At 39.2% G+C, this 144,179-nt stretch overlaps 7 protein-coding genes across 9 annotated transcripts; 3 read left to right on the top strand and 4 right to left on the bottom strand.

Moving 5' to 3' along the window:
* Nucleotides 1–1,008: 1,008 nt before the first annotated feature.
* On the bottom strand, nt 1,009–1,944 carry LOC308137657 (olfactory receptor 52B2-like; the record flags this gene model as incomplete). Its single annotated transcript, XM_080506419.1, has 1 exon — nt 1,009–1,944. One exon carries the CDS (start codon nt 1,942–1,944, stop codon nt 1,009–1,011), a length of 936 nt encoding a protein of 311 aa, XP_080362545.1.
* A 2,967-nt stretch (nt 1,945–4,911) lies between these two features.
* LOC308137667 (olfactory receptor 4E2-like) lies at nt 4,912–5,814 on the bottom strand (the record flags this gene model as incomplete). The annotated part of the gene is made up of 1 exon (XM_080506431.1): nt 4,912–5,814. One exon carries the CDS (start codon nt 5,812–5,814, stop codon nt 4,912–4,914), a length of 903 nt encoding a protein of 300 aa, XP_080362557.1.
* Nucleotides 5,815–10,193: 4,379 nt separating this feature from the next.
* On the bottom strand, nt 10,194–11,138 carry LOC308137675 (olfactory receptor 52B2-like; the record flags this gene model as incomplete). Its single annotated transcript, XM_080506443.1, has 1 exon — nt 10,194–11,138. One exon carries the CDS (start codon nt 11,136–11,138, stop codon nt 10,194–10,196), a length of 945 nt encoding a protein of 314 aa, XP_080362569.1.
* A 4,153-nt stretch (nt 11,139–15,291) lies between these two features.
* Nucleotides 15,292–16,227, top strand: LOC308137685 (olfactory receptor 52E4-like; the record flags this gene model as incomplete). Its single annotated transcript, XM_080506454.1, has 1 exon — nt 15,292–16,227. The coding sequence occupies one exon, from the start codon at nt 15,292–15,294 to the stop codon at nt 16,225–16,227; it is 936 nt and encodes a 311-aa protein (XP_080362580.1).
* A 1,799-nt stretch (nt 16,228–18,026) lies between these two features.
* chrna10a (cholinergic receptor, nicotinic, alpha 10a) lies at nt 18,027–19,314 on the bottom strand (the record flags this gene model as incomplete). The annotated part of the gene is made up of 2 exons (XM_080506469.1): nt 18,027–18,721; nt 18,807–19,314. 2 exons carry the CDS (start codon nt 19,312–19,314, stop codon nt 18,027–18,029), a joined length of 1,203 nt encoding a protein of 400 aa, XP_080362595.1.
* A 5,934-nt stretch (nt 19,315–25,248) lies between these two features.
* Nucleotides 25,249–27,685, top strand: LOC308138250 (post-GPI attachment to proteins factor 2-like; the record flags this gene model as incomplete). Its single annotated transcript, XM_080507311.1, has 5 exons — nt 25,249–25,416; nt 25,910–26,159; nt 27,115–27,221; nt 27,327–27,435; nt 27,555–27,685. 5 exons carry the CDS (start codon nt 25,249–25,251, stop codon nt 27,683–27,685), a joined length of 765 nt encoding a protein of 254 aa, XP_080363437.1.
* A 1,962-nt stretch (nt 27,686–29,647) lies between these two features.
* On the top strand, nt 29,648–59,223 carry stim1a (stromal interaction molecule 1a). 3 transcript variants are annotated; one of them, XM_080512819.1, is made up of 14 exons: nt 29,648–29,775; nt 30,725–30,857; nt 34,550–34,680; nt 37,092–37,206; nt 40,051–40,162; nt 40,437–40,552; nt 44,426–44,603; nt 51,390–51,567; nt 52,900–53,067; nt 53,831–53,931; nt 54,065–54,294; nt 55,086–55,166; nt 55,689–56,106; nt 56,525–59,223. In XM_080512819.1, the coding sequence occupies exons 2-14, from the start codon at nt 30,737–30,739 to the stop codon at nt 57,009–57,011; spliced, it is 2,436 nt and encodes an 811-aa protein (XP_080368945.1). In that variant the 5' UTR covers nt 29,648–29,775; nt 30,725–30,736; the 3' UTR covers nt 57,012–59,223. The 3 variants fall into 3 exon arrangements, with proteins under 3 accessions (XP_080368945.1, XP_080368943.1, XP_080368944.1); XM_080512817.1 differs by lacking the exon at nt 55,086–55,166; XM_080512818.1 differs by lacking the exon at nt 55,086–55,166 and having other exon boundaries at nt 55,689–55,752.
* The last annotated feature ends 84,956 nt before the right edge of the window (nt 59,224–144,179 follow it).

The following is a 144,179-nucleotide window of genomic DNA, read 5'->3' on the forward strand; positions in this document are numbered from 1 at the left end:
CAATAAAGATAATGAAATAGTTAAAATAAGCTAAATAGGTGTTGTTTACTCATTGTTATTTTGATTTTTATTCAACTTTATTCTGCTGCTGTTCCAGTATGTAAGTGAGTAAGCCACTTATGTGCAGCATTAAGATCAAGCTGTTTTCATTTTGATAGAATTCTTTTGTCATTGTAAACACACATTAACCTTTTTTTTCGATAAATTCATATTGTTGTTTTTGGCAAATATTTCCCATGCCAGTCTTTGAGAGTATTTCAGTTATTTCAAAACAAAGCAAAACATAAATAAATCACACTGTCCATAAATACCACATTTTTATATAATTTTAACAACAATGTATTCTGTATCTAATATGCAGTATTCAAAGCAACACATATATTCACAAAATGCAAAGCAAGTATATGCAGAAATAGCTGGACTGTTTGGCAGAAAACACAAGATTACCAGAAGTCTGAAGCAAGTAAGAAAAACAACACTGACGTTCAACAGTTCTTACATGATAAATTAATTTGAAGCGGGTCCAGTATCATTTGACAAAATAGCAATTCATGCAATACAATTTGTGATTCTTAATTTAAAGAAATCAAAAATACAGTATCCTAAAATAATTCACAAGGTTAGGCATCTTTCTTCTTGTAATGATGATCATCCCAATTAGAATTTAACTCTACTTTTTAGTTCAGAGTGTGAAAATAAGTGAAAAAGAAACAGTGCTCTCATTTTAATATGCACCTGTATATTTGGCCTTTTATACGTGCATTGGGATTGAATCAGTAAACATAAATGTGCTTTAAGCACAAAATATTTCTAAATATCATCCATTTTTACAAAACAATGTTGAGGAATTGCAGTTTCTCATGCAGAATTTCAAATGTTCAAATGTTTATGTCTATCAGAAAAAATCAATGGAAATATTTTTTGTCGGAGAACAAAGACGTAGTATCAATGAATCACATAAGGTAGTGTGAAGTAAACTGCACAAGTGGTGCTTTTCCAGAAAATGTTTTAAAAATTATTTATTTTCTTCCTCAAGGAGTGAATAATTGTTTCTCGTATGTCTTTTGTTTTCAGTCCATAGATGATTGGATTGAGTGCAGGGGGGAAAATTAATGCCATAAGCCCCAAGAATCTCCTGAAATGTGTTGATATGTGTTGCAGTCTGTACGATATGATGGTGAAAAGTCCAAAACACTCCAGAAGTAGGAAAACAGTCAGGTGTGTAGCACATGTCTGCAGGGCTTTGGCTTTTGTGTCCGGTGATTTTGATCGGAAACAAGTGACAAGTATCTGCAGATAGGTGTACAAAATCATCCCGTTAGCAAACAGTTGGGTGACGGCGACTATGACAAGGCCGTACACGTTATTGATGCTTGTGTCCGCGCAGACTAAAGTCAGCAGTGTGGGATTGTCACAGTAGGTGTTCGATATCTCAGAGCGACAGCGAGGTAAACGCAGAAGCATATAAAAAAGGACGCCAATTAATATAAAACAAGTTAACCACACTGCTGTGATTAATTTCATTATGTGGGCATTTGTCATGACGGCGTTGTACTGCAATGGGCAGCATATGGCGATGTAACGGTCATAAGACATGGCTGTTAGGATCAACACACTCCCTGTTGCATAGATGTGAATAAAAAAGGCTTGCGTGACACAAGTTGAGTATTGTATTGTCCCGCTGTTTGTCAGGGTTTCCTTAATGATCTGTGAGAAGACTGCCGAGGACCCTGTCAGGTCATTGATGGGGAGGTTCAGCAGTATCAGATACATGGGCTGGTGCAGAGCTTTGTTCAGCACAATGGTGAGCATCAGCATTAGATTACAGAAAAGGATGATCAAGTAGCTCAGGGTAGAAAAGAGAAATGCTGGAAAGACACTTTCAGAGGAGAAATTTAAGCCTTTTAGCATTAAAACTGTGGAGACGTTGACCTGCGAGTCCATTTTTTGAAACTCCTGCTGCACAGAAAAATTTTAAATCGTTCAACATACGTGCAGAAATAAAAGACCGTAACATTCAGAACGTGATGATTCCCAGGACCTAAAGGCACAAGAAGGACAGACAGAAAACAAATGATTCATTTACACCCAATGAAAATGAGCATCATATTTGGAAACATGCTGTTATCTCGCAGCTGTGCTCGTACCAGCAGTGACCAGCTGGTAGCAAGTTCAGAAGGATTGGCAGCTTTATAGCAGAGATTTCTCACTGAACAGCAGGAAGCTCTCTTGAGGCTTCCTGGTTATAAAGTTGATGTTAAGATTGTTAATGTGCTGGCAGCAGCACAGCCGCATGGGGGGGCTATAGAGAAATGTGAAGGGTATTAGTTACAGAACCACACTGACATAAAGTGAAGATGATTTTTCAGAAAGACATAAATAAAGGAAATTACATAAAAGCATTGTTGAAGGATGGAAAAACTATGTGCTGAATGTTTCCACCTGTGGCATGCTGCATAAAAGCCAGATATCAACAGGTGAAGAGCCTGGGCTGCAAAGCTATAAACAATTGTCACTCATGGAAGAATAACTATGATAATTACTATTAATCTACCGCAGCAATTATTTATTCTAATCACTGGGGTGAATATATTAACAATCAGTATAAAAGTAACTGTTACTGAATCTGTTCTCCCACACTTTGAGCCATGTGGTTACTAGTGCACGCTTGTTTTAACCTCAATTGAAGCTTTTTCACCATTGGTCTACCCTTGATTCACATTCAATTATTATGTCATTAAAAATGTTATGTCAGGAAATTTAGTTATGTTTATCTACAGATAATAGATCACAGCAGTGGTTTTCAAACTTTTTACAGTGTGTACGCCATCTGAAATAAAGTTGAGCTCCCTGAGTACTATCATTATGACTGAACATACAGTGATTACTTGATTACCCAAAACACACACACCACCACCACCCACTTCATACAATACCAGGGCTTTGTGAGGTGGTGCCCGAGGTGGGGGTTTGAGACTGCATACATAACTGAAGCCTGACCCGTCATCTGACCTTGCACCACTTACAAGTTTAACTTTTGGGTATGGCGAGGTGCTCGGTGCACAGGCGGCTTGGTCCAGGCACCCTCACCCCATGTGCTGGGGGGTGTCCCCCACATCAAGTTCAAATCGTAACCAGTCAACAAAACCTCTCACACACACACAGACACACACACACACACACACACACACACACACACACACACACACACACACACACACACACACACACACACACACACCTTATCTTGCCTCACTCGACCAATTATTATTATCTGCCTGTTTGGTTCATTGTGTGTATTTATTTGTTATGATGTGCCAAGTGATCACAAAACCTGTAAAACACCACGGGTACCAATAAAGTAACCTTGACCTTGACCTTGACAGCTACACACCAAACTGTATGTAGGTAGTTAGAATTTGTGTGTTTTTGTTTTATTTCAGTGTAAATAAACATTATTTTTGAAATCATACTTGCTGTCTTATTAATGTGTACAAAGGTGAATAAAATGTTGACATCTTTTGTGTCAAGCACTTTAAAATCCATCAAGCTTTACTCTTAATTTTGATAGTTGTAAATTGTAAATAGCTGTTAAGGGCACTGATGAACTCATACATTTACAATAGAACAGCCGAGGAATGCTTTTATGTAAAGGTAAGAGGTATAATGCGATAGGACCAAAGTAAAAGCAATAAAATAGGCCATGATAAGTAACCATGGGTGCAACAGCTGGAAAGGTTATAAGCAATTATTACAAAATGATTATCATCCTCAAATTGAAAGCTATATAGTTTAGTAATTCATCAATTTATCAACTGATCGGCTTCAATGTTATCAATGGCCCTGCCCCTTCTTTTTCTTCTGTTCGTAACCAGTCAACAAAACCTCTCACACACACACACACACACACACACACACACACACACACACACACACACACACACACACACACACACACACACACACACACACACACACACACTATGTGGCTGAATGGATGGACAATCTGCAGTTGAAATGATAGTTGTCTTGTTCACATATAATGAAAAAAATTGGGAAATTGGCAATATGTAATAACTCAGTTTTTATTTCTTTTTTAGCCTCAAATAGCAACCGTATTTATACTGTATGTCATGTGACCACTCCTGAAGCACATTGTGGCAAAAATGCAATATGTTTTGAGGCTCCACTGTATCTTTAATGATTGTATGGCATTGAACACAAGCATTTTCTTTACAAGCTCAATTTTATTGCCTTGACAAGAAAGCCAAAACAGTGCAAAAAGTGTGATTCATTGAAGCAGGTACATATAAAAAAAAGAGGCAAACACTGCTGAGATTACCACACATAGAATACACACTTTAAATATAGAGCCATAATTAAGCACAAATAAGAACAGGGCATTTTATTTAATTTTCATTTCATGGTATCCACAGTGATAAACACTTCAAAGCAATTGTAGCATAATAAATGTAACTGAATGTCTAATGTGTATAATTAACAATGTATTACAGATATTATATTTGGATGATTTGATGTAACATGATACCTAATATGTTACTTGTTGGCCTTTTCTTTTCTGAAATAATAGTTAAAATAATATATAAATAGATACAAAGAGAAACTGCATCCCAATAACTACATTCATGTATACAAAAGAAACTGCTGTTAAATGTCATCTGCAATACAAAAGATGCTGAAAGTGAGATATTGAATATTTAAAAAATTGTATGAATGTAGTTATTATTGTCCGTGATTGTATTCATAATATTCAGTATACTGAAAGTATTAAAGTGATACCTAAGCTGTCACTTTGTTTTCCTTTCTTATTCAAAATAATATATTTTACAGACATATAGATTAAAAGTTGCGTGACCCATATTAAAAAAGTATAACCCACACTGAATTAGATTACTTTGTTGAACCCACATTTCTTTTCAGGAAGATTATTATGTTCTGTTTAAGTTCATTGGTTTTTAGTCCATATATGATTGGATTTAAAATCGGGGGGAAAATTAAAACCGACACACCAAAGGTCCTCCTCAGAAAAGGGGATGTGCTCTGAAGTCGATGAGAAATGAATGTAAACATAGTGTTGATTTGTAGAAAGAGAAAAACAACCAAATGTGTGCCGCAGGTCTGGATGGCTTTCCGTCTGGCGTCTGTCTGATTTGTCATGATGCACGTACGCAGGATCTGTGCATACGTGTACAATATTATCAACATTGTGCCTCCCTGAAACACTATTATTAAAGCAATCCCATACAGGTTGTTGATGCTGGTGTCCTCGCAGACTAGTTTCAACAATGAGGGATTATTGCAGAACAAGTCCACTATGTTTTTTCTGCAGATTTTAAAACGTACAAACAGTATAAACAATATTAACATAAATGACAAATCTATAAACCATATCAGAAAAATCATGGTGATCAATTTATGTGAATTCATGATAGAATTGTACCTCAGTGGGACACATATAGCTACAAATCTGTCATATGCCATAGCGGTCAACGTCAGCAAGTTTGCAGAACCATACAAATGAATCAGAAATGCCTGCATGACACACGCAGGGTAGGAAACCAATCTGGTCTTCAGCACAATGCTTAGAAGAAACTGCGGAAAAAAAGCTGTCGCCCCTATTATGTCACTAACAGGCAAGCTGAACAGCAGGATAAACATGGGTTTATGCAACTTTTTACTCACAGCAATAGTTACAATCACCAACAGATTAAAAAGGACAATCAATACATAGGTGAGTGTACCAAAGACAAATGCTGGATAAACCTGTGTTGTAGATAAATCCAGTGTTTTCATGGTTAGAAAGTAATATGAGGACATATTTGCCCACATAATCACACAGTTTTGACAGAACTTGTCGAAGCAATAAATAAATAAATAAATAAACAAACAAACAAACAAACAAACAAACAAATAAATAAATAAATAAATAAATAAATAAATAAATAAATAAATAAATAAATAAATAAATAAATAAATAAATAAATAAATAAATAAATAAATAAATAAGTAAATAAATAAGTAAATAAATAAATGGCAGCCTACAAAGTATCGTCCACCTGAAAGAAATGTTTGTATTAACAAGCAGCATTCAGTGAAGTCCAATAAATTGAAATACACGTGTCTGTGTTCTCTCACCTGGAGCTCTGTGTCGTTTTAATCACATCTACACCCTGCTGTGAGGATGAATAAAGAGGTGTGAGTCTTTTAAAAGAGGCACAGATGACCCATGTGATTAAGCACAGGAGTATAGAGACAACTGTTGCGTTAGAAAATGACTGTAATCATTTTGAATGTACACTTTCAATAAGGATTATAGTTAGAAAACCCTACTTAACTTCAACATATCCTATAGGAACAACATGAGCAGTGCAGTTTGCCCAGTGAGTGTGATGAATATTTCAGTTTACTGCTTGAAGGTCCATTTATCTATTTTCTGTGACAGAGGTGTATTTCTTTCACACAGCTGTTTGGTCCTGAGTCACAAAGTGAACTCAATTCAATTCAATAATAAAACTTATATTAATCAAAAGCAATAAAATACATGGCTCATGATTTCTTGAACCATGTTTTACGTTCTAGTTTTTGGAATCGCTTCAAACTAAGCAATAAGCAGGTCTTCTTAAATTCTCCACATTGTACATGAACCAGTTTAGTTTTTTTCTACTATGAGTCTGCATGTTTTGCAAGATTGCTTGTCTTTGCTGGCCAAAACAGTGCAAAGGATCAAATGTGAACCCAAGGAATGCACAATTAATCAAACTTTGGTTGTAACTCCTCATTGTAACTCCTTGTTGTATCTCCTAACCAGACGCCACATTCCCATTTCCAGGATCAGTGACATTCTTTTGAAGGTCCCAATGTGAGAGTAAGTTCATTAACTTACTTTGGGATTCCTTCAACCTGTACTAAGGGTCATATTCACAACCATATGAAAAAGTCATGAGGCCTATGAGACAGCAGCCAAAGTCAATAACATAGAAGGTCTGATCTGCTCGATGGTTGCACTTTTAAAAATGGGTGCAAACATGATACTGCGCGTGCAAACACAGGAATAAATTAACAAGGCACACTGAAGATTGTGTCTGAATGTTTATTTTTGAGCCAGTTTTTATGTGTATAATAGATGGTGCAAAATGGTTTAGCGCTCAGCGGAGATGTTGCTGTAATTGTAAGGAGAGTCAGTTCCTCAGCTGACTTGCATCATCTAGCAACACATCCAATTCCATATTTTGTGCTTGTGGTGGCATCACTTACAGTTTGCAGTGGATTGTCCTCGTGTAAACAGTCTAAGCGCTTGAAAACTCCTGTTTGTGTGTGATACCACTCATTCAGTACCTCACCTGAAAAACACACATGCAAAGTGAAAGTACAATACATTTGTGTGAGACATTGAACATGGTTTATAAACGGTTTTCAGTAAATCAGACCCATGATGTTGAATCTATTGTTGGACTTAAATTGACTAGTTGATCAATTTAAGTCGGTGGCACAGTGGTTCGCCTCACATTGAGAAGTTCAGGCTCAGTCTTTCTTTAATGGGTTTGCATGTTCTCTCTGGGCCTGTTCAGACCTGGTATCAACATGTATTTTGGGTCATCTAGTCCTGTGTGACGTATCATGTGTTTTGGGCTAACCTCTTGAGATCAGATGTTGCTACTGCCTCTACGTCACTTCTACTAAATGGCTCGGCACGTAGTTATGAGTCATCAAGCTTGTGCTGGATGGATTCTCTGCCCAGGCCACTATAAGGCACCATTTCTCTGCTGACTCCCTGACATGGACGTTGATGTTCTTTTCTAGTTTCTTTGGAAAGTTAGAAAGACTGTATAACTCAGAATCACACATTCCCTTAAATGAAAACAGACACTGATGACATTTATGTATTTCATATGACTTATTTTCCTGTAACAGGATGCATCTGTGATGCATGCTGTTCACACTACAAAGACGCATCCCTGACCACCTGGGGAACTGGTTTGAGTATAAGAATTTTGGAGCCTGTTCAGTGTTGTCTTCAGGGCTTGTGTTTTGCCTCCAAGTACTCTGGTTTCCACCTGTAGTGCAAAAACATCAATTGCCCCGAGGTATGTGCGTGTGTGTGTGTGTGTGTGTGTGTGTGTGTGTGTGTGTGTGTGTGTGTGTGTGTGTGTGTGTGTGTGTGTGTGTGTGTGTGTGTGTGTGTGTGTGTGTGTGTGTGTGTGTGTGTGTGTGTTGCGTGTGCGTGTGTGCGTGTGCATGTGTGTCTATGACTGTTTTGTGATAAACTGGAGACCTTTCCAGGTTTAGCTGCGATTGGCTCCAGTGCCCTACAATCCCAAAGAGGATATAAGTGGTATAGAAGATGGATGGATAGATGATGAATGACTGACAAAATTATGGTAAATGTCTTTTTTTTTTTTTGGGGGGGGGGGGTATTGTACTTCGAAACATGAATTTTCATATGGAATTTCTATTACTGTGAAAGTGTCAAGCAGCTACTCACAATCTGTGCATGTGTGTGTGTGTCCATTTCACATGTGATGTTAGACAAATATTTGAAGATTGCCAGAGGCTTGTGTAGATCTGAGAGCAGACAGTTAATTAACAAAGGTGAACACGAACACTGAAACCATCAAGTTATGCTGCTGGGTGTGAGGAATAAAGAGCCAGCGAATGTCTGAAGGTCAACCCTTCAAACCAGGGTGGTTTGAAGGGTTGAAAAGGATCAGGTTGAACAGTGTAGACATGGAGAATAGGACAAGTCTTTATTCTATTAAAGAATGGCAGAATAAGTCTTTATTCTATTTGAGATTATTGAATAAAGAAGAGAGACTTGAAGTAGTGCAGTGAAGTTGAATGAGAGCAAAGGTGATCTGCCGCTCTGGTTGACTGTAGATATGAAGCTTTGCTTGGAATCAAAAGATAAGTTCATCTGTCTTTCATAAAACCCAAACCCTGACAGGGCTTACCTTCTCTCTGCGCTTTATTCCACATACTCCTCTTCCTGCTGTTCTTACTCTCTCTCTGAGTCTTCTGCATCTCCATTCTTTGCAAGTTACCAGCTCCTGATAATGTAGTTCGATCACATTTATAGTGAAGTATTTTATAAATGCACAAAGTCTTTCCTTCCCAATTTCCTCAAATAGTGAAGGGAAAATTCAAAATTAGAAGTTCAAAGGTCAATCTAAGTCCCACTCTCCAAACAGTAATAAACTAGTCTCAATTACATTACAATGTCATTATTCTACACTCAAATATTAGATCTGTCTGGAGTTCAATGTAACCTGTAATTTAACTGGAAGATTTATGCAGCCCCTCGGCGTTTGTATGAGGCATCAGTTATTGAGCTGAGTGTGAAAAATCATGCATACATATGCATCCTTTACACTGGATGACACCTCATTCAGAATATATATTCAACAAAGTTGTCATTACATGGTTTAGCCAATATCTATGAACTAAACATCACACAATAGTGGAACAATCTCCCTTTTTTAAATTTTGTTTCATTACCAAACAAAAGTGGAAAATTAATAAATGTCAACTCACTTGCTGTTTTAATATGTGACTTTAACCATCTGTCACAGTCTGAAGAGAAAAAATACACATGACTAACAAACTATGTTTCAGAAAAGCTGGATTTTATTATTATGTGGAGGTGAATTTGAGCACACAAGAAAATATGAAAAGGACGAGAACGCACACACACACACACACACACACACACACACACACACACACACACACACACACACACGCACACACACACACACACACACACACACACACATATACCTACATCAGCAGTAGCGCTGTTACTTCTAAGAATGAAATCACGGTTGTTGAAAAAAAATGTGCAATTATATTTAGAACAAATTGTTCATGTCACGATTCAATCACCTTGTAAGGTTGATGTTGTCTTCCAAGTGCAGGCACATCCTAAAAATTAGATTGCAAAGAAATGTATTCATGAATTTCTACTGTGAAATGGCCCTATAGTTTAGATTTCCTCCATATAAACTCAAAGCCTTGATAGCCACTAAAATAGAATCAACAAAAATGTGTGATGTGCCAAGATTGGAGATATAACTGACAAAATAATAAACATTTATTTCTTATTAACCTATATTTGTATTTTAGAGTGTCATGGGCATTGTCGTTCATGAAGGCAGGCATTTAAATGCTTTTAAACATTAACAAAATGCTGTTGACACCCTGATTTGTAGGAAACTCAGCAGAGTGGATCGTATCTCACTTGTATACAGCCCATACACGATTGGATTCAGGAGTGGCGGTACAAGAAAAATCAGCATGCCCATGATCTTCTGCAGGTCAGCAGAGACATTCTTGAACCTGTGAGATAAAATAGTGAAAGTTGCCACAACCTCAAATATGAGCAGAATAAGTAACTGAGCAACGCACGTGTTGACAGCTTTTGTCTTTGTCTCAGACGTACTTGTCACCAGACACGTGATGAGGATTTTAACATAAGAGAACACCTGGACAGACACACTGATCGCCTGCATGACGGCTGTGTTGAACAGTCCTATGATGTTATTGAGTGCTGTGTTTCCACAGGTGAGCTTCAGGAGCGACGGGTTATCACAGAACACGTTCATGATAACCGATTTGCACCTCGGAAGCCTCGCCTGCAACGAGAACAACAGAACAACCAAGACAAGATCCAGACCCCAGACGAGAGAGATTATACATATGATAACTCTCGGGGTCATAACAGTGCTGTATCGTAGCGGCATGCAGATGGCAACATATCGATCAAATGACATCGCTGCAAGAATAAACAGAATCCCCCCTCCGTACATGTGCAAGAGGAATGCTTGTAAAACACAGAGGGGGTAGTAAACCCTGTGCGTCTCTGTGACAATGTCTGAGAGCACTTTTGGCAGCATGGCAGTGATTCCTATCAGGTCATTGAGAGGGAGACTGAACAGGATGAAATACATTGGCTTGTGAAGGTTCCTCTTCAGAACGATCAGAGTCAGCAGAGTCAGGTTGCAGGAGATGGCAAAAAAATAAATAGCAATACCGAGAAAGAATATGGGAAACTTTCCTCCAGGTGGAATAAAAAATGGATCCAGGGTTAAATTGGAGATGATTGCAAAAGAGGAGTTTTCCATTACTAAAAAAAAATATTAGTGTGAGAAGCGACAATCATGAAAATTCATTTTCAGAAATTCAACAGCTGGAGAAAGAACAACACATTACATAGTGGAGTAGAACTGAGTACTGCTCTGCGTGTGCTGCTTTATTTGAAGTCGCCATGACTTGTTCACGTCATTTGTTGCCTTTGGGATTATCCCTTCCTGTCATAATCAGTCCATCAATCCATCCATCCAATTTCAATGTTTATGACCTTTATCTGGAACGTGATTGCAGGATGCTGGAGCCTACCCCAGCCAACACAACAACATGTAACAAGCATGTCTTTGCTTGGTGGGAGGAAGACATAGTACCAACAGAAAGCACATGCAAAGCAAAGGGAGAATATGCAAACTACACACAGAAAAGTCAACATTTTTGTACAGTGAATGTGTTCACCACATAATTGTGCAACTTGCAGTTTGTACATCTGTCACATTTTTCACATCTGATATGTGATAATACAGGTACAATTGTTGCTATATTTCTAAAAGCTCTCTTTTATCACCCGTAGTTTAGTTTTTCAACTGTGCTTACAAAACCATTCATCACATTTCTGTCAGATTTCAAGTTGATTTTTGTTCATCAACCCTATTTTTAACATCCATCCATCCATCCATCCATCCATCCATCCATCCATCCATCCATCCATCCATCCATCCATTCATCCTTGGTGTAGGCAATCAAATATACATTTAAAATATAGTATAAAATAGATTAGGATAGAAGTACGAGTTAGTATCTAGTATTTGTATTAGAAAACCCAGTAAGTAGAGGAAGACACAGCTTTGAGAATTATTAGCAATTGCAGTGAGTGAATTAAGAAAAATTGTATATATCATCATCATTCATTTCAATTATTTTTTTTATTTATAATATAGTAATAGCTTTCTCCAATCGTACAGACACACACATACTAATGTAAAAGAAGTATGTTTTGCAGTGTTGATATATTTTGCAGCTTGTCATCTAAAAGGCAACACTGTGATGTGACAGCACGTATGTCAAAATATCAGTATTACATCAGAAACTGTGTCAAAACATATTTAATAATGAATTCCTTTGAGATATGATGAAGCAATGTTATTAACTGTGTGACACTTTAATTAATCCCTGGATAAATGGTAACCCTCCAGTTGATAATAAGATGCTGTTGGATAACACTCACGGGAATCAGGTGTTTACAAGTTGTTACGTATGTTTTTGTAGTTGAACTTGGAAATACTTGCTTTCTGTAATCTAACATTGGATGTGTTATTATGGACAAAAGTTAACTTCTTACATTTGTCTTCAATTACATTATTTTCTTCACTGCATTTGTTTCCTGATGTCTCTGTTACATGATTTTTGATCATTTTCATATTATATTGCATCATTATGCAATGTATCTATTACAGCTGCATAATTTGAAATTAAGTTTTTTTTTTTTTTATTTCTCTGCAGAGAATAGCAAATTGAAATTGAAATGGTCACAGACCACTGGAAACCGCAAGTCTGGAGCTTCACACAGGGGGGCAGTGAAGTTAATGATGACGAACAGTTTTAACCCTGTGAAATGGACAAGATGGACCCTTGAGCCATTTTGACAATTAATTTTAGCCACCTAATTACTCTGTTTGCTCTCTCTCGCCTAACTTCTGGCCTTTAGCCAGGTCTCCCTCGATTTATCTCAAGAGACCTTCTGGAAAAATTGAAATTGAAATTGACTTTCTGGAGCGCTTGATCATTTGCTCTGTGTGATTACACTTTCTTCAGTTTTAAACTCTTTTTTAGCACTCATTTTACTTACCATACTTCCATATGCTCATTTACATGACAGTGTTAGATATGAAAACTCATCAACGATAGAAACACTGAAAACAATGGATGCTGTTGTTTGTTTTCGTGATGAAGCCACACAGATGTGTGCAGAGAAAAATATGCCATAAATATTAACAATGGTGACACAAATTATTATGGACAGACAACAAAGTTCGATTGTTACTGACTCTTAACTATAAATCTCAGGAGAATATTGACTGGGAGCCATGCCACTCCGGAGGCTGCCATTGTTGTTATTGTCTATGTATATTAGCAGAGTTTACACCACAATGAAGCCCAAGCGTTTTTGAAAAGTTCCACCTTGGGAGCCATTTCCTAAATGTTTTGTTTTAAGTGACTCTGAGCACTGATGTGATGACGGGCACCCAAAACGTGAAATTGTTGCTGTATAAATGGGCCCCATAGTTCTTTTATCCTCAGCTGGGTTGCAGGGACCCGGGCACTTTCTCACACAGTTATCCCCACACACACTCCGAGTAGAGTAGAGTAGAGTAGTGCCTGGACACAGGGTGCCTGGACACAATCCATGCAGCTACAGGGGATCATCATCCAATTCCAAGGTCGGTGGTTCAATCCCCATCTTTGTCAGTCCATGTGTCGATGTGTCCTCGAGCAACAAAATAAAAACTGAGTCGTTTCAAAATATGTGCAAGCACATTGCATAGCGTTCCTTACAATTGGGTTGTGTGTAAATATGTGTGCTTGAGGGGATGACTGATTACCAATCATGTAAAGCATGTTGGGTCTGCTGAAAGAGATAAAATGTGTTGGTCATTAACGGGGAAAACACCAGCAAAAGTCCTGTTAGCCTGCATGTTCAAGAATGAAATCTTCCTTTAGTGATGCTTCAGTGCATTAAAAGTATCAACGTTTTATTGATGAATGACACTCTGGATCAACCTCTACATTCATGTTGACTAATAATAACGCCATAAGAACCTTCTCTCTCTTCTTCACCTCCAAAACAACATTATTCACCAAACAGCTATACCCACAATGCTGCTTTATAGTGTTGGGAATAAATTCGGCCAGTTTATCACACACTGAGGATTTATAAAAAAAATAATAAAAAAAAATGTGTGTTTCAGATGTATAACTTTATTGTCATAAAGCTGTCTCGCGGTCCAACTGACTCTTAGCTGACTCAACTGACTCTTAGCAGAAACTATCAGCTTCTGCAAATCACAGGTCCATAAGTGCCCAAATCACCTTCTTAAAAAAAAATAAAAATCAATAACAATTTGTATTTCCCTGTGTTTTAAACCTAAACAAAAAACAAATCTGCACTCAACAGAGCAGGTAGGACATGTTTTACTTGCCTGAATACAAACTCAAGTGAGAATAAGGATCCTGAGAGGTGTTCAGTTGCATCTCTTTTATACGGAGGGAATAAAAATTTATTTTAGAATTTGTATCTGAAAGCAATACATTGTTATATTTCAGTACAAATATTGAGAATCTACTACCTAAACAACTGAGACAATGTTACTGATGCATTATTGCACTGTGCTCAAATTAATTTAAACTTCTGTGGAACTTTGGTGAACCACATCATGCTCACATTTTTATTGGGAATAAATCTTTTTTTTTTTTTTTATCAAACTCAAACTTTCAGTTTGTTTCTAATAAAATGTTGCTCAATCGTGAGTTTGTGCTTCACTATAATACAGTCAATGACCTATATTGACTTTGCAGTTTCTTACTTAATCATGTTATTTCGAAACAATAACAATATTACTGTTGCGCTGCACTGAACTAGAACCAGAAAAACAAGTCCAGTCACAAAAATATATTTTATACTGCATTAATTGGGAGTGTTCTTTTTCTTAAGTTCAAAGTGAAGCATTACCACCATGTATACATTTGGGAATTAACAGGGAAAACATTGATTCGATGGTAAATGTTGTTCGCTCTGGAAATAAAAGGTGTCGACTGCTTGCAGTTGATTTGGGATTCATCCTCCTCCAGGAAGGTATTCACTCATACACATCAACAAACAGCTTTACAGCTTTATAGTTCAACATGTTAACTGTCATATGAAACTATCTGCATGTTTTTGACCATTTTAATAGTATTTCTATTAATCTTGTCATCAATGAGTAATTAAAGATTTTGCTGGAGAACAAGAAGATATTTTTATTGACGGTTTGAAAAGGCTGCAGCTGAAAGATTGCGAAAGATATATTTATTTTTTTCTTGTTCATGCAACTAGATTCTTAGTATTTTGTTCCCTATGTGTTATTTTTTCTTTAAACATATTCTTAATGCATTTTTTTTTTCTGTTTCAGGTTCTCTATCAAATTTAGCACAATGGGAAAAAATGACACTATTTTGGGCGAACTCCTTGAGATCCAAGGCTTTGACATCTCTCCAAAGTTTATCTACCCTCTCTTTTTCCTGCTCCTGTTTGTTTACTTGTCTCTGCTCTTTTCCAACATCGCAGTCCTGGTGCTCATCATCACTGAGAAGAGTTTGCACCAGCCGATGTACATCCTCTTCTGCAACTTGTCTGTCAACGATCTGATCGGTAACACGGTGCTGCTGCCTCAGCTGATGGCTCATGTCCTCTCCACAGAGAGGTTTGTCACCTACAACCAGTGCGTAGTCCAAGCCTTTTACAGCCACACCTTCGGATCAGCGTCGCACATAATCCTTGTCATCATGGCGATCGACAGATATGTGGCAATTTGTCACCCCTTGAGGTACAGCTCCATCATGACCAACAGAACTGTGGTTGTGCTGTCAGTGATTGCCTGGGGCTTGTCTTTGGTGCTGGTTTCAATTCTGATCGGCCTTACAGTGCGACTGTCCCGCTGTCGGTCGATTATACAAAATGCATACTGTGACAATGCATCGTTGTTCAAGCTGTCCTGTGATGACGTGTCTATCAACAATATCTATGGTCTCTTTTTCACTGTGCTGCTGTTTACTTGCTCCATGGGAGGCATAGCCGTCACCTACTTCAGAATAGCTGTCATCTGTTGGATTAAGAAAAACAAAGAGTTGAATAACAAAGCGCTGCAAACCTGTGCAAGTCACCTTGTTCTTTATCTCATCATGCTCTGGTCCGGGTTTCTAACAATCATACTACACCGCTTCCCAAAATATCCGGACTTAAGGAAGATTGCGTACATTTTATTCCACGTTGTCCCTGCTAATTTAAATCCAGTTATTTATGGGATGCAGACGAGATCATTACGGTATAAAATTATCCAAATAATGCAAAAAAAAGTTATTCCAAAGTAATAGTGTTTACATTTGATCTGAAGACATGATTGCAGGGTGGTCCAGTTACAAATTGTCCAATTGGGCTTGCTCTTGTATTCAACGCACATTTTCAAATTCAACACAGATGCTTGTTATCATGAAGTGTGACAGAATAAAACAGGACTGTATTTATTGACCTGTCTAATATAAACAACCTCAGGTCTAAGAAGGAGCTACCTGCTCCTAAGTTCTATTATCAGTTCGAATGAGTGTAAATTTAATACAGTTAAAGTAAAATGTTCTTATATGTATCAAATAATGCAAATGGAGTATATGTATGTATGTATGTATGTATGTATGTATGTATTATTATTATTAATAATACTAATGCTATTGCTAATAATAATAATTATTGATAATAATATTACTACTAATAATAATAATTATTATTAATAATAATAATAATAACAATAATAATAATAATAATACATACATACATACATACATACATACATACATACATACATACATACATTTAATTTCAAATGCACTTTTCATGCAGAAATATCAAAGTACAACTAGCACAAAAAGAAAAAGAAGCAACATTATGCATTGTTTGTTTGTATAGGCATGGGACATGACCAAACTACTTATTTAAAAACAGAAATTCTAAAGCACTCATCATTTATAACAACTTCCTTTTATTTTGCTGTAGGTAAGAGTGTATTTGAATCAATGTACAGAATATGATTGTATTTTTTCCTTATTTTGATTCAATTTAATTGTCCTATTTTGGCCACATGGTATCCTCATGTGAATAATAATAACTGATAAAAAAAAAAACCACTATTAGTGCATAATGAACAAATGAAAACTGAACAAATGAAAGCCCTTTAATAATTTATGAAATTGTGTAAATCTAACTACTTTCTTTTTTCTGATGGAGAGAAACAAAGTATAATTGTGATGCCAGATATTTTCCCTTCATATTTACTCAGTGTTTCTGACCTTAAAGGTCAACTCAGCACCGAAACCTGGATGAAGCAGACCTGATGCTTTCAATAATCTCCCCATCATATCGCACATAAACTATCCACTTTTCCAAATATGATTGTGTATTTTAGAGCATATTTATTATATATATCCTTTTACGGTGATAAAGCACTCAGTGTGTTCTCCCTTTGGGTTAAGATTAAAGAGGGACATCCCATTTCACAACATAAAGACCGAGGATAATACACATGAAGAACATGTGAACCAGATGGCTCCAGTCCAAAGGATTAAACCGATTACGCAAGTGAGTTACTCTGCCTTGTTGTTTACGCATTTATTTAATTTGTTCACATTTTTACATGCTTGCATCTACACACCTTTAAAAATGATCTGGAACATACAATCATAAAGCAATCAACCATATGGTCACCAATTATTCATATTCCTTCTTTGGTAGTCATGTGAAATCTGAGACATAAATGCTGTGGTAGATACATTTAAAGTAGTATATAATCAACTGTCATTCTTTATATTGGTGCAGAAACACATTGAGGTAGGTCACATTGAGGTCATTATTTACAATAGAGGTGTTAAAAGGAGAAAAAAAAATGTTCAAATCAATATTCTTTCCAAAACCATAATTATTATTATTTTTCTCTAAGTGTTTCATTCTGGCAGAAGTGAAAGAAAAACTGGTGAGAAATGATTTGACTAATGAACTCCTGAAAACCTACACAGAATGACATGGTTATTTAGTGCCTAATGACTACTTTAGCTTTTACAGATCCCTCTTTTATGTACACTATTCGACTGTCACCTGAACCATCAACTGAACAGCTCTGCAGTTAAATAGCTTTCCCCATGATGAGAAGGCTCATTAAAAAGACCATTATGAAGAATATCCACATGAAGAATCGGTCCAAAACTTTAGCCACCTTTTTCCACTCGCCAGTCCTTTTCTGCGTGGCTCTCTGATCTCTGTAACAGTTGGCTATGTACTCTATGTTACGCAGCAGCAACCTCTCATTGCTCGGCGTGCTGCAGGTGAGCTCGGCCTCTTTCCTCTCCCCGTCGCTCTCTCCTCCTTTTCTGCACCTCCTCGGACCCCCCGAATCTCCACAGTCCATGCTCATAAAGACGCCGTTCTTCCAGGTGCTGTATTGACTGGTGGGATTCTTCCCTATGGAGCCAATCGGACTCATGATCTGATCTGTCTCTTCTCTCCCCTCCATTGAGCCTACTGTCTCTTGTCTTCGCTCGGTTTTCAACACACATTCGTCTCGACCCAACCCTGCCTGACCGTTCATTGTGCAGTTTGTGTTCTTCACCAGTGGAAGCTCCTGTTTCTCAGGCTGTGGGGACATGCAGTTCTCCCCAACTTCATACACAAAGCACATTCTGGCCATGTACTGCAGAATGACTTTCTTGGCCCACTTGGGAACAGGCTTGGCATCGGGCCCACAGTGGTGTATGTTCATGATGAAGATCGTCAGAGCAGTGGAGGCTGTGATCATGGTCATTGTCGCGATGTAATATTTTCCTTTGGGAAATTAAAAAGAGTTAACATACGTCATTGTAGCAGTAGTCTCAAATGTTGGGATATGAACTTAGTTTTCCAGTCTTACCAATCAGTGGTACATTTTCAGAGGGGGGCATGATCTCTGCAACGAGCAGCTGAAAGACAGTGAGAGCCAACATCACGGTGACACCCAAAGAAACTTTTTCTCCAGAGTCAGCGGGCAGATAAAAGCCCAATGGAGCCAGAAAAGAGATCATAACACAAGGTATGAGCAGATTGAAAACATAGAAAGAAGCTCTTCTTTTAAGTTTCAGCGTGTAGGTCACGTCTGGGTAAGGATCGGCACAACACCCATAGAGAATAATGTTTCTCTTCGCCGGCATCCCGAGCACCTCCCACTCCACGTTTTCCACCAGGTCAGCCAGGTCTGCACTCTCCATCGCGTTTAGGATATCAAGCTGGTTACCACTGTAGGTCCAGGAGCCGTAAGTGAACCTGCACTGCTGAGCATCGAAGGGGAAGAAGGACACGTCCACTTTGCATGAGCTCTTTGTGATGGCCGGGGAGTCCCACATGATCTGGCCGTCATGTCGGATCACCACATTGGTGTCCATGGGGCCAGTGAAATGATCGTCTGCACTAAAAAAAAAAACAAAAAAACAAAGAAAATGGATCTGGAAAAAGAAATTAGAGCTCTTCCGTGAACATTCAAAGCAAGTGCAAAGACATATTACTTTCACCGAAGGATTCATAAATGAAACTTGATCAGGATAAAGTGGCACAAGTACACCTGCTGAGGAGTGAGTCAACATCCTGTGGACAGTCGTACACATTTCTCAGCATTGTGTCTGCTTTTTAGGTTTTCAGTAATGCAACAGGGTCAAATTTTTATATTTCAGCATGTGACTTTGTTCTTATGTTTTCTTCATGGCATCGGTGTTGCCAGAGGCCACACCCAAAAGCCTTTTGACTTCACATCCACTCTTATCAACATCTTTTTGCCAAGATCTTTAATTCATCCATTTTTAATGGCCGCTTTGACTCATGGCACACCCTGGTTGTCAGATTGCAGGACTAGCCAAAATAATGGTGTGCACATACAGGCAGATAATGCAAACTACTTACAGAAAGAATTCAAGAATTGAATTTGAAAAGTAATCTTCTTGGGATTTTCTGAGTTACATTACTAAGATATAAAGAGCAGACAGCAGACTGGACAGTCCTATAAACAACTGATTGAGGGCTGTTCAGCTTGTGCCACATATACTAATCAAATAAAACAGCCTTGGAGTCATAATTCTTCGATTAACCCAATACCAGTCCGACCTACTTGTTATATAGGACTATGTCAGGTCTCCATACATAACTACTAGGTATGCGGATGGTATCGAGTCCATCGTAATCATCTTTATTCCATTTGAGGTGTGCGTCAACCCACACTTGCCGTATCCATAAATATGCAGTCAAAATTTGATTTCGCTCATCCTGTGAAATAATGACAATTATAAACACGCAATTACAACAACATGGAGCAGACAGCAAATCAAAACACTAAAAAGAATAAATATGTGTGGGGATCTGCACTCATATGGACATGTGCGGTGCTTGGCTTGTGTGCAATGCGGGGTTTTACCATGTCGATGATTTGTGATAGAGTGACCTGCAGTGTCACATTCAGGATGTTCTTTGTGTCCTCTACGGGCCTCAGCGCGCTGCTGTAGTTTGTGAACAGATCATTCAGGAGCTTCTGAGCGTATTTCCCATGAGCAGAGTGACAGGCTAAATCAGAGAGAGAAACACTGCAGTTAGGAAATGAAGTCAATTCACTGTCAATTTGCATTAGAGATGTTTCTGTATGTGTTTAACTGTGAAATACATCAAACTGAAATACAAATAGAAATAAAAAATCAGAAGTTATGTAATAACTGGCAATGTTACAATACTCTTTGTTTTCATTTGGCACCACTTAAAAGTTAATTTACCTTCACCAACAAGCATGATGAAACAATAATTTCACAAACTGAATAAATTAAAATGTAGTTTTCACTAATTTGGTTTAAATATTTAAAACAGATGTCCATTGCTGCCTTAATTTAGACATGTTCTCGTCATTTGCCTTGCAGACTCTCCCTCACTGGTTTTCTGTCAAACATAGATATGCCTTGATAAAACTGGTCCGACAAGCTTTGAAAGGTTTATTACCAAAATAATTTAAAATCTTCTACTTTGTTATGAACCATCCAGACCTCTACAGTCATCTGGATATAATCAGCTTATTGGCCTCAAAGTCACATCCGAACATGCAGAAGCTATTTTCAGCTTTCATGCACCAAATGTTTAAAACAAGCTTCCAGAAAACTGCTGGATCAGTTGGACTTTTATTTTTCTTGAAATAATTTGGAGAACATTTTGGTCTGCTGTGTCCTTTTCTTGAAGCGGCCATTCATTTCACACTGAACAGAATCTAACACTCTGACATGCCATTCTATTTTGATTTTGTACCTATTTGAATGCTTTAATATTCAAGTCAATGCATTCATTTTTGTGTAAAAGTATTTGAATTGTGAACATAGTCTTCTTGCCTTGTCTTTTTAGAAAATAGCCTATGTTTATCTCAATTGTCCACATTTCTTCTGTTTTGTTTTCTGATGTCTAGAGTTTTCATTACTTTGGTCTTCTTTGAAAATAAATTAAATATAAATCAATTGTAGTTCCCTCATCCGTTTTATCTTGGCCTAATAATTTTATCCAAGAAAAGTATGGGATGGTACTGGCAGGACATTTTATATTCCACATTGGAATAAGAAACAATTGCCCATGTAAATGTGAAAGCAAAAACAACAATTAGGCCATACTTTTAGTTTAAAGAACTTTAAATATTTTCACAAGAAGCAGTGACATAAATGCCACAACTAAGTACCACTGGGAGGGTCTCATTCAATCCAGAGAAGGCAGAGCTGCTGGGCAAATAAAGAAACTCATGCTTGCAGTTACATTTTACCATGATTGATATATAGACTTTAATCAGAACATGACCTTCCTCCACTTATCTACAAATGTATTATTTCTATGTTAGAGGCACAGAATGGGTCCATTGTTTGCAAAGATGCCCAGAACAGACATGGAACATTTGATGCCTGCATGTGATTGGAAGTTGGGTGGGAAAGTCCAGAGTTGGATTTGCATCTCTGAAGCACATAATTCAATATTCATCCAATTGTTCTGTAAATCATTTCAGAATTTAGTGCCACAAACTTGAAAGCTTTCTTTCCTGGCTCAGTTCCAGCATTGGGAACAACCAAAAACACACTGCCTCTAATCAGAGGTTATGCTGTCCTGTATTCTAATACAAAAGAGAGAATGAATGTGTGTGAGACCACTGGTGACCACATTACTTTCATGGTCCTGTGAAAAACTAGAAATAATGAGAAACCCTGAGCCATGACTTCTACATAATTTGTTACACCTTCTTTATTCTAACCCTATTCAGATCGCAATTTTTTTTGCCTTTTATCTGAATTTTCTAATATTTTTATTACTTATTTTTTTATCCTCTCTCATCCAACCAATGTCATATAGAGCAATCAGTGCAGTTGAGAAAGAAACATGAGAAAAAAACTGTGAATGCATGACAGATGGCAGTGGAAGGGAGAACTGTCCAGCCCTCCAATAAAGCTCTCGAAAGAGATCAGACAAATCTGCCATTATGAACCAGCAGAGAAGTTTTTTTTCCCTGCAACATGCAGAGAGCAATGTGTTGACTGAATACTTAATCTACTTGAGACACAACATGAGTTTTAAAAAGTGTGTACATTTCAAAAATATATCTATATTTAAGGATTGTTCAACACAAATATCATCCAAGTTTTAAATAACATTCACATTCTACAATTGCATTATTTAGCCTTCATAACAATACCATAATATTATTAGTAAACCAGGAGTGAACCTGAACAATTACAAATACTCAGATGAATGTAGCTTAATTAAGCAGTATTGTATAGTTGGACTTTTGAAGTATGTAATTTTTAATTTATGGAAATTAAAGAACAATTCAGATTTTGTAATTCGCTCAATCACTCTAAAACTGTTATTATCAATAAAAAAGATGATAACTTAAATATCAATTCAAAGTCAAAAAGTCAGGTATTTTAACACATCCCTGCTTTATATTGACATTTCTGTACAAAATAAATTGCTATAGATTCATGTTTATGTTAGTGCCAGTGTGATAATACAGTGGAAAATTAACTCATACTTGAAAGGAATACTTTTACTCACTGAAGTATTCCCACAAAAAGCAGTACTTTTACTTGTAATTGAGTACAGTCCACTGTAACACTAGATGAACCTCAGTACAAATGTTGAATCCAACTCTGCAGAAATGGTTTTTTGAATGTCTCCACAGTCCTAAAAAGACGATACTCAAACATGTATTCTAAGTGAAGCTTCTTTCCAACGTTAATGAAGGGCCTGAGCAAGCCAGATGTTAACCCAGAATCACAGTTGCAATAAAGCCTCTCTATACAAAGAAGGCCTCCGGGATTATGATGATGCTAAATCCCTCACAACAACCACAGTCTAGTTTCAGTGAGACAGCTTGCATTGAAGAGAAGGTTGAAATCCGAGATAAGAAATTGATGATTGATGAAATATTGAAACAATTACATTCACAAAATAAAAACCTTTCATCTTGTCTGTATAACTCATCAACTTCCCATTGAAAACACACATTGATGACAGAAATATCATTATAAACTACCTCTTTGGGCCTTACTTGAATGCATCATTGCTGACTAAAACGCATCCAGCTGATATTGCTCATTATTTTGCACCAAGGCAAACATGACTAGTTGATATTCTTTAAAATTTTCTCACAGGTTGATTTCTATGAAAGCTATATATTATATTATAGTCTTGATTTTCGTCAGTCGTCTCCGGATGCTGAGATTTGGACTGAGAGTGAGCAGAATAGACAGCATTAAAAACAAGTACATTAAAGAAACAGCTCAGGTTGGACAGTTTGGTGGGAAAATGAGAGATGAGGTTGAGATGGTTTAGTCATGTATGTATGATAGATTACAAAAGAAATAAGATACTGGTGATATTACTGCTAAAGAAAAGGAAGGCCAAGTAAGGATATTGATAGATGCAATAAGGGACAGGCAGGTGATCTGTGTGATAAAGGTTGATTCAGGGAACATGGTTGGGGAAATTCCACTAAGAAGAAAATGTTTTGACTTCTACATTCTGTTATTCACTGTGAACTGCAAAGAAATAATACAATTGTACAGGGAAACATGTTTCCACACGATAAACACTTAGCTTTGAATAACAGTGCAATATGTATCAAACTGATATTCCAGATCCATTAAATAAGTCAAATGAAACTTACTCGGCAAAACACTGAAGCACAGAAACAAGCAGAGGAAAGTTTGGACTGTTCGTCGTTTCATCTTGCAGAAGCAACTGGTCTTGATGCAAGGACCATCGGAAATACCCCGTGTCAAACACTAATAAATAGCTGAAACTTAAAAAAATAATAATAAGAAGAAGAAGAAGAAGAAGAAGAATGACGATAACTCAGCACAGACCGGCGTCCATGTGATCCTGCAGTTGCGCGCTCAAGGCCACCGAGAGTGAGGACAGTGGAGGAGGCGGGGCAGTCTGCGGACAAACAAAAAAAAAAAAAAAAAGAAGAAAAAAAAATACTCCATATCGTGCATATGTGCTACAAGGCTCATAGGTACCAAGTTACACATTGCAGTCATTCTGCTAATAAAAAAAACCCAAACCAAACAACAACAATAACGACAAATCGTCGGATTGAGCACCGTGGACAGCTCCCAGTTAATACCAATAAATACAGTCTTTTAATCCACAACACAGCTTCAGGAAATCAATTAAAAATGTTTTTATTTTTATTAATGAAGAGTTCGGTGTATTATTTTGATAGTTCGCATTGAAACAACCCCGCATGCTCTCTCTCTCTCTCTCTCTCTCTCTCTCTCTCTCTCTCTCTCTCTCTCTCTCTCTCTCTCTCTCTCTCTCTCTCTCTCTCTCTCTCTCTCTCTGTGCGATTTTTCTTCCGGGTGCAGCTCACTTCTCTCCTCTCCGCCTCCTCCTTTCTCCTCCAGGAGAATGCTGCATCAGCCGACCTCGTCTCATCTGCTGGCATCGCTCAACTAAAATCATATGGATGCTGAAACCGATGCGCTATTTTGGAAAAACCAAGACATTTTTAAACCAATTTTCATCCCATATCAGGTCGAGCAAAGGTCCTGATGCCATGAATGTTATTGATTTACTGTAGTCTTCGTCATCCAAAGGCGTGTTTTTCTTCGGGGGGGTTAACATTACTGGGGCACAGAAAAGAGAGGGCAGGTAGGCTGATTCAAGATTTCATGTTGAGTTATGCATGCGTTGTCAAAATCATATAAATATTTGCATCCATTTGAATTTCAAAGGGATACATGTTCCTTTGCTTAATACTGTGACTTGCCTTGGACAGGTTTTAAAGCAGACTGCATCCATTGTTGCCATCTAAGATGTTACAAGGCTCAAATATCTTCGGACATGAGAGGCCCTTGGTCTTCAGGGTGTCATTCTCTGCCTGTGTTCTGGGTACTGTGTGCCTGCCACTGCTCGGACTCATAATTTGTGTCTTTATATCTTCTATTTTTCATTTTGATGATGCCACTGGTACACACTGCCAGGTAATCTTTTTTTCTTCTTCCTGCAAATGAAACAAAGCATGTTCTTTATTCATGCATCCATCTTTCTTATACAATGTTCAGTCAAACTTTCAGTGGTGGTGGGCTGGAGCTCACAATGAGGGAAAATAAGGGTAAACCGTTGCAAGTCCAAAACAAACATACATACATACATACATAGAGAGCCAGAAAATGACACATTCCTTCATTCACATCGACAGTCAATATTACGATGCTTATATGCATATTTTTGTACCTTAGGGAGAAACAGGAGTAATCCACAGGGAGATCATGTATCTCCAGAATGCAGAAAGGCCTTGAAGCCCAGAACTGAACCAGGGTTCTTGTTGTGAGGCACAAGTGCTAATCACTACACAACCACCTGGCTCATTCGATTACATTTTCTTTATTTTGCTCTCATTTCGCTTCACTGTATCTTAGTTAAGATATGTATTTGTTTTTTCAAAACAAACTAAATGTTATTGTGTATTTTCAGGTCCCGAATTACCTGCCATCTATCAGTGCCTCGATAAGCCTGAGTCCAGAGTGCTACATATGGCGCTTCTGTATCGGCCTCCACTCAGCACCCAGATTCCTGGTTGCCTTCACTTACTTCAAATTCTACAAGTCACGTTTTGCCTCCAAGTTCCCAGAGAGTCCCCTCAGCTGCTTGAACCTGGGTTTTTCCATTTCTGAAAACCTCGGACTCATGCTCCTCACCTACGTGTCATCCAGTGAGACATATTGTGAGTATATCACATTTCACAGAATACCACTTTAATCTGACCATTTGGCTTTCACCTCCTAATATAACTTTGGATTTGTCCATAGTTTTATAGAAAATACTAATGTGCTTTTTAATACAAGATGAGAGCATTTATGATACCATTATTTTGAGTTTGACAGGGATGTTTCAATCATATAGTCCTCAAGCCAAGACTAATGCTGCAGAAGCCAAAGGATAGCATTTGAAAATTATAAAATAAACCATCATTTTTTTATTTTTAATAAAAATAATAGTAAGTTGGAGTGGCAAATATGTCATAACACAAAAAATCTGAGCGATCAGTGATGTAACTCGTTACTTTATTGTCAGCGATGTAGTATTGGTATCAAAACCAAGCTACATAGATGAGCTTGAAAAATATGCTTCCTAAAACTTAATATTTCAAGTATTATTCAGTGTGTAAGACATCATGGACTTTTAAGAGTTGTTAGATTTTAGCCAACACGAGCCTGAAGTCAAACACAGAAAATGTCAAATTATTGCCTCCATTTCTTCAATTCAATAAAATCTTTAGAGAAAATACAAGTCATACATTGAGTCCATGGACATTTCACTGTATTTCATACCAGCCTTTTTATGATTATTCTTCTCCACAAAAATGTATTTGGTCCGATTTTCTAAAACTACTCTTAATTAAAAGGAGAAATTTTCTCTCTCTTTCATTATCCCTTTTTTCACTAAAGTGAAGGGAAACAACTGCCATTATTTATTGGTTGTCATGCTCTCATTCCACTGTCAAAATATGATGTATGTGGCCTATAAATTAAAATGGTTAATGGGTCCATCATTGCAACAGGCATTTTTATGCATCATTTGAAATCTTTATTTCTACTTGTATACATTTTGAAATACCTAAATCTACCATTTTACTGGAAATATTTCTCTATTCTTCTGTTTATTGTTTTGCTCCTCAGTTGTACATAAGGAAGGTTTTGTTCTGTTCATCATCAGTTCCGTCATCCACATGCTGATAACCTGCCGCTTATGGAAAGCTATCAAGAAATATTCATTGAGTCCCGAGGTAATACATTTACAATTCGACAATGAAGACTGAAGTCTATGATGTAATTTTCAACTTTTTGTTCATAAATGTATTTGTTTTATTTGATTGTCTTTGCCGTTAAAGGATGCCAAGTCTCACAACTGGAAATCACGCTTCTTACTTCTCAACGTGTGCTTTTGTGCTTTTGCTGCATTCTTTTACTGGAAACACAACATGTACTGTGAATCAGGGAGTAAGTATCAATGTTGAATCAGTTCAGAGCAAGAATATTACCACATACCAGAGAATAGATAAAGCTCCTTGACTTAGTCACAGTATGTCAACCATATACTTTCATTTCTTTTTCAACAGGCTACACATTGTTCGCACTGTTTGAGTATCTAGTGGTGTTCTCCAACATGGCCTTCCACCTGACAGCCATGTGGGACTTTAAGAGCCGTGAGGTGATGGTGATTTCACTGTCTGAAGATAAAGACTTCTGACTAGAAAGTCAAGGACTGGGTACTAAATCCACTGCCACTCGAACACCTGATGAGAACAGCCTCGACGCTGGTCAAGAGGAAGAGTGGGACGAAGGCCTTTTTCATATATTCCCCTGAGGATGGTTTACAATTCCTCGGACATTGATGTCATACTTAAACACTTGGTGTGCATAATGACTTGATTCAGTTTGTTGGAAGTGAATTTTTTGCCTGTGATGTCTTTTTTAACTGATGCCTCACCTACAGTGCAGTGTGTTATGTGACTTCAAATGTTAACTTTTGTACATTGCACAACAACTTTATTGTCATACGAATCACGTGCCTAAGTAAAGTGACTGTTTATGAAGTACGCTTGGGTTTTGTTTCAAGATACACTTTGTTTTTATTTTAATTATATGAACACCATAATAGCAACATGGTGTTCAGACAACATCAATATGTTGACAGAAATAAAATAGCACACAAGCAAATACTGATGTTAGTGGGGATAAACAAAACTCCCTTTCAACAGGACGAAACCAACCTGCACCTAGAAATTGAAATTAGGGGGAAGTAAAGAGAGACTAGACCAGAATACTAGAGAGACTAGACTAGAATAGGGCATAGACCAACATAATACAAACTGTTTGTAGTGCAAACTGATGAGTACAAGAATCACATGTCATGGAGTTATAAGATGCCTACAGGCTGTGGATTTAGAGTTGCCTCTCGAATAAGCTTTTCCATTGCTGAATCTCAGACACTGCCTCCGCTCAGAAAGGACAACCTCTACCGCTGGTATTCACTGGTGTTGATTTCTCAGTAGGCTCTCACATAATGCTCACAGTGAGATTTTTTATGAAACAGTTTTTTAAAATGTGGATTGCTGGTATTATGTGTGACCTTAATGCCCTGTAGTTGATCAGCTGCAGGTGTTGTGCCTCATCAGAGCTTACCTAACGGTGACCTAAAAGTTAATACAGCCTGATGAAAAAAAGCATGGTATCATATGAAAGTCTGTTTTATACATCAAAATAAAAAGCGGCTTGCACCACTAACATTTTCACGAGTGGCAAAAATGCAATAAAATCGAGCAGGTAGGTTTTAGACTTTTAAATGAAAAGGCCATCTGTTTATTGGATTTACATGTGTAATTCAATCATTATTGGTGACCTCAGTGAAATCCAATGACGTGCATGGACACATCTGAGTGCCAGCCAACAATTGTCTGAGGAGACATAACATTTTTTTTTTAAACTCTCAACTAATTTGGAAATAACTCTAACATATTGATGAATTACATTAAAGAGTGTATAGTGCTCACCACGACACCAGGGTGCAACCCTGACAGAAATTATTCAGTAGAAAATTGTAGAATTTAATTTGAAGAAACAATATTGCTGTGAAACATACACTATCAGGAACTGAAGGCCCATGGGCCCATATTATGCATTATCTCTGGATCCCTGGACCTGAAAAAGAATTGTGCTTGAGAAACATATATGAATACAATTACATTAATCTCCCACATTTGATTTAAGCATTCCAAAAACATAAAGGAAGTAAAGTTGCCTTTGATATATGTGCATTTTTATTTTTTTAATTTCTTCCTACGTAAATACGTTTTGTACTTCTTTCTACTACTTTTTGAACATACAAATGTAGATGAAGTAGATTGTGCTGCTTCTTTGTTTTTGTTTAATTCATCTAAATATTTATTTTCCAATATTATGATCGGAATAAAAAACAAATATAAAGAAAGATTAAGAGTAATTGTGAGACTATTCACAGGCGTTTCTGAGCATCTCGTTGTGTGAACTTGCAGGGACAAAAACAGTCCGCGAGAGGGATCAGTTCAATTTGTTTTAACGTGGCATGACAGCGGGAGCACTCCCTCCTAACCTGTAGGGGGCGGTGTTTCCCCCTGACGACCCGTATCGCCTGTGGTAACGGCTGTAGAGTGCACGCTCTGCGGCGTTCTGGTGTGTCTCGGTCCAGGAGAGACCGACAGAAGAGGTGGAGTCCGCTGTGCACTTTGCTTCAACTCCGCGGGACCCGGGCGTCTGCTGCAATGTTTAGACGAAGCTGAGACTCTTCATCGGCTGGCTCTGGTACGTGACAAGTAACTTGGTTCATCTTCATGCCGGCTGCTACATGTTCACGTTAGCCTAGCGAGAACTACCGTTCCTCCACGTTCACGGTGTTTTGTGGTTAGCTACACGTCAGCCTGGAGCTAAACCCTCGTCTGTGAAAAATACCTCAAGTGAACACCAAATGAAATCATTGATAACAAAACATTTGCAGGGCTGTTTTTTTTCACGATAAAGCTTATACCTACTGTTTGACACCCCCCTAATTTCCTAGTTAGCCTTTATATTTAGCGAGGCTGCTAGCCAAGGCTTGATAGAAACCCAGCGGAGCAAACAGCTGTTACTTTTCACAATCTTATTATTTTACTCCTTTGTGGGGGCATGTATTCGCAGACGTGTGGTTATTATCCCCCAAAGCACTGCTAAACCGAGAAAATGAGGGTTTAAAGGATTGCGTAGTTGAAGCCAGGAATTAGCGAGCTAACTATTGTGGTCATTCAGGAAGAAGAGACTCACATGAGGACTGATCTTTACATAACTTCTCCAATATGCTGCTAGTCTGCTTTGCGCCCAGCTGGGTAAAGGACCCCGCTCTTGTAGATACGCCTTAGTTATCACACTCCCAGAACCAATTAATTGATATTTAAACTATATTGTAATGTATAATGGAGCTTTCAGGGTGATTTATAGATTACTGTAAGCTGTTGATTATAAGACACTAGTACAGACTCGAAAGTCGATACATTCTTTAAACATCACGTGAAATTGAAATGAAGTGTATTAATTTCAAGATTCCACACAATCAAATTAGTTTATTTTAAGGGGAAAGCACTAACTAGATTTGACATATTTGCTACAAAAGATAATGTAAAGTAAGAGACACAATGTAGACTGTAGTTATGACATGAACTCTGATAAATATCCAGATTTTAATGGCACTTTGCTCTCTTTCTGTATTCTTTCTTTCCAGCATTCACTAGTCATGGAGCTCCACAAATTGGTGACCTTGTGGATATTTTGTTTGTGCCTCGTCAGTCAAAGTTGGGCTGAAAAGCAAAGTTCAGCAACACCGGATAGCCAAGTTGTTGAAAATGGGGTGTCAGGTGAGTAAATCAACAGTGTCACTCGTCTTTTGTAGCAGCCGAGTGTCTAATTTTGTCCAGCCCTGTTAAGCTAAGCGGACACACACTCGAGGTTGGCAGTCGGAGTATTACTGTTAGTGCCACATCTTTGTGATTGACCAGGCACTAAATGTAGCCGTGCTGAGAATAGTCCAGCTGGCATTCGCCATTAAGGCCTTTCCACCAGCTTAGACCCGAGCCACTACCAAGTCAGAACAAGTAATTGATTTAAAGGTGGCTGGAACAAATGATCACGGGTTCAGACAGCTTATGGTTTTTGCTATTAAAATCTCAAATTTACTTCTATCATATCACACCAAAATAGATTAATGTAGTTTATTAGAATGTCTCAGGAAAATATGGCAAAGCAGGAGTCAGACTCTGTGTGAAATAGTCTGCGATTAAATCAAGATTGCAATAGAACAGGTTTAAAATTGACCAGCACTGTCGCACTTAAAGTAAAACCTCTGTACGTGCTCTTCGGTCAGCGTGCAGCAGCATTCACATGAACTTGTTCATATTGCAAACTATGTGCTACTTCAAAGGCCAATGCAACATAAAACCTTTTTTCTGATGTTGCAAGAAGGGTTAAGAAGTTGTGCAGAAAAGTTGAGTTTCTTGTAAGGCAAGTGCATGTCCCCTGCAGTCATGCTGTAACTTGCCTTTGTAAATATTCCATTAAAGTTCTCATTTCAATATCAGGTGAAAACATGTTGAGCAGTTCATCTCACTCGTTTTTAAAGATGTATATCTTTTTAGATGCCACTGCAATTATCTCTTGGCCCATTTTCTAAAGTAATTGTACATGAATGACGTTAGTGGTTGCATGTGTCAAGCATTTGAGCCATGCTATGACTAAGCATTCTGAAAAGTACACCAGTGTAACAGTCTGTGTGTTCCCAAGCAACGTAGCTGTGTTAAAAAGTACACTTTGATACACTGAAGACTGCAGTTTTCACTTAACGCTTGCAACAGCTGGGCAAAGATCTAATCCTGCTTACTCAGGTGTGCTCCTTTGTTAGTGTTGCTGATTAAATGGGAACTACAGACAGCATTGTTGAAGTATCTGGTATACATGAATACAAATATGCAGTGTCAGTATGTCACAGTGTACAGAAGATATCGTTATTATGAAAGTGATTCACGTTTGTTGGTGTTCAGATTGATAATAGAAGCTCGGAACAAGAGCATTCGTGAGGCTGAAAAGTTATGAAGCATATTCTTCATCTGCATTCAGACACACTGAATGGCTTGCGTAACTGGAGCCTTTAAAAAAGGCTCGCTGGCCAGTATGTAAATATCTTATCTTTGGTCTCTGGAGGGTTGCAAGCAAAATGTGAAAGAGAGCTTGGTAGGATTTGTAAGAGTGCTCAAGGTGGCAAACTTTTAGCTACAGTAACTGTCACTCTTTGTTTAACATGCTGTTTGTGTGTGCATGTCTTGGAGGAAGTGTTGAAGTGGCTCTGTGGTATGTGACTCTGCAGGTTAGCGCTTACAAGTTAACATGTCTGTGCACGGAAGTCGTCGTGTGTTCAGCCTTTCCACTTCTGGGACAGCAGTTTCACTTTGCCGCCATTTTCTAACTAACGCTGTGCTTAGTAGATGCCCATATTCACGCATCTCAGAGATTGAAGTGTGACAAAGTCCCTACTGTGTCTCACCACTAAGCCTACATGTCAAAACATCTAGTTCTGGGTATAAAGCGATTGATACAATCAGATGATCAGAGAGAGGGAGTCATTGCGCTGTAAATTCCAGCACAAGGCCAAACCGAATGCCAGCAATTTACTATCCACTGGTATGTGGGTGACGGTGACAAATGTTGAAACGGCATCAGTTGGGATGTGAGAACCTGAGCCTAACCATGTAGGAAAGGGGAACTAAGGTGAATTTTTACACACGACAGTGTATTAGTGCAGGGATTAGGCAGGCAGCTTGGAAAGCAATGCCTGTCAGAGCATTTGTTCAGCTCAAGGTTTTTAACCCGAACATAGTCACCTACAAGAAACCATAATAAACGAAAGACAGGCATTTCATAGATAAAAATATTACATTGTGATGGGAACCTTTTGAAACAAGTGTCCACTGGAGGAACACAATGTTATTAGTTTAGGGGGGGATACCCTTTTGGAAAGCCCAAACTACTATTTCAAGTTGGCCAACAAGACTTAAAATCCTGACGTTCACATCCCTCTTTTATGATTATAATGTTGGAATTATGGGCTGCATTGGACACTATTCTCAAATAACTGTATATGAAGTGGGGAAAAGAAATGTAACTGGGATTGAACATCTTAAGTTTACAGGAGTATCAAGGTGAAGATTGCAACTGTCGTTAGAACAAAGGTAACATTAAAGAATGGAATGAATAATGAATTGAAATCCACACGGCAGACGTTTCTGCAGGGTTTTTTGATCCATTTGCTCCAAATATGTCAACATACATCAAAATGCACACGTAATCTCTTATTGTTATTGTAGTTCGTGTCATGTGACACAGTCCTGCTGTGTCTGCAGTACATACCAAAAATGGTTTCCTCCTGGAGGGAGTGGTGGCCTTATCTCCGATCTATGGCAGAGGATTCACAATCCCTCAGGAAGCAGAGGGAACACGGAGCAGATAGGCACGTCGTAAAATGACGTTCATTCCACATTTATCTGTGGCCTAATTAAATGTTGAGCTCTTTATTCAGAAATGATCTGCCATTACAGAGATTAATTAGGTTTTATGACTTTAAGGCTAAATGTGACTTATGAATTTATCATTTGTATACAAATTGGCATTTCAAAAATATTAAAGACGGATTAATTTGAGGCCTATGTTTGCAGAAAGAGTAGGCCTGACAGTCATCATTGTGCAGTGCACATTAGGCTGACAATGACAGTTCCTAGCTACTTGTTAACACCCTTACATTAAGAGAAATGACTAACATAAACAGGACTTTCTGCTGCAGCGAAGGAATTTTGCAGTTCAATTGTGGTAGCAGGACAAACAGGTTTTGTGAGAGCAGTATATAATGGACTTAAAAAAACCGTAAAGCCTTTGTTTCACTAAAACTCAAGTCATTCAATGACAAGGCAAAGGTAAACTGCAATCATTGTTCAAAGCATGCAATTGTGTCTTTGTTAGTGTCATTATAGCGACGATTCAAGAATTATTCTGACGAGGCATCTTAGTGGTACTAAAATATTACCAAGGTAATGAATATGATTTGACATTGTAACAAAATAGTCCTCCAGCTTAAGTAGAGTTTGGCTTTTGCGCCTTTCTGTATTTAATTTGCATGTCCTTTCTTTGCACGGGAGAGTTTTTTTTTCTTTCTTATTTCTGTCCAAAAACATCCACTTGAGACTAATTGATTACTCTAAAATGGTTCCAGTTGTGAAAGAGACTGTTTGTCCTGTGATGAACTGGCAACCTGTCAGGACGTTCTTTTGCTCTTTTCAAAAATCTGCTGGGATCTGCTCCAGCTCAGGGTTGGGCCCTAAATTGGGCCAAGTGTTATTGAGGACTTCTACTTCCAGCTATACCACGTTGTTCTCCATCTGCAGCAGGTGGTGATGGTGGTGGAGCGCTACCTCCCCTCTGAGATGTTGACACTCTCCCATGACAAAAAAGGCCACCTATATAACAGAAGATGTGATTTATTGATATGACCCTCTTCCTCCTCCAGATTTTTGTCGCTTCGATGAACCCCTATGCAAGGACGAGAATGCCATTCTCAGCTTTGAGGCTATCCGGAGTATCCACAAGCAGATGGACGATGACGCAAACGGCAACGTGGACGTGGTAGAGACCGACGGCGTAAGTATCGGTATTAAAAATCCCCCGTCCACTGGAGTGCGTTCAAGGGGAATTTTCTGGCTCTTTTTTTGGTCATAGTGGTGTCCTTCGTTCAGACCGAAGAGGCTTACACATATCATTATCATAATCCCCTGTCATTTGGCTTGTCATAGGGCTTGGTGCGAAGATGGTCAGTTAATCACATCCCCTGTAATGTTCTTAACTTGCACTGAATAACAGGCGGATTTGTCCAGCTACTGGTTTTAATGGGCTTCTACACACTGACCCAGTTGAAATGCGAAATATTTTGAGCTCCAGTGTTTAATACAGTATGAAAGAAAGAGTATCGGCAGTTACTGTCGATGCCATCTCATAGCTACGTGAGGTTCATAATACATCGGGTCTGTTGCTCCTCGGGCCGCGTGGCCTTGAGTGGAGCTTTCATTGGAGCCTTGTTTTAGTTTGGCTCAGTGTGTGGCATGTGTGTGAGGCCAGACGAAAGCAAGCAACATCATCACAGCAACCTTCTCTGCTTTTAGAAAAGACACTTGGCATGCAAGTACCCCCCAAGGCAAAGAGCTCGGTGGAGGACAGTATTCAGCCATATCTGCAGGACCTTCGCTCAAAATGATTAGAACTTCAAGACACTGTGCTGTGATTGAATGAACAGGAGAGTGGATTTCTTTATGACCATGATCAATGCTTGCATCTTGCTTTTAAGAATGATCCTTTCGCCATCTTAATTTCCCAGGCAACGTTGTCAGGAGTGTTACATTTCACCTGCAGTACACACAATCTCTCTACACTGTAGTGAAATCCCTCCCACACAGATCTACCAGGAAAGAAAAAGCAGCATGACTTCTTGCCGTCTCTCACCCCCTGTTGCATGACTCTGCCTTTGTGGGAGAGCAACATTTAATGTTGGGTTCATTTTTATCTTTTCTTTTTTCTTGCCCTGATGAGGATGTTTGCCTACAGTATAGCTGAACATCAGAAGTAGTTCCTTTAGCTAGCAGGTGGCAACTACATTTCCAGTAGCAGCTGGAGTTGGAGCCACTGAGCTGTCAATCCTTTGACCATAACTGACTGAATGTTATGTATAATGTTTCATACACAAAGTAGTTTATATTTTATTTTCCTGAAAGCTATAGTTTTAATCTTTAAATGTTTCTCTGTGCGCCTGAAAACATTTCTTTCAGTTAATGATATATTGACGCACCAATGGAAGACGGAACTAATGTTAATATTTGTCCTTTGTATTAAAATAAAGCACAATTTTTTTTCAAATATAATTGTATTTGTTTAAAATTAAAAATATAATTGTGCATCAAAGACCGATCTTCATTTTAAATTGTATTAATTGCAATTAAATGTGAATAAACAAATGCATTTTTATTACACAACTACTAATATTGCAATATACCTTTCACAATGAGACTTCAAATCACTAAACATGGTTTATTGATTATAATTAATTTAAACATCAGTTCACATTGTGCTGAAGTAAAATCTACTCGTTAAGTTCAGCTTGTAACTAGTTTGTAGCATCTTTCAAATTTGATCAAAAATGTTCAATTTGTGGTCACAGATGAACTAAAATCACATTGAGTGAAATGGCTTCTCTACCAAACTGACTGATGTTGCCTTACTTATTAGACAGGAACTAAGGCTGGACGTCCGGTATGTGCTGACGTTGGAACTTGTTGGTTTTCTTTAAGTTACTTCTTGGTTTCTGATCTTCATCACTTTTGCATCTGAGCAGTTATGAGGGTCACAAAACCTTTCCTGTTAGATTTGGTGTGGTTTCATTTATCCTTTGTTTTTTAACGAGGTCACCATTTTGGTTTTTAGCCAATGGTAATGAGTATAAATTATGTAATGTTGACTTATGTTTAACACCAAGTGAACAGGAAGTCCTGTGTTGTCCCAGAGTATTAGCGAGTAAGTGGAGAATGGGTGGCATGATGTGTGGTAAAGATGTTTATTGTGCTCATTGTTAGTTATTCCCCATGATTGAAGGACATGTACACATAAGCCACAAGAAGTGCACTCTCTTCATTTATGAGTGTCATAAAGACCACAGCAGTGGAACAGGTCAGAGTGTTGGCAATAAAACCAAACCGCATTTAACCATGTAGTCTTCTGTCCCTTAACATTCAAATGTATTTATACATCTATCCTCTACCCATCATGTCTCTGTTGTGTTCTCTCTAGCTGTTCTTTTCATTATAATGCCATATAATTCCAGTGTTAACACACAGACAGAAACATTCCAGTTGTGATGCTGCTTTTAAAATTAGAATAAAACTGAGTTTGTCATCAAAGTTTGCTTGATTTTGACCCTCTATACATTGTGGATACACTTGTTACTTAACATTCAGATAAAATGTATTCCTTTGTGACTATTGCAAATGTCCTTGTTGTTGCTGCAGTTCCTGAGAGAAGATCTAAACTACCATGACCCCAAGGCAAAGCATAACAGCTTCCACGGTGATGACCAGTTCATAAGCGTAGAGGATTTGTGGAACGCATGGAAGGGCTCTGAAGGTACAATGACTCTTCTTCCTTCCTGTGGGCTTACAGTGATTGCACAAACAGGCCTCTTTTTAACACTTTCTTTATTCATGAGTCTGACACCCCTTTTACACGATATAGTTTCAAGTGAAACCACCGCGTTTTTTTGTTCTTTGTCAATTTGGCCCGCTGTATCAGTTGTCCACATGTGATCCATATGAAGCTGTAGTAAATATACACATCATTAGAGAAGCACTGTTTAATGTGCAGAAAAGCTCAGTTTTTTTCATTTACACAGTTAGCGTTTTGAGAAAGTTGCATTTTCAGTGAGTCAGTGTGCTATAATTAGTTTTCCATTTTCCATTTTTCACTTTTTTAAACATTTAAACTGGGCCTGAATTGTCAACTGACACATTAACCCTAATTTGAAAGCTTTGAAGACATGTGCCTTAGCTTGAAGTTTGATATGTGAAGAAAGTAATTGCTACTAAGATGCTTCAGCTCCAGCAGCTCTCAACAAAGGCAGACATGCTTGTGCCTTCCCCACTAACATTTTAGGATCCATTCACATCTGGCAGCACTTCCATAAGTAGAATCTCTGTCATGCGAAAAACGCATATAATTGTGTAATTTGATGGGCTAATGAAAAAGGAATTACTTGATGAAAGTGGTACATCAATCAATTTGTAAAGAAGTAAGTCAAATGTCTTCATGGCGAGATTTTAAAATTTTTTTTAAGCCAACTGAGCAAAGAAGGTCTGTGCTTGGTCATATTTGAAATATGATGTGACCTGCAAAGCAGGAGCAAGGAGAACCCTTAAAGTAAACAATGCAAAATGTATTTGTGTGCAGAAGAAACAAGCTTTTGATAACGTTAGATGTTTGAGTATCTGCAAGTCACAACTCATTAATTTGCCCAAAGTTAACACTTGAAATTACATTCAATAAGTAGATTGACTGACATTAACACCAATGTCAAACTGATCCAGCATGTTGTTTTCATTGAGACACATCATGTTTAATCACTGATCACAAGTTAAACCCATGTATTCATTTTCCAAAAGCAATTCTTTATGATTTGATTCTTGTAGAAAGTGTTGAAGTCTTTCTTCTGTGTATTCCAATACCGTCAATTTGCTGTTATTTCTGCCGTTATTTCACTGAGAAGTCTTGTGGGGAAAAAGTCTGAATCCAGAGTACTGGTGGGGGAAATTCAATATTGTGAAGTATTTCCAAGCACAACTGGTACTTGGTCTTACAGCCCTCATCACACAATGTCAGTATTGTGTTTGTTTTAAAAATCACATCTACAAAGCAACAATACACCCAAAAATGCTGACAATGCTGCAGGTTTCATGTCAGGCTGCTTAGTTTTACTTTTTCATTGTATAAGTCCAAAAAAAAAGTATCTCAGTATGTGATCCAGAGGATGAGCAACTAAGACACTCTCGAATCCTCCACCGTTATTGTTGCTGTTCCACTTGAGCATTTTGAAGTAAAGCTATTGACTGTCACTGTGTAGTCCTACGTGGTTCATGAGTTGTGTTTTCCCTGTTTACAGACACTGTTGCATTTTAAAAACGTTGCACTCTGACTGCAATGAAAGTTTTGCATGTTTACTTAAATATGTCAACAGGACCAAAAGAGCACTCTGTCATAAAACAGAAACAAAATGCTATCCCTTCTTCCTTCGATCACCAAAATACATTGGGATTGCTATTTGGCACAGTCCATTCAGTGTTGCAAAATGCGTCACACCTCCTTAACCGCCTCACTCAACTAAAAAACAAAACAAGGCATTTGCTCTGGCTCTGTCAGGTGAAGTGTAACCTGCTTATCTACTGTGGCCACTGGCATAGTGGACACATTGAATCTGTCAGCACAAAATTCACTTTCACACCCTCACTTCCCTCTGACTATCTGTGCAGTGAGATTATCATGTACTTACCAAGAGCACTTTTCATGAGCTCTGCTCTGCTGTATCTGGCACTTGTGTCGTTTCACACCCTTTTCCTCTGGCTGTGTCTCGCCCTCTTCGCCTCGGCTTAGCCTGCATTGCAGCTTGTTGACATGGCTCTGGAGGTTTTGAACCAGGAAATTGGGTTTTTTGTTCCAGAGAGCAACACAGTCACACATAGACCCTTCCTTTGACATCTGCCAGGAGCTGTGGAGCAGGTTTTGGCCTTTGCAGTTATTGCTGTCGGCAAGCTCCTGCAGAATAACTCTGAGACCATTGAGGATATACATTCACACACTTATGCAATGCTCTAAGTAATTATCATACCAGCTACATGTTGCTGCTTCTGCTCTCTCCCGCAACTTTAAATCAAACATTTTGAAATGACTGCCAATGGGAGTGTTTAGTTTAGAAGCGTTAACAGCACAGGACAGAACGGTGCCGGCAGTGTTTAGCCAAATCATCTCCACCGCTGTTACCGTCATCGTAGTTAATTATGGGTTGCAGAAGATTTCGTGATAACCCACTGCCTCAGGTCCACAAAATGTTTCTTATTCTGGTAATGCTATGCATCAATGCATGGTTGACATTTAGATCTTGAGCTGGAATTTAAAGATTTAGCCATCAGTATTTTCCTGATGAAACATTGTTTGGATATTTGCCATTGGAATAACTGTTATATCGGATCGTGTCGTGTCACTGCTGCCATAAACAAACTCATTGGTGATTTTTTTTAATCATCGCTTCATCCCTGTGTAGCCTATTAATACACTTTCCACTGGGAAAATGGTGATGTGTTTAAGCAAGAAGACGTTGAAAACATGCATGGCTGGATCAGACATTGCTTACATGGCACATTTGTACGCAGAAGATGAATGAGGAATGATCAAGACTAACTTTTCAATGTTTTTAATCCTCAGTGTATAACTGGACAGTGGATGAAGTGGTGGAGTGGCTCATCACCTATGTGGAACTACCACAATATGTGGAAACCTTTCGCAGAATGAGCTTCAATGGAAGTGTCATGCCAAGGTGAGGACTTTCTATAGCAGATGACATTTATTTGTATGATCAGAAATGTTTTGTTTGTTTGTTTTTGTATGAATGAAAAGTTTACAGTTTTGGTAATATAAGTCAAAAAAGTGAATTGTTACAACTCTTGCATGTCTAAAATTGAGACTGATCAAGAAACAAGCAACAAGCTATAAGACTACGCTCTCCAATCCAACTCATCATTTGACAGTGTGTTAAAGGGTCACATTATACACACTTCCTGCAAAATGAGAACATGTCTGTTCTCTTTCAGGCTTGCTGTAAAGAACACCACACTGACACTCTCTATTCTGAAGATTCTGGATCGCAGCCATGTGCAAAAGTTGCAGCTCAAGGCATTGGACACTGTACTATTTGGAGCCCCCCTCAGTAAGTGACATCATTAATCCTTTTTTCCGCTACTCTCATGTTGTGATCACTTTAAAATCCCAAGATGGATTTGATTGATTGTTTCTTTCCTGACGTCGTTCGCTTACCGAAATGCTAACTTGGAACTCAACATGCTATTTCACATCAGTTAGATAAAATACTAAATTTTGAGTATTCGGTTGCATAACAGCCAAACTTTGAACAATGTGCAAAACCGAATTGCAATCATTCATCCAGAGAAGGAACTTTATTTAAATTCCTTTTACTGTTAGAGATGTCGTAGCACTAATTTCACCAGATATTTGATTCTGTTTTTATGCCGAGTTCACAGCATTCATATTTTGAAGGTGATTGCTGTGTTGAGCTTCTTTAGCCTCATTTTGCAATCTCATGAAAGGCCGTGGAAAAAATTGTGGAATAGGAGACATGAGAAATATCAGATAAAAAACTTTTTTTCTTTATTTTTTTCCCCCTCTCTTCAGGGTTTACAAGCGCATAAGACGTAGTGTTCCAGATAATGAAACGTCTTATATAACTGAAAAGCTATAATTTAATTGCTTTGCATTTAAAGGTCATCATTGTGGAGGATTCTGCAAACTATCAGCCAGAACATTATAACTACTGAGAGACAACCCTGGCTGCCTCAATTTCTTGTCATTTTTTTAGTGGGTTTGATATATTGGGCAGAAAGTGAACATTTTATCCTCAAAGTTCAAATTCTCAAAGGAAAATAAGCAAACAAAAAGAGCTGAACAAGTCTTACAAGGGCCCAATTGGGATTGCTAGATAAGTGGATCAGAGCAACTTCAAAATGGAAGGTTCTGGGGTGTGTTCTTCATCTGTTTTGGTCTGCATTTATCGAACGTAATCCAATAAAGTAAAAGAACGCAACAAGCAACAGGGTAGTTCAAAAGAGACTGAGCAACTACTACAACTTGAAGGGTCTGCTGGGTTGTACCCATGCTTTAGTGGGTCAGGAGTGTTTTGGCATTAAAACAAGGACCAACACAACAATCTGTTATAATGTTCTGGCCAATCACTGCCCTTTAATACAAAATGACCAACTGCCAAGCAGCTGCTAAATTTAATAATTTTTTTTGTTTACATCCGCTCTTTCTCCATGCGAGTATGTGGTAGCCACATTTGGTTTGCAGTCCAACTTGCACATTTACTCACTTCAGAAAAATTCACTTTTGAAATACTTGTAAATCTCGTATCACTTGTGATCGAAGTTTTAAACCACACATTGTGTATCGCGGCTCATCGCTGATCCTCGTTCTGCACTTCTCTAGTGTCAGGACTCCACAATTTTCTTCACAGATTGTTTTCCTTCTGCTTTTTTTTCTGTGGAGGTTTTTGTAGTTGCAAAATAGATATGGTGTGCCTCAGCTGTCGTGCGTCTTGGCAGTACTACTTTCTTTTTTTTTTTTTTTTCCGTTAATGTAAGCTGTGTTGATATTGGAGAATATGTTCCCAGAATGACTGCCAACATTAATTTGTTGCGAAAACCTTAGTTACAGCCAGACAATTGAATGCTGGTATTTTGCTTCATAAGTCTTCTCAGTATAAAAATATACTCAGTTTATATAAATGATGCCATTTTTCCACTGATTTGTATAAAAAGTTCAAGTGTATATTTCGAGTAGTGCTTATGAACTTTGATGTGTTTAGTCATTAGTAAAAAGAGATGAGATGTAATGAACCCACACAGAAAGCAGGCATTTGAACTGAAAGCAAAGCCGCGGGGGAACAGTGTCGTGGTCTGTGTCTGGCATGTGTCACTGTGGGTGTTTTGTTTGTCGCACCTGAAGGAAGACATTAGTAAGGGGTGGTCTGGTTTTGACAGCCTCTTGAAGGCAGGGGGTCTGGGCAACAGGCAGACCGACTGGCTCTATGAAGCAGCTGTGTTTTCGGAAGCACTTCGCAGTAGGTTGCCCGTGATGCGGTAGGCAGTTGTGTTAATTAATGCATTAAATTTCGCTCTTGGTGGTAGCCCTGAAAATGGCAGCATGAATTGTTTCCTCTTCATAATTGTGAATCACTCAGACTCAGATGTTAAAATAAAACGGTGAAATATATGTATATATATAATTTTGAACAACCTTCTACTTTCACCTCCCACATATAAATCCAAATATTTATACAGGTTTGTTTTGACTTGAGACTAATTTTAGATAAATCCACACAAGGGAAAGGGCCCTTGTTAATTCTGATTTGAGGTTGCTGGTTCCATTCCCCATTTTGATCTGTCCATATGTCAGGAGTATTCTTTGCTAGGAGACTCAGGCCAGCTTCACCCAATGGTGGGCAATTGCCTTGCACGGCAGCCGTCAACTTTGGTGTGTACATGAATGGTTCACTGTGACAGATCACATAAAGAACATTTAGACTGCTCCAGCATTAAAAATATATCATGTATGTAAAGGCCATTTATCATTTTTATGTCTTGATGATGATACTTCAACCCGCTGTTTATCTAATGGCATGTAGGATAAGCCCAAAGTCCCACAATCCCACCCATTGGATAAAACAAGGATAGGAAATGGATGGATGGTATATTTCAAAGCTTGTCTAATAATTTTTACTTGAGCACAAACGCTAGTTCAGTCCTTTTTATTTGACAAAGTTTTCCCTACTGTGCATATTTAACTCTGATTGTGTGTACATTTTCACTCTGCAGAGATGAAACAGAGTATTCAAATATTTTTTTTCTTCTAAGATCATTTTCTGTATTTCATTCAAGCCTTTGTGCTCGGTCACAATATAGTGTCAAAGTAAATTCATCTCACGTTTGTTTCAATTCGCTGACCTTTCCTGGAAAGTAACAATCTGCATATATCAGCCAATCAGATGCGCCGTCGCTCAGTGTAGTTCTGTTGTTGGGTCTTTTCCTGCAGAATAAGGAAGCGACCGCAGCAATGGTTCACTGCTGCCCAGTTTATTTGAAGTCACAGTTCTGCTTTGTTACACTGACACAATAAAGCAGGGCCGGTTTGAGTTTCTCCACACAAGAACCTTTGTTTGCTCTCGACTTTACAAGCATTTGTACAGGAAGAACTACAGCCCTGTTGAAAGATCATTCACTGCTACGTTTGGGCTTAAACATGTGCTACTGTGAAATTAGACGGCAACAGCAGTAGACTCACAGTTGTATTGAATTCTGTTTGTAGGTGGCATCATGCCATCCTCATCATTTCTAAACTGGAAAAGGAAAAAAAAAAAAATCTCTCATTTTCCTTTTTTGTCTCACTCCAGGAAGTCATGTTTTTGACATCTCTTTCCCGCACACCCCCATGCAGGTTTTGCAAGAAACACTTGCCTCGTTGCCTGATTGCAAGGCTTATATTGAGGATGTGTGTCAGTTGCTGCATGCACACTGCCCTTTGACCAATAAGTTCAGGTTTAATCGAATCTGGATGAATTCTGGATTCTTATTAGGCTTCTTCTTAAATGAATATCTGCTCTCCTTTCGTTCAGATTTTTAACAGCTGATAGTCCTTTAGAGTGCCGGCATACTCATCACAATGTGCGACTTTCTCCTGTTTGGTTTCTGTGCATGATTATCAGCATTGGTTAGCAGACTGAAATAGGCTGTGTTAAGCTGTCTTTTATCGTGGTCTTTTGCTCTGGGCCCCTCTCACCGCAACCCGAACTTGTGCTGCTGCCTCTATTTGTGTCACTCCACAATACGTGCACTATGACTAGGCTCTGTTGAAGCTTCACACCACATCCTTGTGAAGCTTGCTCATCGTTAAAGCTTTTATTGTAGAATCTTGATAAATATTGCCTGGCTTCAAATGCATTTCTAATCATTGTAAATGCTTGTCATCTTTCTAAACTCTAACTCCACTTTTCTTTCTTTCCTCCCATCAGTGAATAGGCATAACCACTTGAAGGACTTCATGCTGGTAGTTTCAATAGTCATAGGCATGGGTGGCTGCTGGTTTGCCTACATCCAGAACCGGTACTCCAAGGACCATATGAAGAAGATGATGAAAGACCTTGAGGGCCTGCAGAGAGCTGAGCAGAGTCTGCACGACCTACAACAGAAGTAAGAGTTGTTACACACACACACACACACACACACACACACACACACACACACACACACACACACACACACACACACACACACACACACACACACACACACACACACACACACACACGCACCAATATGGCAAGTGGTTGCCTCACAGGATAATGTTGACGCATAAATACACAATTACTAAAAATGTGTACAATACTCCTCAACCAGTGTTGCATCGACACTTATTTACCCCTAAGCTGGTTGAATATTTAACAATAAATATTAATGATTACTAGTGGGTAAAAAAATCCCCCCAAAAAACAAACAACCCCCCCGCCCCCAAAAAATTACCCAATCCCTTTATCATAAATCCTTTTTGTATGATGTAGCACTTCTGACATTTTCAGCCCATTGAACAGCATTTATATTTATATAAAACATCACATGAACAATGTGAAATATTTGGACATGTGCTGAGGAGAGATGGTGGATATATTGGACAAAATGTGGGAAATGGAACTGCAAGACAAACGCATGTTTTTATACTATAGAAAGAAGCTGATACACCTGGGGGAAACCCATGCAAGTACAGGGAAACGCCACACAGACATTGAGGCCCTTAATCAGAGACAAGCCAGAGAGCTACTCGCTGTTAGGCCAGAGCTCTAACCATCATACAACTGTGCCACCCGAAATATCAGATACATTTTTATATTTTACAGGCTTGTGGGAAAAAATATTCCGGTTTTAGAGGAAAAACATGTATCTTTCACCATGATTCAACACATTTTAGGGAGGATGATGGGTTTTGCATTCAACCTATTCAATCATCTATACATATATTTCACTTGGTTTTGTAACGTGATGAGACATTGTACATGCAACCCTATGAGAGCTATTGCTTCATTTCCCCCAGTTTAACATGGATGCATATATACACATGATTACTCAAGGTTTGTTTTTTTTTCCATTTATGACTAAAGAGCAAAGTCTGCAAGAATTGCACTTCAAGGTTTTTAACAAATTTATCTCAGATGACTCAGTAGAGTCCCCCCCCCCCCCCCCAAACAAATTGTGGATGTAAGCTAGTTTTAAGACCGCACAGGTTGATAACTAAAGCGTAACTGTCTCCTAGGGCCATGGGATATTTGTGCACGTCAACATCTGATTGGACAACTTCTTTTGTATTTTTGTCTTTAGTTGGGAAAGGTGTGTGAGAATAAAGGAACGTGAGTGACGTGAATTAAAGCTCCAGCTGCTTAAGAGCTGAGCCACGAACAGTGATTATGCGCTATGCAAGTCAACTGTTAGACCACTGTGCCACTGTGTGCTGTAGTCTTTAAAAGGCAATACAACATGAAAGCACAAATGGGTGAGCGTGTGACAAGTCTTTTCAATCTTCCAAAGTTTTTGATGAAATCTTGAAGCAACACTCTTGTAACCAAACCCATCCATTAGGCTTTTTCTTTTTTTCCCCCCAATGGTTGGAGCAGTATTTACTGAGCTGCTGCAGAATGATACAACTCTCACATCCTGCTGCAACACACCACTCTGCAGGATGTGGATATCATGAGCTGATTCATTCTCAAACATGGCCAAAACCATAAAACCACCGCAGCTTCATCATCCTCCAATAAAGGCACGCATAACACCTATTTAATTCATGATAATTACTCTGAATCAGTGATTAAAAGTTGGTGACTTCTAGTTTTTTTGATCGTATTTTGGATTTAAAACCTATTAGTTTCTGGGCCACGAGGCCTTTACTGTCATTATTACAGTTGTTTTTGAATTCCTTGTAAATAGGATGCAGTGACGCTAAAACACATCCTCTTCGGTTATGATCAAACCTTTTTTTTTTTTTTTAATAGAACTGGGAGTGCTGAAAATTTGCTCTTCACACTTGTCGTTCTTTTAAATGATATTCAAACACTGCTTAATTGTTTTTTTTTTTTAACACTTGTGAAAGAGTTTTGTTGGCTGTTCAAACAAGTTTGGGTGGTTGTGCAATTAATTTGTCCTCATCTGCTCTTTATGAGGGGCCATGTTGGGTTTTTCATCCATAGTGTTTATCATTCGAGCAAGCTGCTACTGACCCTGAAGTTATAAGCAGGCAGCGTTCACTGCAAAATACAGTGTAGCATATAATTTTATTTAAAAATATGTTGGTCTGCAGTTTTTCTGTGATTAAAGGTGTCATGAGGGCATTGTAATTTCACAAATGCACACTCCTTTGCCATGAACTCTCGCAGTTAAATGTTTTAAATTGCTTGAAAAGGGAAATAATGTGTTCTTTTGATATTTGGACAAGGTAAAATTAGATCTGAAGCTGAGCATCAAGGAAAGTTAAAGGCAATAACAAAATGGAAAGAGTGTTACCCTCTGGGGATCTGATGTGTTGTTCGATTAAAAAAAAAAAAAAAAAAAAAAAAAAAAAAAAGCAGTGGGCTCAGGCCTCTTCCCGGACCAGAGCAAGGAGGACTGATGGGCACTGCCACATGAAGACTGCATGGCATTCCTGGTTCGATGCATTGCTTGGAGAAATATGAGCTGTTGTAGGGACCTGAAGTCTACTCTTCTACATCTACTTACTAAATGGGTTTTTGAAAGATAATGATGACACACGTTGTTGAGCAGCAATGCACTGGAGTTCTCATTCAATTTTTCATACAGTTGCTGCCATCTCTGCTATTTCCTCTTATGTAACAAGCATGTGATGTGCTTTGTCATAACTATAAGGGGAGGTGAAAGTGTTTCTGTGGGATTGGCCTGCTGAATAGTGATGAATACAACTACCCGCTGCTGTGCCGAGGTTAAACTTGCCCCCTCTGATGGACTGCCAGTGCCATCTTTGTGTCGCCTCTGTGGCTTTATACTTTGATCAGTTGTAGCGCACCTGGCACTGCCAACTGTTGCTTTTAAATATCTGTTTTGCTAAGCTAATTGCTTGTGCCTAATTCTCTGGAGATCAAATCTTTTTGCAAATATTTAATACAGGCCAACTGCAGACGTTGTTCAGTATGCTGTGCAAGCAACTGAATGCACCTGACCTGCCTGTGATGCCTTGTTAGTTCTGTGTTTTCTGCCTCCATATAAAGTATCCTGACCACTGCAGAAACTGAGATGAGGTGCGCATATTTGTTCAGTGTTGCATTACAGCTTGTCCACAGCAACTCTGCAATGTTGCACAACAGCCTTTAAAACGACTTTAGAAGTAGTCTCCCAAATGAAGAAAAAAGAACCCATGCATGCTGTGTATCTGTTGAAGCAACATGTGGTCCCAAAAGCCTGATGATTTAAAATACAATGTAAACATTAAACTATTGGAGGCTGTCACGATTCACATTTCCTTGTAGTTTCAGTCATTTAGTGTTTGTTGTTGCCAATAAGTTTTGTGTTGTAGAATCTTCTGTTCTTACTGGTGACAATTTTCTCTGTTGTCTGAAACCAAAAAAATGTAATTGGGAATAATCAAAAAAATCTAAAAATTAAGTCTTGGACAGCAGTCACAATTTAGCACTATTAGCCGTTAAGTATGTTAAACATGGTCCCTAAAATAATGTGTGTTCTAAGATCTAAGCCTTTAAACACAATTTTCAACAAATATATCAGACTTTGCATCAAGACACAATCTATTCATTATGATTAAATTTCGTGAAGAGTCGAAGGAAGTATATCTTTCAAGTTCAGGGTAGTGATAAGTTGTTACCTTTTGAGACTGGGCTGGATTTCAAAATGGCAAGCAGCTTGGCTGGAGCAGCGTCTTCAGGGATCAGTGAGGGTGGAAGTTTTTTGTTTGTTTTTTTTTTCTCCTCAAGACATTCAGATTGCATAACCTACAGCCGACCTATTCTTTACTAACAATTCAGTTAAAAGGTGATTGTTTTGAACATCCAAATTTGAGTGATACTGCAATATTAAAAATAGAGAAATCAATCAGGAATAGGACTGTAGTGACTCACAGCACCATCTTGTGGCACAAAAGAGTATTACAGAACCTTTCGGATAGTGGCATGCTGATTAGTTCAGTTAATCATTTCTCTCTACAGCGTTTAGATTATTATTTTCTGGTGGTTTTTGAATTGTTTAATTTCCAAGCAAATTGTTGTGATTTTTCCACTTTTAAAAGTTGCTGTAGAATCTTGTGAATCTCATTTCTTTACATGTGTTTCTGGGGAATCTTGTTTTCATTGATGTCAGTGACTTGCAAAAGAAACGTTCCATCGCTGAAGCAGGGAGATATGTCCTCTATGTAGCTGTGCCTTTCGTTCTGATCCCTCCTGCCAGCTGCTGTCATTCCATACCTTCAAGTAGATACTGTAGTGGTATCAAGTAGCGAGACTCTGACACCACTTCCCTGTTGGGAGACAGTAGGAAGAAGCTTTGATGATTGGATATCCTGGGTGCCTTTTACAACACCGCTTGACCCAGCCTCCACCTCAATGGTGGGAGACGGCATTGAGTGTGACGGTGTGAGTGTTAATTCACCCCCATTTGGATTTGGGTGTGGCGTCCAGACAGACACCCTGAAAAGGGACTGATAACAGTCATTAACATTGTTTAGGATCTTAATACAAATGTCACACTGTTATAACACTGTGGAGACTGTGTGTCTACGTCCTGTGAACTCTGAAATGTAGGTCAGTCTGCACAACGTTTAGCTCTACCAGAGCTTTCAAATCTTAGCTGGAGAATGGGAGAGGTCAGGGCCGAGTACATTAGCAGGACTGCCCACCGGCCACATTTTCCATAGCGAGCGCTCTGGATCAACTTTCATTTCTCTGCCCTTGGATGTTGCCGTTGAGTTCAAGACTTGAGTGGAATGCAGTACTGCCATCTAGTGCCCTGAAGATGACATTACCACCCAAAAGCAGGACGCAGGAACATCCTAATGGCTCCTTTTTTCTCAGATTTGTCATTATGAGGTGGATTATCTGCTTAATCTTATTTATAGTTTGCAGATGTACGAAATCTAAGATTTTTTTAAATTTTGTTTTAGCGCAACGGTCTTTAACTACTCAAAAAATGTTTTATTAATTATAGTTTAGAATTATGATTATTATTTGTGTCAATAAAAATCAGTCATGTTTCTATTTTTATGGGAAGTCTTCCTAAAAATATCCCTTGTTCAGAGCAACACATGTAAGTTACGGATACTACAACAGCTTCACTGTACAGTTCTAAATTTGCAGGCTGACAGCTGTCCCCATTTTTGGCTCCCCTCACTCTGTCAGTTTATTGTGTGCTGCTGAGCAGCTGACCACCATTCTTTGCTTTCCATGCGTTAGCCATTGTTTCCGGTGATGCAATTCCTGCATTCCTTACATACATGGCACTCACATGCTCACTTGTAATGCCCATAGAAAATGACACTATAGCTTCAGTGAGGACTTATGCTGTTGGCTTGACCATAGTATATAGCCACTTCTGTTTATTAAGTTCTCAAAATTAAAGTTCTATAAATTAAAAATTAAAGCTCTCAATGGTTTGTCGTTCTTTGTCTAGTCCACAATATGATTTGTGATTACTACAAACACTTTCACTGTTTAAAATATACAATTGGTTGATCGTGCAATATCTGTGAATTAATCACACTTTCCTTTTTAATCGGTAGCATTAATGTAAAATACATGGAAACTATTCAGTGTTTTCTAAAATGTGTACATTGAGCATGTTATTATCATGATAATGAATTGGCTGAAGTGATGGACAGTCAACCAGATCTATTTTGCATAGATTTATTGAAGGCAATACAAGCTAGGGGAAATAAAATAGTACATACAGCATTGGGTGCTTCATCAATTCTGAGGATGTCATTTGCTTAGGTTACTATTAGTTTGGCGTCTGCAAGAATTAACCTGGACACATGAGCCAGCAAGTTTCCACTACCCATTTTCCACTTCGTGTCATCTGTGACCCTGTTACAGAGGGACAGATATTAGTTCCACGTCTCCAGTCTTTTAATAGGCGAGAAGGAGAATAATACTTTTACATAATCCAACAACAAACACCGAGTTCAGGAAGAACAAACACATTACAAAGTACTAGATACAAGTTAGGAATGGCCTGAAAACTTCATTTTCCTCTGATGCTTTTGTTTTTTGGGTTGATCGGTAATAACATAGCATTTTCTATTACACAGTTTTAGCACTACTTGTTTTGGCTCGCTTCGATTCTGTTTCAATCATTTCCCATTGCAATAGAGTACCACCTCGAAGTGGGTGGAGTCACCTGAACAACACGTCCATGGGTGGCCATCAACTCGGAGACCTCCGGATATACTTTATCATTGAGGGTCCTGCTGAATCCTCTTGTCGGCCACCAGAAATTGAAATGTCTGCACCTCGTTGTTGCTCGACAGGATTCATTTCTGTGCATCAATCTCTTCTTCTTGTTGTGATTGCTTTTTAAATAGGGCAGGGTAAACCCTTGTGATTGAGTCCCTCTCCTGACTCATCTAGTGACGTCACGCCCTGGCCAATCAGTGGCCTGCCGTCTGCCGAGTTTGCGTTTTTGATTTCATTCAGCTCGCTTTGAACCAGGTACTAATGGAATATAATGGAAAGTCTAAGAGTTGAGCCGAGTAGGTGCAAGTGGAAAAGCCCCATTACTGCCGATTGCAATCAAAAACTAAGGCCCGGGTCATGTGTCTGAGTAGGATGTCAATTAAGTATAATGGAAATATTATTGAAACTTTCTTTTTAGCTCTCTTGACAAACCGTATCACAACTACAGGAGCTGCATGCGGCTCCAGACCCGGATGTTGCAGACCTGTGTTTTCATTTGTGTTTCTCTCCCTCTCCACAGGCTGCAGATAGCCCAGGAGGAGCACCGCACAGTCGAGGTGGAGAAGGTAAACCTGGAGCAGAAACTGAGAGATGAGATCAGCACAGCCAAGCAGGAAGCCCAGCGACTGAGAGAGCTGCGCGAGGGCACCGAGAATGAACTCAGTCGCCAGAAGTATGCAGAAGAAGAGCTGGAGCAGGTAGGTGCCTGCACCTCGAGCAGTAAGATTTCAACAAGAAGATCAACGTTTGGAAAGTTAAACAATGCTGCTTTTGAAACTTCCAGGTTTTCTTGTTATTTATCTTAAACATAAGTTAGAACGTCAAGCTTCCTTTGGTGAAAAGGGAGGTTTGTTGGGAGGTTCTCAGACCACGACTGCAGTACATCTCTGGAGATTTGACACCTGTGGATGAACTGAAAATTGTCATATTCTCATGTGTTATGAACTGCGACTTGTAACAAATCTTTGTGTCAGACTAATTCATGAAAGTGGTGAGTGGAGCTGCATAAACTTCCAGGTGCCACAGCACAGTCTCAGGTCTCACAGATTCACACCTGCTTTAGTATAAATACGCCCACTCAAGCTTTTATCCAATATGAAACAAAACAACAAAAAAAACACAATAAAACGGAACACATGGGTATTTACTCAGAAGATGTATCACACTGAGCTCAGTCAGACACTGGCGTTACTATCAGGAGCGTGGTAATGAAGCATGCAGGCTTTCCAGTTTCTGTGTACTTGCAGAACATCTGAAATGTTGTTAATTGCGGATCGTTTTTTGCAGGTCAGTAATAACATGCACTACTATTGGGGGAAAAAATAATAATAATTTCAGTCTGCTCTTGTTTGGAGCAGTTGGAGCATTTACACGCTGCAGTCGCCAAATACTTCAACCCTGGTATTACTTTTTAAAGTTTTCTTTGCTCTGTATCATTGTTGATATAATTGTTTGACAATTTGTTTCAATTGCATCGAAACTGAATATTCCACTACTGTCTCACAACAGGAAATGAATTGTTTGTTGGGCAAAAAAAAAACCCAACAAAACAATAGATTGGCTGAGGAAAAAATTATTTCGACCAATAGTAATGCCTGTTTAATTTCACTCATATACTCATAAATATAGACATATTGTGCATGGCTTGTTAGATTCAAGATTAACAACATTTTCCGTGAAAATGTGAACTTTTTAACATGAGACGATGGCGACAATGAAAAGTCACAGTGAGATTCATTGGGGAAAAGACTGAGATGAGAGATGCTGAACAGTTTGACAAGAAAGACTGCACAGTGATTTCCATTAAATATGTAAGACTTATTTCAGATCTTATGATGTTCTTATCTAAAATGAGTAGAAATGGCTTCAAAAGCTTGGTACATTTTTTCTTCCTCTTCCCATCCCTGTTTAAGCAGTACACAAATATTTAGCAAATTTAATTTGCATTGTGGCTGCAACTTTAAAAACCACCTATTCCTTCCTGTTCTGTGTGCATAGCTTCATCTGTTCCTGTTTGAAATGTGCTGCAGGTGCGTATGGCGTTGAAGAAAGCTGAGAAGGAGCTGGAGTCACGGAGCAGCTGGGCACCTCCAGAGTCTCTCCAGAAGTGGCTGCAGCTCACCCACGAGGTGGAGGTGCAGTACTACAACATCAAGAAGCAAAATGCTGAACGGCAGCTCCTGGTGGCCAAAGAGGGGGTACGTTTGTGGAAACTAGTCAAATACATGTATTGACAAGGGGATTGTTAAGAGTGTGGGGGGGGGGGGGCAAATATATTATTTTCAAACCAGACTATTTAAATCAGCCTCTATTTCTTGGTGAGGATTGTGTTTGAACTGGAAGCCACAAACAACAATCAATCATTTTAATTTGAGACAATGTCGTTGGAGTACAGGCATGTTAAAGTATTAGATTTTCTTGAGAACGATTGCCAACTATGATACATGACATTTACATGCTTCACGGAATCAAAAGCAAAATCAATGAAAACCAAAATGGCAATTATATTATATAAAATCGTATATTTGTTGAGAGATGATCTACTAGTTTGAGCATGCCAATTGAGCCCTTTTCTGTTCCAGGAGTCATTTTTAAAAATTGAGCATCTGTTGCGAGAGTTCATCATCTTTGAATCTCAAGGTTGTTGGTTCAATCCCCCATCTTGTCTTGTAATTAGGTCGGAATTGTTCCTTGGTCAAAACATTGACTTTCAAGTTGCCAGTGATAGTTTAGGAGCTTTTATGGCAACTATCCCCATTGGTGTGTGTGTGTGTGTGAAAATGAATTTGACTAAATAGTGTGAAGTGTTTCTAGTGTGCTGAATCAGTGAAGCCCATTATATGAATAACTGTCATGACTGGAAATGTATGCATTTCTTTCTTGATTGGCAGCAGATCTGATTTAACGAGATGTGATGAACTGTTTGCGAGCCATGCCACCGTTAACGGCTTGTTTTCACAGGCTGAGAAGATCAAGAAAAAGAGGAACACTCTCTTCGGAACTTTCCATGTGGCTCACAGCTCCTCCCTAGATGACGTGGACCACAAGATACTGGCCGCGAAGTAAGTTCAGGGTTGTCGTGGTGACCTTTTTGTCCTATGTGTGTAATTTGGAAACCGAAGAGCTCCTGTCTGATGAGTGTTATGTTGTCACTTCATGAACTGATAATAGCTCGCCTCTCCTCGTCGTTCGCAGACAAGCCCTGGGTGAGGTGACCGCTGCCCTGCGGGAGCGGCTGAATCGCTGGCAGCAGATTGAGATCCTCACAGGCTTCACCATCGTCAACAATCCGGGCCTCCCGTCACTGGCCTCGGCTCTCAACCTGGATCCGAGCTTCATGGGAGGCCGAGCAACGCCTCAGCACTTCATCATGACGGACGACATGGACGACTTGGAAGAGGATATCGTGCCCGGAACTCTGCAATGTAAGGGTTCGTCAGAATCTGTGAGCCAGTCGGTGGGAAATAGCAAACGAGGCTCTAAATCCTCCAAGGTCCTGCTGGGGAAATCCAAAAATCAGCCTTCATGAGAATTTGGACTTTTGTTTGTTGGTTTTTTTTGTTTTGTTTTTTACATTTGATATAAATCTGTTCTTGTGGCCTCTATACTGCCGGAGGCTGTGAGGGTTAATCATGTCTGTGATTGAACGAATGTTTTACATTTGTAAAATGTCCAATTCACTGAATTGTCTTGTTCTTTTTATACGCAGTTTCACATGAATGCCTTTTTGTTAATTGTCCTTTTTTTGATTACTTGACTCTCAGTCGATTATCCAGACTGAAGACTTCTGTGACTTTTCCTCTTGAAACTGACCTGTTGAGAGAAATATACCTGGTGATGAGAACAAGCTTGTAGTGGTTGTGTCTAATATGTGTTTCAGACTTTCTTGGCCAAACGGCTGCAACAGAAGCAGAACAGTCGCGAACCGTCAGCAGTCGGGTTGAAGTTTATTCAGGCTTAAATATCAGCTTCAACACAAAATGTCACGATTTTGTTTCAGGTTCTCCAAAATATTTCATTCATTACTTTGACAAAAACGCGACACGTTAGGATTCAGGTTTGTCGCTGAAGCTGGAATCCATTTGCTGCTGCGACGGCGAGTGAGTCTTTTTTTTAATCCACATGAACTTCACTTCCTGTCTCACGCCTGCTCTCTCCCTCCACCACCTCCCCGGCGTTCGGCTCTCACCACTCCCTCGTTGGCGTAAAACTGCAGATGGCAACCGGCGGTTGGAACGGCGAGCCAGTGACCTGTGGTCCGTTGGTTCAGACTGTCACCCCGTATGGAAATATCCGGGTTGGCCATTTATACTTCTGCCCCGATTCAGTCGTCTGTCCGATATCCACCCTTTCTCTCCCTCCTTCCCTTTCCCGTCAGAACCGCACAGCCATCATGTATATTAACTAGCAGGATGCTGCAGATGCTCACAGTGTTCCCGCGGTCATCTAAAATCACCTTTGACCTTGGCTCAGTTGCTTGCTTGCCACACATATTCCCTCTGAAATGTACCGCGGTGCTCCCCTGTGCGCTTCCCACATTTATTTTGTCACCTGAAAGTTTTTGTTTTGTTAAACTTAACTGTGGACTGGTTCACTTGATTCCTCATACAGAGGAAGGATTTAAAAAGGGCTGGGATTTCTGATGTAATAAGTTATTTGATGGTGTTTTTGGGACCTAATTAAAAAAAAAAAAAAAAAAAAAAACGGTTTACAGTTAGAGAAATCCCAGCATCTGCATATCTTTGCACTAATCTCCCAGTTGGTCTGCCTCTCGGTTCGCGCTCTACTTGTTAGTAATTTTGTTGTTTTGTGCCAACAGCTCCCAGTATGATGTCTCTGCGCCAACGCCACATTGATCCCCAGCTGGCCATGGGCTCCCAGAGGTTGGTAGAGAGTTGCCTGAAGGCAGGGCAGCAGGGAGAGGGCACCCCCTACCCGTCCCGGTCGAGGTCCAACCTCAGACAGTCTCGCAGCCATTCGTTCGGCCAGCTCGACTGCCTCCCTCTGCCGCCTCTTTCCTCGGCCGTCTCTCATCCGTCCATCATCTGTACCTCCAGCCCGAAACCCCAGTCCCTCGCCTCTCTGTCATCTTCTTACTCCTGCTTGCCCAGCTCTGTGGGTGGAGGCGCCGCCCCTCATTCTTCCCATATACATCACGCTTCTTTCCAGCCCATGGACCCCATTCCCGATTTGTCATTCTCTGATGTGTCCAAAGTGACATCCAGCGACAGTCTCGGGTACCCATCACACTCCAAGCTCTCTACACACGGCATGTGCGTGTGGATTGTTTCACCACCTGATGTCATTTCCTTTCTTTTAACCCATGGATTGTAACATAGGTACCTCCTAACGAATTTATATTTAAATTTGATATAGCCTTGTATAGCCTTGTTTGGCTTTCACATCACCAGAGCTCCACTCTGACGCTTTTCCAACCCCGTCTCATTGTTCCCTGTGTTCTTTGACTGCCCAACTAACAAGTGTGGAGTTCCAGTGTCCAGGTTGTTGTCAACGTGTCCATGGCTTCCTAGGCATAGTCTAGAGACAAACCCAAGCATGCAGCAGCTTCCTCTTTGTGCTTTTTTTTTTTTTTTTTTTTTTTTCTTGTTTTGTTAGGTTTCGTCTCATTCAATTTCTGTGTTTTTCCTCCTACAGAGACCTAAACCGCTCAGACTCTGACTCCTCCCTGTCCCTCTCCCAAGTCGGCGACCGGCTCTCTGCCTACAGCTCGAAAGGCCACCTCATCAAGCCCACTTCCCTCCTGCACGGCCTGTCCGGCCGGACAGATGACTCCGTCTCACTGCACGGTCTCACCCCCAACGGAGGGAACCGTATTTACGAGGACCTCGTCTCCGAGAGCCCCATACTCATGAAGAAGTTGTACGGCGTGGAGAAATCGCCCAGCCTGGGAGAAATCAACAGCCTGTCCGAGTCGTCCCGCTCCCTCAGCCCAAACTCCACCGAACCCGACACGCCATCGCCAACGGGGGCTGTGGGGGTAAAGGCCAACACCCGCATCCCGCAGCTATCCTCTAAGAAGAGCCCCTTGGAGGAAGACAGCGGCTCGACAGGAGAGGACACAGATTCCACCGCCAGCCGCAAGAAACACACCTTCAAGATCTTCAAGAAGCAGAGGAAATAAGAGCTTACGCAAACTGCAGTTTGACTGTTTTCTTCTGTCCGCGTGCTTAAAAAAACTAAAGTATTTGGTTTATTAAAATGGTCAAACAATGGCATGAAATGATGCCATTGCATCTTTGTTTTCTTTTTTCTTTTTGTTTTTGTAGGTTACAACAATCCTGCTCTGAAAGGTGGTGCATCGTGGGTACAAGCAGGTGTTCAGCTTTATTTGCTCTTTGGGTTTAATGTTGAATATTTGGGGAACGGGTCAGTTTGTATATTGGAATGTAAAGTATTATTTATTCTGCAGGATTTTGTGCCAGTCTCCAAGGGAAAAGTGTCTCCCACTTGGTTTTTCTTTCCTGTTCTACAATCTATAACAGTTTGCATGTCACTTTTGTTTGACTGATACACGAATGCTCCTAGTGTTTGCTTGGTTCTTGTTGTTAACCTGCTTAGAAAAACACTTGATGTTTCTTTGATTACTACCTAACCACCTATCCTACAAATCCAAAGTGAATGCACACACGTTTTACTTTAATTTTTATATATGGGTACAGTTTTTTTTGTTTCGTCTTTTGTTGGTAAAGTCACCATCAGAGAATCTTCGCACTTTCTGGCTGTTGAAGAAATCTGTTACATTTTGTGAAAACACTGTTTATCATACGTAGCAGCCTCGTGTGATTAATACTCAACAGGAACACCGCCCCCCCCCCCTAAAAAAATAAAAAAAAGTTGCGTATTTATTTTGTGACTTCGGGATTAGCTCCATCTGAGGCTAGTGTCTGCAAAGTTTTTAAAGGACCATTAAACTACAGCATGAGCTGTTCTGCTTTAGGGCTTTTGGTTTTCTTTTTTTTAGGTTTCCGCGTGTGTGTGTAAGCATGCAAGAGTGAAGGATGCCGGTTCTGCCTGAAATGGCTAATTTTGGGAATATCACATCCCCTCACGGATGATCAAATTATATATCTTTATCAAGAAAAAAAATCTATATACTAGCCAATCCATATGGAAGGGCTTTTATCAGACTTTTTTTTTTTTTTTTAATCTGTCTTAAAAAGGAGGCTGCACATTTGAGAAAGCGAGCCAGAGCTGCTACCTTTTTACACCCTGAGAAAGTAGATTAGTGTTTTCAAATTGAAACAGGAGTCCCACTTTGTCTGTTTAATGTCAGTTTGGTGAACAGGGTGCAAGTGTTACGTGTATTTTGGCTTCTGCCATCCTGTGTCTTGCTTGTTTTACCCCCTTTTTTTGTTTTTGTTTAAATTTGGTCCAAAAAATGACGTTGAAAAGTGGCCGGTCAGTGAGAAACTGTTGCTTGTAAGGGCTAAACTTACGAATGAATCGTATGGGGAAAAAAAAAAAAACCTTCTGGTGAGCCACCTTTTATGACTACAAGGTCTGAGAGAAGGCGGAAGACCAATCATATAAAAGTGCCAAATTGCTGTTTTCTGTCGGAGGCCTTTGTATTTGTGGTGTTATCAACCATTTTGAGCCCCTTTTCCTACATGACTCAAAGCCGCATGACGTCCACAGTGCTGAATGTCCAACGGTATTGTTTCTGGAACAGTATCACCAGTACGTTATGTTTACGGATAATTGCTATCCTCGGATTACTACAACAAAGAACTTTGTGCCAGTTTTGATGTTGACTGCTTCACTCGAGCACAGATCTATGCATCAGTAGTTGTAGGTAGATGAAGCACTGGTTCACACACACACACACACACACACACACACAGGGTGCTTCCTGATTTAACGAACAACCAAAAAGTGCTGCAGAAGACACAATCGGTCTCTCCCAACCTTGTAATGTAACGGTGGTTTGGATGTACGAGAAGTGTTTTAATATGTTCGTTTGAAAAAACAGCTTTAAAAAACAAAACAAAACAAAAAAACGTATTTCCTACTGGTACTTTTTTAAAGTGTTATTTGTACCTTTTTCGCACGCCAGAGCTGAAAATCGGTGATGACATTTCAATATGCGTGAGTGTGTGTGTCTCTGTCTGTTGCCAGTTTAATGCACTGCAATGTTGATGCATGTCAACTGTCTCAACGAAACCTGTATTGGGTCATAAGAGTAAATCAGCTTAAGCTCTTAAATCTCCCGTCAAATGTTTCCCTCTTCTTTCTTTACCGCTTCTATTTATGAATACATACGGTATATTTGTACAGAGAAAATGATAATTTTGCATCTACTGTGGTGGTCTAGACTTTTATGGCACTCCTGCATGATGGCAATAAACTATTTTGAATGAAAGATGAGTCTTTCTTGTGAATGAGACATGCTTTCATAAGATTTTGGTTAATTGGGCAAATGTGTCCAGTGTTTCGGAGCAATAGTGCAAAAAATTCTATATCCTTAAAGGGCCACGTTGTAAAATTTAAGTCATGCCACTGTTGTACATTGGGGTTGCAGTGTTCAGTTGCAGTTTGTCCTCCATATGACTGTTTTGGCTTTTCTTAGCATGTAAAATGCAGCGGTTGAACTTCAGCTTCTCCTTTAAGACTTGATGTACCCTTTTTTTTTTTTTTTTTTTGTTACATGCTTTGAATCCTGCACCCACACCTTCAGGACGCTGATAGTAGATGATGAGTTCAGGTACATCACATAACTCCAACATGTTTTTTTCTTTTTTTGCTTTTTAAATTAGGAAATTTAAAATTCTTATATTCTGACGCACTCAATCGTCTGGAAATCACGGTAAGAGACTGGGTATGGTTGTAACATGGGGAGATTTGTAACACCATCACTTCCACCAATCAGGGATAAGATAGGAGTTACATGATATCAGTGTTTACCCACTTCCTCCCAGGTCTCACGTGGGTATTTTCAAGGCTGGAAACATGTGCATGCAGATTCTACACAGAAGAAAAAATGAATTTTGAGGTATGAAAGTTATTTCTTTGACAAAGACTAGATTTTGTTTAGTACTTATACTATTGCACACAAAACTATATGACTTACATTGAACTAAATTGTAGTTTCTCAGGCAACATGTAATGTATGTTTTCCCTGCTAATTTCAAATCACTATGCTAATACAGCTAGCTAAACAATGGCTGGCAGGGGTGATTGGATTGGATTAACTGCAGTAATAACAATAGCATCCATGTGCCAATAGGCTGAGGTGTGAGGGACAACACATTTCTTATATTAGTTTCAACCATCCTGCACCTCCCACACATCAGGATTGAAAATCATGTAATACACTTTAACTCAGGCCAAACGCATCTTTGGAATTTTCGATTTATTGCGATTTTAGAATAAGGGTTGTCGACATTGCTGTCCTTTAAGAATGAAAGCAAGCAAAAACATTGCAAGAAGCAATCGCATTTTTCTTTTACACTAAAACATGGATTTTGACGGTTTTGAATATTGGTGGCTGTTTTAGTCATTTTGAGATTGCACTTATTGCTCATGATGCCCTGTCTCAGGTTGTCTTTTTTATTATTAATCCTCTATGCAAACGTGTCAGAGCAGATAGTAGATTACTTTGTACAATGGTGTGAGGAATCCTACCTTCAACTGAACGTATCTATAAAAAAAAAAAAAGATATGGTCATTGATGTTAGAAAACAACAAAATAGACACAGAGTCACGTTAAATAATGGTCAGAAAATAGAGCAAGTGCAATCATATAAATACCTTGGGGCCATAACTGATGAACAGTGTTGCTACAGTTACTTTAAAAAGTAATTAGATTACTAATTACTAGTTACTCCTTTAAAAAGTAACTTAGTTACTTCACAGATTACTTGTTTTTAAAAGTAACTAAGTTGGATTACAAGTTACTTTTTAGTTGCTTTCAGCAGCTGCCGACAACACCCCCCCCATCATCTGAACATAAAAATGACGGTTTTGGTTCTGGTATTTATTTACCCAGAGATGTACTTGTAGTCTGTTGTTGCGCCATTTCTTTATTTATTTACACTGCCTGCTCTCTGCGACTTTATTTGCCCCCCCCCCTAAAATATTTGATTGATTGATTGATTGATTGATCGATTGATTGATTGATTGATTTAAAAAGAGTGGGATTATTGCAATGTTAAGGTTTTTGATGACAATGGTTCGAGTAGGTTGGCGCAGTCAGGGGCAGCAAATGATTTTTTTTTACAATTAAAAAGTCATTCTGAAATCTTGTCTGGAATCAATTGAGTGACTTTAGCAACTTTATCTTGAAAACCACTGGTTATATTTTGTGGAGCTCAAATCTCGTATGCCATCTAAATGCATCACAACTCCTTTCTGCTGGGGGTCAGCAGTAACTTCATTGCTACCCTCTGATCAAGGCTGGATGCGGCTATTTTTATATCAAATTTTAATTTGTTATTCACTGATCGCCTTAGGGCCAGCAACATTTCCAGCCTGGCCTTGATGTCGTCATTGAAATGAGCTTGACTGATTGGTCCATGTGCAGGACCTTCTTCAAGGTGCCCATTTGGAAATGGGCACCTTCTACAATGGAAATTGTGAGTAGAGGAAGACCAACACCAGAAATGGATGAGCTAACTCCGCTCAACAAAGGCTTTGTGTAGCATTTTACAGCAGGATGGATTAAATCTACAGGTGATGGGTGAGTGCTAGTTTTTATATTTTACTTCCTTTGGATTAGATTGGTGCTGTTTGTTGGCATTTGGTGCTGTTTTTTGATTACAAAGTGGTGTTTCCCATACAATCATGTGTACAGACAGACAAGCACGCATGCATGACAGTAGCGTGGGAGACTAGCACCCCCCCCCCCCCCCCTCTCCATGCAAACCTGTTGGAAACACTGGAAAATGATCTGATGGCAAAGCTGCACAGTGGGGTCTTGATGTGTTGTGGCTGTTGATCAGCTGGCATGCTGGTGTGGATTAAGTGCATGGCAGTTGCCTTACATTGGATTCAGATTGTGTATTTCCTGTAGGGCATAATGTCCGGCTGCGCACTGAAACACCACCGCGTGTTACTGGTTCTGTTTAATAATCAAGCGGCTTTGCAGATTTAAGAAACTCTTGCGGGACACTAGAGGCTAATAGTACCATACCGTGCATGCCCAGCGGATCGGTTAGCCTGCCTTCCCAAACATGTCAACCTGGATGTGACCTTTAAGGGGCTTGAAGTAGGCGACAGGCACGTGTGGGAGTCGGACCAGTTGCACATGTAACATTTATGTATTTATGTATTTTTTTCTTCACTTGTTGTTGTATCCAGATGGCACCAGATCACTCAGGATTATTCTGCTGCAATATTGAAACCCACATTTTGAGGCTAATTAAATAAAACTAAATTAGATTTTCAGTTGATTCTGTAATCTGCAGAATGGTGAGTGTGAGAGCAAAGCCATTGCTGGACCCATGTTTTTGGAAGCAGCCATTATTATGCAATTTATTTCACTTCCAGCAGTTGCTTTCAAGACATTCATCCAATTCCTTCACAGTTGTTTGGGAAATTGACCACAATTGTCTCAAAAACAGAAAAGAGTGGGTTATGAAATGATCAGATCTGGAAGGAGCATGATACTGTTCAATGTGACGACACTTAGTGCACATTCAGAGGAATTGCATATTTATTTCATTTTTTTATTTAATTGTTTGTTTGGTCAATGGTCAACAAACTAAAATAAGCATTTTTATCCATAGGTTGACAAATTTAATGACCGAAAGGGTTTAGGCAGAAGACAATATGTAGCAAGACCACAGATGTTGAGATTTATGTTTGGTCATTAGCATTAAATAACTGTAAGTAATTGATTACCGAAAGTATTTTATGACAAATGTCAATTATTAATAGAAGTAAACTGTCATTTAATTATTAAGAATCCCTAATTTAATTGCTTAATTACATACTTACTTAAATACATTGTTAAAAATAATTTATTGTTTAAATATTATTGAAAATAACTTTGCAATCAAAAATTAACTGTCACTGTTAGTGGAAAAGAGAGAGAAAGGAGGAAATTCTGTCGACAAAGTGTGGGTGAGATTCCCGGTTCCTTCACACAGAGAAGAGTGGCTTTTGGAGCTTACCCAGATCGCTGGTGTCTGAGGTAAAGAAACACGTGTACACGAATGGACGGTAACTGTTTACTGCGCTGCAGCTTAATTAACTCGCAATGGACCCTATGGTCCCGGTTTAATTAAACAATCAAAACCACATTGCATCTTAGCTTATTGAGGGAACGCTCTGCCCAGACAAGCTCTTACTTTCTCGTGGTGAGGTGAAACGCACACGGTCTTGGTGCGGTAGTAACTTGTCTGGTGGACGGGTTTGGTCTCAGAGTCTTGAGAGTTTGAGTTTTACTTTGAGCTACATGGTCTACCTGAAAGATGATGTGCAGGTTTAGCTTGAATTTCATCACAATCTTTGCACGTGTTACCTTCTTTTACCTTCCTTGTTTTTTCACTGGCCCATGATGGAGAAGACTGTGAGTACAAAGCTGAATTTGCGATCAACAATACAGGGTGCACTTCTATTTGTTAAAATAATATTGACAAATAATATTGAATCAAAATATGAATTCTACATTACAATACAGCATTCTTTCTTAACAAGGCATGAAAGTTGTCCTCCAGGACAACTTTTAACTAATTTATTGCATCCCTTACTGGGATGCAACACATTTCAAATGGAGCTTGCATGTGTTTCCACATTTCTCCCAAGACTTGCAGGGATTTTCAATCTGAAATCTTCAAAGAATAGCAACTTTATTCAAGTACATATTGTTTTGTAGCAGTGAATAATGCATGATGAGCCCAGATGGTTCACGTTTCATTTCTCGTGTTCTTTTTGAGATTCTGACTCTGTTTCTTGTTTCAAGCTCCTTGACTTTCTCTCCTCATGTCTGATAGCTGTCTCCTGCCCTGATATGCTTCACCTGTGCCAATCACAGACAATCACACACTTGTGTGATTGTCTCCACCTGGTGGCTTTGGTATATATTGGGTGTCGTCTGTCTTTTCTGTGTTGGCCGCTCTCCAGTTTCTCAGTCTGTATTCTGTGTGTGGACTTTCCAGTGTCTCATTTGATCTGATCTCCTGCTTCTGGAAAGGAGATGCTTCTGGGTGACATCAGACCACTAAATACCCAGAAAATAGTATAACCCAAAGAGTTTATCCTCAGAGAGAAATAACTCCTAATTACCGATTATAACAAAAGACACTATTTCACATATAGGCTGTTATGTTATGAGGTTCTTTCAACTTTTTAGTAATTGTACGGCTGGTGGAGGTTGCCTGGGTTTACGATGGTAAACGTTTGGCCCCCTCAAGTATAAAAGCTTTAGTGTGATCTAGAGGAAGATTTTGTGGATTAAATTGGACAATTCAGAGAATCCCTGAAGCAGAGCAGTTCAGCAGGCTCACTGCTGAATCTTGTCCCAGTCTGTGTTTCCACATGTTGACACTGAGACTATTTGACTTTACCTGGAACCACAGCCAGTGGTAAGCAGTCATACGCAAAACCTGGACTTTTGAAAATGTAACACCTCATTGAACCATTGAATTAATTGAATCTCTCTCTCTCTCTCTCTCTCTCTCTCTCTCTCTCTGTCTCTCTGTCTCTCTGTCTCTCTGTCTCTCTGTCTCTCTCTCTCTCTCTCATGTAAACTGACTGTTGTACCATTATTGCTGACTTGAGGTAAGATCAGTTTGCTTGACTGAGGCTTTGTACAGTGAAAATATTGACTGACAACAGTTCTCGCAACACCAATCAATAACTATTGATTAGTGTCAACTGACATGTTTGCTAACTGGTGTGTTTTACTAAGGGCAACAACATTGTTTCATCCAATCACCCATCAACCAGCGGGCTCACAGTGGCTGGAGCCAATCCCAGCTCACGACAGGGCGAAGGCACGCCATTCTTTGCACCATTCTATGACAGGGTTAACGTGGAGAGACAATGACACATGCTCAAGGACAAATTTAGAGCCACCAACTAACCCAAAACACATGTTTTAGCACTGTGGGAACACAGTGTAAACTCTGACCAAAACCAAGTCATACAAACTGAAAACCAGTGACGACTCCATTTATGAGGTGTTTCATATCACGAGATAAACGCTTTTCTTTAATATAATGTGAAGAACCAGACGCAGTCAAAAATGCCACAGTTTTGAGCGCATTCTGTTTGGGGCCCAGTAGAGGGTACTGTGACCTCATAGATCCTGTTTTAATGTCTTGATCTAAAACTGTCACTATTTAAAACAGCATTAATTAGATTTTTATTTTTTTTTCCTGCGCAAACTTATCCTACAAGTTTTCTTGAGCTTATTAGTCCCCAGTGTCAGCATTCAAGCCACAGATAAAGAGCTTTTTCAAAATGAAGTTGAAAATGTGAGAGTAGTTTAAACAGAGGCAGTTAATGGTGGAAATACATCCTGTCAGGGCTAGTTTTCTCTAACTAATGGACTTTTCATTTCATTTCTTATTTGATTAAACCTCAAGGCAAACAGTTGATTGCCATGCTGGGAGAAAAAAATTGATATTAGGAGGCATTCAGTGCTTCATGTGCATGGTATCTAGAGATAAATTGGAAATTGGGCAATTATTTTGAACGTTTATTGAAACTATTTATCATCCCATTGCATTCCTAAAAAAATTCAATAATCTTTAAAAAAAAAGAAAGAAAAAAAACACTATATGACACTATTGTCCAGTATTTGCACTTCTTTTTTTCTCACCCACACCGAAAAGTAACTGAAATAGACATAAAGATGCATGTGAGTGGCAACAAAGCAGGAGATTTGACAGTACACTGATGGTCCTCCAGGTGAGCTCAGAAGTCCACAGGAGTGCCACTCAGAGTTTCGGCAGCACATTTGATTGACACCTCTGTTCCTTTGCTTTTTTTCCCCCTCTCATCTTGTCTTCCACACACGTCCAACTTGTCCCTCGCTTCTGACACCACAGACCCTTTGATCACTCTGCATGTTTATACTGCACTGCAGAGAACTACAGAAGACTACAGTGAGGGGGACGGGAGGAAGCCAGGAAAAGAGGAGGAAAGAGAGACAACATTCCAGTTCTTTGTTTTCCTCTCTGAGGCGTCTTTCCCCCGTGAGAGCGAAACTCTTTGAGGGGAATTTGAGAGCTTTACACCAGTGTGTGTTTGTGTGCACGTGTGAACTGCGGAGACCGTGACAGAATCTCTTATTGACTCTTTAAGTCCTCCAGTGGCCTGAGACATGACGCTGCACCGGGTTGGCAAGAAACCACAAGACTGTGAGGACAAATTCACTGAGAAGAGAGTGAGTTAAAAAAAGAAGTGGCTTATAAAACTATACAGAAGTTGAGCAGGGAGACAAAAAAAAAAGAATACATACAGGACAGAATTCATTAAAACCAAATAAAGAATGCAAGGGAGACCCAGTGCAAGAGGCAGAAATAAAGACAAATGAGAACAGAGGTAAAGGCGACGAGAACCGTGGTAATGAAATGATGAAAGCCAAGATGTTCGGTGTGATAACACAGAGTCGTGTCATTCATCTGTCAAGGTGACAAGAAGTGCAGCTGCCAGTTTCTTCACAGAACAAACCAGTGCTTGATTTATTGGCTTTGTGTCTTCTCGGGTTCAACTTGCGGTTAACTGCTGAGTTTAAAGTGGCTGAGAGGAGGCTGCAGAGGTCTTTCTGCAAGAGAAAAGCATCCCAACCAATTCTTAAAATACTCAGTGCCACCGTGGGGCCTCTTTATGGTGCTTCCTCTATTTGTGTGGATGATCGCAAGTACTAGAAATAAAACCATCATGATGATTTGTGTTTTGGCTGCTCCCTCCAATGGTTACAATTGAGCATGTGATCTGCATGGTTGTTTTATAGTAAATGCAACAGGAGCAGTTTAGGGTTGATCACCTGCAGAGCGGATGGCACCATTTTTACACCAGAGGTCCAGCCTGATTCAAGAAACCATTTCCTACTGCTCAATGCAAGGTCAAAAGTAAACAAACATATTTATGCCACAGTGCAGTCCAATAAGAAAGAACTCATACTGTATATCATGGTCTGCTTAGATTTATCTAAACCGTGAATCAGAACTAGAGAGAAATGTTGAAAATAAATCTGTGTTAATCGAGGAGAAGACCCCTCTGGCTCTGAGTGATGAGTTTGTGAATTGTAATGTCAGGATTTCCATGGCTAAGTTGTCGAAACCAAATCAGCCTCGATGCAATAAAACCACCCAACTTCCCAGGTTTTCCACTTGAATGCTATTTCAAATTTGTTATGATTTAGCGAGAGTGCAGCAGGCTCCATTCATTACTATTCCCATTTACCCTTGTCACTCTGAATATGATATCAGAATTTTCATCACACCTACTTCATAATTTACATGGTGCCTTGTCTGCACTGAGGAGCCAAAACAATAAGTTGTCAGTGACAATCGCCAAAATTGTTTTTATTTTTTCCCCTTTGTATGTCTCAAGAGGTCATTGACCCCTGAACTTCCTGGCCTCTGTCAATATGTAATGTATCTACACTACCATTGCAATTCTGTCCATGCTTTTATGTTTCCTTCATTCAAACTGTTGACTTTAAAAGTCACGCTTTACTTCCACTATGATAAAAAATAATCCTTTCCTGGATTTTACTTAGTCAGATCTCAAATGTGGTTCCTACAATCTGGCATATCCTGACACGTACCTGGACATTCAGTCTAACAGTCAGCTGAAATGTATCTTCTGCAGTTTTCTTTTTCTTTTTTAAACCACCAAAAAGTATCAATAAATACCTTCATGATAACCACGCAGTTTATGCTGCTTTCGAGTTGACAAAGTTCACAGAAATCCAAGCTGTTCTCGGCGTGGCTTCCCTACGAGACTTCCCTTTCAGGCTGGTATTTCAAGTCGAAACTTTGACGACGCTGAGTTTTGTTTTCGAGATAACATGTAGCACGAATGCTGTTTGTGATGTCTTTGACCATTTCAACATCTCTGCTCCAGTGTTTAGTAGGTGTGACGTTTTGCTGTGGATGTAGAGCTCAGAAACAACTTGTGCAAAAACTGTTTTACTCATCCAGGCTGTTGTTTTAGTTTTCACTGTTGTGATTTTTGGGACGAGACGATCAGTTTCACTCGTACCATGTGACGGCAGCATTAGGCTGAACACAGCAGACTAAGGATCTCAAATTCCTTGTTAAACCCAAGTAGTTATTGACAGTTTTTCACCTCATTGTCTCATCTTGTCACCTCATGCAGGTCCTCTAATTATGTCATACTGTAACTCTTTTTCTGACTTTTTCTCCACTAATTAACTGTTTCTTCTCTTCTCTTCTCTCCTCTTCTCTTCTCTTCTCTTCTCTTCTCTTCTCTTCTCTTCTCTTCTCTTCTCTTCTCTTCTCTTCTCTTCTCTTCTCTTCTCTTCTCTTCTCTTCTCTTCTCTTCTCTTCTCTTCTCTTCTCTTCTCTTCAAATGCTGCATAAAGCAGAGCATGGAGGATGTAATACTAATGCAAAAATGTTTCTCACCCTGTTTCTGTGAAATTCTTTCAATCTGGCGCTACAGTAGAGGGATCTAATTATTTTCCTTCTTTGCAGAGAGGGTAGACTCAGGACTCCCCAGTTTTGTCAAACTGAGCAAAGAAACTGTACACCCCCCCCCAAATGAGGAACTGAAAACTTAATCTTATTACTGCTGGGATTCCAGTAAGCTCAATTTACTCTATTGTAAAACAGCAAGGTAATCTAATGGCTCTTTAAAGGATACAAGGCAGATTACACCACAGGAACTTCAGCTTCCATATAATGAGATCTGCCTCAAAAAAAGTCAGGTAAAAAATGTGTGAGCTGTTGTCTCTCACACAGATGCATGTACATGTGAGATAACACTGATCTAATACGCATGTGCATGTGCTACTTATAGTTTATGCACAGTGACTGAAAAAAAAGCCTCAAACTAATATGCATAATGTTGCATATACATTCTTTGTGGAAAAATCTGTAAATGAACTAAAGAAACTCCCCGAAAAAAAAAAAAAAATCTGCTTCTATCAAAGAGGTCAGCAGGAGTTGGCCACCGCTCGTCTCTTCATCTCTTTCTCAGCCTGCATTGTCCTTCCCTACATTTCTCCAGGGATTATTTTTCAAACAAATTCAAAAAAAGAAAGGATTTTAGAGGCTAACGTACACAGCTTTGTTTGGAGATTAGTAAAGTAGAGTAACGATGATGTACGTGTGTGTGTGTGTGTGTGTGTGTGTGTGTGTGTGTGTGTGTGTGTGTGTGTGTGTGTGTGTGTGTGTGTGTGTGTGTGTGTGTGTGTGTGTGTGTGTGTGTGTACAGTGGCCCTTTGTTGACAGCTGATGCAGAGTTAATATGATAATGACAAGCAGAGATGCAATTTGTTTCACGGGGTGCTGTGTTATTCAGCCATTGTGGGGGGTTAAAAGGTCTGCAGTCAAGCAAACTGTACCATCAGCATTTTGTAATTCCAGCCAGTCACACTGATATCCCCACAGTGAGGACTATCACTTATCTCTGCTGTCAATGTCAGTCTTTTCATTTAACGCCTCCTTTTCGACCTGTGTCATTCAAAGCATTATTAGATGTTCAAATGAAGATTTCCCTCAAGGACTACACCACCAAACATCTCCCATTGGAGTGTTGAACATTCCCTGCCCGGAGGCTTCAAATACAGCTCTCAAACTAAACAGCTATTTTCTTGGAGGCAGCAGCTGCATTCACTCTGAATTCACAGCAATCACAATGGTTAAAAAAAACAACAACAAAAAAACAACTTGATCTTTCTGTGCTCAATACTACATTGTGCTAAACTTCATGATCAAGGAAATAGACTATGCTTATGGGTTTGCCAAACTGAACGTGCGTGACTGTCTCTTCATGGACTGATGTAGTTTAGCCGGACTCTAAGTTGGATAAAGCAGTACAAAACAAGGATGGTGGTGCTTGCTTTATTCAGATTCACCACAGTGGTTCATTGGGGTATTTATTTTTTAACCAGGGAGAGCAGAAAGGCAAAAGCTCACTTGATCTTGATTTTCAGTATGAATACAGTCAGTGAAAGCTGGGCCTCACGATACATCTGATGTTTTAAGTTTTAAGCAGGATGTATCAGAAACTGGGTTAACTGGCTTGTGTCGGCCAAGCATTCACAGCGACGTCGCTTTTTGAACATTTCGATGTCGGCTCTTCCGATCATTGTGAAGCAGATTTCATCAAGCGTTGGCTTGTTCACCTCCTAACAGGAAAGGGGGGGTTGAATTAGAGTCGTGAGAATTTTACCCTACTGATGATTCGTTGTTGCAACCCTGCTCTTGATTGTTCCAACCGTGATCTCTTTGTAGTGAAACAAGAAACTGACTGTGAAAATGATGGCTGGAAAGATTGGAGTTAATTTGACATGAAGGTCTCATTTTTGACCTCTTCAAGTAGTAGTATTAGGGTTTATACATGAATCAGTATCAAGCAAATGACCAACTTCAATCTGAATGACTTCAGTGAGTTAGACATTTAAACAATTCCCCATTCTTCTTGATTATATTCCTGCCACATTTTACATTAAAAAGAACCCCATCATAGTTAATTCCAATGTTGGTGAAAGAGGGGTTGTAGGTTATCTGTGGTGTTCAAAGAAATGTGTCATTCTCACGTCACCAAGATTTGCTGATATCTTTGTATGTGTGTGTCACACTGTACAATCGTGTCCAATAGCATTGTCGGCACAGAGAATCCAAAACATGTCAATTCCTTCAACTATGTCATGTTTCTTTGTGTGTTTAATGATCAAAGTGGAAACATGGTGGCCTTTTAGAAAGATCACTGAACACTGATCTCTTTTATTCTCATAACACATAATAGAATACAATTGAGTCCAATATGATACAATAGAATAGAAAACAATTGAATAGCCTTTTATTGTCATTATACAATGTATATCAAAATCGGAGAACTGCTCCTCTCATCGTGCAAAGGAACAAATGCAAGCAAGAGTGCAATATACCACCACAATTGCAAAATGTACAATTGGTTTCACAGTTGTTCACAGTATCTGTTTGAATTGTTGCCGGATGTGTGTGAATCAGTGAACGTGTCAATTCAAGGAGGTTAAGGCTCCAGCAAAGAAATTGCTTCTTAGTCTGTTTGTTTTTTTGTTTCCAGGCACCTGTAGTGCCTGAGAGCAATGGGTCAAACAGGTGGAAACCAGGGTGTGACCTGTCCTTGGTGATATTTTGTGCTGGGCTGAGGCATTGAGAGGTTTAAATGCCCATCAGGGAACGGAGAGGGCAACCAATAATCTCCTGTGCTGCTGGGATGACTCTCTGTTGGCTCCTCTTGTCTGCCTCAGTACTGCTCCCGCAACAAACTCTGTGCAGTACGTCACCAAGCTTTGGTTGGATGAGCGATTTTTAAGAAATTAAACAATCCCTAATTGTGCCGTCCGGGATGTTCCTGTGTATTTGTATTTTAGGATCCTGCTGCTGCAGCTCTGTGCTCTTGGGATAAATGGGGTGCATGTCGCAGCGGTAAAACAACCATGGCCTTCATTTGTTCATTTAGCTCAGGTACTGTAACACAATACTAAACACTATTTCACTTCCTGTTTTGTCATGTCACAACAAGAACCGCAAAGGGGCATGTCAAAACTCAGAAAACATATTACCAAAGACAAATGGGTCACTTGTAGATGAACAAATGGGTGAATGATAATGAGTGAATGAATGTCATTTGACTATACAACTTTATATAATTTCTACTGCTGTTACTGCCATGCTGGCATTTTTAATCTTCATCTTCTCGTCTTTTTTTTTCTTTCTTTTTTCTCACCATGTTAATGAGACCAATGAGTGCAACTGTCTTTTTGGCTCAGGATCTGATAAATCAGAGCTCCTCCAACATGTTTGTATTCTCGCCTCTCTAGAACAGTACTGATAACATGGTCCAGAGTGGATGGCAAGTCGGAACGGGACATGCTGCAACACTCCTGGGAGCCGCGCTCGTGCAAGTGTGCTCCACTTAGTGTTCTGCCAGAACAACTCTGACAGCATGTTAATGCCCGTGAGGAGACGGGTGCCAATACTCTACCCTGTATTAAGGTTTTCAACTAGTGCAGATGCCATATGTTGTTTGCTGCCACAGCCGCATGTCTTCTTCGCTTTCTGCTTTGCCTTAAAGGGGGCCAGTGTAAATCGGGGGGGGGGGGGGGGGATCAACAGATTTCCCCTCATCTTTCAATTGCTAATGTGTTTCTATCTTCAAAAGCCGGCACAGTCAGGGAAAGAACACTCCTAACAGAAATAAATATATAATACAAAATATCACCATTCTTTTTTCACCCTTCACAGTAAACTGTTTCTTTTTTCATTCACAGAAGCTTCCCAGCTTCGTAGTTTTCGCAGGGAAAGGATTTTCACATGGCAGATGATGTTTGGCAGATATGATCCATGCTCAATACTGTATTTTACTCTGCTGTACTGTAGTCTCTCTGCCTCTGGTGTGAGTGTGAGTGTGCGTGCGTGTGTGTGTGTGTGTGTGTGTGTGTGTGTGTGTGTGTGTGTGTGTGTGTGTGTGTGTGTGTGTGTGTGTGTGTGCAAGCTAAAAAGAGGTGATATATGATGGAAAGGAAAAAAAAAAGTGAAACATAAAATGGGAGGAAAGAAGTTGCCATGGAATAATATAAAAAGTGCACACCTCTGTCTTTCTTTACTTCTTTCTTAGTCTTAACTTCAGTTGTTTTGATGCAACTGAGTTTTTGTGGAAGAAAAGTTTCCCAAATGTTGAAAAAGTTTGCTGACTTCTCCAGCAAGCTCACCTCTGTACCAGTAACAAACTTTCTTGAGACATTCGGAACAACCGATCTAATCTGCAGGTGACGACTGTGTCGTCATCAGCTTTGTGGGTTGGAAATAGTAGCACTTGTATGACCTATTGTATTTGTAAAACGCTTACTCCCATTGATTATAATTCTACTTTGTGAATAGATAGGTTATATGGTCAAAAACAGCACATATAACTTTTATTTCATCATATTTGTTTTTTTTGGAAAAGCAAAACAAAAACAAAACAAAACAAAAAAACCCAACATGAGATGAATTGTGTGTGGCATGCAAATAACATGTTTTATTAAAGATGTTTTTCAAAAATACAAGTTTAAAAGGTGCATGAACTGGAAATATACTGTAGTATATTTAAAGGTGTCGCTGCTTTGACTTTATTAGGCCTTCATTCACTGGTTTTGAAGTGTCTCACCTCATAGTTACTCGTCTCTCTGTTATGGTCATTGTGGTTTTGTTCCTCTGTTGTTTATGTGTTCAATATATACAGTATACTTAATTTTTTTCCTATCATGTCAGGTGTGTTTTCATGTGCCCTATCTTTTCCCTCTTGCCTCTTGTTCCCTGTATCCCTCCCTTGTGGTCCTTCTCTGATTACCCTTAAGTGTTTCCACGTGTCTTGTCAGGCCCCTTCCTCCCGGTGTGTATATAATTCTGTCCATGTGTCAGTGTTGTTTTCATGTGTTTGTTCTTTTTTGCTCCCAGTGTTTTCAGTCAGAGTTTCAATCCCTGTAGTTTTCCCCGCGCTTCCATTGTCTGAGCCATTTGCCAACCTTATCCGAAGTAAACATTGCTTCAGTTTCAGCCCGGTCGTTCTCTCGGGTCCTCCGTTAACTGGCAGTGCTCGCGAGAAAACTGTATTTAATGTTTTACTCACTTGTAAAATAATAGTGAAATGTTGTACCTGGCTCATGCCAAATGTTCAACCTTGCGATTCATCTTCCCTCTGCCAATCACTGGAAACATTTGACATATTTCCAGGTGTGCTTTAAAGTGGGTGGGGAGAGGGGAAAGTGGCGGGGACTGCAGTACTGCATTGGCATAGCATCTTTGATTATTCATGTGATGTCTTCTTCAGGAAACTATCCTGACACGCTACAGTGCTAAAAGCACAGGTGTAAATCTTTCACCACAAATGGTTGGACTCCATTTGGGAGGTTTTGTGGGCTCGCTGTCACTATGTCACAGCTTATTGAGACACTAAGATAGAACTGGAGCTTTGAAAGCATTGATGGTAATACCTGAGAAATACCCTCCTCTGTGACAAGGTCCTGCTCTCTTTGGAATTTTTTCAAGTGTCTTGCGTCATTTGTGGGCAACACTGACGCCGCACCCAAGTGACATGTTTCCACACAATTTAAAGATTTAACTGATACTTTTCACTTCCAGTAATTGCTGTGACTGTCTTTATCCTCTGTCTCTCTTTTACTCTTCATTCTGTTCCTTTCATCTGTCTTTTCTTTCACTCTCCATAGTAACTGCATGTTGTTTTTGTCTCCTTGTCTGTCAAATTGAGTCAGGATCATCATTTATTGGTCCGATTTCTTGTTCTCTTGTGCTTATCTTTATCCATCATTACCCCTGAACCATCTGAAACACCAACTTGGTTTGGATTTTATTTTGTATGACACGATTTGCCCTGGCACCTCCTAATAAAGAAAGGGATGAGTTTGTTTACTCAATTTACAACTTATCCATCAGACTCAGTTAGGATTAGTCATTATTTTGGGGGATGGATTTATTTTCCCTATCAATCTCTGACTTGCTTTCTCTATCTGGAATTCATGCATATCTCTCTCTCTCTCTCCGTGTGTGTGTGTGTGTGTGTGTGTGTGTGTGTGTGTGTGTGTGTGTGTGTGTGTGTGTGTGTGTGTGTGTGTGTGTGTGTGTGTGTGTGTGTGTGTGTGTGTGTGTGTGTGTGTGTGTGTGTGTGTGTGTGTGTGTGTGTGTGTGTGTGGGTCAATAAATGAAATTGGGCCATTCTTTGTCTTCCCATACTCAAAACTACTGTTTTACATATTTACTTTTATTTATTTCCTTTTGAGTTATATTAAGTGGAATTTGCATTATTTCTTTCTTCCATGTTGCATAATGCAAAACAACTGTGCACAACCTAAATTCTATACCTCACATCTGTTTTATAGACATACATTCCAATTGCTTTAAAATGTAGCTGACAGGTATAAACATTGGTGAATAAATTACACATATTCTACATAAATTCATCTTTGATTGACTCAATTGACTCAACAGTCTGTCAATCATTTATCTCTCTGCTGTCCACTTTTATTTATCTTCTGACAAACCAAGTGTTAAATAAATACTCGTGCTCGGTGAGAATCAATTTAATGATTCGTCATCGCAGGTTCTCAAATGCAAGCTGTTGTTGTTGCATGACAGGGAGTACGGAAATTTGTAAACAATAGGTGCAAAAGAATCAAAGGTATGTATGTGTGCACATGACATAGTTTTACATTTGCCACTTACATGGAAAGCAGTGGGTGTGAAAATTGTGTAAACAATGCAGGGCATAATGTAAAAAAAACAACAACAATGCAGCAGCACATGCAAATGAGTCATTTCCATAAGCATGTTATGCTGCGCTTGCTCCCGCACATGAACTATCTACCCTCCTCCCCTCCGGCAGAGCGGTGTGCAGTCTTCCAGTCAGAACCATAAGGGTGACCCACAGTTCTTGCTCTGAACCTGTGAGGCTCTTGAACTTTATATTGCACATAAAGTGCAAAATGTTATCGTTCAGTTTTTCTGCCTTGTGGTATATTTACTGCACACCTCATTAAAACGAGTGGACCAGCACATGTTGTTTCTTGCGTTACATTAGGATATACATATCATACTGCACAACTCATTTGAGCATATGGTAGCTTCTGGAAGATAAATAAATATATATATATATATTCTTTTGAGTTTTTAGCATGTCTTTGATTCAAACCTTTCTTTCTGTCCTCACATTAAATCAGTTCTCTGCTGATTTATCCACCTCCAAGACTAAATATATATTATCCAATCCTGGCCAAAAGTAAGTCATCCTTGAATTCATCTTCACCCACCTTGACTACAATAATTCTCTTTTCAAGTGGTCTAAATACGAAACAAACAATTAAATAAATAAATAAAATCACTCTACTGCCTCCAACCGGTACAGAAGTCAGCAGGTCTGCTCCTTACGGGTCTGAACAGATGTCATCACACCACCCCAATCTGAGCTTCTCTGCACTGACTCCATGTCCATTTTAGAGTTTATTTAAAAATGTAACTTACTACTTTGAAAGCATGTCTGGGCCTAGCCCCCAGCTAGGTGACTGAGACGCTGACCCCATATGAGCGAGTGTGCAGCCTTAGATCCTTGGACACGGCCCTTCTGGCTGTGCCAAAGTTGAGGTCGAATTCAGAAGGTGATTGCGTCTTTTTTTATGAGGACCCCTTGACGCTGGAACAATCTGACTGTGGAGATGAGGGTGGCAGAATCTATATCCTCTCCGAAAAAGGTCTTCAAAACTTACTTTCACAGACTTGCTTTTACGTGATGACTTTTTTAAAAATCACCCCTTACCAATCTGGATAATGTGATATCGCTCTTTATTTCGAGCATTTTACAAATAAAACACTATAAAACAATCATAATAGTAATGTATAATTGCTGTTCCAAACAGGAGTAGGGAGAAGCAGTATCGAGCCCTACCCTGATACATATTATGCCTCTAATTTTAACTGGCTTTTTAATTTTTCTTACTGAAAGGATTATGTGAAACATTATGTGCAAAATGTTCTCAGTACAGGTTGAGGATTTACACAAATTAGATAGATAGATAGATAGATAGATAGATAGATAGATAGATAGATAGATAGATGTGATTGTGTTTTATGGAAAATTATATTGGAATGTTTAATGCCAGATATTAGTGGTATTGACTGTTGTTGTCAAAATCTATTGAGTCTATATATATATATTGCTACACTGGCCATGTCTAGCATTCATATCTTTTAAAGTTGATGTATCTCTTGTCTGTGCTTATCAAGCATGTTATTACCATTTCATGTTGTGCTTGGGTGGGCTTTGTTATTGATTCCATACTCTACATACTCTTCCATACTCTGTGGGTATACTGTGCTGCTATGCTGCATGCATGCAGCTCCCCTATTTCTTGTCAGCTGTGTGTTGTTGTCTCCCTTCTCAATGCTGGGTACCATAGTGCTGTCGTCAGTCTGTCTGTTCTATCTCCCAGTTCGTTTCACCATGCGGTAATGTATGCGTGTCGTTCTGGTTAGTCTTAGCTCAAACCCTGTCATTACCTTATCATGTGTTTTGTATTTTACTTTAAGCCTGCGCCTGTCGCCTGCCAGATATTCTGGACTCTTACATATTAGCTTTTTGAATTGCCTTTGTGTTTTCGAATCTTAGACTTTGTGTACACTGCCTCAAGACCCACATCCTCTCCATTTATGCAGATAAATTGGTACAAGCATTTCAAACGCTGTCACATGTCTACCTTCGTACTCCCATGCTTCTCTTACATTGGTTGTTTAAGAATACATCTAGTAAAGGGCAATGAAATTCAAGGTGGTGTAATATCAATGATCAGCAATTCTATCATATACTCTTTATAACTTCTTTATTTTGACACCCAGAAGAGGTAATGATGTAAAGTTGTAGACATTTCTACTGTCTTCAAGGACTTATTGTCTTCTTTCTTCCTTTTGTTGGTCGCTTATGAGCTAAACTGCACCCTACTGCCACACACAGGTCATCAGTGGCATCCGCGAAATCCCTAGAAATGTACTAAGCCCAGGGAATACACCAAGTACATGGACAGAAGGCTCTTTCTGTATCCATCTAGTGTTGGGTATATTCGAGCCTGTAGCCTGTGTCAGTGTCCTGAATTGTGGCTTTTAATAAAATTATTAATCATCTACTCTGGACTTATTTTGTTCTAATTTCTTTAAACCAAAATGAAAAAGTAATTCAACACAGTACTCTTGTGGCGTTGAGCTGGGCGGCATTTGATTGTGAGGCCTTTCTCATATTCTCCCTCATGTTAATGATATTGCTCTAATCCTGAAAACACATTTCTTTATAGTACACTATCGCTAACAACTACTGCAGTCCACGCCCTCAAATGAGCAAATTGTTGAAATATGCAAAATCAAATATTATTATCTTCATGAATTTAAAACAAAGGTCTTGAATTGGATTACATTTAATTGTACAAGTGTACCAGACAAAGTGGCTGTGCATTAATTAATCTATGAAGAATGCTTTTTGGGTTGTATCCTGATACATCGTCCTCCTGAGCCTTTTAACAAATTCAGTATTGTTTGTGTTTACTGTACCTGAAATTAATTGGACATACTTGAATAGTTTCATACTTGATGATTGGATTAAACATGATAAGCAGTTCCTAATACACATCTCAAACAAATATTTGTTGATGACTTCGCCTTAGCAAAGTGGTTGTAATATTTTATGAAGTCATCTGTATGTCTCCAGCAATGTGGGTTTTTTTTTCAATTTTGTTTATAAAGCCAATCTTTTGGAAACATGTCTTCACGCACAGTCCAGTATGTCACTCTTCAGTTCAGATCATTACACTGACTGTGCTCTGCCTTCTTTATTATCCAGTTGGTATCACCAAATATATATTTATGACTTTATTTTTGTTGTCTCCCACTTGGCCAGGGCAAGCCCAGACTGTAAACCTTATCAAACATTCTGTCTGATCAAAGCCTCTGAATTATGGATACAGAAAGAAACTGTGTGTGTGTGTGTGTGTGTGTGAGAGAGAGAGAGAGAGAAACGGAGAGGGGGGGATTGAGTCTGATCAGGATTAATGAGTTATGATAATAAGAACAAACAATTGTTTGATAGTGGAAAAGGAAACCCTGCAGATATTTTCAGTCGAGCACTTGAAAGAGAGAAAAGAGAAACAGAAACATGGAGAGAGAGTGAAATACAGAAGGCAAGTGTTTTTCCTGCACTGTCTTTGCTCTGAGCAATTTGTCTGATCCAGCTGTCCTGTATGAGTGCATTTGTATCTGTCTACACAGTGAACGTACTGTAAATCAGTTTGCATGTGAGTTACTTTTACTTTTATTTGGTCTGTCATCATATCAAGGTTATATAACCATTTACTGTTTGCTCATAAAATGACTGGAACCCTAATTTATCAACCACTACATGCACACATTTGCTTTTTTGACAATCCATTTCAAACCTTGCACAACTGTAGCATACAAACAAGATGCAGAGCCAGATGTCACGGCTGGGCGCCGGCGTGTGGAGTGTCCTGAACCCAGAAGCAGACCTCAAGCAGAAAGTAGTTTGCAAACAGTAAGGTTTATTGTGAAAACAGGGAAAGGGGAGCTGGAACGGTGACGGGACCCGGGGGAACTCTGGGGGGCCTCTTGGAACCGAGACTGGACCCGTGAGAATCTTCAGGGGGGGCCTCTCGGAAATCTCGGGCATTGGGGGCCTGGGGAACTCGCGGGCTTCTTGGAAACGGGGACGGGGCCCGGGGGAATCTCTGGGGGGGGCCTCCTGGAACTGGGACGGGACCCGGACGGGGAACTTCTTGGAACCGGGACGGGGAACTTCTTGGAACCGGGACGGGACCCGGGACGGGGAACTTCTTGGAACCGGGAACTTCTTGGAACCCGGACGGGGAACTTCTTGGAACCGGGACGGGACCCGGACGGGGAACTTCTTGGAACCGGGACGGGACCCGGACGGGGAACTTCTTGGAACCGGGACGGGACCCGGACGGGGAACTTCTTGGAGCCGGCGTCGGAACAGGAACCACCCCGGGGAGGACACTCACCCCCCGGGGAGGACAACACCGACGCACCTCCACACGGAGTGAAGACTAGCAATCCTCTGGCACCGGACCCTCCTCCCTGCAGGGCTTAAGACTGCTTGACAATCAATTAGCTGATTGCCTGCAGGAGTGCCAGAGAGGATCCGGTGCTGGAGCGAGGTGTGTGACTCCTGACACCAGAAGATGTATTATCATCGAACCTAAATGAATGTTTCCTGTCAACATGGTTCAGCTCAGAACACAAGTGCACGACTCAGACAGCGATGGACTGAAAATAAAAAAAAAAGGTTTAATAAGAAGACTAAACTAACAAAGGCTAAAATACAACTGAGGCACTGCATAATAAATGAATTTGGCTGATCAGAGGTGCACACATTTATGTATTTGCACATTACCATGAAACTTCTTATTTCAGATAATCCTTTGAAAAAAGTCTGCTGATCAGCCGCAAGCTGTGGTCCTTGTCTGCAACAGGGACTTCTATTGTGTGCACAGTTTGTTTGTGCATCTGTGTGTTATCTTTGAAAACTGTGCCCATCGTATCTGTCTGCCAAGGCTTACTTCCTCCCACACAACTGGATGCCCACCTGCTCCATCCACCAGGAGCATTTCAGCATGTGTGCGCACACACACACACACACACACACACACACACACACACACACACACACACACACACACACACACACACACACACACACACACACACACACACACACACACACACACACACACACACACACACAGCTCAACTCGAACCTCCCCTTGACGGCTGATGCGTGTGTAACATCATGAGCTGTGCTGTTCACTTAGAGAGGAGCAGACCAGCCTTATGTTCAGGTTAAGTATTGATTCCACTCTCCCTCCTTTTCTCTCGGCATTTCTTTCAAGCCTGCCTTTCTGAAATGCTGGGATTTGTTTTGCATTTTCTTTTTCAAATGAGATAAAAATAAGAAACACATTTGTAATGTTACTATAAACACTGGTTTCCTAGAAATTTAATGGCAGTTACTCTATACATCACCAAATCGTAATGCCTATCGTCGCAACAAAAATTTCTCTCAAAATATTTTTCAGTGTTTAGGAGCTTTCGAAGGTACATTATGCCTTTTCTAATTCAAAACATTTAAAATAAGCTGATAAAAGAAAGCAGCAGCCAATGTATTATGGGTTATGTGCTATGTTTTAGATAGGCTATGGCAAAATGTTAATCCATGACTAAGTCAGAGCAATCACAATCTGGAGATTTTAGAATCCCCAACTAAAAACTAAACAGATAAAAAAAAAAAAGATTCACATGAGCTGAAAATGAACTGGGTCCCACTACTACAATACTTTTAAGCATTACTAAAATTTTATATACAACACTCTAATGTTGTGCTTTTCTACCATGTTCAACGTTAGAATAATATTTATGACAAACCTGCTGTCCCACGTGACCTTTTACCTTGCGCTACAGTAATTAACAGTGCCAGCTTCAAGTTAAAACTCTGCCTAAATGGACTAAATGCCATCTTTGCTTTAGAGATGCACAACAAAGGATGCTAACAAGATTAATTTCATATCAAACTCAAGAAGAAAGAGAAGATTTATCAAAAGACATCCTTTTCCCTTTTGGGAAAATCTATTTGCTTGAAGAAAAAAAAAACCCCCCCCACAAAAAATCAACATCTTCCTGGAAAGAGCTGCATCACAAAAAAACCCCAAAAAGAAAAACATCCTGTAAATATCCAGGATGGAGCTGGAGAAGAATCAGACAGTGATTTCAAAGGTACAGTCTGAAAAATGTTGAACTCGATGGGAAAGGTATATGAAGGCAACCAAGTTCACAGCTAACCGAAGGCTCATGTTGCTTACATCTCCAGACAAGGAGCTGAATCTTCCCAGAGGGCGGAGTCGAGCACAAAGCTCACGAGAAAAAACTCTGCAAGATGAGCAAAATTCTAAGAAGCCAGTGACTTGCACTTTATGTTACTGGTTATGTGATTAGTCTCAAATAAAGCACTGTAAATGTTTCATATACATTATCTACTTTATTCTCAGAGAAATATAAAACCCCCAGATAAGTCACAACTGTTGTATAAGTTGCATTTATTTTTGCATGCCCAGATATAACTGCACCATTGCACTATCCTAATTCCGTCTGTGGATTTCTACCTCCAGCTCTGGCTGTCATATTTTACTCTTTACGATGCTCTATTTCCATTTTCTGCTGCACATTTAAAAACTTGAAATCAATCTATGTAGCTTTTCTTTCGAGCACCATTTTGCTTGTGCTGGCAAGTCAAACACAATTTTTACGGCATTCTGTTGTCATACAGTGACATCTGCGGATCCAGATGAAATATTCGTACTGGCATATTTTAACACAGTATATAACTTGCTTTTTACAATTCTCAAATATGTATAATTTAAGTTGCATTATAACCCAAACAACAAAAAACGCCATGATCCATAGTTTGGAAAATGTGGTAAATGGACATGCATACAATTTTGTTTTACAACACTGTAACTTCTTTATTTTAATAGGGTAAAACCTCCAATTAAATCTGCAAGCAGTGATGAACGGGCCTTCAGACACCCACGCCCTTTGGAATGTGATGCACTGTGAGGTTTGGAGTATGTCAGTGGCACTCTGAAGCTATGTTGACACACCCAACTGATGAAATACTTTCAACCTGGACTGATTTCTGTTACATTTTTTTATCCTCGTACATCAAACCATTGATTTTCCATGTTTTCTTTTGTTTTGTTTTTCAAATGTGTAGATAGTGCCGGCAGCACTGTGATGATGGCAGATTGCAACATGTTGGAGTGCCATGGCCACGCCCTTTGGGATTATAATGCCATTATGATTTCATCAGGAAGACCTGTTGTACTGTATATGCTGGCCAAATCTCAGGCCTCTAGAACTTATAGGCTAGAATAAATGTGCTTCACACATTCTGTAAAATGGCAATTTCCTTTTGGGCTTTAGAGTATGGGTGCCAATGACAGTTCTGTGCGGCTCAACATGCTGCATAGGTCTACCAATTTTTTTTCTACATAGGGGAAACGTGTTAAACCTGTTGCTCGTAGTAGATGTTAATAATAATAATAATAATAATAATAATAATAATAATAATAATTCCTTGCATTCCAATAGGATGTCGCCTAGCTTGGGCTTAGACCTTAATTATGGTTGGGACAATGCGATGATGCATAAAAAAAACAAAAAAACAAAAAGGATGCCATGGCATTCAAGTCTCTTAAACCCATATTTTATTTACAAAACAACGAGGCAATTTTGTATGATATTGAATCTAAGACAGACTGCATAATCATGAAAGTGAGGAGACCAATTGTTGGTATTTTCTGGGAGGAAATCTGTCCCATTCTTTTCTGACGTATTGTGATGGAAGCGTATATGCTTGTGGCATTGTCCTGCTGAAATATGCAAGTCCTATCCTGAAAGAGATATTGTCTTTATGGAAGCATATGTGTTGTTGTAAAATTTCAATACACTCCTCAGTATTGATGGTGCCAGATGTGTAAGCTGCCCAGAAGACACACACTAATCCAACTTCTTACTGTCAGAGATGCAGGCTTTTAAACAGTGTGCTCAACGCCATCCGGATGGTCTCACTCCTCTGTAGGTCATGGGACATAGTGTCCATGATTTCCAAAACGAATTGAAGATTTTGATTTATCTACCAACAGAACAGTCTTTTTCAACCTCAGAACAAATGAATGTTGGCATTGTATTTGCATTGTGTCCACATATGGCTTATTCTTTGCATAACATGGGTTTGCATGCCAGAGAGGCACAGAGATTGAAAGCGTTTTAGTATCGACCATCCGGACTTATGTGAATCTCCACTGAGTAGATTAACATTTCGCTGTTATGGGAACCAGTTGGGCCCATTCTCAGCTGCCTGCAACTCACTTTTCTAATGGACAAAAGCCATATAGGACAGCGCTTTCAGACTGGGGCTAGGCCTTGTTGCATATTGATCTGTGATGCATACTGCAGGCGAAGACAAGGGCAGAATTGGATTCTTCAGAAAGAGGAATGATGATGGAATTGGCAGCCCTTGTGTCTTCTTGATCTTCCTGTTTTACATCATACACGGTCAGTGAGTGATTGAGAACATACCTGCTCAGACTAAATGAAGTCAGTCTGACACACTAGGACAAGCCTGCATAATGGTAAGAACTGTTTCTTTAAATGATTTCTTAAAATGTTGATAGACAATGAAGGTACTGCCGTTTGGCATGTACCGATAAAGAATCTTTTTTGTCAGTCCAAACAATGCACGTTGTAGACTTTAGCAACAGTGAAATTAGCATGTGGTTTATTGCCTCTCTCAAAAATAACTTTGGAAGTGCCTTGTGGTGTTTATATTTCTTTATTTATTGCATGTATCAAGGTTAGTCTAAAAAGTATGAAAGAGTCAAAGAGTTGTATATTCACAAAAGCATGAAAGCATTCGAACCAAAGCTAATTTTCTGCTGTGATGCCTTTTTTGTGAAGAGAGTTCAAGAGCACAGTCTCTGCTCCCAATAAAATCCCAAAAATGAAGAGAGAAGAGGGCTTCGATTTTTGATTTCACTTTGGCAAGAAAAAATCCTTCAACATTATCCAGCCTTGCTATCTGGGTTGAAATGTGTGGAATAAGAAAGGTGTGGTTAAAATTTTAAACAGGAGGTCGGTATTATATTTTGATGTGTCTTTGCTCTGCCCTCTTTTCCAGGCCAATGTTAACAAAACAACAGGTTTGGAAGTCATTTGAGTTCAGGGATCACCAACACTTTTAGAGAGTTACAACTTTTGACGCATCAAGACAAACATTTGAATACATCTTCTTTTATAGAAGTTGTGGCAAAATAAAGTGCAAAAACATGTCTTCAATTTGTTGATTGAGTTATGGAATGTTATGGTTAGTGGTTTGTTCTTGTCTTTGTGTGGAATTACCCTTTAGCAAGGTTTATGAGTATGCGAATGACCATGTGACTGTCGAGGTGAATATGGCTGATTGCTCTTTGTCAGTAAAATCAGCTTGTTTTTCCTTTTAATTTTGCCCCAATCAATAATACTCGAAAGCATTTAACTGTTGGCTTTATTTGAAAAAAAACCCCAAAAAAAACCAAAAACCCGAGAATCTAAATTCTCTGCGTCCAGCATTTATGTTTTTTTTTTTTTTTTTTTTTTAATTCATCCTCACGTTGTGGCTTTGATGTTAAAGGTGACTTCACAACCAACAAGGAGGCTTTCTCAACAGACCTCTTAGTAAAGGTTGTGGACCTCAGTGTTGAGTTGTGTCTTTCTTTTCTGTAAGTGTCAGTTTTGGGTGGGGTACATATGTTTCTTGCCCCTAGATTAATACCTTTTGTATTGTTTAACAGCAAAACTGATGACATTTATGAACTTTTTGAAGCAGTGCACAGAGACACCCAGTAGCTTTTGCTACCCAACCACACCTATGCAAAAAACAAAGACTGTATTAGTATGAATAAGGCAAATTTTCTTCTAGTTGCCAATTTGTTTGATCCTGATGCATGAGTCTGTTTGCTCTCAGTGCCATAAGCCACATGGCTATAGACTTGAAGTTCAGCTTAGATCTTGTGGCGTGTTTGTTGTGGAGGATATATTTGACCCTGTCAAGAAAGTTACCAGCACCAGGGGCTGTTTCTCGTGACTGGGCATATTAAAGCTGTTGTGAGTGGCCACATTTTCTCTGCAGGGCTGTTTGGATTATTTAATGCAATCCTGACGCAACTTTTCCAGTGGCTTTAAGAACAAACTCGGTTGTGGTTTTATCCTCCTCTTGTACTCAAACTCTTGCAACTGTGCCCACAACCACATGAAATGTCTTTTCCTGTTTTGTCAGCAGTGTTTCAAGAGATATTTGAACAGAACTGCACCTTCTGCAAATGTGACATGCTTTTAATATGATCCACTATGTAGAAATCTTTTTTTCTAATTTAAGCATATGCATGAAGATATGCAATTAATTTTGTGGGGTCCTGGGCTGTCAAGTTATAGACACAGTCATATAATTGAAAAAATATATCCTTTCTTTTTTTTTACAAAGTGAATATGCTAAACCTGAATAATAACCTGTCATATACTGACACTGAGGGTTTGAAACTAATCAATACGATATGAGACGGAGCTACATTTGGAGTTTCAATAAATGCCCTCTTCAATATTTCTGCATATTTTAACAAAATCACATATCTGTGCTCAGGCATCACAATGTTTGAAGTCACTTCATCAAACAAGGCAAGAATGGCGCAGCAAGCAAGTTTTGGAAGGAATAAAGCAGAGACGTGGGACTTTGGGAGATGAGGGAGAACTTTAGACAGAGCAGTTGAGGCTACACTGAAAGAACGATTTCTTTCTTTTTTTTTTGGAGGGCAGGAAAAAGATAGAAGTGTGAGTTAAATTCCTGTGGTCTGTTTTGTAGTGCTGCAAAGGCATAAAACTGATGCAAGGCCTTGAAACATGGGTACCCACACACATCCACACAGACCTACACAAATAAATAATTTATTTACATCCGTATCCAAGCAAAACATCAAGCTTGAAAATCACGGGAGAAAATGTTTACAAACTGCTGCAGCTTTGCATGGGCCCCTGACGCATGTCAATATCCACTCAATGCATCCCAACACACGCTGAACATTACTTTCGCTGCCTCGGCTCTTCCACGAGCACGCCTTTACACGTCCTACACAGATGCCAATAATAATTGATAACAAACATTGTGTGGCAAACAGGTAGAGCCGGGCCTCACTGCAGGCAGAGCTGCACCCTGGAGGCTCTGTGTCATTTTGTGGGCTAAATCACTTTAAGCCACTGGCTTTCAGACGGTGAGGCATCAACACTTGATCTACTAACTGTATTTGTACATCTGTGTCATAAAGAAAACACGAGCACTCTTTTGAAGGATGAAGTGGATGATTTAACTTCAAGTACTCCCTGGTTACTTTGACCGATCCAGACGAGGATTACAGCCTTGAGCTCCTGTCCACCAGCCAGTAAAGATACAATCATTATTAGCTGAGCAGACTCATGTAATAAATGGAGTATAGATAGCAGGGTGAAGGGGTTCAATGATGGCCTTCCACACATTGCACCCAAACAAAAAAATCTAGTCTGTTTGGGGGGTCACAGCAACCTTGACCTTTGGACAGCAAACTTTTCTGAAGTCGTTGTTGAATTAGAGTAAATGGGCTAAATTTAAATAGGTAACAACACTGTGATACAGCAGACCTCTCAAAGTATCTCACACAACTTCAACTAATAAAGTACAGTAACACATGTTGAGAATAATCATTATATACTTAAATGGATGCTTTTCACAATAAATACATGTTTGAGCCAATACCTCGGTTATAATGACTCTAAAACATCTTACTTTTCGAAGCAGTGCACGAAGCTAAAGCAGGAAAAACAAGACTGGGGGTTATCTGTTTACTGAAAGTTCCAATTAAATACCTCTTTATAAGGTGGAGAGATGAAAACACTGGAGAAGGAACCATGAAGGCAAATGTCACAGAGTCCTAGGAAATCCACTCAAGCTCCAGAGTTGGCATAATAAACTCTAAGAAAGTTGTCCAAATACCATGGTCTAATTATGATATTAATATCCAGCATCGAAGTCTGTTTTCTTAAAGAAAAACAACACACACACACACGCACGCACGCACACACACACACACGCGTGCACGCACGCACGCATGCACGCACGCACACACACACACACACTAAAACAGCCTTTTATATGAATAAGTGGTTGTGGGTTGGTGCAAAACTGGACAATTGTCATTGTTTGTGTCAATAAATCAATCAATCTTTATTTCTATAGCACTTTCCACATAAATATAATGTAGCACAACTTGCTCAGTGAGAAGAGTGAGAATGAGAAGAGTTATTTCATATCAGTAGTGGGCAAACACCAGAAATGGAGTACGACACTTATGGGCAGAAAACAATGATTAAAAACAAAGATTCAATAAACCAAAGATTTAAACGATTAACAAAAGTTTAAAATTAAGATGAAATAATTATATACAATAAGAGTGAATATTGGAATATATGAGTGGGAGATTATGAAAAACTAATTAAAAAAACTGCTCAAAGTTGGATCTTCACTTTGATTTTAAAAATTGATATATTCTGTATTGCCCCCTGCTCCTCGGGCAGGATTTTCCACAATAACAACCTGCTTCACTGTGGACTTTTGTTTTAACTTCAGGGACGACAAAAAAAAAAAAGTATCGGAAGACCTGAAGACATGAGATTGCAGCAGGCTGAAATGGTAAAAGTTTAATAAAGGGGTAGCACCAAGACCATTAAGAGATTTCAAAACAATCAAATAATCTCAAAATCAATTGTGAAACTGACAGGTAGACAATGCATTGACTCAAAGAGGAGTGCAAAGCGTGCTCTCTTTCTGGTCCTCAGCACACAAGCAGATGATTTTCTGATTACTTATAACTGTGATGTGAGGAGATCATTACAGTTATTGATCCTCCATGTAATGAAAGCATGCACAAGTGTCTCTGTTTTGGCTTTAGAGAGGAATGATTGCACACTTGCAATTCTCTCTCGATCGTAAAAAGCTGCCTTAGTTGTGTTTGTAGTATGTGAGTCAAACATGACACATGTTTTTTGACCTGCTCAGAAAGAAAACTGAAATAGTGCACCAACATCAAACACTTCTGAACATGTTTATACTGCTCAGTGGGATTTGATGTTAGTGCACTATTTCAGTTTCTTTCTCTGAGCCTCAGAATCGATGATAATTAGTGGTTTCGTCTTTGTTGAGCTGCATAGAATACATTTTCTAACATACAATTAAGAGGGCTCCGACTGGTCCCCGAAGATGCAGCATGTAAAGTTTAACAAGGGAAGGGATTCAATGGAAAAGGATCTGCAGATGAATACACACAGTAAACACCACTGCGCTAACCAAGATCAATAAACTACGGTAATAGTTCCTTGCTATCAATAGAAGCCCTTCGCACTTCATCAGATTTTTCAGTTTGAAATGTTTGGATACTAAACCATAATTTAGGGTTTTACATATAATGTGGGGTTAATAATAACCTTGTTTGACCACCTGACTTAAAGTATATGCTTGTTTTGTTGATATTGGCACGTTTTTTCAACCTTTACTACATTCAGATACTCTGAAAAGTCACTTCTGGTTACATTTTGGTCATGAGATTTCCCATGATTGTGATACAATTGCAATACAATTTAAAGGCCTGACCTAACTAATTCCTTTCGGAAATGTTTTTTTTTTAAATGATATGGTTTGCAGCAAAATGTTTTTTCTTTTGGCTCCAATCTTCCATGCATTCCATGTCTTGCTACACTTTGAATGTATCTCGACCTCTGAGGGTGCCTTAACCCTCAGGGCAGACAACAACCACAACAACCACTTTGGGGTAAAGCAAAGCACGTGGATATGTCAGACACTGACAGGAGAGAAAATATCTATTTGTCCAGCATTGCATGTAAAAATAACCACCTAATATTGTGCCCTGGAGGGTTTGAAGTACCTGGACACCGACTTGAAAGTATGTCTTTTATGTTTCATATGATTGAGATCTTTATGGATTTTTGATGAGCTCACATCACAAGTTTCTACTCTGCAAGATTACACATGTTATGATATTTAATGCTCATTTTTCTTCCCATATATCCAAATCAGGAGCTTTTTGTATTTATATATCAAACTCTGTGGCTGAGTATTTTGTTGCTGGCAGGTCATCGTGTTATGAAGGAAGCCTTCTGATAGTGAGAGATAGAGACAAACAGAGGGAGACTGTGACAGTGACTGAGTGAAATGCCCAAAAGCATTCAGCTTTAAATCTAATCTGTGTGGGGGATCAAGTGATTTATGCAAGCATTTGGCCTTTAGAGGGCCCTGTTGTACTGTCACATCGGTCAGGCAGTATCCGGGCGTAAGCATGAATTTGACTTGTGGTTTTTCCAGCGAAGGGTGACACTGGAGGCAAATGGAGGTTTTGATGAGGTATGTCATGTGTGCATGTGGTAATGCCCCTATTGTATGACTGCAGAGAGCAAAAAGTGTTTGTCAACGTGTGCAGCTTGTTTTTTTTTTGTTTGTCTGTTTTTTTCTGTATTGTGATTGCAGTACATCATCAGGAAAAGTGAGTTGATCATGCATATTTAGGTTGAGACATGTTGTCGGCTTTTGTTTTGGAAAAAAAACCAATTTGATTTTCCAATTTTCCATTTAACTTTTTTTCTTAAAGACACCGTGTGCAAAATCCTGCAAATCCAACAAACAAATCCAACAAACACATTTTTGTAATTCTTCTACATACATGTGGTCAAATACTCAGCATTTTCCAAGCTTTTTTCAATTACCCAAATTTCAATGTGACTCCACTTGTTATGTTTTCAGGATTCAGTATAAACGAGATATAGCACATCTTTTGCAAAACGCTTGTTTATCCAAACATTTCCAATGATGTTCTTTCCTTGTTAAGATATGCCTTTTAATCTCTCGGTTTCATGGTCTTCCATATCTTTTGTTGGCTTGCACAGCTGGTTGCCATTTTCTAATTATATTTCAGCCTGTGGAAATTGTATAGTGAAATGTTCTTTGATATCTTTCTGTATCTTTTCCCTTCTTTGGAAGGGTGGGATTGCACTATTTTTAGATGTGTCAGTCGTTTGAAGAAGCCTGCGGTTGCTGATTGTTACCATGAAGGCTAAAGAACACTTACAGAATTAAACTCTGGTACTGTCATATAGAACACATCAACTAATGCCAATCAAGATAATCAAATTTTACAAATGGATTGCTATTCTGGGTTGCGTACTGATTGTCCTCGGCTTACATGTTTACATCGATTAAAGTTTGTTAATGTGACTTATTTTGACTTAGAAACCCCCCCCCCCCCAGATCAAAACATGTTATTTATCAACTGTTTTTGTGTGTGTTGTCAATGTCATGGCTGAAAAAAAACAACAACTTTGATATCAGTTAGTTCGCTGACATGGATGATTGTGTGAATGCACAACATGTACAGCTTTGAGGTTGGATGGATAGGCCTGACCTCACTGTTTCCTCTCTATAAAACACCAAACTCTGCACATTCTGCAATTGGGAGCAATATTGATACTTTTCCTCTAGGGAAAAGTATACTCACCGTGTACAGAAGGGTGCTCAGGTGAAGACGGGAGCGACGAAATGCTACTGCTGCTGGCCAAATAAAATGACAGTGTAACATGTCGGAGAGTGTGTGTTATCAGTTATGGAGTAAAAGGGTGAGGAATAACTTGATAATATAAACATTGTACCAGAGGAATAAAACCCACAGAAAACCTTTAGTACAGCCATCAGTTTTTATTCTACAAGTCTTCTTGTAGCCCAACTTAAAAGAAAAAGTTTTGAACATTTTTGTATGTCTTTCACTAAGGTCACTCCATCAGTCATGCATTCCTCCATCTCTCTCTGTAGCTGTCTTTGTTGTACATCTCCTTTATCCACCCAGAGTTGGTGGACCTCTTGGACAGGTTGGCGGTCAATCACAGGGCCTCCATGCTAGAATGAAACAATAAACATCCGCAGATTCTCCGCTGCTTGAATGTACATGTCAAGTAGAATGCACTGATTCAGAGTTTGAAAGAAGATGACAAGAGGGAGTGATGGAGTGGCTTTTAGAGAGGGTCCAGTCCTTGGGCATGTGTGACAGGAACTTCATTCATGGAGATTGCTCACATGGCTGGAGTCTCGAAGCAAGCTTGGAACAAGGACGAGAGTGGCATCCACATATACGTAGGCAGCTCTATGGAGAAGACTATCGTCAACAGTGCTGTCAGCAGTGATGTTCTTCAAAGACTTCAGAAAACATGCTGTGGTGCAACAACTACATGCTGGTCTGCAGAGTGGTATGTTAATGGTATGGAAATTAAATGTATTTATCGTCATGTCATTGAAGTGGATTGGTCCAAACATGGCATTTATCAGTCACTATATTCAGCTGCTTTTCAATTATACACATTGTCCCAAATTTTTGAATGTAGAATTGGACATAAAACGTCATCCATTCATAAACAATATGCTAAATTTGTATGGCTTGGTTTGTTTTTCCACACGACCTTACTTTGAGATATTAAAAACATCATATATAAAATGCAGTGACACATTTTGTTGCCATTCAGTTAAATCACCTTATTTACCATCATGATCCCCGCCCTTCATTTTCACTTTTCTAGAGTACCTCCAGTACTGACACTTTTATTAGCATTGCATTCCCATTGTTCATTCACCCAACCATTCATGCATTTTCTCTACCACTTTGTCCAACTTAGGGTCACGAAAGGTTCAGTCAATCCCAATTTACATTGTTTGAAATGCAGGATACACCCTGGGCATGTTGCCAGCCCATGACAGGGAAAACACAGAGACAAAGTCACCAACACACAGAGTGCATTAAGAGCCATTGATTTGTCTGATATTTACTTTTTTGGACAGGGACAAAAATCGGAGGATCCAGAGAAAACCCATGAACACTCAAGGACAAAATCCAAACTCTCGACAGAGCTTGAATAGAACCCTTGATATTCTTTCTGTGAGGATGGCAAGAGTGCTAGCTGCTACACGCAGTGATTTGCTAACAGGATGGCATCATAGAAAGAGGATGGGTGAATATGGAAAAAATATTCATATATTAATAATAATAATAATAATAATGATAATAATAATAATGATAATAATAATGATAATAATAATAATAATAATACAGTAATATTAATAGAGCATGCTTATCAAAAAAGTATGTGGCATATGTATGACAACAATTGCCACATAATCAATTAGAACAAAGCTAGAAATTCTGGACTCTGTTCTTTTTCCTGAGTGCAGGTGGCCATGCTTTATTAACTGAGACCGCTGTATGCACTTCTTTAGACATAATGGATAGACTTGGTTATGGGCCATCAGAGCCACTCCTTGTTAGTTGTCTTTTTGCTGATAGTGTTTGTCAAGTGCTGACCTCAGTTGCATGCCAATGTTACAAGCTGTAAGGACAGAGAGGGGTAAACAAAATCCAGGGACAGCAAGTCACAGAAAGATGGAGTGAGATTAAAAGCGCTGCACAGATGAGTGTGTTGGAAGCTACTGGAGAAGGAAAGAGAGATATGTAAATGACAGTCGCGCTGAAAGTGGATGCTCAGAATGGTCAAAGTCAAAATGTCATCCTGGTGACATGTGCATTAGCATCTTTTCAGAGGGAGAGGGCCATGACATTGAGAGGAGGCGACACAGTGAGATGTAGAGAAGCCAAGTAAACCGCCATTAGTTCCTCCCCTGTCGGTTTTCCCTGCCATCTGCTTCATATGGACTGTCAGTCTTCCTCAATGTGGCCACTTCTTTTCATCCACATCTCCAAATTATGTGGCTGTGTCTGTCATTTCTATATTTTATTTGACCCTCTTTCACTTTAAGGAATATGTACGAGTACATACATCCACATATATGTGGTGTTGTTAAAAAACATTTTTTTATCTGAGACTGTTTCAGTGCCATTAGAACAGATGGGATTTATAACTTTGCTGCATAAGGTCACCAGACATGTCCTTGGACTGAAAAAAAAAAAAGAAAGTAGACACCCACACCCACACCCACACCCACACCACACACACACACACACACACACACACACACACACACACACACACACACACACACACACACACACACACACACACACACAGGCAAGCAATATGCCAAATTAACCTCGGGACACCCAGGTTGTGGAAGGTAGCAGCATGGTCAGATGCTCAGGGAGTACATGCAACCTCCACACTGACTGGCTTTGAGCCCAGAAATGAGTTCATATTATGAGATAAGTCAGGTAACCACTCCACCACCATGTGGTTCACTGAAAAACTCATTTTAACCAAACTGGTGCCGATGAAATCATTTCTTTGCTTCTCACCCAACTTTTGCCTCCGGATCTTCAGATTTGTGGTAATTTGTTTATGAACCTTACTGCATCGTTGAAGTGTGTAATATATTTATTTAACTTGTGAATATTTTATTTATGCAACACTTGAGCATGATTAAGAGGGATATGTAGGATTCCGTTTCCCCTTTAAATGTGTTGACACTATTTATTACTCTGTAATTTGCTTCTGGAAATAAAGTCAAAACACACTGAAGCTGAAACATACGACTGGGTCAATTTCCTCTCTCTCCTAACTCAAAATGCACTTCCATATAATTCCTTTATAATATGAAAACATTGTTAGGCCTGGGAAGAAACAGGTAATGCTAGCTCATTTACTCTATCTGCAACAACCAAAAAATGTTTTCAGATCTCAAACAGCTACATTTTTCAATTGCACTTTAATACGTCGTTTTAATCAAAGGTCATGCTTTGACTTAAGATTAGATATACTGTATAGTGTTTTCTAATAGTGTTAGAAAACAAATAACTAGAAAGGGCACTCAGTAGAGTGCCTACCTTCACCAATGCCACATTTGTCACCATGGAAATTGATGGATTGCAAGGTTTTCTTGATCCACCACACCACTCCCTCCATCATTTGTCAGGGTTGTTTGAATTGTTTCATGTTGTTGCAATATTAAGGTTCAATGAAGATGTTCAGTTGGTTCCTATTCTTTTGTTACTTGAACACACCTCGAGAGTGAGTTGGCATGTAATTGGCTGAGAGTGGAGAAGGGGGGGCGTAGTGTTGAGTTACACAGCGGAGGTTCTTATTTTTTTGTCTTACTTGAACCCCTGATGGACAGTGCACCTGAGTATGTACATACATACATACATACATACATACATACATACATACAGTACATACATTGACATTCCGCAACCTGACTCGACACTGTCTTTACTCTTTTATTTTATTTTATTGATATGCTGCATTATATCTATTTCTGCTGTTGGCTGGTGATTATGTGTTTATGCCATGCATAATCATTATCTTTTGGAATATATATCTTGTAATAACCATTAGGATTCTTCCTCGGATGTATCTCTGATGTGTCGTTGTGTTTAGAATGGAATATATTAATGTCACCTGTGACACACACGTTAGGGAGTTCACATGATTAATGTTTTAGCATAATCAAATGGGAGCAATATTTTGGGACACACACAGGACATTCAAAGGGCTTCAGGTTGAGCTGGGGATATCTGGAGTTGAACTTTCAGTGTGGATCATGTAGAAAACCCAGAGTCATTAAAGATCAATAGATGAAGACCAAGACAGACACAAAATGTAAGAGCAATGTTCGCGAATACTATGAGCAAATGAAACTCCTTTCAAAACTGCTGTTGAATATGGAAGAGCTTTGATTAAGCTGTGGAACTGCTTTGTTGCCCCTGGTACTAGAGCCATTAAATGTAAGAAACAATGGAGTCTAAAGAATTTACACCTTTATAAAGAAATGTGGGACATGTCAGAAAACCACTTCTGACCTGAAGGTGCCCGGTATTTCAGGAGGATAATGAGCCACACATTGAAAGCAGAGAAACTGTTAAAAACAAAATATGGACCATTTTTAACTCGTCAGCAATAAGTCCTGACCTTCAATGTTGTGGAAGATTGTTTGAAACTATCCATTGATGTGCGCATGAAGCTTCACCTGAACACTAAACCATTCAGAGGCTGTCACTCCTGCTAGAGACTGTGCAAGCAATAAGCATTGAAGGGTGCCAATAAAACTTAACTTTTCTGTTTTTTTAATATGTTGGGACATTTAAATACATACTTTCGTCACACTATATGAATCATTTGCAATCAAAAGCCTGTGTGATTTACATTAAACACAGAAGCAAGAAACAATACACACTTAACTGATCATGTGTGTTTATGTTCTTGTACATCTCTCAAGTGTTCTATACTACATGGAGGAGGCTCTGGCACAGACAGAGCAGCAGATGCCTGGGCAGCCTGGCTAGGCCTCTCTGCTTGCCCACAAGCAGGCACCATATTGTCAATCTAAATTCTGCACGACAATAGTCATAACGATTGATTTATAAGCTGCACTACACAGTACAGTGCACATCCATATTTGCAGACTGCTGAGAGAGGGGGAGAGAGAGAGAGAGAGAGAGAGAGAGAGAGGGGGGGGGGGGGAGGGAGAGGGAGAGAGGCTCTTTACTGTTTTGAAACAGTAAAGAGCCAAATCTCTTCAGCTAAATGCAGCATTTTTGCAACACATGGATTAAGCATTAAAGGTCATTAAGATCTTCGGAGAAAAGTTAAAACAGACCCTCAGAAATGGAGAAAACGATCATGTTTGGTGGGCATTGCGGATTAATTGCATTATTAATTCTTCTCCTCCAGTTCACTTTATTCCCCTCACCAGAGCTTGAGAAGCAAATGTCAGGAAGGTGTGAATTGCTGCCCATCCATCTCTCTGACTCCAGTGCTCTATATGCTCAAGGAGCAGGTCGGCATGTGACGTCCACGTGCATTTTTGTGTGCATACCTCCACATGTATATGTGTGGGATCGTGACAACATTCATATGCGTATGTTTGGCTGGTGGGTGTGTAAAAACAGAGATGAGTAACGGAGCCTCTCCTTAAATTAAGTAAAGGCATCATGACTCAGTGGCCTCGTAACATTTAATAAAGAGTGAGGCACGAACAGCTTTATTTAGTTCCCTCTCTCTTTCACTGTCCCCTCACTTTCCTTTCCTTTCCTTTCTACCATGAGATGACCTCCCTTTCCCTTGTCTCAGCCTGTCTTACTGAGAAAAACATCTCTTATTCCTTGTGACCCTGCATGGCATCAGCATAACACGGTTAGCTGATGACTTGCTGTGGTGGCGAGACTAGTTACAACCGGTTACAGCCTATCATGCAGCACCACCTGATTAACAATCTTTCTAAGATGTGTTGTGTGGCATCTGCCCCCCCCCCCCACAATGATTTTGGCTGCTGCCTCAGAGGACACAGAAGGGACAATGACTGGGGTCCAAGAGCACTAATGGAATCAGGGGCAGCCGGCAGTATGTGTGTGTGTGTGTGTGTGTGTGTGTGTGTGTGTGTGTGTGTGTGTGTGTGTGTGTGTGTGTGTGTGTGTGTGTGTGTGTGTGTGTGTGTGTGTGTGTGTGTGCGTGCGTGCGTGCGTGCGTGCGTGCGTGCGTGCGTGCGTGCGTGCGTGCGTGCGTGCGTGTGTGTGTGTGAGTGTGTGAGAGAGAGAGAGAGAGAGAGAGAGATAGAGAGAGAGAGTAGTGGGAAGGGTACAGAACTCCTCTCATTGTTGCTCCAAGGCTGACACTGAATGAAGCAGAAGGTGGAAAATCCGAGTCAATAAACAACAAACTCAAACAAACACAGATACATTTTTTTATTTTTGTATGTCCCTCTTTCTCTTCATTCTCTACATCTCCCTGACTCAAGCACTCCTTCTCTTGCTGTTTGAGGTTCTCACTTTGCCTCCTCCGCCGCTCACCTCCACATACAGACATGAGTGATGGTGAGTTGGGCCTGATGTGCTTCAGTGTCACCTACGCTAAAAGGCAAACCGTGACACGATCCAGCCGAATAAGAGATACATCCTACCAAGCTTGTTCCCTCCAAAAATCATTGCCTTTCCATGACTGGAGAAGAGAAAAAAAAAAAAAAAATATATATATATATATATATATATATAAAAGAGAGATGTGCTTTGTAGAAATATTGGTTGCTTCTGCCTGAGAGTGCATGACTCGAAGAGAAAGAAAAAACTGAAAACAGGCAAAGAGAGAAAGAGACAAAAAGCAGACAAATGGAGGCAAACGCATAGAGACAAGGTACAGGCAGAGAACGAACATGACAGCACAGCTGCGTCTCAACACAATTCCCCACAAGCGACGGCAATAATAAAACGCAGAGAGGTAGCGGGAAAAAGAGGCAAAAAGTGGATGCATTCTTTTTCCTCTCAATTAAGGAGCACGCTTTATCTATGGTTACTCTTTGCTGCCTGGCTCCTCAAGCTCTCAGTCTGCCAGGAGTGTTTTCCACCAACTTGTCTCGATGACTGGGTGAAGGAGATAAAACTGATCCTACTTTTTGTTGGAGTGCTATTTCCATGTCAGTGCTTCTTGCTCTGTTTTCTCGGGGTTCGTGTTGTTTTTTGTTTTGTTGAGACTGGGAGATGGACAACTTTGCCCCCTCCGGAGCTGCTCCAGCTCCATGTTCCCAGTTCACTCCTCAAGTGTGTGTGTGTGTGAGTGTGGTGATGTGTGCACGCATACATAAGGTGATTGTATGGGCGATGTAATTCAAAATGAACAAATAAAAAGAAGGAAAATAAGGGGTTAGAACTCTTAAAGAGAAATATCTTTCTCATTTATAACAACCTCAAGAGGACATTTTTGCATGAATTGTCATTGATAGGGTATTTGTTGTTTAACTGCAGGAAACACATTTTTGTCACACAGCCAAGATTTGATTGCGTTACAAACTTGAGTCAATGTACAATTTTTATTCAAATCAACAGATTTAGCCTCGGGCTGAATTGTATCTTGTGGCACAGACATGTGTTTCATAGTCATGTTCCCATACAAAAGAAATATAATGATGGCATGAAGAGGCAGAAGTTTTAGTGATAAGTTTGGAAACAGGCACCCACAAGCTTAGTCATCATGGTTATGTAAAATACAACAAACATGATGCAATGGCTACAACAAAACTAATGTTAACAATTTTTTTGGTTGTATTACAGCATTGACTGTGATGAAACTGTGATTGTGACTACAGTGTCGGCTGGGTCTCCCCTGGGGGTGTGTGGAAAATACAGGGATTTCCCAACATTTCTTGCTTTAAGATTTTCGGAAATCATGACAAAAACGGTATAAACAAAATCAGTAGATGGAAAAAAATATATATTTTAAGTGTTGGAAGAGTTACACACTACATGGCTACACCATAGTATAAGTGCTGTACCTAAACTTTAAAAACCCTTGTTAGAATGAAGATGATGAAAATTTAAGTCATATCTTCACATTTTTAATGGTCTCAATACATGGGCATTAGTCAAAGCCTTCAGTCATACATGTTGAGCTATTTTAGTCAACATTCGACAGCAGCAATAAGGGCCATGGTAACAGACATGTGGAAAATATCATGAAATATCCTCATATTTTGATCAAATGTGAGCTGCTGCAGCAAGTGAATATGATGATGATGATGATGATGATGATGATGATGAGGAAGGAAAGAAGAACACAGGGGATGGGAAAACACGGGTGAAGCACATTAACGTAATCAAGAGGCACAGAGAGAGGGCAGACGGAGGACAAGTGTGCAGTGATGAAGACGAGACAGAATGGAGTAACAAAATAAAACGGGTACGACTTGACTCAGATGCAGAAGAAGACCTGATAGCAGAGGAACAAACCTGGCAGAAAAACAAAGAAGTGAGAAGCATCCAGTTAGCGTTGAGCTCTGTTGTGGGTTCAATGCTCCAGTGTATGTCCAGGTGTTGATTTCGACAGGGAAAGTGCACCGTGAAGGGAAGGTCCAATTATGCAGGACACAGAGCCACAAACAAATGTTCAGACGTGCATAAAACTAACAAAGAGTGCAGCAAAACTAACATAATTGCAACAAAATAAAGGTTTGTTCAATACAACTTTCTCACAATATATCTGTGTTTTTCAGTGAAAATAGTGGAGTCTGTTACATCGCTCCTGCCATATCACCTATCTATAATTGATTCCATCCCACAACCTCAGCAGAAATCCAATTGGCACCAGGAAATCTGTAGCAGCCCAAACATGTATGGCTGACTGTTGAAGTGTTTGAGTTAGTATTGTGGCTTTCCTTGTATGTGTTTGTGTGAGTGTGCTTATTGAGTGATTTAGAATCTATATATTTTCCTTAGTGAGCCTGCACACACAAATATTTATTATCTCCATTGACCTGAAAAGCAAAGTGTATCTATATGGGGAAGTGCAATGGTTTAAGGATCAATTCCTCCTCTGTTGACACACTGCGGTAATCTCTGTGTTTGTTTGCTTTTGTGTTTGGAGGGGAAAGTGTTCGTGTTGACTATTCATTAAAAAAAAGAAAAGTTATGGAACAGTGAGAGATGCATCCCTTTTCAGGCATGCTAATCAGATATGAGATATGTATGCAGGTATATATGAATGTATGTTGATAAATATGTGTGGGTTTAATTAAACAAATTATCTATTTTGTTTATGACTATATTTTCATAAGATAGTATTTATTTATTAACATCAAATAATGTAAATATTTTTGGGATGTGTGTCTGTGTATATGCACATTTGAAAATGTATGTGATTGCACAGAATTCATTAAATGTAACATGCCTGAAATGAATTAATTCAATAAATAAATCATTGTCAGAGAAAGGCAACATTGCAAGAAATCTTCAACAGCTCTTTCTTTTCAAGAACTCAAACAAATTGCACTTATCAACAAATGGACAAATTCGCATTTTTGTCCAAAGTTTTTTCCATCTCGTCAAATTCTTGATACTGAACATCTGTATTCAAAAATGTGTTAAAATAGTCTTTATCTTTAGTTGATGGGGTTGTTTTTACAACATGGTAGAACAGCCTGTGCCAAGTAATATTATTTACCCTAAATGACAAGGCAATTCTATCAATTAACATCAATGTAGTTTGTTCAGTTTTTTGCTATTATTTCAAAAGAGTGTGTCAATACTATAGAGCAGTATTCAGATGGTATTTGACATATACAGCCTTAAATAGACGCTTCTATTGATGATAGTTCTTTTACCTGAAACTGTAACAAACACACATTAACCTTGGCTTTTATTCTTGGTTCAACCACTATATCATCGACCCTGTCAAGGCAGCCAAAATGTTTATATTTGCACATATATACTGTTTGTTCTCAACATTGACTTGCTATAGCATCTGTCAAACATGATGCCTGTATTACAAGGAGTCTTCAAGGTAACTGAGTGTGTGGTGAAGTACAAATGGGTATTGCTACAGATATATAAATATACTGTCCCAAGCTCTTTAAAGCTACATCAACAGTGATTCAAGTCAACATAGACACATTCTGAGAATCCTTTTTTGGATCTTGGCACCATGAATGCAGTTTACAAAAAAAATATAAGAATACAAATTCTACTTTTTCTATACCGTAAACTGTGAAATCTTGTTAAGAGGCAAGAGTCTTTTATTGACCTATATCAAGAGGATTAAGATGCAATCACTGTCATGGGTGATTCATTTGAGTAAAACCTGACATATAACATACTAGATTTTTCATAATGTTTAAATATTTGCACAGCATGAAGATTTAGTGAGAATACTGTTGAGATGAAGAGCAGAATAACCATCAGTGGTGAATATAAAATAAGTAAAAAAAAAGAAACATTTGCAATAGGGGGGGGGGGATCTGAAATTAATTTCAGAGTTATCCATGACACCAAGTAATAATGTTGCCAAAAGGAATGAAGACACATGGGCTTTCATTTAGTGGCCTGGCTGTGATAAGAAAAATGGCAAAAATTGAGACTGAGTAATATCCTTTTCTCAACCTATTTAACTGAGTGGTCTCCTCAGAGCAGGTCAAATGAACCAGACTCGTATTACTCCTAAATCTGAATGAATATAGTGGAGCTGACGAAATTACATCTCTCTGAATAAGCAGATAGGTCATCATACAAATCCGACTTTCCCCTTCTGAGTTCTCAAACATCAATCGGTTCTGAACGATGATCTATATCCGGTGACTTCTGCTTCTTGTGAGAGGAAAGTCCAGCGGCGATTTATATTGACAAGGCTCAGGCCAAGTGTCGTCACTCAGAGTAGAAATCTGTATTCCTATTTACAGCATGTCAGCAGCACTATTCAGGGAAATCCATACCTGGCTTCGTAGAACTGAATCAAAGCCAAAAATGATGCTTTTTGATTGAATGTATCCTGTAAAATTATTGCAGCGTATCCTGGACATGGTGTGATGCTTGATCTTCACTTACTGTGGCTAGAAAACAAAGATAAAGGGTAATGGGGGTGGAATTTAGCACCCATTCTACCTCAAGAATTTCTTCTGGACTTCACAATCAAAGCAATTTCTTTTTTTTTTTAACACGATATAGAGCAAACATAAACAACCACTCTTTCTTTTGCATGCTGATTTTGTAGCAGAAAATGATGGCTCATGCAGGATTTTCTGTCTTTAAGACAAGTTTCTAGTTTGACACTTTAGGTGTGCAGGATCAGGATCAAAATGTCTAAAAACATCCTGTAACAGTGCAACATTCCAAATTATGCATAGAACACTTCGATGCATCCACAACTTGGTGTTTGGTCTGTTTGTGCGTGCCTTCAAGGAAGCCTGCATTTCGACCGCACCTTTCCTCATTTATCATGCTTGAAAGTGTCCTTGAGTTTTACTGTTCTTGTGATTATAATACGGAGGTGTCCTGTGTGGTGTGGCGTCTTCCCAACACTGTGAAGGACATATGAAAATCAGAAAGAAAGTTGTGGGATGCAGTTCCAGAAACTTCTCGCAGGTTTTCCTATCGGTAAGAAGAAGTGGCTGACAGTGACGACTTTTAAAACCATCACCTAGCCTCATCTCACCACTATATTTCTACAACCGGCATGATGGCCGAATGTGAGTGCAGATGTTCATTTACCTATTTAGCATTGTGCGGTGGCTTTTAATGGATATAAAATCTTTACAAGCAAAGTGAAACAACTGTATGTTTGTTTTACTGGATTTATGCGTATGGATATCAGGGCTTGTTAGTTGGCGTTTGTTAAAGCAAATGAGTGTATTCTCAGCATTTTCTCTCCGTCTAGATCAGTGTACTGAAAAAGGGAAAACTGATTGTATTTCACCTCATATGTTGCAACACAATCTCAATTATCTGCACGAGTGGGTATATTATGAGTGGGGAAATTATACAAATGCTGTAAAACACTATTTTTTATTGCCATCACTGCTCTATTTCTACTCCAGATGTGTTTGCACATGCAGATGTCAAGAGTTAAAAGTTTGTGGGAGATTTTCATTTCCTTGCATCAAAGTTCAATCACGATCATATTTGCTGATAGGGAGAAAGGTTGTTTTTTTTGTTGCTGCTTTTTTTAATGTATCTTGTCATCTTTGGTGTGCAGCTGAGCAGACCACTGAATCTTATCAGTGAAAATTCAATGTCACGGCAAAACAAAAGACAACCTTTATTTCATGTCACAGCAAACAATTTCCTATCCAAAGCAAGACAAAAGAGTGTAGGATACACTGAGTGGGGGGGGGGGGGGGGGGGAAGTAGACAATAAATACAGAGAAAGAGCATGGAGCACATCCTCTTGACTCACCTAATCCTTCATCTTTATTGGGGGACAAAAGAAAAGCCCGGGTGATAACTTTGTTTAAACAGTTTCTCTGAAGATTAGCCCGGCAAGGTGAAAAAAAAAAAAAAAAAAAAGGTGGAAAGGCGACACAGCTGGAGGCAAATTCTTCAATGACGGCCTGTTAATATCAGTTCTTGAGGTTTGGAGAGCTCATTTCACTTTGGCATCTTCACAACCCTTCTTTAGTCAAAAGATGGCACTAGCACCTCATATTGGCCTTTTGTTTACCAGCCGACAAGAAAGAGAGAAAAGAAAGGGGCTAAACTGAAGAGGGAAAGAAAAATTTGAAACTGGTACACAGACTACATGAAGAGAATGCATCAGAGGGAGGACCGGAGAATAAAAGACTGAATGGGGGAGATACTCGAAAAGAAAGCTGGGGGTTTGGTGTAAGTGGCGGTTTTAGTCTGTAGTATAATTGATTTAGCATAGCAGAGTGAGCCTAAACCTGGGCCCATTCCTCAGGCAGGGGGTAGGAACTAATCTTCCATTGTCGGTGGGGAAGTAGAGATGATTTTTACAGTGCTGCTCCCCCATGGACGCCTCCCCAAAAATCTGAGCAGACTCAAACGCCTTGTGTACAATAGCAGTGAGAGCAGTGGCACGAGGAAGCATATTCCTACTGGGCATAAGTGCTGTCACAATCACTTAGTATGTTTGCTACAGTCAGAAGACAGTAAGTGGGGGTGGAGACGATACTCATAGACAGATGGAAGCCTTGATTGTTTTCACTTAACAATTTAGCTAAACTGACAACCACTAGGATGCTAAGAGCCTGCAAATCCAGGGAACTGCTAAATACCATTTACTCCCCAATGTGTCTTCTTGTGCTGCTAAGACAGCTGAAGATAACACACCTTTTAGTGGACGTGGTGAGACACATTTTCAATACACTGGTTGTGTTTGATTAATATCTGGAGAACTAGTAATGATCGTAATTGGTAAATAAACGCATATGAAGCATCCCTGTTTGGTCCACATGATTTTCGTATGTGCATTGTTGTTGAGACTAATATGGAGTTGAACTGGCAAAAAGTTTAGCCAACATGTAAACTCCACACAGAAAGCCTCCCTTTGTCGAGAATTAACCTGGTAATCTCACTGTGAAGTGTCAGTGCGAACCACTACATGTCTGAATGTACACTCAAGCCCTGTTTGTTTTCATGGGAAAACAGAAAACTTTTGTTGTATTTTGAGTGTCCACAATGGTGCTTGAAGCCACTAGAAACACAACTTTTTAAAAACGGCTCCCAAGGTGGAACTTAAAAAAAACAAAACACTTTGACACCATCACTGGAAAATGGGGGAAAACAGTTTTCTGAAACGCTGTCACTGTGCAACAGTGTGTAGTCAATAGTTTTGCTACACATGGGCGAGCAGATCAACAATAACAACAGCGGCCTCATGGTATAATCAAGGAAATCAAACTACAAACTTCAATTTTGTGCTTCACCATGGACATCAAACCAACAAAGTGCAAATCACTTCTGATTGCTGTAGTTAAATAAGTTTATCTGTGAAGATTCTGGTTTTGTGCTGAAAACTGTGTGAGCTGCAGGCAAGTGGAGAATATACTATTTGTACAAGTCCTTTCCTGGGGCCTCATTTATAAAACTGTGCGTAGGATTGACGTCAAAATTGGCGTACGCACGAAACACAGAAAGTGCGTACGCACAAAAATATCCTGATTTATAAAACAGTGCGCACGCACGTCCTACGCCGATTTCCCTTTATAAATCACAATCCACTCTAAATGTGGCGCACCTGTGTGCGGGTCATACCACGCCCATATTTGCCTATAAATATTCAGAGAAACGCCTCTCATGAATATTGATTCACGACTGACAGCATGCCGAAAGCAGAAAGAAAAGCCAAGAAACGCAATTTGACCCAGTGTGAGGTGGAAGTTCTCGTCGGGGAGGTGGAGAAGAGGAAGGCGATATTATTTGGTGGACACAGTGTTGGGGTCACCAACGCCAAAAAGGCTCTAGAGTGGCAGCATGTGGCGGATGGTGTCAATGCTGTGGCCTCAGAAGGTCGGAGTGTGGCTGAGGTGAAAAAAAGTGGTCCGACATCAAAGTAGACACAAAAAAGCGCCTGGCGTCACACAGGCAGAGCGTCTGTGCCCCGGGCGGGGGAACGGGCCATCCGGAGCTCACCCCACTGGAGGAAACACTGGCGGGGGTCATCGGGGAATCCCTCCTGAGTGGAGTGGTGACGGAGGTGGAGGGGGACACCCAGGCCCGCCCCTCCCTACACGCAGAACACGCGCTGTGCGTCGGGCCCCGCGATCCATGGGGGCCCCATTTTGCGCAAGTGAATTGAATTTCCCTCGGGATCAATAAAGTATCATCATTCTCTGCAAATGCGCAAAGGATGCGCTGCATTTTGCCGAGAGGCGCGTAGAACACCGCCACCAAGTCAGCCCAAGGCCAGAGAGAGAGAGAGAGAGAGACAGCTTCCAAACGTCAATACGATTCAGGAGCTAGCAAAAGAAAGAAACAGTCCAAACAAGAAGAGGCTCGTGCTTCACTTGAAGGTGGGATGTTGTTGAAATAAAAAAGATTGTTCCACTTTTGATCTATAAAGTTCTTGTTCCACTGTTGATAGAGGCTGTTCATTTGATTCGTTAGTAATTAAATGTATTGTTATTATTATTATTATTAGTAGTAGTAGTAGTATTATTATTAGTATTATTAGTATTATTATGTTATTGGAAGGGGGGCCCCAAAATAAAATCCTGCTTAGGGCCCCCACTTGGCCAGGGGCGGCCCTGGGGACACCGCCGCCTGCCCTTCAGGAGCCCGATGGTGCGCTCCACAATACTGCGCGCCTGGCTGTGGCGCAGATTCTAGGTCCTCTCCTCTGCGCCTTGTGGGTTAGGAAAAGGGGTGAGCAGCCACCGCTTGAGGGGGTCTCCACTGTCGCCTGCAAGGTCGGTGAACGGGTTAAACACTCCTACAAAATTGCAAGTCTCAGGATTTCCACATGAATTCTCCGTACCTAGAAGCCACCCATCACGTACAGCGCCGGCCTCCAGTCTGCGCCCAACACTGCTATATGGGCTATATGATATAGGATGTTACACTGCATTCATATCAGTGTAAACATAATTTACCCTACTGTTGTCTTACTATTGTCTTAATCATATGTTTCCCGTGTGCACTCCAGGGAGTATGTTTGTTTATTCATTGTAGAAATTTTATTTTTTACTATCCACTTCTTGCAAATAAACTGTCCATATATGAGAGGTCATATAACTATTTATTTTACACGATCGGTTTCACACAGTTTCTCCCGTTTCTTTCTTCTGCCATCGGTGGCGCAGTTTCTCCTTCCCCCAGTTATGTGCGTACGCATGGGTCAGAGTTGGCGTGGAGGACCGCACATTTTCCCGTCAAGTTCTCTTTTTATAAATCCCACGGTTTGCGTAGAGAGTGGCGTACGCATTCTTTTGTGCGTACGCAACGTTTATAAATGAGGCCCCTGCCCCTTGCTTTATTGTTATTAGTGCTTCGTGAAGTGACAGGTTAGGAAAGCGAAGAAAGCAAGTAGCTATGGTTCAATGTAGCTCTTTCCACTTGGAGGAGGATGCAATTCATTGCATGTGAGCTTTATTTTTCTCATTTTTAAAATGGCCTCTCCACTTGTTAGGCAGATAGAAATGGTTGGAGGCTGTGTAATTTCAAGTGACTAAGCTCCACTTAGTGCAGGCCTGGTCAGGGCTGGGTATGAGAGTGTTATAGAATGCAAAGACCAGGCTCGAATTTGTTTCATAGAATTTTCATAAAAATGCAAATTATCCAGTGTCAGAACTGACAATCGGGGGAATCCCATTATCTAATTCTCAAGTTGCTAATCCCACCTCCCAATCGGATATCAGTTGCATATTTAACATGTACGTCTCAGCCTTGAATTTGCCTGCAGATTGGTTCCCCGAAGGCTCTGAACATGATTTTCACGTATTTGATTTTTTTCTGTGATTGTATGAAGTGACTCCAGAGCAGATGTTTCTCAAGCCCTCTTTGTCTCCTGAGCCTGTTCCCCGAAACTGCTTCTGTGAGATCTTTCCCCAAATGTATTTCTCTCACTTGTCAGTTTGAGCCTATTAGTCTTAGCTCTTCACCCAACCCCGTTACTCTCAGTTCGGTGCTCCGGCATACAAGTCCCCCTGGCCAAGAATTGTTTCCCATCGCATGTTTCTATTTTTCTGCCCTGGGCTCTATAATCATTGCTCTGGACTTGCTGCTCTGACATACAGTTCATTTGAATCACTGTCTTGTATGTTAGTTTTTCGCCCCCTCAAGACAGCTCGTGTCCGGGTTACTGATCCATACTAGTTTGTGGTGCTTCACTTTCCCTCTTGTCTTGTTCATTGGCCTCACAGTGGTCAGTTTCATTACCTGTGCTACCTCTGAGTTCAAACAGTGCATGAAAAACTCCAACTTGACCTTTCGTGCCTTGCTGAATTTCAACCTTGTGTGTCCTGCTTTTTGGGAGCACCTTTTTCAAGTCACAATCATATTGTCACAAGTCATTGAAGCAGCAACTGATGAAATAGCTGCAAATAGACCTTTTTTTTTTTCTTTAATGGTTTTCCAGCTTTGAGCAGTTTTGCTTTTATGGGGTCATCTGATTAATTTCCAAACAGAGGCAATATGATCAGGAGAAAACGTTGCAGAAAAGGGAGATGAGGGAGACAAATACAGAAGCATCTGTGTTTGTGATGTTAATAATGACAATTTAATGAGTGTGATAATGATAATCTAATTTGACGATGCATTCGTTTGTGACTGCAGGGACAGCTCCACTTCCTCTGCACTGCTATCATGTACACTCTCTTCCACATCATTTTCATATGTTTTTTTTTTTTTTTTTTTTTGTATTTGCACACGCACACAAGTTTTCTTTCCTTACTTATTCTCATTTGAAGCACCCAGCTTGAATTGTCTTTATCTGGTTTACCTTTGTCCATTTACCATTTTGTTGAAGATTACGTGTCCTCCACTGCGTGCATCCTTGTACTTTTCTCAAACTATGAGCAAAAGAACACAGTGGACCTGCTTTACTCTCTTCATATCTTTTCGTTCTCGTTCTTTAAGTCTCAGTTCTCTCTGCCATGTTGTCAGCGCCTGCTGACCACTTTAAAGTCCAATTTCACTGTTCGAAAAGAAATAGCTTCTGCAGTATATACAGTATTCTACCTCACAGCTTCTGTGTCTTACCTTCGATTTTAGCACCCGTTATTCGAGTGGCAGATCATGTGTCTCTAAATGTTTTGGCTGAAGAAGACAAAGAATTGTCTCTTTCATTATCATTCACTTTTTGTTCTCTACAGTAATTTATTAGATAAAGCGCTTACATGCAGATATTATGGCCTTCTCTCTCTTTTCTCTATCACCACTGTTTTTGTCGTTCTACAATCATGTTTTTCTTCAGAATCCATCCTTCACTGTGTAATCGTCCTTCCAAACGTTTTTCTCTGTGCATGTCATGGCACCCCAAAAATCATTCTCACACAGTCTCACAGTGTATGTTTGGTCAATACTCAAACACCAAGCATTATTGTGAAATACATGGAATGCACACAGTAACCCTGATAAAATAACATAAAAACAATCTCTCATTCAATAGCTAATCTCATTGATCGAAATTTGACGATCTTACCAGCCATTTTCTTGAGCTATGGGACATATTGAGAGTTAATATCAATAAATTCAGCGCCTGTGTCAATGTACCTATAAGAGAGTCAGTATTTTACTGTAGTTGTTTGTATACCTTCCCTGTCCTCTTTTTCTCACTCAGCTGTCTTCTTGCCTCCTTCCTGTCCTCATTGTCTTTATGGGGGGACGGGGATCGATGTGCTGCTCTTGCAGACTGTGACGAGGTTAGGAACTTCGGCCTCCTGGGTGTGTGTCTGTGATGAACACAAGTGTTGATTGTGTGGGCGTGTTCCTATTTGTTTGTGGGGCGTACCAATAATCCACAGGAAGGAATCTATCCAATGTCAACTTGAGTGTGAAGAATGCATGGTGTGTGTGTGTGTGTGTGTGTGTGTGTGTGTGTGTGTGTGTGCGTGTGCGTGTGCGTGTACAGGGACTACGTGTAGATAATGTAAATAATAATTCCACTACTCAGCTTCTTGCTGCTCTTGTAGTCAACTGAGTCAATAACTATGACAAATCAGGCGTGCTTCTTTCTGATGCACGCACACACACACACACACACACACACACACACACACACACACACACACACACACACACACACGCAACTGTCATACTTGCTCGCTCTCACAGTGTGAACTGGCCGTATTGATTCCCCTGCTATTGAAACCCCTGTAGAGCTTTTAATGGTTGTTAGCTCATTGGCAGGAGGCCCTCGGCTAAAAGCCTGTTTGGATTGTGTTTCACCATCCAGGGGTTAACTATTTGCAAACACATACAAAAGGTCATATATGAACAGACGCACAATTTCATATCGAACGGGATGTTTGCCTCTTTGAGGTGATTTGTTCTCAAAATGATCCCGCTCAGGTATTATTAATGTTTGGTGTGTGACGCCCCCAGAGGGTGCCAGAGAGCTTCAGCACAGCAGAAATATATCACCTGGAGAAAAAAAAGTTCCCTTCTAATTTTTGGCGTAGAAAAGTTCAAAATATGGGATGTATGAAAAAAACATTTGTGCAGTGTAGTGTAACATGTATGACAATTGCAGTTTTCTATGCAAATATTTCGCAGATATTTCAAATACCCAAAAATCCCAACAGCTGGCGACTACAACAAGTCGAGTATTTTATTATTATTTAACAAGCACTACTACATGGTGTGAGTCAAAGCATGTCCAGTGTTTGAGTTAGAGAACTGGGAATCCCATTGTGGTTTGACCTGGTCTCATCCTCCCTTACTTTTGAAATACCTGATCTTATAAATCACATTTTTTCCCCATTCTCGATTGGTTGCTTTTTTCATGCAATATTGTTGTACGATTGAACATATATTGAACAATTCCAGTGTGTGTATTGGGAAAAAGTTTGTGATATAATTGTTAACCAAATAAAACTTGCAGCAGTGCAAGTTGACATTAATAGGTACACCTCTGTGTGTATATTTAGCATAACCAGAGTAGTTGAGGATGAACCTGCTTTCCTGGCTGCCTGAGCAGTTTTGCATTTGTTTCTCTGCTTGATTCGTCTGCTCCATCTTATGTATCACCGTCGGCAAAGAATTAGGATTAAATAACTGACATCACTTGGACCGTCAGAGTCATCATTCAAGACAGGCAAGAGTGTACGAGTTTAATATAGGTTATCATTACTTTGTTTATTGCATGCCTTTGACTGACTCACTGCTTTTGAAATAAATGGCATATTTACAAAACATATTCTTTCAAGAACAAAACAAAACATTGCAATCTTGTGTTGAGATCATTCCAAAAGCCTATTTAATCTGCTCCTAGGTGTAACATAGAACATAAACATTGGATGAGGAATATTTACACAGGATTACTGCAGATATTACCATCAATGGGTCAGAGAATATACTATTGTAAAATAAAGTGAAGTCATGTCGAGAAAGCAACTCTCGAGGTGTGACAGGGACATCATGAGGCAATTGAAAAACTCTTTATAATGTCTGACACCCTGTATCTCTGCATCTTGGCAACTGGTAGTTACCATGGTGACGTGGTTGGCAGTGGTGATAACATGATGACATCAACTGATTATCTCGATAATGATGAAGACGAGGTAAGGATGGAGATGGCAGCGACAGCAGGACATTAATGTCTCCCCCCATGTTGATCTGTGTACTTTCTCCATCCTTGCCTTTTGACTCAGCTCTGCCACAGGGGGGGGCTCAGTGTCAAGGGTTACAGCACATTACCCCTGATGACAAATAGTATACAGTGTTCAAGAGCACTACAGCAGGGGAGATGTTTAGCGACACAGCAAGATCCAGGACTCACACAACAGTAACTGGAACCCCACAGGTAAAGGCCAATCTTTCTATTTGCTGTCACACTGTTTTTAATTCAAAATCCAAAGTAACCATTAACATTTATTTATTCCTATTACTAATATTTTTTTCCCCCTTTTTATTATTGTCAACAGTGAACCGTACGGTTGGAAATATGTGAATTCATGGGTTGTACTTTCACATGCGACAGAGGTTTTCACATGCGACAGAGGAATCGAAACATTCATGTAGCGGATCATTTGGTGAGGAAAAAAAAAAAAAAAAAAACACACTTTTGTGATTGTTCTTCAGCTGAGAAGTTTGAGACGAGTTGATTTTTAAAAGGCTATACTAGATTTGTTTGCAATTCCTGATTGAAGAATGCCAAATGGTTGTAATGATTGGTACCTGTCATTTTCTTTTTTAAACAATACAGCTGCCATTAAAAAAAAAAATAATAATGATGACACAGCCATCCACCCATCCTTCTCTTATCCATCTAAGTGTCTCTACACACCATCCCAGATGAAAGAATACAATTATGGGGAAATCTTTGGTCTTGGTTGATGTGACCTACATTGAGTAACTAACCAATGGAAAGGCAGAGCAATGAAATGATGTACTGATCAGTACGACACTGGCGCTACACAGAAATAGACTACAATGGTAAAACATATCAAAAAAGTATGTGGGATGAAAACAAAAACTTTTACGCGATTTCTCTCCAAAAACATGTAAAAGACACAAGGACACAGGCTCTGTTGTTAGTTTGTTCTTTGTGAATGAATGGCGCACGCACATGACGTCTTATTCTTGTACAATCGCATCGATTCACGTATATCTTAGGCTGCGATTCAGCTTGTGTTTTCATCGTACAATCTGCACACAGCAACTTCATGTCGTGCTCAAAGTTTATTAGATTTGCGTTTTACAGTGTGGCTTTCAGTGAACAGTTTGCATCAGGCATGAGGGTCACAGGAAGTTGAAGCCGTTCCCAGTTTATATTGGGTGAAAGCAGGTCTGGGTATGTTACCAGTCCATCACAGTAAACATAGAGAAATGACTAACCATGCACACAGTCACACCGAGGGGCACGCAGAAAAGACCTCAAGCCTTAAACCACTTCAATATCATATAATATGTCCATGTGACATGTACTCTGTTCTCACTCTTTGTGAACGTTGTATGCAGTTGGGTGATATAATATCTTGACTCACATATGATAATGAATGACTGGGTCTGGCCAAATTGCTATGGATTTAGAAAGAAAAGCACTTTGCAGCGATATAAAGAGTAGAGATTAAGATTTGAAGGTCTACTTGTATTGTTGTATGGACAAAAAAAAGAAGATACATTTTCAATAAAAAAAAGGGGGCAGACAAGATAAAACTGCAGAGAATCACTGGTTATTATTAACAATAACAGTTATCCCTGCGAGGAGCATAAAACCCACAATTAAACTGCACTGTCAGATCCTGTGGCAGAAAAAAAAAACCTTTGTTTCTCTCTGTTCTGTGACCTAGGACTCTCTTTTTATGGGCAGAGTGTTCTTTTCTGGCAAACTAGTGACTGAACGGTACGTGAAAAATAATGAATAATCTTTGAATGTAGAATGGCTTTTCTATCTCCCTAAAATGGAGCGTTGGCTTTTCAATGTCCTTATGTAATTCCATTAGTTCTTTGATATAGACTATAGAGTGAATATGAGCAGAAGTGAGTGTGGAAAGATGACTTTGACAGAATGTTATGAGCTGATATTCATATCAGAGGACGAAGGGGGCCTACGCACTGCTGCTGATACGGCAAAAAAAAAAAAAAAAAAGTCTCCATAGAGGAATATGAGTCTATGAAAAGTTAGTCAGTTATTGTAGCTGGTACACAATCTCAGCGTGTTCCATGATGCATGGCAAGTGGTATTTTATGAATTTGGATGTCATGGTGGGTTGCATCGCAGTGCGAAGGTCTCGTGTTTGAACTCAAGTCACCCTGCCAGCCTTTTTTTTTTTTTTAATGTCTGGAGCATGACTTCTCTGTCAGTGTTTGACGAGCAGATCTGATGAAACAGAAACTCTGCATGCAGGTGTGAATAAAGTGTCTGCTTCAGAGCAGCCCTATGACCTGCACAGCATGATCTTAAATGTAACCTGCCGATCATCTATCATTGCACTTTGTCGTATTTCTGTCGTACATCCAACTGAGATGGATGTGCCATCGATGTTTGAGTGTGCAGACACACACACAAAGATCCAGTAGATCTGACAAGATTACTAAGGGGAAAAAAAAAACAATTTATTAAAACATTTAGCATTCACATCAACTTCTTCATCTGTGCTCGTTAAAGCCTCCTTTTTCAAATATACAGCTATTGTGTGTAAAATATATTCACGTATGTATTTGTAGAACAGAAAATCAGGATTTCTGCATTTTGGTTTTGTGTCGATGGACACTCACTTGATGAGACTGCTAAATCCAGGAGATGAAACTGGTGAATATCCTTGAAACACAAGCATCTTGTCAAGTGGATGGTTTTTTTTTAATCCATATGCATGTCAAATAGATGAAACACATCACTTTTGGCAGCTGTGGTTCAGTTGGAAGGGTTGGTTGTGTGTCCTCTCAATCGCTACGTTGAAGGTTCTTGTTCAGACGCAGAAGAAATGTCCTCGAGCAAAATAATGAACCCCAAATTGCTCCCAATGGATGGATTGAACCCCTTGCATGGCAGCTGCAGCCAAGGGGTGAATATGACTAACAATGTTTGGGTATTGTTGAATCAGAGGGAAAGTGCTATGTAAGTGAAATCCATTTCACATTTTACTTTCACAGCACTCTCAGAAGGATTACCGGTTTGTAACTTCAGTCTCCCACATCGGTGAGTCCTTACATTGATATGACTTGAGTCCCTGTTTTCCCCTCCGTATGTTTCACTCATTGCTCAACTCTTAATAGACCTTGGATTTGGTGTAATTCTTGTTCGGAGAAAAACTTGTTTGAAAAAACAAAACAAAAAAAATAACGACACATTTGACTTTAGACTATGTGACTGCATATGTTTCACACATTTTGTTAGGCTGAATTAGGTTTTGACATTTTTTCTGAGTTTCTCTCTTTTTTAAACACCTCATTGGAGAAAGAATGAGAGTTAAAACAAAAAAACTATGGGAGCCATGATCACATCCATGCTATTTCTCGGCTGTGGAAAATAACTTGAATTAATGGGCAATTTGTTTTGTGTTTCATGTTGATAAATCATTTTGTCAGGTGTCATTCATAAACAGTGGAAATCTCCTTTGGAGGCTCCTAAATTACACACTACTTGACGCTCACCCACTTCTAATAACCTTGGTTACTTCTTATCCTCCTGTTAATACCTAAATTGCTTCAACTTTTTACTTTCCAAAGTACTTTACAACCAATTTTTTGCAATGGGCATTAACAGTTTCATGCTTGTAAATGTGTTCCTACTTATTGTACTTATTTGTCACACTTTGGATTAGTTTCCAATAATAAAATGTATTCTTGTATTTAATATGTGCTTCATCATACTTTTATTTCTTAACGTCTTGACGATATTTTATAAATGTCATCTTGTCTCTGTAACGTTACAGAAACAATGAAGAAAATGTGTTGTGCTTTTGAGAATAGATTGGTATTGCTGGCCATGTATGGAAGTGCATGGCAAAGGGGTTTTGTGAGTGTTAGTGCATCTGTGGAACAGAAACATGTCACTGTTATCCTGAAGTAAACAATAGCAAGAGAGAACATAAATAACTCTGAATCTTTTTTATTTTGTTAGGATTATTACCTTTGTTTTTCTTCTGCAGCAGGAGCCTCCCCATCACTCTTCTCTGTATCCTCTGTCTCACTTCTGTAGAGCTTTAATTGTTGCAGCAGAGCTGCTTCGATAGGGGGGATTAGTCCTTGATTGATAAAAAATAGCAAAGCTTGAGTGGGAACCTGTGGGCTTCTGAAAAAGAAGAATTGGGTTGAATCTTGCTTCATCAGCTCTCTTTATTCGTTCTCACCTCAGACTTAGTTATGCCTTTCTACTCACCTCATTGTCCTTCTGCTCCTGCAGAGACATCGGATACGTGCCTTGAAACACAAGTGAATAATATTTTTTTCCTGGAAAATGAAATTATATCATTCATGAACTTCATATTACCCCTTTTTTTTTTTTTCTGGTTGTGCTGCTCGTATGAAGGAGCATGGTAGTGACGTGATTAGCATTCTTACCACACATGCTCCAACTTCTTTATGCAAGCTGAAGACATATATGTTAAGTGGAATGCTGAAGGTGTTTGCGTGTGTGTCTCTATGTTGGACCTTTGATGGCCTGGTGAGTGTAGGCTGCCTTTTGCCACTTTTTCATCTAGAAAGAGCTGCAGCACCCACTGACCCAGGTTGTATAGGATCAAGATGGTAAATGAACAGATACTTGGATGAGCACAGCTCCACAGTCTAAAGTCAACTGCATGGAGACGTAGTGGCTCAGTCACAGCAAGAATATCCCAGGCTGGGCCTTACTGTGCAGTTTGCATCTAGTTTGTCTGATGAAATCCTCCCAGTGCACCAGTTTGCTCCCACACTCTGAAAACCTGTGGTTGAGGTGAGTTGACAAATTTAAATGTGTCCATAGGTGAGAATATGAGTGTCTAGGATTGTTTGTTTCTTTGTTCTTGCCCTGCGGTCAGCTAGGATAGGCTCCTGCATCCTGCTTCCTAATGTTAATTAAAACTCTACACATGGGTCCAACCATCAGTTGAAGGATGTAAATGATATTCTGTGATGAAACTTTGCCCCTATATTTCTATACTACAGTACTTTAATTCAAGACAAAATGTAGTTTTCTCTTCTGACCTGCTGTGTTGGCTGTCGGAAGTGAGCAGCAGTGAACTGTCTTTCAGGTGAGTCAAGAAGCAGGAGGCTAACAAGGTCCTGTTAAAGACAAAAGGGCTGTCTGTTGAACTGTGAGAGGGCCGACCTTCTATTTTATGCTGTCGGAGGCTTTCATGAAGACAGTGCGAGAAACGCGCGAGCGTGCACGTCCGAGGAAATTCATGACAGCTTCTCGTCAGACTGTGCTTTACTGCTTGTGCGATATGATTAACAGAGAGAGAAATGGTGGTTGACTGACACTTGTATTATATATATGTGTGTGTGTGTGTGCATGCATGCCTCTGCCTCATTAATGATTGACTCTGAAGAGGAAGTTCTCTGGAGAAAACCTTCAGCTACTAAGACCCCCCCCCCCCCCCCCCCTCTCTCTCTCTCTCCCCCGGCTGTTGTCCATGACTTGATCCCTAAAAATCCACTCGACCTGTCAGTGCCAAACAGACCTTATGAAAAAACTTTTTTTTTCAACTTTTGAAAAATGATTTGAGAAACTGTACGACAACTCCAAGGTGTGTAATCATACATGTTTGTCCTGATGCCTTCACCTGGGCAAATGCAATTCTTCTATAAAGTATTTGAAAATTGCAGAAAATTACTTTCAGTGCTTCTGATATTTTGCTCCATTGGACAGACCCATAAGTCTGGAATTATGTGCAGAGATTTCCCAAGTGTACTGCAAGCCCAGTGGGCACGGGGCTTTAAACTGACCCCCTGCTGGGACTAAGCATTTGGGATTTTTTAAAATACATTTCTTGAATATTAATATAAAGTACTGTACAGACCGGGTTTCACGAAGTGGATTACTGCCTGAGAAGTTGCCACAGTCCAAAAACATGCATGTGAGTTCAATTGGAGAAACTTAATTGCCTGCATACATGTGTCGGATTGTCTGTCTCCTGCGATGGACTGGTGATATGTGCATTATTGTCCATATGTAGCTGGGATCACTTTCAGGCGAGACCCTGAACTGGATTTAACCTCCTCCCGTCTCTGAATCCAAATCTCAGTATGGCATCACATTAAAGCAAGATAAAAAAAAATTTAAAAATCAATTCTGATAGCTGTTGCTCATAGCTGGCTCACTAATAGCAGGCTAAGAGCATTAGGAACACAACAGCACCTGCAAGACTATTTAATGAGAATATAATGCTTTTATTTAAATTGTATCTATTGTCCATATGATTATATGAGAATTTCAACTCAAATATCTTGATTAGATTAAGGAATATAATGAAATGCATAATGGGAAAAAAACTGCATGAAAACATGTTAATTGGTGTACTATACAAAAATTAAAAAGTCATCAGTTTTTTAAAACAAGTAAAAAATAACAAGTTGGGGGAAACAACTCTTGACCCAAACACCATTTCCATTGTAGCTCTACGATCTGAAAGTTCAGGCAAGGTGTTATTTGTAAAACAAAAAAAAACAAAACAAATATTGAGGGTTGTTTCCATTCTCTTATCTCTATATTTGAAAAACAAATATTGAGGAAAAAAAAGCTTTAGTGTAAAGACACATTATTTGACATTTCTGTAAATGTAATTAAGACAAAATACACTTTTAAAACAAACTGTAGTGCAACACAATAACTAACATGTACAACAATATATTTGAACCTCCTGACCTCACACCTCCTTTAATGCTTTTGGTTCATTGTGGTTTTCAATAGCTGCAGTGTAATCAATCAGAAATGTATTTAAAATCTCCAACATCAACCAAAGTTAATTACATAATGTGAAACAAAGTATGTGATGCCTGTGTCGTCGATTAACTTTTATTTACATTCTAAAATACATTTATTGCACGTTTGGTTGTTACGACTGGTGAAGCAGCTTTGATCACTGTGATAGACAGATATATTGTGTCTGTCTTAAGATTTGAAAAGAAAAACAAAACAAAACACATTGACCAGAGGGAAGGTCTCAAAGCAAATCCCACTTTATTTACAGCTATCAACAAACTTGGAGAGTTACGCTTCTGTTGCAAACATTATTTTGCTCTGTGGCAGTATTTTGGTGATGAGTTATAATTCCTAAACTCCACGTTTGTTCTGCTTTGATTATACTTAATGGATAATATACTTGAAGAATATAATTGCTTTCTGTGTCAGTTTGAACAATGCTGCCTTCTGTCATGTGTTGCAAAGACAAAGACTTAATGGATTAATGTTGACGTTTGTTTGGTGCTGCAAGCAACACTAATAGACTAATAACCTCAGATATAATGAAGTCTGCACCATATTCATCTCTGCTGTTTTAGATTAAAGAGATTTAGCATATTTTGTAAAGTCTCCCTACATTATCACTCTCTTTAACATAAATATGTAACTGTTTTATTGGAACATTGAAATTACAATGTGTTTGTAAGGAAATCTTCTCAACCATCAAATAATTTTCATATTTCACATTTTCATACATGTGCAAGTCCTGGGCATTTTGCATGTTTGGTTGAAAAGGGCTTGTTGCATGTTCACCTTCCCTCAAAAAGAAACAAAAAAAACCCACACACACTCAGGAGAGATGGTTTTGTTTCATCTCCTGTTGATGAACGGTCGTCTCCGAGTCTTGTGTCTGACGTGTCTGTCCTGTATCTGTCCTCTTGTCTTGTTGTCATGATAGAACGTAAAAACTGGAGAATAAACTTATTTACAGCTTTTGTGACTTGTGGTTACCCCAAAGGAAGCAGGTTGATGAGACGTATTCATTGAGGTACATGTAGGCACAGACCTACATACAGTAGAATGACTGGGAGACACTGACAGGAGAGTTGACACAGACATCGTGATTAGTCACAACAAAATGTGTCTCAAACAGGTAAACTTGCCTACTAGTTGCCATGGAAACCACTAAGAGTGACAGGAAAGTTAGTACAGAGGAGATCCCAAAACAACAAAAACCAAAGATTTTGTCGTCGTCCTTAAAGTTCTTTCTCTGCTGTATTTGTTCATGCTTGTCACCATTATTCAATCTAATTTTTTTCTCTTTTTTTGGTGTTCCTTCTTAAAAGCCATGTTGAACATTAGTGTGTCCAACATTGAACAGAATAATTGTTTTGAGTAGTTTAGTCAACCAGGAGGAGGCTGCATGCAGACGGCTCTGGAGTTTGACTTCATGCTGTTTAAGTGCTTTATGCATGACACTTGTTAATTTATTATTAGATTAACTGATTGAGATTTGTGGTTTGACTGGTTAGGGGCTGGACATTTATTAGTTAACTGACATACAAAGACGAATACGTGTGAAAAATCACAAGGTAAAAAAAACTAACGAAGCAAAAAAATAAAACAACACTCAATAAATTGAAACTAAACAAAGCTTGTTGAATAAAATTGCAAAATAATCAGCTTTGGGGAACTTTTTTTTTCATTAAGAATATAAAAAAATAATTAACATAAATCAGAAACAGCTTGTTGTTTTACCATGTTTGTCTACATCTCTGTGTCTTCCTTAATCTAAGATGATGACTCTCTTATCATGTTTTTGTAATGAACAGATTTTCTTTAGTTTTGCTACAGCAATGTGGAGCTTGGTTTTGTTTTAATGATCGGTAGCTTTACTTGACTTAGTAATTTCATTGTCTTTTACGCTTCAACTTCCCTTGCTGTAAATCTCTGCCCAGTTGTTGCCGCTCCCTCTAGTTCTGTCTTTTTCTCTTTCACTTTGTCATTTTTCCAAACAACTGATGCCTCCACTTTCTTTCGTTTCCTGCTCTTTCGCCATCTCACTCCCAGCTACACACACACACACACACACACACACACACACACACACACACACACACACACACACACACACACACACACACACACACACACACACACACACACACACACACACACACTCTGTCTTCCAGGCAGGCTGTGTGTGCTGCCATCTATGTCTCTAATTGACCTTGACAGGACATTCATCATTAGTCACAGTCTCTATGCTGCATTGCTGTTAGGGATGTTGCCTATGCTCAGGAAACGGTGTTTTCCATCTATATATATGTGGATATAAAATATGTGTGCATTAGAAGGGAAACTTTCATGACATTTTCCAGGATTGCTCCTAACCTACAGTTAGAATCCAAAAAGTGCAGCCTTACATATTCACTGATGTATATGTTGCATGTGCAGCAAAAAAAAAAAAAAAATCCCACCGGAAAAAGGAAATGACAAACAATTATTGATTCATAACGAGCAAATGAAAATGAGACAAACACATTTGTTGACATTGTGACAGTGGTGCAAATGTCTCCCTGCAGAAAATAATTCACTTATGAAGCAGAAGCAGACACAGACAATTCCTCGACTGACTGCAAATATATATATACATATATAATATTAACCAGCATTGGCAGTTTGATTTCATTATGCAAAAGTTTTTTGTTTTGTTTTGGGTTTTTTTTTTTTAATTGCGCACTTTTTCGAAGAGGCCATCAGCAGGAATTAAATCCATCAAACGTAGGTCCGGTGAAACTCCCATCTAAGCTCGCTTTGGCGTGGATGGCTGACTGTGCTTGTGCGTCAAGGCTGTTTGTCTCCTCTGTTCATCCTCCGTACTGATTATTCACTTTAGGATGCTTGTGCCTCCACGCCTAATTAATTTGCACAGCATATTCTGCTGCCAGTTTCAGATTTGTATTAGTTGCACACAAGACACACACACACACACACACACACACACACACACACACACACACACACACACACACACACACACACACACACACACACACACACACACACACACACACACACACACACACGCAGAGGAAACGAAAATGGACTCAGTGCATATGCTTGAAGCACACAGATAAAACTGGTTGCACATACGTATACGGCACTGTGAGCACACCATCATTTGACAGGCACAAGAGCTCTTTTCATCTCAGTCACATCCAGGTAGGCAAACTGTTTCACCGAAACTCATACACTCACTTCAGAACACCCGCAAAGTGAATATTTGAGCATATCTCTCTTGTGTGAGTGAAGTGTTTGACTAACACTCCATTTTTAGTGTCCAGGGTCACCCACAGTCGGTTTTAGCCCTCTTCTGCTATATTAAGTCCCAATAAGACATAATATTTTCATTGTGGCTCTCAACACTCCCCTACTGAGCAGATAGATGAGGCGGTTGACATTTCTAAGCTTTTGTGAGAATAAATTGAAGATAATCATATCAGTATCTACAGGGCTCTGGCTGTCTATTAATTAAGATCATCAATGCTCTTCAGCCTCCAAGCTTGTCTTTGGTGTCTCATTACCTTTTCTGAGCTGCCTTTCCTTCCTGAACGCGTTTGTCTCCTGAAAGTTGTGGTGCGTCTCAATGTTGGCTGCCACTTTGTGTTATACATTTATACCCGTGCCTTTCTTTCTGTGCCAGTCATCGTTCTAAGGCTGTGGTTTTAATTTGTGGGGAAAAAAGGATTGGGGAGACAAAAAAGAAAGTGGCATCAGTCACAGAGGGGGAGACAAAAAAGTGACCAAGGTAAGACGGATAATAGGAAGATAGTAATGTCATAATGAGGATGTAGCAATTATGGTTCATGTTTCTCTCACACTTGGAAGCGAAACCGTTCGTATTTTGTTTAATGATTCTCCACAGCTATAGTAAGTGTTCTGATGTTGTGGCAGCTAATGAAATTAACCTTGAGATGCTGCACAAAACTCCCCATCAGATGTGCACATTTACATAAACGTGTCAATCTATAGAGCTCTATGGAAATTGGGATTTTGTTTCAGAAGAACAAAATCCTCATTAAAATTGCTGTTGACATTTAGTCACCTTTGGAATTATAAAGTTATGTTCACTTTTTCACTAAATCAATATGTCAGACTTGTGTATTTCTTTGTTTATTCAGCACCCTACGTGGAATACCTGTCAAATAAGTTTTCAAATTTAACAGATATCAGATTACATCAGGTATGTCAAACTAACTTCATAGTGTTGGGCACATCTAACCCAGATTCATTTCTATGGTACCTGACCTGGAACTACTGATGGCCTGATTTACTAAAGGTTTATATGTATGAGCATTTACTTGTGGAAACTGAAACACAATCCACTGGATTCTCCACTGCAATGCATCTGGATTGAATCCAGGTGCATTGACAATCATATCTGACGTTAGCATTGAAAAGTACCTCATATCGTTTGTCTCAACCAGATCATCAAAAATACCAGGAACTGTTCATGATTTTGTAGAATGTGATTAATACTGCAAAAACACATTTCTTCACATTGACCTTTCTTTTCCAGTCTTTATTGCAAGGTATGTTCTAAACTGCACCTCTTCTTCTGCCTTGCAATCCTTTCTTCGTCTTTCATTCAGTTCTGGTTTATTCTGAAGATAATTCTAACCATTCACCTGCTTTATTGCGTGAGCCAAATTCAGATATATTTGTCACAACACCTCAGTATGTTTACTTTTTTCTACCAATACATACATGCTTTCATGCCATTTTGCTGTCACTCCATGTTGCCTTTGAACATGGCTCCCATGAAAATTACACCATTTCTTGCAGAAATTTCCCATGTAAACAGGGCATAGTGCACTTAAAATACTCAAAAACATGCTTCCAATACTATTTGTATGAGCATTCGATTTACCATAATGTTTTATTGAGGCCCTTTGGAAGCAGGCCTTTAATATATCCTGTAAGTGAAATGAACTATGAATAAAAACCCTTAGGATCCTTTGTTCATGTTAAATTTGGCCTGCTGTTTGAGTGTAAATGACAATAGTACATTTCGGGAAAACATCTTTTCATAGTTCAGAAACATTTTGGAGGCATATTAAGTAATGAAGATCCCCACAGTGATGTGACGTCTTCTGGGCAGTGATGCTGGTAATGCATTAATTAGTAAGGTGTTACTCTCGTATGACCACTTTTTTCAGTAACAAGTAATCTAACGTGTTACTATTTTCAAACCAGTAATTAGATTAAAGTTACTTCTCCAAGTCACTGTGTGTTATTATTGTAGCTTCCTGCAGGACGCTGGAAAGGAAGAAGAGTGTCGCTTTATTACTGAACGGACACCCACGCACACAGACCTGCCCCCATCTCCACCCCATCCAGTCAACCAGTAATAGTAAAAATCTGATAATAAGAACATGTGTCAGATATAAATACATCAAAGAATGTAGGCCAAAGGTTAAAATATGTATAAGCAAGGTGCCTGAGGCCCGGCGGTGATCAAGCACAGAGTTTTTGGCAAAACTGGTTGTCATTTTTATTTTGAGATTGGGGGATGTGTTGTTGGCAGCTGCTGAAAGTAACTAAAAAGTGTAATAAACATGTGTAATCTAACTTATTTACTTTTATATCAAGTAGTCAGTAATGTAACTAACTTGCTTTTTACAGGAGTAACGAGTAATCAGTAATCATATTACCGTACTTTTTCAAGGTAGCTGTGACAACACTTTGGAACTTTGGAAGGATGCTCATGAGTTTTGTGCATCTGAAATTCCATTTAATATGTTAATTGATATTTTATGCAATGCTAATATTAACTAACCTTGATGGACCTAAAAGTCAGTTATTTACATCAATTATATGGATTCAAATCTGCCCATGATTATGCAAAGCAAACATGGTGAACATTCTTCGGCTGTTGTCCGCCACTCGTCACTAGCATACAAATTGCCTAGATTGTAGAATTATAACTACTACTACTGCTGTTTAAAAAATACTGAGTTAAAAGTATCACACTTTTGATTGACAACATTTAATTACATCACAATCAGAGATATTTCACATGGACATTTACCGTTATGTAATACAGTACATATAATCGAGAACATTCCTCAGACAACTTATATATTAAAAAAAAAAGAAACAAACAAATCACACCATTTGTAAACAATTGTTGATGAAAAATTGAAATTTACAGAAAAACACATTGGATCTAAAAATGCAACTCAAAACGTTTGATTATCAGTTCAAGTGAATTAGATTTACATGATGAGCAAAACATTATGACACAACTTTGAGAAAAATACTCATAAAAGTGCCCAGAAATATTTCTTAATCCCAGTACAGTATTTGTATTTCATTACTTCTGCCCCTGGAAATGAGACAGGCTTCCATTGCCATCTTACTCTGAAATGTCTAGTTATGTAATAGTTTTGTCACTTTAATGGGTGAAGACGCCTTCAAATCACACAGACGCATTTCACAGTCAGACAGTTATTGCATAGTTCATTTCAATTTGCAGTTCAAACAGTCATTAATCATGAGCTGTAAAAAAAAAAAAAAAAAAAAAGATATGTGAATAGAAATAGTAAATTGATTTCACTCATCCCATACATTTTCTTCTGCTTCAGCAGTCTCAAAGCAGTATTCATGGTCAGTTGCACGCACGCACGCACACACACACACACACACACACACACACACACACACACACACACACACACACACACACACACACACACACACACACACACACACACACACACACACACTAAAATACCGAATGTGACAGCTTTTATCTTCACAAATGTGTACTTCAATTGCATATAAATAGAAAGATGTGATACTATCCGGATGCTAATGAAATAAAATGAAAATAAAAAATAAAAAGAGAAATTGGCAGGACCCAAAAAAAAAAAAAATTAAATACATGTTGTTGAAATTGACAAATGCCGTGTCCTCCAAAAACCGACACTTGCATTGCTTTCAATGAAAGGGAAAAGAAATATCAGCTCAGGTCACAGTCGAAAACTGATAACTGCAGCAATGTGGAAAAACTCTCAGACAGACGGCACCAAATTGTACATTGAGCAGCGATGACTGATCAAAATTCAAACTACAAATGGAAAGTTGTTTAACAAAGTGTGTGCACATGTTTCGATATGTTACATTTTTGCTGACCTCTCTGACATTGTAGCATGCATTGCCAAAGATCCAAAACATGTACATGTTAGCAGCTTAGATCATGTACTGATGTGTTTGTTGTTCTTCATTACAAGAACAACATGATCCCACTTTTCATGTAATATTGGAGTATGTTTGTGTTTGTGTTTGCTGAATGTATGCTTCACTGTTTTTATTTATTTTATATAATTTTTTTAGTACGGTTACTTTGTACCAGAGGTAGGTGGACAGTAATACAATCTCAAAAATTCTTGAGAAAGAGAAAGTATTTGAATTGATTGCAGAATAATCTTTTTTGTTGTTAAAGAAGGATGTGCGAAAAGAAATACGGTGGAAGGAAATGCATATCAACACAATTATACATTCAGTATTCATGAGGTTCAACCATTTTTTTTTTTAATTCTTAATTGTAAAACTGTTTTTGACCAAATAAATTGGTTTCTGTTAATCTATTTCCTAACAAGTTTACAAACCTTTTAACCACCACTGCATGGCTAAATATGAATTTATAATTACTCCTTTATATGGGACAATATAAATATTGATTACTGTCTTCATATACCTAGAATTTTACATTTTATGAACTTTTGTAAGGTAGCCCACATTTTAGTTTTGGATTTGAAAACATATCTAGTTTTCTTTGTTTTTCAAAGGTTTGTATTGTAATTCAATGTTTTAATAAAATTACATAGAATAATATGATACTTTGTTGGGCGTTATGCTATCAGTGACTTGTGCATTGCTCTATTATACAATAATTTATTTTTGTCAGAAATGGCTCTCATGGAATCTAATCTGTCAACGTAAAGCCAATATAAGCTTCAGAGCAACTGAAGATAAATGTACCCATCATATATACATCACAAGACCTCGATTCATTTAGATGTTACCAATTAAAGCAATTCAGGTAAGTTGGTCCAATTATTTTATTTTTCCAGTGCAGGTGAAGTGGAAATCTCTCTGCCAGGGCAATATATTAAAACTATTTAATGTACTCCAGTCACATTAGAAAAGCTGAATTGTATACAACTGCAAAATGTAAAACAGTAAAATGTGTGTGGCATCAGAAGTACTCCCATCTCTGCAATGTATTAAAAAAAGCATTGGTCAAGTAAAGTAACATGATGTAACACACCTCTGCTAATTGCCAGTGTTGAGAATAATGCTTTTTCAAGTAATGCTACACTTCCACTGACAAGTGATTGCTATTATACAAATCTGCTGTCAAATAAAACACTGCTGGCTGCTTTCTCTCTTTTTCATCAATAGTTAATAATACATAGTTTGTGTATTTGTTCTTTTTGTTTATTTTTTTTAACTGGAGAAAGAACACAAGTAGCAAATTTTAATAGAATCCCTTATTTTTACATTTCTTTCTTTTTTTTATTGCTGCCACAAGTGTAACTCTAAATTATTTTACTATAAGTATGAATATTACATTGTGATCTTCAATTTTCCTTCTTCAGTATGAACAAAGTATCTCTACTCAACATAATTGCTTGTGAGATAAATCAGTTGTCTTAACCTCATTACGAATAATATCTAAGTGACATAAACATTGACTTGTATCATCAGTATTTCTAACCCTAAATAATAACTTCCATATATTTTACAAGAGTACGTTTGCATGTAGGTATTCTTTCTGAGCTATGTTACCGTGTCTTCTCGTTGTTATTTATCTATAAATTGCTATAAAGTTCTGCCTGACCGCAGGATAAGGAAATCAGAATATCAGACTTTAATAATGACAAAATGAGATATGAACATGAAACCACTGTTGTGTTTCTAACTAACTATAATTGTGCCGATTGCTCAGCTCATGACTTCTGTAAGATGAGTCGAGTAAGTTTTGCAAGTACTTATTTGATTACATTGATTTTCAGTAACTTGCACAACATTGCTAACCTCATAACTATAGTTATTTTATTAGCAAAAAAGAACATTGCCCAAAGTTTGACCCCATCTCTATAATTTCAGCACCAGCGATCACAACACAGAGTTGCCGCATTTCCAATATTTTCAGGATTAAGGTAAATGGAGTCGAATTTAGGTCAAGTATTTATGGAAGATTCTCACTTCCACATAATAGCCACAGAGTTTAAGTAAAAGCCTTATTGCACTTTCTTTACCGAGGGGGAGGGAGTGCGGGGGCACCAGAAGAAGAATAATAATAAGAAAGTGTATATATCGAGAAAGGAAGAGAAGGGCTTGCAATCTAATCAAAACACTAGGACTCTTTGCTGATTGCCTCTTCAAAAAACAACAGGGTGAAAATTGGTTTGGTTAGTTTCTGCCATGAAGACAAGAGACAATTGATACTAAAAATGGTTAAAATGTTGCCGGGGAGAAATGAAAGGAGCTTAAAGTGAAATACCTAAATTACTCGTTCATAGCCAGCGATGGGGGAATGCGTAATCTGTGGCGTCAATCCCATTCTCTTTTCTTGCCACTTCTTAGTCGGTTCCTGCCTTCAACAATTACAGAGCTTTTCTAAATCCATCCTTCTCCCCTTCTCTCCCCTTCCCTTCCTTCAGCCTTCAACTCTTTCTGTCACTTCCTTATTCATGCAAATATGCTGAAATGCCCAGAAAAAGGGAAAGCCACCACATAATGGGTTTGCTTTCATGACACGCTGACCTCCAATGAAGGGATATGCTATGCTTTATTTACTGCATTAGACACACCAGATGTGCTAAAATAAGCATTTTTTTTCCTCCTCATGGGCTTGTATTTCATTTAAAGAAATAAATGTAATTATGAAACAAACATAAGGAAATATGATTGCAAATTGATTACTTGCTGTTTACGGTCTCTATTTTTTTGTTAAGGAAGCTATACTCTAGAGACTTTATTGAATACATACTGTGTGAATAAATACATGTGCTAGACTAACTGCCATTGACAATCACCAGTTGGAGGGGAAATAAAAAGATAAACATAAACTTGACTTGTGCATTCAAACGTCAGACTGGTGAACGTCTGACTGTATCGGATGGAGACTCAGCAGCGAGGCTATGAAGAGGAGATTGATAGTCTCTTGAGTACACGACGCTCAGCCAAGTGCAACAATCCAGCAAACATCATCCGCTGCATCACCAGTGACAACAACCACCTACACTGGCACGAGGACATTGTCTGCAACGCAAATTGTGGTGCCAGCTAATTAAAACATAAGTAAATCAGAGCTTAATGGGTTGTAATTGTAGATAATTGCAGAGTTGTTGATGTATCATGTCTAATTGGCTTGCAATGCTGAGATAATGAGAAAAGTTTGATTACTTTATGCTAAGTGCGTTAGCAAGGTAGCAGGTGTTGTTTCGAGGAGGTGTCACGAGCAATCCCATCCTTCACGTCTCAATCTCATCACTCATCCTCACCATATAAGGCAAGTGAACGGTCTGCGCAGGATCACATCGCCGGAGAGTCTAATCATACACGGGAGCTAATGAAGCTGGCCTTGTCTCTCTCTTTCTTTTGCCTTTAAAGCACTTCACTGAGACAAGTAGTGATTTCTCAATTATAACATATGTTGGTTTGTCAGTGATTTTGAGAAAGCCAAATGTCAAAGCTGCTTCACAGCCACACAAGATGTATATCGTTCATGTTTTCACCTTCTTTCCACCCAAACAGTTTAATCCTCAGTTTTAATTATCAAGATACATTCATCTCTTTCTTTTTGACCTTCTCATCCTGTTTTCTCTGTATACGTTCAAATCAAATTATCCACAGGCTGTATTGCCTTATCTACCCCTCTGTGTGTACTAATGTGTGGGGTTTGCTGTGGAGGAAAAAAAAAAAAAAAAAGCACAGGAGTTGCCCTTCCAGACTTCCTCCTCCTGTCCTGATGTAGATCCCTCGGATTGGAGGACATCTGCTGATTGGCTTGGATCTGGCCGCCAGCTGATTCTATTTGACCAGCTCCTCAGGGTGGCTGCTGTGGTCCCCTTGATTATTTTTTTTTGTACCTGTTTGACCCTCCTTGTTTTTGCACCAGTTTCTGGTTGCTGTAAAATTACTTAAACCTTAGAACTACAATAAAACCGTTACTTCACGTCACCTATTTTCCATCTGGTAATTGTTACTACTTCTAAGCACATTTCTCCTTGCGAAGCCAGGTTGTAGAAGCCACAGAGATGAGTACAAAGCAAAAATTCATAAAGCGACACTAAAACATTTTCCCTCTTACAGTGTTCCTGTTGCTCATTCCCTCATTATATGAGTTTTCATCCCCCTGCTTTGTAACAATTAATGTTAAACTATTTTGCGTTCTCACTATATTACAAGTTCTTGCATTAAATGTTTTTAATTAATCAATGTATTTTCTTGGAGCATTACACATTTTTAACTCCTCTTTTATATTTTGACTTTTGTCATTGATCTGAGCTTACACATCGTCATCTATAGTTCTAAAAACATAATTAAAAATATATTCTGAGTAAAAGAAATGAGATGAAACATGGCATGCTGTTTATCACAGATGACATGGGGTCGGCATTACCAAGGACATTTGTGTAGAAACCAAAAGCTTTTGTACATTCACATAAAGTAGAACCTGTTGCAAATTTCACAGTATTTCAAGATTAATATCTATAAAGAACAACACAAATACAAATAATACATATAAGAATATCTATGCATCGGTGTGTGTAAGTAAATACGAGTGTCCACAAAGGAGTCATGTTAGTATGATGTAAAGTGATTGGAAATCAGCATCACATTCTGTCTCCGGGATACAAACATGCACAGTTTTGATGAACAGGCAAACTAATGAATTACTTTATAGTAATAATTTCGATTCAGTGAAGAATTTTCAGAGAAATAGAAAGGTTTTAGTAAGATTATATAACAGAGCTATTATAAGTCATTTGAGACTCATTGTAGGATTCTGCTTTGAACTGATGTTGCCTGGAACGCACAGGAAATTTTAATATGTTACATAATGGTCTAACACCGAATATAAGGAGGTGAGTTATTGTTCTATACACAAATAAATAAATAAATGCCAACCTGAAGAGTTTAGTCTTTCAAGATTATTTCATCATGGTTTTTCATTAGAGAAGGTATAAATGGTATTAAAGGATATCAAGATATAAGTATTGCTTAATAACTTAAATGATTTCAAAAGCTTTTATACAGTCCTTTCAGTCTCATCTGTATCCTCAATGTGAGGGCTGTTTAAAAAAAGAAAAAAGACTTCAACAGTCGTATTGTTGACATACATTTCTATTTTCAGGCAGACGAAAGAAGACCGTTGGTCAAGGTAGGGCCTGGTTGGTACCTGGATGGGGGATCTGAGGGAACACCAGAGCACCAGGAAGCCTTGATGAATGCAGCGTGAGAGTGAGTGGTTGGTGGTGGTTGGTGGTGGTCGGAGGGGCCGATGGTGCAGGTTGGCAGAGTCGCCTCTGTCAGTGTGCCCCAGGGAAGCTGTGGCTACGTCCGTAGCTTACTACCATCAAGAATGGAGTTTATGATGAATGCAATGTAAAGTGTCTTTGGGTGTCCAGAAAAGCGCTATATAAAAACATTATTGTAATTTGTTGGGTCAAAAATTGTTTTCCGAAACATATATAGATGACGCTATTGGCCATTTCTGTGCCTCTTGTCTCTGCATTTATGAAGAGTAAAGCAATGGCGGTATCCAGCGGCAGACCAGAAATAAAACATTTGCTTTAAATTCAAGATTACTATGAGTATAAAAACATTCACACAAGCATTCACAGTTTAGATAACAGATTTTACATAGAATGAGGGACACTCTGCAATGTTTGACGCTAATAACATTAGAAATAATACCTATGGAGCCCTCCTTCTTCCTTTTATTTCCCCCTATATAGTAGGCATCCACAATTTAAGAGAAGTGAGCTGTCACACAGTCACTTATTTCACATTCCTGAGTTGCATGGCAGTCATCACTGTCACTGTGCACCACAAGTCGATACGTTTTTCTTACGTTGTCTTATTCTTGATATGTTTACTTTGTTTATTTTTCTTGTTTCTTGTGTAATAATAGCATTAATATACCAAACAGAAAGTTGCACTGTTTAATAAAAATGGTGTTGATTTCCTCGCTACCCTTTTTAAACTATACAGCTGATTCTCTGAATATAAACTGATTCCATATAATCAAATACATGCTCGATTAAAAAAACAAAAAGTTCGCCTAACACATTATTAAGTGTGTGCACTTGAACTTGCACATGAGCAGTGATGCACACTTCGTGGTCCGCCCATTTGGTGCCTGCCATTAAAGTTAGATCTGTTAACTTGCTAAGCTGCTTAGCGTGAAACGTGAATTACGTGAATTAATTTTCACGTAGAACCAGAAGAACCTTCATCAGCATTACCGGGATTAGAGGTGATATTGTATCCCGTGCGAACTGATCTTCCTGCTGATAGAGCTAATTATCAGGCTCCTCTGGAGGATTGTGTGTGGTGTGATATCAATGCTCATATCAAAGTCTTGCTGCACACCTTTGATAAATGCTTCCAAAACTCAGATTCATCAGTTGATATAGATGTGAGATTAATCAAAAACATTTTATAACCTTCAGGTGGAAGACTTACAGGGATTGGGTGAAGGAATTGTGATACACATGAATATGCAAGGGTAATGCAAACTTTTTCAAGCTTATAGTAACTTGGGCAGAGTACCCCCCCCCCCCCCCCCCCCCCCCCCCCCTTCATTCATTAGTGCCCACCCATGGCACAGTCAGATTACCTCTTAATGTTACTTCTAATGCTGCTGTGTCGTCCTCTACTGCAGGAATCAAATGAGGTCTAACAGAAATAACACAAGAAAAGAAAACCAAGCACAGTGTCTCAAAGCAAAAGGGACACAGAAAGAAATGGCAAACTTTCAGTTTAATCTTTTTTCTGTCTTCCTCTCTCTTCCCACCTTCCCTCTTTTACCATTCCCTCCATCTCCCCTCACTTTCCTCCCTGCTTGGTTGGGTAATTGGATTTCAGTGGTGAGCCAAGGGTCTGCTCTCTTAGAACTTTCTGGAAGGTCAGGGGTGGCAGGGCAACACCGTGTCACAGCTAATCTGTCCCTGGACAGCCCAGGGTACGTCCGGAAAAAAGAAAATGGCAGCATGTGCATGCACATATGTGTGTGTGTGTGTGTGTGTGTTTGTGTGTGTGTGTGTGTGTGTGTGTGTGTGTGTGTGTGTGTGTGTGTGTGTGTGTGTGTGTGTGTGTGTGTGTGTGTGTGTGTGTGTGTGTGTGTGTGTGTGTGTGTGTGTGTGTGTGTGTGTGTGTGTGACAGGGAGGTTTTGTGTGACTGTGTGTGGCAGGTATGGATCATCCTCCCTGCCAGTCCCAGTATTGTTGGATAGTAGGAGGTTGGAGGCAAGGGAAGAGAGACAGAAACAGATATTCTGCCTGAGTCATTTATTAGGAGGTGACCCTGAAGAAACGTCTCTCTGCAGACTGCAGGAGGCACTGAAGAGGAAACTCGCACACTCTGACAAGCATTACCGACACTTACCTTAAATATTTTCAAATAACAGGCACTACTCATGGTCACTGAGAGGCCATATATACCCCTATATTAGATCAGGCGCCCTTGAAAGCAAAAACCTTTTTTGTCCAAAGTGAATTTGTTTCTGCAGCTCCACAGTTTATCTTTACTACATTTCATAAGAGCAGCAATAGATGACGACTATTAAGACAATGTTCACCTACATATTAGACCATTGACCATCTCCTCTAAACTACTTCCTCTGTTTTGCTTTGTTTTTTCTGCTCCAACTGCCAGTTTGTGAGTGAGTTAGCCTAACCATCATGTAATGGAATATAGATGTACAATATCACAACAAGGAGTTGGTTAAAGATGGATGAAAGAGACAAAAACATAATGTGACTCCCCAACGTTGTACTTTTCGTGATCTGGGTGCTGTGAATGAATTTGTGTGGAGACATATGGTCATATGGACATCGATGGATCTGTGAAAGAGACACACGTGGGACATTAACTTAGCCTGTGATAAAAGCCTCTCAGGTCTCAGCATGTAGTGGCAACAGCAACAGTATCAAAGACAACAACCAAAAACAAAGTGTTACTTCATGTGTAATAGTTTGCCATTTTATGTTATGTTTGGTTGCAAGTTGAAATACTGGCTATTTTTCTTTTTATAACAATTTTGGAAATTTCCAAAAGAATATATTGTAGCATGTTTAAGATGATTTGCTCATCAAGGCTGTGTAAAGCAATAATATACTGTGTTTCAGTGTTTCCACCATCGATAATGATATCATTACTCACATCTGGTTTTGGAATACTCAAACCAGAAGTAATAAATGCAGTATCTCACATGTTGCTTGCTGAAGAAAAAAAGATCATCACTACACTTAAAGACCAACAAGGATAAAAACACATGTCTGTACAATTACTCATAGTACTTGTGTATATAAGGTATATGCTGGCATTCATCTGTTGGGATAAGGGTTTGTATTAGACATCGGCAAGATCAGAGTTTCAATACTGAGGAAAAGTTTCAGCGCCAGAAATTCACTGGTATCCTGCATCTTTTTTTTAGTAAAAGTTATTAAAGCAAGCAAGTGGGGAGTAGGAACTACGGACAATAGCATATTGTGACTCAAAAAATAAATGTCATTGCATAATTGCATAAAAGTTTGAATATGTTGACCAACGGTTTTGAAGATCATGGTACATTCCTGGACCATAAACCTTGTCTTCAATATATTATAATAGGTGAGGTAGTGTTCCAAATTAAAAACATTGGACCAAAGCATATGTCACAGCATGTGTTTTCTTTATAACTTCACCAGCAGCACACAATGTCCTGGTCTGAGCGGAATGCCACACAATGTATGTTGGATTGTTGTGGCGGGATTCTTTTCCAGTTGAGAACTCAGCAACACCCTATTAAATGCATAAAGGAGAAAAATAAGGAGCAGAAAATCCTTAGAATCATTATTTCCAAAAACAGGGAGCATGCTGTGCTACAACAGTCTGTCAGGTAATGTTTTGATCCACCAACGGGTGATTGAAACTACGCTGCTTTCACCATCTCAGTTGGTCGATGAAAATGTCGGCATTCTCACATCCACAATGATGCAACAAACCTACACAAGCCTGCTTCATCCTGTCTACTCACTGCTACTCGCCATTTCCCTTGATGCTCGTCAGATAGTTTGTTATATACCTTGATTCCTGCAGCAAAACTCATGTAGAAAGAAAAAAAATCTTCCCAACAATAACAACACTAAAACATGTGGTGTTTTCATGTTCAGCACAGGAAAGTGGGTGGACTGAGCCACGTGTTCGCAATGCACAAACCAATTTTACTCACCCAAACAGTATGGAAGTAATGTTTTTCCTGTCCATATCGATGGAAGAAGTGGATAAAATTGGGATCACAAGTTGTTGAGAGGAGCAGCCACTGCGTCTGCTTTATTCTGAGTGATTGCTTCACGATCACGATTGCTCACAGAAGCAGGAGCTGCTGCACACGGTGCAGTAATATGAAGAATTCTTCATGACTTGTTCAAAGAACGAGGAGAATACACTCCATGCGGCAAAGGCACTCAAACACTCATTGTTTGTCACACTGGAGGGCTCGGGTACTCATCGTGGAATGAGTTTAAAAGAAAAGAGCATAGAGGAGGCAGCGAACGACAACTGCCTCTGAAAAAATAAAGCACGACACTGAAGCAGTCACGGGGCATCCTGGGACGTGAATCTAAGATATGAGACAATTCGTTTCTTGGCCTCGCTTTGACTCCAGCTTCCTTTGTTTCTCCTGCCATGTTGCAGGATTCTGGAAGTGTAGCATTCCTCACAAAGCAATGCCACAAATCCTTTTTTTTATCATTAGATGTGGCAGAGTCATCTGATGGTTGAAGGAGACGTCTCACGGTGGAAGTTTAATCACTGCAATCAACCACTGAAGCTGCCTCCAGGAACACGTTGGCTATATTTGGAATGAAATGCATACCCTTTCTGCTATATATAACATCTCCCATGAACTTGCACAGTACAGGGTGAATAGTGTGAGAAGCAAATTTGGTATGGATCAATAAAGCATTGCACATTAAAGATGCATAAATGAGCTCCCTTTCATAACAGATGAAGCTTTGAAAATGATTTGACTTACTTCGCCAGGAGGCCAAATTAGGTCACTATGACTGTTTATTGCAAGTTTTTTTTGTAATATTTTTGTATTATTTTTCCTTCTTGTAAAGGATGTGTTTTAATTAGTGAATAACTGATAATGCAGGATTAATACTTTCAATTGTGGGTCTATTTCTTTTTTTTCTCATCTTTTATTGAATGTATCCTGTCTTACACCACTCGTGAGCTAGAATAAGCTTCAGCCCCCTGTAACCCTAAGTTGGATAAACTAGGTATGGATGGATGGATAATAACACATATATTGTTCTTACTTATGCAAAACAATTCAACTGATTCCATCTATTTTCAAAAGCCCTCAAACTCAAGATCAAAATTGAGAACCATCTCATTGTGAAACAAGACAGCTAATTGCCATTATGTGGCAGGTACATAGATTTTTTTTAATTACCTAAGTGTTTTTTCTTTCTTTCTTTTTTAATGGTTAATTTAACTTTTTAGTTGGATGACTTTTCTCAATCTATAAAAGGCTCCTTACCTTTTATGTGACAAATCTAAAAATGACCAAATTTTGTGATATCCGCATTTCTCTTCTCCTTCAACATCTTTGGCTCAGTGGTTAATACACCAATTACGTGTGGCGTTACACACTGGGAACACAGATTCATTACTGCTTTACACAGGCTTTGACATTCCCGCAGCCATCAACCTTGACGACATTGCTCTCTCTCTGTCGCTGACCTCAATATTCTTCCCTCTATCCATTCAGATAACTCCAATGCTTAGCAGGGGCCTGTTTTTCTCCATTCCTCCTCACCTCATTCTTTATCAAGCCTTATTTGTCAAAACCGCTCACACTGTCATCCATCATATTAATTAGCTTCTGTGTCATTTTTCTCATCATCATTCACATGTCTGTCATTGATCTCTATCTATTTTATTCAAGAATCTTTAATTGTCTCCATCCATTATTAGTGTTAAAGGAATACACATAATAAATGTGGGTGATGAATCTCTAAAATATCACTATTTTCCAGGCTGTTTCTGAGACATTCTTGACTGTGCTTCCATTAAAAACTGAAACACTAGGGCCAGTCAATCCTGTATTATTATATATTTTACTTGTATTTAAAAAGTCAGAAAGTTAAGGCAGCATGGAGATAATTTCAGAATTTTGTTGAATTAGTTAAAGTTTTGTGGATTTATATGGAAAACAAAGTTCTCCTGCCTTGCTGTTGTGACGACCCTGTGGGCAACCTTGTCTGTGTGGGAGAGTGATGGGCGGAGCCGGCCTGCCATGGAGATTCACTTCACCTCGTCTCTGGAAGCATGTGGCACTTTTCCTGTCTCTCTGTCTCTCACTCTCCCCTCCAGTTTCAACAACTTTTAGTTTTGCTTTGATTGTACTTTGCCTGGTTTTGTTGTTTGTGAAATTAAATCTATATCTTCTTCGTCCAGCCTTCGGCTAAGTAGAGGCCTCATTATTTGGATGTCTATCCATGCTCTAGTTGTAGGTGTTACAGTCAATCCATTCAGTTTCATTCAGAACAATTATGATTCAGCACCTGCTAAAAATGCTCAATTATCCATTGAGAGCAATTTGGGCTTCAGCATCTTGCTCAAAGGCACTTCAACAAATGGTCCCGGGGAGATGAGGAATCATGTTCAAGTTGACTGGCTCTACCAGCTGCGAAATCTGATTCATTTTCATCATGCACCTTTTGTGATGACAAAGTCATTAATTCATTAATTCATTCACTTAAGGCAACTGAGAACATTCTTATTTCATGTCTAAATAAGTTTTGCTTCTCATTGAAATAGAAAAAAAAATGCAGTTAATACATTGTCATTTTTTGTGAAAAGCACCTACCAACAGTAGTTGTACAAATCTGGTGTACTCTTTTCATCTCTGTCTGAACAATAGGTCGCCCGTTACTGATCAAACACAGATGACAAATGCTCAAAGTGTCCCTGAATGCTTCTCTAGCAAACATACTTCTTGACATCTGCCTCTCTGTTAAGGTGCTGCTCATATAATAGAGAGTAAAGACATAAATGCTGCAGAGAATGTGTCTTTTGGTTTGACTTTCATTTCAAAAGTTGTGACTGTGGTTTATTTTTTTAACAACTTAATTGAAAGTAGTGTAAATCATTTAAGGAACCGCAGATGCCACATAACCTTCGCCAATGAATGTTGGGCTGAAGGTTATGTTTTTGTCTGTATGTCTGTATGTCTGTCTGTCTGTCTGTCTGTCTGTCTGTCTGTCTGTCTGTCTGTCTGTCTGTCTGTCTGTATGTATGTATGTATGTATGTATGTACTTTACCAACTTTCCGCAAAAAACTATTAACCCAAATTGCATAAATGGTTCAGGGATGATTTGTCATCATCTCAGGACTAATTCATTTGATTTTGGGATTGACCAGATCCTGGGGAGGTAAGATATTTACTCCATCGTAGACCTGCTGGAGCGCCGCTGTGAGCCGTCACTCAGGGCTGAAGCTGCCGTTGGCTGTCTGCGAGCACACTGCTTACCCTGCTACCCGCCCCCTTTCTCCACTCTCAGCTAATCACATAACACCTCACTCTAACGGTGCGTTCAAGTAACACAAAAGAATGGAAACCAACAGAACATGATTTAACCATAACATTGCAAAGAGGCAGTTGTGAAGGTATTTGCTCTCCCCAGTAAGTTTTGTACATACTATACCATGTTTTATTACGCGTAAAACCCACATTTTAGAATCGGGACATTTTTGGCTTTGCAGTAGTTAGCACTCTTACTTCATGGCAAAAGTACCCCAGTTCAGGCTTGTGGTCTTGCATTTGTGTGTTCTCTCTGGGTGCTCTTGTTCTCTTCCACAACCCCACAATATACATTAAGTGTTACAACAATGCTCTCTCTCTCTCTCTCGATTAGATTATTTATGAAATACAATTAAGAAGTAATGTCTCTCTCTCTCTCTCTCTCTCTCTCTCTCTCTCTCTCTCTCTCTCTCTCTTTGTTAGCCTCATGATGGACTGATCACTCCCTGTCAATCTAACTTACTTCTCCCAAACTCTCAATCTACAGCCACAAAAATGTACTGTTCAAATTCTTTCAATCATAATGCAAATGTTTGCTGAAAGAGCCTCTAAACGATTTTGATGTCGCACATTTTACTTGGCAAGATACATGTTTTCAGAAACCGTCTTAAGACGTCTGCCGTACATTGTTGGTGTACTTCGAGCTTCAGTCCCGGTTTTGTCTTCGAACATTCAGTTGCATTCCTTTACATGCACTTGTATACAATACACGCACGCTCAATCACGCACACACACACCTCTTTGCCCCCAGAGCAGCTGGAGTGGTAATCTTTGAGGATAATGCAGCTTTCTGATGCTTTTCCAGATTAATCCCAGTCCTCATCATCACTCCAGGTGACTCTTTAAAGCTTGAAGGAGAAATCAAATGCAAGTGCGAATATATTAATTCTTTGAGAGAGGTTGAGAGACGGAGGGAAAAAAAGAATAAGTATGCATCTTTGTTGCACTATGCACTGCTTGTAGATATGCATTATCTGTCAATCTATTTGATCCATGAAGACAATAACAGCTCACAGTCTTCTCTGATCTTGATATGCCATTTTGATGACTGTGAGTATTTATTTCAAAGCTCCCTTTTAATATGCTGTATATTGCCCTTATTGAAACCTGACAAAATACAATATTAATCAAACATATTGGGGCAATAAGAATGAGCTATTGCCATACTTAAAAGCAGATATGATATAGTCTCAGTGGTACTGTAGTGGTAGTTGAACTGGCTTTTCTTTTTCTGTTGAATGCATTTTAGTTATCTGTCTTGATCACCTGCATTTATATGGAGAACTTTCAAATTACCTGCACCTCGAACTCGTTCAAAGAGCCACACACAGGTATTGTGCTACCCTTTCCAATGCTTCCACCCCAGTGGTGATTTTGTGTACGGACTAAGATTATTTTTGAGTTTGAGTATTGAACTGCTGAGTAGCCGTAGTTAAGTTGTCAGCCATTTTGTTTTCACTGAAGCAGCAGTTGTGAGTCACGTGTGTCAACTTCACCTGGATGTTTGTTACAAAGAGAACATTTGTCTGTAAGTACAAAATATGTGTTGTTGAAGTGAAGCTTCTGATATGATCTACACAGCATTCATATGTCATTCATGTGGTAACGATTTTAAATGGGAGAATATAAAAGGTTCAACTTAGAAGCGTTCGGCCCCTTGGAATGTTTAACTAAACTTCATCTCATGATGGGAGGGCAAAATAAGTATCCAAAGTTTTACCGATACGGCAAAATAGTTTGTATGGTATTATAAGTTACAACCCACCTTTCAGGGAGACCTCACTTTGGTCCTGCTTAACCACAGTAAAAAAAAATTATTGATACCTGTGATCATATGTAAAGATAGCTGAAAATTGAACTTTAAATCAAGAGTTCTGGCCCCACAGTCATGTTCTGCTGGGAACGTTTCCATCACAATAGAAAGACCCGAGCTCACTTTCAGGTTATGGGCCTTTCTTCATGTTCTTCCTCTGGATGTGTTTGTTTTCACTGGGTGTGTTGGATTTCACTCAGTCTAAAGCCAGCCATATAAAATACACACATTGGTAATTCCAAACTGCATACATTTCTCTATGTTTGAACTCTGATGGACTGGTGACCTGTCCATGGTGTACCTGGCATTCTGGCCATTGTTAGCTGGGACTGGTTCCAGTACCCCATAACCTCAGGTTGGATTTGGATGTATGGATGGTTGGTTCACCTCTGTAACCAAGCTTTCATTCTGACCACCTCAAGTTTGATACCAAGGCTGATGGTGATTAAAAACTGTGTTGATGACAGCCTTGAAATAAAAAAAAAAACCCAAAACAAACAAACACATGGTTTAAAATATGTGTATTGTAATATCATATATATCCTTCAGCATCACTTGACCACAGTGAGCCTGCAACTTTACGCAAACGCATGTGGAAGCCGAGCAGACGTTGAAAATAACACACACTATGAATTTAGTACATTTGCCATTATACAATAAAAGGTGTACTTTATAGATTGGGAAAAAATGCTGGGATCAATATGCGTTACTTGTTTCATCGACACCCTGCAATGTGATATACTTTACTTCTTAAAATAATGCTTGCACAGTTATGACTTCATCTGTTCTCACTGCATTTAAAAAGGTGGTGCCAATCAGCTCAGCCTTTAGCAGATATGCTGTTGAGAATATTTGTGAGCCATTTCCTCAGATGGCTCACCGCAATTTTGGTGGCAGACTTGTCCTTGATTTTCCGGCAGTTGAATATTTGATCATTCGAGCTGCATTCAGAATCTGCTGGGTTTCAGGGAGCTGGACTGGTTCTGCCCCACATGCCCATGTTGGGAAGAGGAGGAAGTGCTTTCTCTCCTTATGCCATGTGCTATTGCTTACATTCTATCTGTCACTACGTTAAGGAGAAACACCATTCAACCAAACCAATATGAACCAGAATGTGACCCAGAATCAGAAGCTCCTCAAAAAGTTTTGACTCTGTTGCTACAGCAGGACATTTCAGAATGTTTGTAAAACAAAATATTGTGTGTCTGAATATGTTAATCAGCTGCACTGAATGTTTTCTTTACAAAGAAATGTGCTGTTTTAACAGCAAATAAATTACTATCCAGACCAGCCTGAGTGACTATGCACTTCTCTAACTATATGCAAGATATGTCCCCTTTAAATTTAGATTTTTGATGGATCATCTTGAATATTGAAATTTTTTTTAAACCAAAATTCTGATTTATTTGCTAACTAACTCGTCGAATTCAATATGTTCATTATTTTAGAGCTCAGAGCATCTTTCACGCAAGAGATCGCAAGAGAATGACCACCAAAGTGTTTCCAACACATCTTGTGTAAACCGCCCCTAAATGCACACAGATACATGATTTGAATTCTCATGTTCATGTGTGATATCACTAATGATGACTTTCTTAGGGAATCAGCCACAAAACACAGTGAAAAGCACAATTTTATTGCATCAGGGAGCAATTTATATTCTTTTTGCAGAATCAGGGCCAATGTGGGCAAAGCTCTTAATGAGCATTAGGACAAGTAAAGACGTCAACTTGTTTCCACTGGGGAAGTCAAAAATGGGGCAAATGATTCCAAAACACACTCCAAGGAAAATTAAAGATGTGTTCGATTGTGTGATACTATTTGTATCATGCCTATTAAAGTTGTGGCGATATCATAATAGTTTTTGCTGCTGCTTATAATGTTGAAGTGAATATCTAGTATCATGACGGCCCTATTTGAGACAGTGCAAACATTACTGTACATTGTTGAAACAATACTTGACAGACTGTTGTAGCACAGCATGCTCCCTGTTTTTGGAAATAATGATTCTAAGGATTTTCTGCTCCTTATTTTTCTCCTTCATGCATTTAATAGGGTGTTGCTGAGTTCTCAACTGCAAAAGAATCCCGCCACAACTGAATGCAGGCCTGTTGTTGGCACTGACACTGACACTTGTACCAATACATCTAGAGAAACAACACTTATGTATCGCACATTTTTAGCTTGACATTATACTCCACTTTGGCTCGCATTGTTGAAACTATCTTCACTTGGTTACGGATGTTAGATCTTAGTGTTTAATTTATAGTTCAAGTGCAACAATCACTGCGTAACAAAGCCAGTGCTTTAAATGTTGACATATGATAGACTGCCACGTTAGGCAAGAATTGAAGTGCACTTGCATGTGTTAACCCATATGGCGTAGGTGTAAAAGCAAGTGCAAAACGGTTGAGTGAGATGTAATAGATCAATTATAGGTTGTTGACAAGGAACATTACTGGTGTCATCATTTTGAAAGCAGATATGCCAGTCAAATTGATGCATCCGTCAGTTCAAGAAATGGATGCACAGCTCCACCAAAAGAGGGAGATGATGGAGGATTTAACATCTGTGAAGATAAAATAATAAAATATCAGTTGTTCTGTTTTTATATCTATACTAACCAGCATTATAACATTATGACATTATACAGAGAGAGAAGCTTTTGTTAGGTAATTATTTTGAATAATCTGACATACAGTTATGCTTTTGCTGCCAAATATTGGGAAAGGAAAGGCTGCAACACCACTTAATCAGCTACAGCAACCCAAATCATAACAATAGCACTGTAGCATGTTTCAGGCAACCCTTTGACATATGACTTCAGAAAAGTAAACAAGTTAAGCAAGTTTGGATGGAGGCACAACACGATTGATCAACATGTGTATTATCCCTCATTTATAAAGAAAATATAAATTTTTTATTTTGATGCCGCAAAAAGTTGATTATAGCTTGACTCGTTCATAACTGTATATCCTCTTTTATAGCTTCACTCAGGCTAAGGTTGCAGTGTCCCAGAGCCTTTCCCAACCAACAAGGAGCAGAATCTGGCAGTGCAATGACAGGCCAACTCAGTGACAGACAACACAGACAAATCCATCTCTGAGCAAATCAGAGCAATCACTTCACCCAACACAACTCTAAAGATTGTGAGAGGAAACTGTAGTGAAGCTATGCAGGCACATGAGGACTGTACAAACTCCATATAGAAAGGCGTAAAAGCAGGAACACAATCTCAAAAAAGGGATATTAAAATTAAAAAGGGAAAGTAAAGGTACAACAATTAAAAAAGTTGTGCATTGGGAAAAACTGTACTGTAAGAATAATGTGCAGAAAAAGCAAAAGTTGTATATGGAATGTAAATGAACTCTTCCGAACTTATTTCTTTATGACTGCCCCTCTCTCCCTCTCACTGTTATTTGCAGATCTATGCAAACTATAAGAAACACGATTTTTGGAATATTCAATAAATTTCAACTGCAATCAACTGAATAAATTAGCCCAGACACTATTAGGCAATATATCTTGTGACAACTTGGCTCTCGCTTCATATATAATCATCCAGGGCATGCTTTAATCCCAAAAAGAAAATGCTAAGCTATCTTTTTTTTTTTTTTTTTTTTTTGGTATGATTGTATCTCATCCACCAGCAACAAAGAGGTTTGTTAAGTTAATTTAAAGCTGACAGTCTTATTGTATTAAACTAATTGTGTTCCCCAACTCTGAGTTCATTTCAAACATTTATTTTGGAAGGAAGTGGTAGTACTGAGTATCTTCAGGGAAAGGCCAAACATTGTTGCATCAAAATCCCAAAACTCACCTTGTATTTTTATGTACAAATGAACCACCTACTCGACTGCACCTCTCCTCTTATTCATGCAATCTGAACTTGGCAACAAATGCCAGATACTTAAAAACGAAAACACTCAATGCAGCTCTACTACTTTTAAAATGAAAAGAAATATGAAGGCATTATGTTTCGCTATCTTCACAGTACAAAGTGCTTATACAGCACTTACACAGTACTAGTGTCTTACTTTTGTGACTTCTAGCGTGCAGTTATTTATCTGTTCTCAATAAAGTGGCATTTCCATTTTCCTTGTCAATGCTGTATACATTTCCTCTTGTTTAACAATTGCACTCTATTGTCTCCGATTAATAAACTTGAATTGCTTCCTTAAGGCTATAGAAGGTTATAATTTTTGTTTAAGGCATCATTGGCCCATAAAATAAGATGTTATTGTGTTTGAGCTATTGCAAAATTGGTTCCTCTCTGTTATGTAATGTCACTAAATTCGCTTGAAATGAACAGATGGAAACTGCTTCTCTGTCCATCAATTATGATCATATTATTCTGCCAAAAGTGTGTTCTGCTACTCTGCATCAAAAGTATTCGTGATCTTTACAGGATTTAAAGAAATTGCAACAGTCTTTACCACGAGTGAATAAATAATTATATTTTACAAATAGAATACATAGATTAATTCCAAAGCTGACATTGAATTCAGTAAGAGATTGTTTGCGGTATGATGAATGCATTGTCTTTCATGCCTGACATTTATATGCTATATAACTGACAGTATAGCACTATAGTGGGAGACAGCAGTTAAGAATGAAACATGCATGCAAATTAATTTTACATTTATGCAACTGCAAAAAATACACTGAGAAACACCTGCATGCCTCTTTGTCTCCCTAATGTTCCTCTGCTCTAGTGATGTTGGGCCTCTCTCTCTTTGTGTCTTAATGTATGTGCATGTGTCTGATATAGATGAGAAGTGACTGTGATGTCTCCAGGTGTCATAGATAGAAGAGGGGTGATGACTCTCCCAAATGGACAGCCTGAAGCAACCCTCATCCAGACTCTTATTTGCATTCAAATTCATAACTTGTTTGTCTAAAGGTGTGTGTGTGTGTGTGTGTGTGTGTGTGTGTGTGTGTGTGTGTGTGTGTGTGTGTGTGTGTGTGTGTGTGTGTGTGTGTGTGTGTGTGTGTGTGTGTGTGTGTGTGTGTGTGTGTGTGT

This window comes from Blennius ocellaris (assembly GCF_963422515.1).
Source record: "Blennius ocellaris genome assembly, chromosome: 2".
NCBI classification, from domain to species: domain Eukaryota; kingdom Metazoa; phylum Chordata; class Actinopteri; order Blenniiformes; family Blenniidae; genus Blennius; species Blennius ocellaris.

What these genes read in the sequence shown, in the direction of transcription:
- stim1a (XM_080512819.1), top strand. Translation starts at nt 30,737, where the DNA reads ATGGAGCTCCACAAATTGGTGACCTTGTGGATATTTTGTTTGTGCCTC. An exon ending in CGCATGGAAGGGCTCTGAAG is followed by an intron (nt 37,207 to 40,050) that starts GTACAATGACTC and finishes TTTAATCCTCAG; the next exon opens with TGTATAACTGGACAGTGGAT. An exon ending in AATGGAAGTGTCATGCCAAG is followed by an intron (nt 40,163 to 40,436) that starts GTGAGGACTTTC and finishes GTTCTCTTTCAG; the next exon opens with GCTTGCTGTAAAGAACACCA.